The 106,508-nt window shown below is 42.4% G+C and overlaps 2 protein-coding genes across 6 annotated transcripts; both read right to left on the minus strand.

The window, feature by feature from the left end:
- Positions 1 to 6,513: 6,513 nt before the first annotated feature.
- cdc25a.S (cell division cycle 25A S homeolog) lies at positions 6,514 to 13,742 on the minus strand (the record flags this gene model as incomplete). The annotated part of the gene is given in 6 exon segments (NM_001096204.1): positions 6,514 to 7,193; positions 7,617 to 8,619; positions 8,755 to 8,865; positions 13,241 to 13,246; positions 13,248 to 13,309; positions 13,661 to 13,742. Coding segments are annotated over 4 exon segments (303 nt in total), but the record flags the coding sequence as incomplete, so codon positions are not given.
- A 4,261-nt stretch (positions 13,743 to 18,003) lies between these two features.
- nbeal2.S (neurobeachin like 2 S homeolog) lies at positions 18,004 to 102,346 on the minus strand. 5 transcript variants are annotated; one of them, XM_041567319.1, is made up of 55 exons: positions 101,914 to 102,346; positions 72,715 to 72,803; positions 70,846 to 71,010; positions 64,877 to 64,958; positions 64,482 to 64,609; positions 63,173 to 63,255; positions 60,097 to 60,182; positions 59,316 to 59,616; positions 58,129 to 58,235; positions 57,642 to 57,725; positions 51,382 to 51,465; positions 50,962 to 51,060; positions 49,147 to 49,718; positions 48,806 to 48,938; positions 48,512 to 48,631; positions 47,560 to 47,881; positions 47,035 to 47,117; positions 45,445 to 45,537; positions 45,168 to 45,339; positions 44,941 to 45,074; positions 42,089 to 42,248; positions 41,609 to 41,711; positions 41,352 to 41,505; positions 40,806 to 40,964; positions 40,481 to 40,640; positions 40,189 to 40,277; positions 39,362 to 40,090; positions 38,702 to 38,880; positions 38,453 to 38,612; positions 38,059 to 38,196; positions 36,956 to 37,261; positions 36,000 to 36,149; positions 35,687 to 35,844; positions 35,424 to 35,548; positions 35,029 to 35,146; positions 34,691 to 34,848; positions 34,035 to 34,168; positions 33,348 to 33,455; positions 33,172 to 33,267; positions 32,942 to 33,066; positions 32,608 to 32,748; positions 32,111 to 32,241; positions 30,659 to 30,768; positions 30,366 to 30,483; positions 30,068 to 30,165; positions 28,600 to 28,716; positions 27,559 to 27,648; positions 27,170 to 27,279; positions 26,747 to 26,919; positions 24,293 to 24,387; positions 23,922 to 24,038; positions 23,167 to 23,328; positions 21,900 to 22,048; positions 21,422 to 21,557; positions 18,004 to 21,222 (listed from the first exon to the last, which is right to left on the minus strand). In XM_041567319.1, exons 1-55 carry the CDS (start codon positions 101,962 to 101,964, stop codon positions 21,121 to 21,123), a joined length of 8,346 nt encoding a protein of 2,781 aa, XP_041423253.1. In that variant the 5' UTR covers positions 101,965 to 102,346; the 3' UTR covers positions 18,004 to 21,120. The 5 variants fall into 5 exon arrangements, with proteins under 5 accessions (XP_041423253.1, XP_041423254.1, XP_041423251.1 ...); XM_041567320.1 differs by lacking the exon at positions 101,914 to 102,346 and adding an exon at positions 101,119 to 101,733; XM_041567317.1 differs by lacking the exon at positions 101,914 to 102,346 and adding an exon at positions 79,753 to 80,320 and having other exon boundaries at positions 60,097 to 60,179.
- Positions 102,347 to 106,508: the final 4,162 nt, after the last annotated feature.

The following is a 106,508-nucleotide window of genomic DNA, read 5'->3' on the forward strand; positions in this document are numbered from 1 at the left end:
ACGCATTCCAAACCCAATCCCCAGCTTAGAGCCCCTGCCACCCCTGCCTACTCTCATGTGACCAGGGAGAGGGGATTTCCACAGGCCCCTTTAGCCAACGTTACCAGGAAACCAGCTAATATAAGATGACAACGTGCCGGTCTAGACACAACGGGGCAATGCATGAAGTATGGGACACAAGCATTTAAAGGGAAAGTTCAATTGAAAAAGGATTTTTTTATATCTAACAATTATTTCCACGGTCCTTTCTAAATGGAAAACATCACAGGAGGGTGTCCTGAAAACCAGTTAGGGGGAGATTTGGGGTGAGTGCTTATTTGTACCCTGGGTACCCCTGAAACTATATCAGGGTGACACCCCAATGTTTCTATATATCTGTAACCTTGTTATGAGCCAAGGGGGCCCAGTCTGAAGGTCAGTTAGGGGGAGATTTGGGGTGAGTGCTTATTTGTACCCTGGGTACCCCTGGAACTATATCAGGGTGACTGTTACCCCAATGTTTCTATATATCTATAACCTTGTTATGAGCTAAGGGGGCCCAGTCTGAAGGTCAGTTAGGGGGAGATTTGGGGTGAGTGCTTATTTGTACCCTGGGTACCCCTGGAACTATATCAGGGTGACTGTTACCCCAATGTTTCTATATATCTATAACCTTATGAGCTAAGGGGGCCCAGTCTGAAGGTCAGTTAGGGGGAGATTTGGGGTGAGTGCTTATTTGTGCCCTGGGTACCCCTGGAACTATAGCAGGGTGACACCCCAATGTTTCTATATATCTGTAACCTTGTTATTAGCTAAGGGGGCCCAGTCTGAAGGTCAGTTAGGGGGAGATTTGGGGTGAGTGCTTATTTGTACCCTGGGTACCCCTGGAACTATAGCAGGGTGACACCCCAATGTTTCTATATATCTGTAACCTTGTTATGAGCTAAGGGGGCCCAGTCTGAAGGTTAGTTAGGGGGAGATTTGGGTAACTGCTTATTTGTGCCCTGAGTAAAGATTTAGCAACGTTTTCATATACGTTACATTGTTATTAGCCGATTTGGGGAAACCCAAAAGTCATTCTGAGCCCAGAAGCACAACTATTGAATCAAGACATTGAATAGACAAATATAGACACAATCACCTATAAGATCAGTATTGAGAAGAATACAAATATATGCTGCTATATTATATTTAGTGCAGGCACTACATGTACAGGACAAAAATGTTTGATATGAGTGTGTGTAGAAATAGCTTGTCGAGTAGAGAGGCACAAGTATATGAAACGAAGCACTGAGTAAGTCAGACGTATGTGTCACTATATATATGCATCAGCCCCCAAAAATAGACTCAACTGTATTAACTCCATTGCAGCCTCCTTCTGACATCACTTCTGCTCCGAGTGGATAATGATGCGACTCTCAAAGACTGGCAATCTGCGGATTCTGGCAAATGCCAGAGGGGCTGCTGTTAGGTGCCATAGACAGTCATTATTTAGTGGGCTGGTGGGGGTCTATTTTGATTTTCAATCTAGAGCTGTTCCGAGCTGCTTGCTTGAGTCCTGCTTGTTGCACGTTCCCACTGAGGCAGGGGAGTAATTATAGAGGAAGCAGACCCTGCAGCTGCAGGGGGGCCCCAGGAGGTAGGAGCCCCATGAAGCCCTATTTAATGAACAATCTCAACATATATTGGTAAAACAGAACAACCTGTGGATATATTGGGGGCCCTGCAATTAGTTTGCTGTGGGGCCCAGTAACATGTAGCTGTGCCTCTGTATAACCAAGGATTGTGACTTGCTACTTGTTGCATTTCACTTCAGTGTGGCTTAGTGCATTCCATACTGAGGGCTGTACTTTACGATTGTGTTGCACTGACACTTGCACTGTAGCAGAAAGGGAACCCAGCAGGCAGCAGGGGTAATACTATTATTATTTAAAGGCAGAACCCTGGAGGCACGCTGGGCATTTCACACCTTCTGTGGAGTTGTTACAGGAATGTTCCCATACAGTGCTGGGGTGGTTGAGTAGCAAAAAGTTTATTCTTTTTTTGTCTGTGGTTTATACAAGTTAGTGGCACCTGGGTTTAACAGTGAGACTGTGGGTATTAACCAAACTTATATCAGGTTTTGTGTTTAATATCTCTCGCCTCTGTAGCCACATTCCCCATGTTCCTGCAGACGCACAACCGCTGTCTGTCCACTCTCTCTCTGCTTTCCCTGACTGCTCACTCCATTATTTCAGCACTCAGCTATTCTTCAGCAAAGACTCCAACTCCCATGATGCCTTGCATACGTCTTCACAGGTCTGTTAATCAGAGAAAATGCAAGGCATTGTGGGAATTGAAGTCTTTCCTGGATCCCTAGTAAGGGAATGCTGGGATCTGCAGTGGGTAATTAGTTACCCCTTTTTCGATGTAATGATTAGTCACTGAACTTCAAGGTAGGGTTGTACTGGGAAACTGATAGTGCTGAAAGGTAATCCCATTCCAGTTCCATGGCCCACAACAGATGGCTGGAGCAGAGGGAGGTGTGGGCTGTAATAGATAGGCGTACATGGGTGCTACTCCTCATCTCCCTTTAAACATTCATATGGAGAACATTATTTACAGAAGGGGAAATAAAATCCTTAAACCTGTGTGTTAAAACACTTGTACCCACTTACACTAGAAATAACATAAATATGATCCACAGTTGAATGTTATATACAGTAAAACTCACTGCCGTGTTATATCAAGTGCAGGAATGATCTACCTGTAGATAGATAGATTTTATGGACTGTAATAATTATTGATTGGTTAGCACCCAGCAACTGACCATATGAATGGTGAGTGCCGATTACTTTTACACACACACACATATATATATATTACTGATTGTAATTGTAACTTACAGGTTGTGCTCCCAATATTCGTGTGTGTGTGTGTGGGTGTGGGGGTGTGTGTGTGTGTGTGTGTGTGTGTATATATACACACACACACAGGAATATTGGGAGGGATACAGTGAACGTGGGGTGCACAGATTAAGCACAACCTGTAAGTTACAATTACAATCAGTGTAAATAGCCTGTAACATTCCCTTGCTGTGACTCCTGCTCTCTCACTATAATGGAAGTATACGGATATATTTATAGTGGTATAAACAGAAGGGCCCGCACTCCAAATAAAGAGACCAAATGGTATTTGAATAGTCATATATTTAAAAAGAAGTAAATCACATACATAGGTCAAGGCCAAAACATGCCAAAAAAGACAAGACACGGAAATTCAAATCTACATACCACTCAGAATATGGTCAAACAGCAATTTGATAAAGAAAGCGGACGCACCTGCCCTGAGAGGAGAATCACCCGACGTTTCGGCTAAGCAAATGTGCAATGATCATGGAGCAGGTTATACAACCAATGGGTAATGATGGAGCTGATCATGCAGCCATGGGGGGTGCACATGGGAAATCATGTCACCTATAATTTTGCTGCATTAAAGGGCACCCAGTTTTTTGGGTGGGGGGCCCAGCAGGCAGACCACTGTACAGAACTGGATACGACTGTGTGGGACTTAAAACGATATATAGGTTAAATTAAAGGGTTCTATATACAGTTGGGTGCAGAGTAAATCCACTTTGTATTTCAGTTGTATTTCTGTTGTGACTGATGAACAAGCTGCAAATCTGGTTACAGAGATGCAGCTAAATGAATGGATGGGCCTCTGTGCAATTATATTCAAGATTCAAATACACTCACGATACTTTGAATAATTTGTGAAGTAAAGGCTCGGCGTGTCTCAGTCACGTGACTCAGCGCGATATCCTGAATTATAGAACAAACGATGAAGACGCAATGCCAATTCAATTGGTGTACTTAAGAGTACCTCCAAATTTTTAATGTGCGGGGAAAAAGGAGAACCAAACATTTCAGGAGCCTCACGCTCCTTTCATCAGTCCACCTTATTTTGTGACGAAAAGTCAAGGGATTTCCCTCCCACCCCTAATTAGGATTCAGTTCAGCCGGACACAAGGATTCGGCCAAATCCTGAACCGAATCCTGGAAGTGACCGCTCTTTTAATATAGAAGTTTAACAAGCTACACTACGTGCGAATAGGCAGGTAGAATCAGACAAAGTAGGGACATTCTACTCTCCCACTTTTCCTATTTCTAGGGTCACTCACCCCAAAAACCACACTCCATTTTCATTCCTATTGAAAAAGGCTCACGTAAGCTTCCCCTTTAAAGTAACAGGTATTTTGCTTTAGTGTCACCTGGAAGGAATGACTTTACCTGTAGGAGTCTGGCTCAGGTAACCTCTGTACAACACAAAATGATTGCCCCCCACAGGCTGGATCTGTCAGTTGTTGTTAAGGGAAAGTAAAATTCTGAAATGAATGTAAATTGTAAAAGAAGGAAGATACCAAGTGCCACGGATCTGTAGAAATGAAAGTGCTCATTGTGCTGGGGCAAAGCCAACAATTCCAGTAAAGCTGAAGGTTTTATGGGCTACATGGGACTTTCCAGCTGCGCTCTCTGGGGGAATTCTAGATCACCGATCTTTATTCGATTCTATTAGTAGATTCTATCAGTAGATAACAAGTAACTATTACTTATTTATAAACGGATTGCAGGACTAAGGGCAGAGACACGCTGACATTCTAGGAGATTTAGTCGCCTGGCGACTTCTTTGGGAGGATATTCACTGACAGTTAGATCCAATATATCTTATAGGAGGGCTCAGTTCCTAGCAGATATATTAGAGCTCACTCAAATAACTGATTCCAGTACAAACAAAATAACTGCCTTTTGCACAAATTCTGCATGTAGAGAGACATGATGTCTGGTGAGTTTAATAGACTGAGCTCTAATACATCTTCTAGGCAAAATAGATAAGATATTTTTGATCTAACTGTCAGTGAATATCTGACACCCAACTGCTGCATGAGGACAGAATGAAGAGAAACAGATGCTGAGAGAGGAATATTGAAGATAAACTTGATTATTTCAGAAACAGTACAGAATATTTAATTGATTGTATGTAGAAAGTTTCTTTATCTCAGTATGATGAAGCTTATATTAAATTTTCATTTTCACGATAGTTCCCCTTTAATAATATTCAGACCCACCCTACTAGATCCCATCTGAGTATTCAAGTCCCACCCACTGCTCTTCAGTTACAGGCTTCCTGCCCCTCCCCTTGTAAGCTTCTATCAGAGTATTTTAGCCCAGTCCAACTCTTAATGAGCTTTAAACAACCCTGCAGGCTTTGAAGTATTCTAGTCCGGCCCAATATAAGCCCCTCCCCTTCTAAGCTTCCATTGGAGTGTTGTTGGCACTGGGTCAGCTGGAGATCTCTGGAGCTCGTGTTCCCTTCTGCCGTCACCATCATTAGACTCTTCCCTCTATAGCTGTAATAGCACAGGGCAGTGTGGAAACAGAAAAATGGCCTCCATCTACTCCTCTGAGTGTTTTCAGGTGCACCTCTCAGGTCTGCAGGTTTATATCATCACTGGGAGACAGAATGAAGCAACAGAGGACCCCAATGTCAGTCAATATGATCCTGTACAAGTGTGAGACACATGAGCATCAAACACTGACCCCTAGTGTCAGGCAGTAGAAATGTAATGGTAAGTTTCACTATCTTGGCATCAGTGGGTAAACCTGACTTTCTAGCTCAACAGAAAGAATAAAAGAGCACGTTTTATCCCAAGTCCCCAAGAGCAAACTCAGAAGCCAGACAACTCTGAGCAGGCAGGTGTTGCTCGTATCAAAACCGGAAATTACACCTCTCCGTCCTTTTGTTCATCAAAGCCGCTTAAGTTCTCCTTAAAGGGATACTGTCATGGGAAAAATTTTTTTTTTCAAAATGAATCAGTTAATAGTGCTGCTCCAGCAGAATTCTGCACTGAAATCCATTTCTCAAAAGAGCAAACTGATTTTTTCCTAGCTGCCCCAAGTCATGTGACTTGTGCTCTGATAAACTGCAATCACTCTTTACTGCTGTACTGCAAGTTGGAGTAATATCACCCCCTCCCTCCCCCCCACCAGCCAAACAACAGAACAATGGGAAGGTAACCAGATAGCAGCTCCCTAACACAAGATAACAGCTGCCTGGTAGATCTAAGAACAACACTCAATAGTAAAATCCAGGTCCCACTGAGACACATTCAGTTACATTGAGAAGGAAAAACAGCAGCCTGCCAGAAAGCATTTCTCTCCTAAAGTGCAGGCACAAGTCACATGACCAGGGGCAGCTGGGAAATTGACAAAATGTCTAGCCCCATGTCAGATTTCAAAATTGAATATAAAAAAAATCTGTTTGCTCTGCTGGAGCAGCACTATTAACTGATGTGTTTTGAAAAAAACATGTTTTCCCATGACATGATCCTTTTAACGTTAAGCTTTGATGAACTCCGGCATAAACACTGTCCAACAACAAAGAATTAAATCCGATAAAATTCCACATTAAACTCCCAACACCAAAACAGATGTGTGCCTATGGCAACGGGCAATTGTTACTGAAATGCAAATTATATAGAACAGCAGAAAGGTCCAATTAGGGTTTTAAAAAGGCAGTTTATTTTCCTGTAGTGGGAAGAAAAAGCAGCTTTACAAATAGGATGTTTCCTACAGGACAAACCTTGTAACAAGAATAACACAAGATTGTCACATTTATACAAATATAGGTTTCCATAAGGAACTCAGTGGGACGGACCCAACTGTCACATGGATTATCCTGTCAGTGACTTCCCTCCATCACTCTCTGCACATTCTAGTTCAACAACCACTCAGTGTGAAAGTGCAACGGGTTGTTAGGTCAAGGTGCCATGTTACAGGTACAAATCAAATAAAGAGACAGATATACTCAGGGAGTTTTGGCAGTGAAAGGTCAGAAATCCCTGGCGAGGGCCGTGAGTTGTACGGTCACATGCTCAACCTTGGATATGGATCCAATTGCCTATATTTTTTTGAGCATAAAATGCTTTACATAAAACGTGTAAGTGTAAGGTTAAACGTAAACTGAATATTAAAACACCACAAACATTGTCGTCACTCCATTTAAAAACAGATAAAAATTAATCTGTCAGTTTTCTAGGCCCCCCTAAATCACCACACCGGCTCAAACACCTGATAATGGGGCCACAAGGTGGGCAAGTACATTTGTGCTGGGCCTCAATGCTGACAGTTGTTGAAAGGATAAGTAAACCTTTAAAATAAGTGAATGTAAAATAGATGTGAGTGCTATTCTAATGACTTTTGCAATGTACATTCGTTATTTATTTTCTTCTTCCCACACCACCTGCTGGTCAGTTTCCCACCAGTCTGACCAGCAAGTAGTCAAGGAAGTTGTCAGGAGAAAGAAAGAGGCTGATGTTCTTCTGCTTAGGAATAAAATTAGAAACCTTTCTCACATCTTTCCTAAGCAGAAGAACATCAGCCTCTTTCTTTCTCCTGACAACTTCCTTGACTACTTGCTGGTCAGACTGGTGGGAAACTGACCAGCAGGTGGCGCTGTTGTAACAAAGTTCATTCATATTAACAGTACATGTATCCCTTAATATCTTGGAATTAAAAATAAATAATGAATGTACATTGCAAAAGTACTTAGAATAGCCCCCTCATCAGTTTTACATTCACTTATTTTACTTCTCCTTTAAGAGGGTTGCAGGTTGGACATCACATATCCATTTCATCACTATCCATACTGACACCCCAACCATCCTGCATCCTTCAAGGTTCCCTCTTCTGCTGGCCTTGTTTATTGAACCAGTACCTATACCTTTCCCTGGAAGCTCAACTCAGCTCTGGGGTGAAGGGAACCACATTCCAAAATAATACATTAAATAATAATAAAAAAAAATCTTAATTAAAAAAAAATGTATAAAACATTTCTCGTCGTGCAAATCCATGATTAAAAGGAAGAAGCTTCTCAAAATTGAGAAAATAAAGTTAATAATTTTAAAGAATCATAAAAACAGCTATAAAATGGAGATAAGAGTGAACAGAACATCCAGATGCACTGGGAGGCCTCAAAGCCCTGCTCTGTGTTCGACTGCAACAGATCCTAGGAAAAGATGCAGAGTTGCAGGAAATCCGTTTAAAATGTATTTGAGTTGTTGCGTTGGGCAGGGAGAGAAGTTGTGTCAGTGAGATTGAATGATAAGGAATGTAACAGGTGCATCGAGCAACAGACAAGCCTACATTGTTACCTTTAGTATAAGGAATTCTGTGGCTTCACTTTGTACCTCTGGGATCGACGTTTATACTCCATTATATTCTCACCCAAACAGAAACCTTTGCAAGTTTTCTATCGGTTGGTCAGTGCAGTGCAGAACTCTCCGCATTGATACGACTGCTGAATGATAGAATTAATACGACACCTCCAGGGAAAGGTTCATGTGCAAAGAAAACTAAGCAGAACAGGAGCACCGAAGAGGTTTAGTTTCATGATGAGTTTTATCTCCGTGGCTCGTGCAGCTGCTCTGTGATTGGAAAGTCACAATTGTGCAAACACGGAGTTTCATAGTTTCTTCAGCCGACTGTACAGTTCTCTCTTGCGTCTCTCCCCCGCCCATGTCCGGCTCTTCCTGCGGAACTTTCTCAGGTCTTCTTTATAGTCCTCGTGGTTCATGGGGCGGTAGCTCTGCGGGCTACAGTAGGTCTAGAGGGGAGAATGCAGATTTGGGAGTCTGATCTGAAGAGCTATGCTTACTACCTGCATTCACTCTTAAGTCATTGGGGGTGGGGGGGGGGGGAATACATACAAAGGTGCCCAAACCGTTAACTGGTTACTTACCTTGCATTTCTGGAAGAATTCTTTATATCCACCATGTAAAATATAAAGCTCTGGATAGTGTAACTGTGGATATTCATTTCGGTCCCTGTCTTTCTCCCTTAGAAACTTGCACCTGTAAAATATTGAGGTTTATATAAGTGAGCCAGGCAAGTGTATACAGTTTTATAACCCACTAAAGCATAAGAGAACCATTTTCCTTTCTGCTTTAACCCAAGCAACAAAATCCCTCATGCGTCGCTGCCCTTTAACTCTATAAGCTTTTAGCCATGAGCATTGAAGTGAACAGTGTAGGAGGCAGCTCTTTCGCATATGGTAAAGTAACCCATTTGTTGCATAAGCTTTGGACTCTATGCTAAAGGGCACGCATACAAACCTGGATCCGTTTGCCTCTCTTCCTTCTGCCCTTAACACTTACAACTTGCTCACATGGATAATTGGAATGGGGAATATGCGGTGTTTGGAAGAAAAGCATTTTCCATTGCACTGATCTATATAACAGTGATGTGTAGGGCAACAAAAAGCCATCACACATCTGCCTTCTATTAAACCATCATTTGGACTCGCTCAACCCGCCCATCTCTAATGTCACCAGGGGGCTTGACAGACAGGCACGAGTATTTAAAAAAAAATATATATAAAAAACCATGGCCAATGGCTAGAGTAGACGTTGGGCATGCTCATTGCTCTGCTGTGTACAGATTCAGGCAGGCCACCTGTTTTATATTTATTTTTGTATCTTGCCTGGACCCAAACCCATGTTTCAGGTAGGCCCACACATACAACCATAAATCTATTTGACAAAGTTCTCACTAGTTCTGCTGCTTCTTCTGGGTTCCAATGATAAAGTTGCATACAATAACATGGCCAAGATTCGCCCCTGTGCCCCATACTCCGTTAATTCTGCATCATAAAGGCTTCTGTTTTAGGCAGAAAGATCTTACTCACATTCTAGGTCCACGCTCCGAAGAGAACTCACAGTGGAAGATTAAAATGACTCGCTTGGAAGTGGACAACAGGATTGAATTCTTTAGGAAATATCCCTCGGCCGCTTGCTCCATGTGAATGTTAATGGCTCCCTGCAGAAAAACCAAGGCATTGTGGTCTAATACGGTCTACCAAGAACTAGTGAGCCCTCCAGTCAACATTTTTCAACATATTACCATGAAGGAACCATCTCCGTTTCCTTCAGTTGCCCAGGCAGCACACATAAAGAGAGCCCGTCCTCCAAGGGCATGAAAAACCATTTTAAATACACCTTTCCCTAGCCCACCATGTTTTTTTCCTGTCCTCCAAGGACAAGTTACCTGGAAAAGTGCAGGTAGGTACTTCTGCCTAGCGGTGGACAAGGCTGGCACCGTGCTTAAGGTCCCCATACACGGGCTGATAATAGCTGCCGAAAAACATACGATATCTAGATCGGGCAGGTTAAAGAATCCCATACCGGATCCATTATTATCCCATCATTGGGCCCTAGGGCCCACGATCAGAACAATATTGCCCACTTCAATGTGGACACATCAGGGAGAGATCCGCTCGTTTGGAGATGTCGCTATCTCTAAGTCTATGGCCACCTTTACTCACAGCAGCAGAATTAAGGGGACAGCCTGTTTCATCCTTCCAGATCCTTGTGGTGTTTGGGGATGATATCACTGAGCACTTAGGGAAGTTCTTAAAAGAGCCAGTTTTAAAATCTGTTAGATGGTTGGTGAGTTCAGCGTCCGCTGTACATGTTACTCTGCTCTAGGTGAGTTGAGGAGTCCGATTCCTCAGCAGAACACACAGTACTTCTTGCAGGGTTAATAGTTGCTCATGAGCCACTGGTTGGGGGATCACTGCTGTGGCCATAGACTTAATAATTATGATCTTTCCAAGAAAGATTGTTCATTTCAACCCACTTGTACAGCTGAATCGTCAGATATACAGGGAGAAACCATACAATTCAGCACTAACAATGGCTGATGTTCAGGTGCCTTCAAAGGCGCCCAATCAAAAATTTCCGTCTGAGCCGATCGACAAATGACAGATATCCAAATGCGCATGATCTCCCACCATACACTCAGTGATTATAGTATGATTTTCCCCTTCCCACCCCTAATTTGCATATACACATGCAATGCATGGCTGGAAGGTGCATGAAGCTCACCCATAGAATTACATTAGTAACTACACAACTACACACTTTGTACCCCAATGGCACAAGCTAAGTCACACATCCAGGAGCCAGACTCAGTTACATAGTTAAATTGGGTTGAAAAAAGACAAAGTCCATCAAGTCCAACCCCTCCAAATGAAAACCCAGCATCCATACACACACCCCTCCCTACTTTTAATTAAATTCTATATACCCATATCTATACTAACTATAGAGCTTAGTATCACAATAGCCTTTGTATTATGTCTGTCCAAGAAATCATCCAAGTCCCTCTTATAGTCATTAACTGAATCATCACCCGGCAGTGCATTCCCCAACCTCACTGTCCTCACTGTGATGAACCCCCTACTCTGTTCCTTTAAATGAAACTTCTTTTCCTCTAGTCTGAAGGGGGGGCTCTGGTACGTGATTCTCTTTATGGGTAAAAAGGTCCCCTGCTATTTGTCTATAATGTCCTCTAATGTACTTGTAAAGTCTAATCATGTCCCCTCACAAGCGCCTTTTTTCCCCCAGAGAAAACAACCCCAACCTTGTCAGTCTCCCCTCATAATTTAACTCTTCCCTCCCTCTAACCAGTTTAGTTGCACTTAGTCTCTGCACTCTCTCCAGCTCATTTATATCCCTCTTAAGGACTGGAGTCCAAAACTGCCCCCATACTCCAGATGAGGCCTCACCAGGGACCTATAAAGAGACACAATTATGTTTCATCCCTTGAGTTAATGCCCTTTTTTATACAAGAACTTTATTTGCTTTAGTAGCCACAGAATGACACTGCCCAGAATTAGACAACGTGTTATCTACAAAGACCCCAAGATCCTTCTCATTTAAGGAAACTCCCAACACACTGCCATTTAGTGTATAACTTGCATTTATATTATTTTTATGGGGGGGTTGTGGATGCACACCTGAGGCCAATTTCAAAAAGTATAAAGCCCTGTCTAAGTAATTCAAGTAAATATGCAAGTGCATGTAATTTTGAAACAGGGTTTTTTAGTTACAAAGTTATGATCATAATATTGATAAGCCACCATACCACGTCAAGGTAAAACCCCACATGGTGGTCCCTAACTTATTTATCTTTAGTCATAGTAAAAAAGGAACATTACCTCTCTGTGTAGTAACAATTCTTTATGTAAACATCTCCTGTGCTTTGGTTTCAAACTCTGTGCTAGATCCTCCCCCGCCAACTGCTGAGCGGCTTTTAAGAGGGAGAGACTGCCTTAACCAACGCCCATTTTAGAAAAGTAGAAGTCAGGTGTTGTAATTAAAATCAAGGTAGAGTGATATGTGCAGTTGCACAATAGTGTGTATACATGTGTAAGTGAAATGTGAAGGTGTGTATGGTAGTGATGAGGGAAAGTGTATGTGTATTTGGGAGTATATATGAAAGTAAGCATAAAATGAAAGTGTAAAGGAGAACTAAATGAAAAACACAATAAGTGTGTGTGTAAATAGAGAAGTGTCTAATGGGACGTTGGTTTTTTCACGGCTAGATCCTCCCATGCCGCTAGCATTTATGGCTTTTAAGAGAGAGCGATTGCACAAACCAAGACACAACAAGTGAGGGGGACCTTTTACCTTGACGTGGTATGGTGGCTTATCAATATTATGATCATAACTTTGTAACAAAAAAAACCCTGTTTCAAAATTACATGCACTTGCATATTTACTTGAATCATTTAGACAGGGCTTTAAACTTTTTGAAATTGGCCTTAGGTGTGCATCCACAATCTCCCCTAGTTTTATATTATTTTTGCCAAAGTGCATAACCTGCATTTATCAACATTGAACCTCATTTTCCAGTTTGCTGCCCAGTTTTCCAGTTTAGACAGATCACTTTGCAAAGTGGCAGCATCCTGCATGGAACCTATAGTTCTGCACAATTTAGTCTCATCTGCAAAAAAAGAAACAGTACTTTCAATGGCCACCTCCAGGTCATTAATAAACAAGTTGAAAAGCAAGGGACCTAGTACAGAGCCCTGCGGTACTCCACTAACAACACTGGTCCAATTAGAAAATGTTCCATTTACCACCACTCTTTGTAGTCTATCTTTTAGCCAGTTCTCTATCCAGGTACAAATACTATGTTCCAGGCCAACATTCCTTCATTTAACCAGTAACCTTCTGTGTGGCACTGTATCAAATGCTTTAGCAAAGTCTAAGTAAATCACATTCACTGCCATCCCAGAATTGAGTTCCCTGCTCATCTTCTCATAAAAAGAAATTAAGTTAAGGTGGCCATAGACACACAGATCCTATCGTATGAATCGAGGATGCGTACGATTTTCGGATCGTGTGTGGCGACATCTTTCGTCCGGCGGAGATCAGTCGTTTGGTCAGGGCTGGATCGTCGGACATAATCCGGAGCAGAGCGACACCTCTCCATCCTGCAAGCGACAAACACTGCAAAGAGAAAGTATAGGAGTAATGAATAAGAGCCGCGGGAGGGCGCGCTAAACCAGACAGACTAGTGCTTGTCACGTGACGCCAGACTCATAAGAGCCGCGGGAGGGCGCGCTAAACCAGACAGACTAGTGCTTGTCACGTGACGCCAGACTCGCGCTCCGAGGCTGAGAAATCTATAGTTTCTAGAGCCGGGCGGGCGGATAAAAACGATAGGATTTTCAGCAGGAGGAAAAACAAACATACGACTGTAAAATTTATGAACTTCCCGGCAAGACCCTATGAGCCACGGGCACACGGGAGACGTAAATCCCTTATAGGTCTGTAGCAACAAAAGAAAGGCCCGAGTACCTCGTATGTCCTTCAGCAGCACGGGGAGGCCTATTACCCACCAGCGACTCCCGGCTTGTTTAGCTTAACACGTCGCTTCCGATCAAACACAACACTTGGCCCGTTCCACGTCAATCTACAAGACTCTAACACTCCTCGATCTTAGAATTGGCGCCATGTCGGTGCGACGAATGGGGAGCGAGCGTGACAGGACTCACAGCCAATCAGCTGCAACACGACCTTAGCCAATCCCGAATCCGAGCCCTTCCTTTGGCGCCCTAATTCTCGCGTATCAAGTTCCCGTGAGTGATGGAGACCTCCGACCAATGGTAACTCCGCGGACGCACAAGATTAACGGTGATTCGGTAGTGGTTGCTGGGCGGGGCAAAACGCTGCCAATCGGCGGAGAGTTGACAGAGAGGTTGTCGTGAGGCGCGAAAGAAGTGATAAGTTAGAGGTCGTGGTTTCTGTTGTGACACAGAAGCGCTATGGCAACTTTTCCTGTATAGGAATTGATTCTAATTATCCTATAGTTTCGTTAGTGAGGTAGAAGTAGCTGCAAAGCTGTTCAGAGGTTTGTATTTATGTAGAAGGGTAATTCGCCCAGGGCAGGAATAACACTGAGAACTAGATGTAATTGTGTGACTTACCAACCCTATTAAATAACCATTGTTCTACCTGACCAATATAACACTGGCCTAGTGGCACCTCAACTCACTAGGATTGTCATCTGTTTTCTAAATTAGCATTGCTGTATTTCAGAGCTTTCTGGATAACTGATTTCTGTATAATAGATCTCATACCTTTACCTCCCAACTGTCCTGTTTGTAGTGGGACAGTCCCTGTAAACCACAGTCCCTCATTTGCACTGGAAAGTCCTGTTTTTCACTGCACTGAACAGCCAGAAAAACCCCCAAAAGTTTCTAACTTAATTGGCTTTTGGCAGAGAGCCCAGAACAGCCACAGCTGCTTATAAGATACTTTTGTAACAATGTCTAGATAAGTAATTGTAACAATATAAGATAACAGGAAAAGCTAGACTCACAGCTTAAAGGGCAATTCACCTTTATTAGCAAAACTATAATAACTGGAAAACAAACCACAGAAATAGGTTCAAACTTTCATAACCTGCCAAATTTTGTAAAATGAACATGGTAATTAGGGGGTGTGGCCACAAAAAGTTTCGCCTTGCTACGCGCACCAACTTTTTTGTCCCTCTTTTTATTTCCAAAATGTTTTGCTAAAAGGATTGGGTTTACTTAGGGTTACCAGGTGCAATTTTCAAAACCAACCAAAGTCAGCTACAAAACTAGCCAAGAGGCACTTTAAAAGTAGCCCAATATGTGCAGTGAAAAAAAAAGTCTAAAAAATAGCTCAACCTCTGGTGGCCAGCAGATATTTGCCCCAAAATTGTCTGAAATTGAGAAAAAAGTCACAGGAAAATGCAAGAATGCTTAAGAGTGATGGCAGACTGGGGTACAGAGCCCAAAACCTGGTAACTCCCGACTTCTACACGTCCGTCCCACTGCATGCTGGGTATTGTAGTCTTACATTAAACTTGGCAGTTGGCAAATTGTTAAACAAAAACGACATTACCCAACATGCATTGGGAGACGCAGGCTTGGCACATTAGGGCAAGAAAAAAAACTTTGGCTGGTTTCCAAAGTACAAACTAGCCAAAGGCAAAAAAAGTAGCCCAAATCCACAGCTTGGCTAGTTTGCCAACTGTGTGGTGTTAAACTGGGCATGAACACTTTAAAACATTGAGAATACTGGATAGAAATCCAGCCAGTTGTATCTAAGTGATGTAATAACCTTTCCCTGGTGTCATTACTCACCACCTCTGATGTCATCATGCCTGTTCCTACATCACTGCCCCACCCCCAATGTTATCTGCCCCGCCCCCGTGTTCGGCTTTAGCCATCAGCAAAGGTGGCAACCCTAAATATCAGGGAGATAGTGTACATTTCACAATCACTTTTTACATATCAGATCTGCTGCTGCCTTACATGATATCCTGGCATTGCCATTAATAAAAACTAAATATAAACCTGGCTGCAAAAGTCCTTTTTTGGGTAACCGGTTTTCTACACACATTTCATAACATATAAGTGGTGCGATGGGTGTGAAGCTGATGCTAGCGAAAATTCGCCCATTAGTGAATCTGCCCCTCAGACTGAATGCTTCTCTAAAGCAGGGTATGATGTGAAATATGTTTTAATCTTTTAAAGTGCTGCATTAAAAAATTGGTGCTTTATAAGGAGAATAATATTAAATAATGACAGACACAGCTTTATGTATAAAAGACCCTTTAAAACATATTATTAGTTTGACAGGAGAGTGATCAGAATACAAGGCTTCAAGTTTAAGGCAAATTCTCTTTATACATTATGTAATTGTGCTTTATTTTTACAAAAGGAGAAGAGACAGAGCCCATTAAGAAGCATTGCACTGGAGTTCTACAAATACATTGGAACAAAATCAGACACCATAACTGGATATTAAAAGCAAAAATTGTATGAAGGGTTCCGTCAAAATCATCCTCCAAGGAAACCAACAGGTATTATGACTGGGCTGCCACGTGTGTTGCAGCCTATATACCCAGTTGCATTTACATTCAGTTATTTTAATCACTAAAAGGAACAGTAACACCAAAAAAGGAATGTACTTTAGAGTAATTGAAATATAATGCATTGTTGTCCTGTACTGTAAAAGTTCTGTTTTTGCTTCAGAAACTATATTTTAGTTTATATAAACAAGCTGCTGGGGGCAGCCATTCAAATGTATTAAAGGCACTGGATACACAGCAGGTAAGCTCTGTTGTATACAACGGGATTCTTCAGTGCATATCTGTTATCTACTATGTGTCCTGGCTTGAATGGCTGCCCCATGACTACACAGCAGCTTGTTTATATAAACTATAGTAGTACTTATCTGTTATCTACTGTGTATCCTGTGCTTGAATGGCTGCCCCCATGGCTACACAGCAGCTTGTTTATATAAACTATAGTAGTACTTATCTGTTATCTACTGTGTATCCTGTGCTTGAATGGCTGCCCCCATGGCTACACAGCAGCTTGTTTATCTAAACTATAGTAGTACTGATCTGTTATCTACTGTGTATCCTGTGCTTGAATGTCTGCCCCCATGGCTACACAGCAGCTTGTTTATATAAACTATAGTAGTACTTATCTGTTATCTACTGTGTATCCTGTGCTTGAATGGCTGCCCCCATGGCTACACAGCAGCTTGTTTATATAAACTATAGTAGTACTTATCTAGCTACTGTGTATCCTGTGCTTGAATGGCTGCCCCCATGACTACACAGCAGCTTGTTTATATAAACTATAGTAGTGTTTCTGAAGCAAATACACCAGTTTAACTAGCGCTGGGCAACAGTACATTATGTATTCATAACGCAAAAACACTTTCACTCGTTGATGTTACTGTTCCCTTAAACTCTTATTGGAAAAAACCTAAAGGCAGAGATAAATGTGGGTTTACAGCTGTAGCTTAATTGGATTCCCCAGACACAATGCTTTGTTGGATATCAAATGTTGTATTTTTTTGTGCTAAACTCTAATCTCACCCCTAAATCTTACCCTAAGTGTGCATTCATTTATTTCTGTAGGGGTGCTCAGTTAACGTTCATCTGGAAGAGTTCATGGCTCAGAGGGAACACTGCAGGGACAGATGACCGTTATAGTCTCAATGGTCTAAAGAAAAGAAGTTGTGGTAAGTTTTAAAAAAGTCCCTTTTTTCTCGTACGTCGGCTGGTGGGAGAAACAGGAGCCATAAGGACCAAGCATTATCAAGCATTGCTGGAGCTGTATCTCTGGTACATCTAGGGGCGGATTTATCAAGGGACAAATAGTAAATTCAAATTCCAATTTTTGAGTTTCAAAATTCACACATTTAAATTTTAATCCCCCTAATCGAATGTAAATTTGAACGTGAGATTTATCACACCTCGACCATGGAAGCAGTTCTAATTTGAATGTTCACCACCTAAAACCTGCCGAGTTTATGTTCAAGTCACTGGCAGAGGTCTGTTGAGCCATTTGGAGATGTTAATAGCCTTCCTGACATTCAAGTTTTTTTTTCAGGAGGAAAAACTCTATTTGTATGAATCAAATACGATTTGAATATCAGGGTCGGAACAATCGATCAAATATTCGACATTCAAATTTGTTCTTAAATAACCTCCCCGTCTAATTGTGAGTACTATTCAAATTAAAAAAAATTCACATGAATTCGAAATTCAATATTTTCAAGCAGTCAGAAAGCACGACCTGACATCCAAGTGTGTGCAGATAGAAATACCCTGTGCAATGATGCAACACTGGACATTTTTCAGCTTCTCACAGCTTCACTAGAATGGGAAATATTTAGTGGCCAAAACCAATCACAACTGCACTCCCGAACATATACAATGTAGTTGCATGAGGCAATCATGTCCCCACTTCAGCTGGTTGAGTGAGTTCCTTGTGAAATTAGCCTTACAGAGGAGGAATGAGTCAGACCAGCACCCATATTTGTCCATTAGAATGTGGTGAAACAGTGCATACAGTTTCCAATGGATCCAATCTAAAACAGACAACTGTCAGTGTCCCTTTAAACTTATTTTACTTGTGAGCATCGATAATTTTTATTCAGTAAAGTAAAAGGGGGAACAAAAAAGGAAAACTTGTTAAAAGCCCTTTGTGGATTTAACGGAATATCACAATGAAATCATATGGAGGTTTCCACTCCATAAATATGGTAGCGTTCTGCCTCCAACAAACGCAAAGGATCAGTAACCAATGGATACTGCTATATAAACGAATAGAAATGAGGGGTTTACCATAAAATCCTCCCTCCCCGTCTGTAACAACCCTGACCTCGCCGGGCTCTCAAGAACATCCCCATGCCAGGCTAAAAACAAACATTTCATATCCCTAAATAATAAGTCCCATAAAGCAGAACAGCAGCAGAATAAGAAATACATGTGCTGGGCCTGATATCAGACACAGCAAAACATTGCACAACTGTACAAAAGGGATTCAAAAACAGCAAGAAATTTAGTGCTGAGGAACATTGTTCAAGGAATTGCACGTTCTCTTTGGGTACAGAAAATGTAAAAAAATTGCTGAACCCCTGTTATATATAGAATATAGAAGCCTCCAGCATCTCTTTAAAGAGCAGGGGCTACGAAGTGCATTTAGTACATTACGGGTAAATCTCATTTGGGATGAAACATATACACATTTTAATTGGTCCTACTATGAACAAGGTAACTGATGTATTCCTTCAGTACTTAAAAAGTATCTGTTTCTCTAGACTTTCTGCTTATGGGCTGCTCCACATTGCTGCTAGTCAGGGGCATTGTTTATTGTTACAAACAGAAGCTGTTGTTGGGGTTGTTTTTTGGTCACAATCATATCTATGAACAAGCACCCACAATAGTGGCAAAACTTAACCACAGCATTTATCCTACCCATTGATATAATTGCAAAGGGAAACCCTATGTCTTATGTTCTGAATTGTAACCAAACCCCTGTCTGACCATAGGAAAGAGAACAGCCCAGAAATAGGAAGCATTTAGTTATGTATCTGAGTAAGTATAGGTGGTACTGGAATCACTTTCCCAGAGGCAACAATGAGAAGGCACTACTGCAGGTCTAATTAAGTTACCCATAAACAATAAAGAGGGGTAGTATTTGGTAAAACTCATATCCTTACACAAGGGTGGCAAAAGCCCTTACAAACAGGATTAGTTTTAAAAGGGACACCAGAGCATGGCATACTCTCCCCTCTCCAGCTTCAACTACAGTCCCAGGAGCTGCCTACAATAAAAGAAGGCTTGGAACAGTGAGGGGCACAGGTTTGACATTCCTGAGGTATACAAAAGTTTGTCCCAACAGCACACGTTTAAAGCCATAACAAACTGCATTACATTCATAGGAAATACAAATCATCCAGCATTGGAATGTTTCAGTAGTAACATTTTCATATTTCTTTCAAGAATTCCCTATATGGAAATAATCTCTTAAAATAACAAATTATTGCTTTTGTTAATCTCAGTTTAAAAAAAATCCCTCCATTCTACTGATCTATGTGTGATCGACACAATTACAAAACTACATCAAAAAATATACACCTCCATCCCTCAAACCAAGTGGCGGATCGTGAGTAACAAAGTAAAAAACATATTAACAGATTCACATAGAGGATACTAATTCCCATTAGCAGTGAACATGTGCTCCCAGAACCCTTTGCTTCTCTTGTGCTCAATAGGATTGGTCGCTCCTTCTCTTTCACACAAATGAAATGTCATTGTTGCATTGTGGGAACGTAAAAACACGCTGGTGGTCTGTAGGGAGTCTGATTATATTAGTGTATAAAAGTAATTGGTTACTGCATTAATACACCACGTGCAATGTGAGCACAAACCTGCAACCCAACTTGTAAACAGTCTCTTCAGATGTCCTGCAGCATCACCTCTTTATCTGTAACCACAGGTTATTAATGCAATAAATATCCTACTGAAAAGGACCTTTTTTTTTTTTTTGCATTAGACTTTAAAAAAAAAATTCACAATTGTTTTTGAAAGCCATGAAAACATTAAAAAATCTGAATCTATGAAAAATAATTTGCAGCCTCAGTAACAAGCCTGCATGTAATGAGAATCATTCGCCATCGCAATTGGAATCCAACGACCCCAAAGTCTGCTTGGAGATAGAATATGGCCGTCAAATGCCCCAGAAGAGAACGGTCTTCTTGTAACAGTGACCTGCACTGCTGTGGGACCGGCCAATCAAATCATGGCATTAAGTGCAAGTATAATAGAGCAGAAATGTCTCTTCTTAGATCTCGCTTTCATTTTCTCCAGGAGAAAAAAGTTGAATTCAGTAAAATATATACATTATTTAAGAAGATTTGTCCAAAAATTAGAAACAAGTGCATTATTCATCAGTGGCAGCGCAAAGCAAAAAAATCCAAAACTGCGCCGTCCAAAATTCACCCTCAGCAGCAATGTTTAAGCTTTTCCTGCCAAAGCACTAGTGAGCTATGGTGGGGGCTGAAGGAAAGTATAAGAAGTACAATGGCTTAGTGCAAACATTGCTGTAGATATGTAGTTCAACACCAACTGTTTGCAATCTTATCTTTATAAAAGGTGGTGTCTGTTTCATTGTAGTAAACGAGAGGCAAAATCTTCATCAAGGCAGTGTCTGTCCATTAATAAGGTACATTAACTGTCTCACCAAATACCAGCTACACATTCCAATGATCTCCTGATGACTTTTAGAGATTCCCAGTTCTTTCAGCCAACCAATCGTCTGTGGAATGGAGAGGCATAAATTCCTCAAAGCCCCTGGTATCCACCATAAAGAATTATTCAGCTCCACTGGACAACGGCTCTTATCTCCATTATCAGATTGTTGGCCAGTGGTGTCTGCAAAGCGCTCGCAGGTGGTTTTCACAAACTCAATTTCTATTTTTTACTTGGACTCTGTTGCTTTGTACTCGGTCTCACCAGAGGATACCTGTGAAATGCGCCGTGTCGATCCCCACAGTCTCCTTGAAAACTGCCCAGTTTTTACCTAGGAAGCACAGAGAAATGTTTTTGACTCAGAAAATGTTCAATACAAATGGGACCGCACAGTTATGAGAGAACTAGTCGTGCATTACCATAACCGGAGCACTTGCCTGGAACCACTAGTCATATAATACAATATTCATTTAACAATAAAAGATAGGAAAAAGACCCGTACAGCACTTCATTTGGTGGGCAATACAAACCTCCAGGGGCTGACCGGCTCCCACAACAATTAATTTCCCATCTTCCAGTCCCACCAGGATGTGACTGTTCTCCTTTGTCACAGACACACAATGCACAGGAACCTTCATTGGCAGCGAGGGAGCTGCAGTTCTCAAACTGTGGGAGAGATATAGTTATGGCAGGAAGCATTACAGCTATATTTCTAGGCAACACAACAATAACCCAAATAAATGAATACCCATGTGAAGCACCTGAGGGTTTCATATGGGCACCTTTCATAAGGAAGCACACGATTAATTGCTATGGAAAGTTCAGGTGTATCTACGGAGTTGAGCTGGGGGCATCAAGGTAAACCCCCACAACAGACACCCCAGGAGGGACTGGGCAGTTGTCTTTACACCAAGGAATATCAGGTGTTCAGTTACTCATTTACTGTAGCCCTGGCTACAGAAGGGTTTCTTTAATAAAATCTCTATTAACAAGTAAAGCCGGTCTTACCTACGGAGCTCCCTGATCTGCAGTGAACACTGCAATGTGCCCAGCACCAGATAGTCTTGTGTGATGCACAGAGCAGTCACCTGCTCATCTAAAGCCACTGTAGCAAGGTGCTTCCCATTGACAGAGTAATAATGTAGAGTAAACTTATCCTGGAGAAAAGAGATGGAGGAACTTAGATCAATGCTGTCCATACTTTCCCATGTAGCGGCAGAATTATTTACCTATGCAAACCTACATGATCAAGATACCAACTGTCATAAAATGTCCATAGACAGAGCGAAGGCCATAATTACTGTATCTCAGGGATGGCCATATCAACCCTGAAATTTTTAATATTTTGTATTTTTTTTCCTTGGCCAAAGCCTGTAACCAGTGGCGTTACTATAGAAGAAGCAGACCCTGCAGTCTCAAGGGGGCCCAGACTGTGGGGGTCTGTTTTCTCTATAGCTAATAAAAAACCCTCCTCCCCAGTCGCTCTCTCAGTCGTGGAAGGGGGATGCAAGTCGGATGGGAGTGGGCGGATGCGGGTGGATTGGAGACGGGATGTGGGTGGATCGAAGGCGGGACAGGAAGTCGATGGGAGGATGGGGATCTGAGTGCGCCAGGCCCCTCTGAAGTTTTTTTTGCTGGGGGACCCGGCACTCTTTGGTTAAAGCACTGCCTTTACCAATGGAGCAATGGTCAAATTTCCCCTGACGGGGCCTGAAGGTTGGTGTCCTCCAGGGTCCCCTCCTCCCACAGGATTGCGGGCATGTGCATACTTTATTAGTACTGGAGCACTAGTGCTAGTACTTCGGAATCAAGTAAAGTACTTTTGTGGCTGTGCGCATGCCACCCTTTAATTTATACTGCCCCCTAAATTTACGCCACCCTATGCCTAGGCTTTTGTGCCTCTGCCGTAAATCCGGGCCTGAATGGAGCACTTCCATCTGTTTATAATTATTAGTGGTTGCAACTTATCTCTATGAAGAATACCTCAGTAAAGGAAAGCAATATGGTAGCTTCCTGTCAAATGCATACATGAAAAAATGTAAGCAAACACAATAATCTGTGGCCTCATACACTAACCCTTTAAGTGACAGGCTCTTTAGATATCGCCACGCTATGTGTTTGTAGCAATATCAAAAGGGAACCCACTGAGATTCTATATTTTATGAGATATTCAAATGATCTTTGAAAAAAAAAAAAAAAAAAAAAACTGTAAATGCTGCTTGTAAAATCCTACTCATCCGAGTTCCCTGTACGAAAAAGAATGCCAACCACCAACCTTAAGAGACGTCCTGCCCTCGATTGTGCTCTGAAAGACGATTTGTCCTTCCAAACCAACTGCCAGCTGGGAAATTGTCAGGGGCAGAGAACTTTCACACGGGGGCTTTATACACCTCATAAACTGCCCCCGGCGGATTGTGTGAACAATTACGGTCCCATCCTGAAGGAGAAACAGATGGTTACCAGAGTGCAAGACAAAGCTCAGCTGCTGATAATAACAGGACAGAAGAAATGATTACTATCCAGAGGGAGATGCCTTTGTATATTTTGAGCTGAATTTATCATTATTGCCCTTTTGCTTTAGTTTTCTCTAGCTTCTTTAAAGGATAAGTAAATCTTTTAAATACATGAATGTAAAATTGATGAGTGCGCTATTTCTAAGAACTTTTGCAATTGACATTCATTATTTATTTTCTTTCTTTCCCAAGATATTAAGGGATACATGTACTGTTAATATGAATGAATTTTGTTCCAACAGCGCCACCTGCTGGTCAGTTTCCCACCAGTCTGACCAGCAAGTAGTCAAGGAAGTTGTCAGGAGAAAGAAAGAGGCTGATGTTCTTCTGCTTAGGAAAGATGAGAGAAAGGTTTCTAATTGTTTTTCCTAAGTAGAAGATTATCAAAGCAGCCTCTTTCTTTCTCTTGACAACTTCGGCTCTGTATTAGCAAAGCTTTAGTAGGCATACACTGCAGTAACATGGGTTTTGTATTCCACAAGGCAAAGCATGAAGTATACGAATGTATCTCACGTACCTTAGAGCCAGAAACAGCCATATCTAACTCTGTGCTTATGGCCACACATGTAACCTCATCATCATGGCCGTATAACACCTGTACAGGTTTTGGGGATAAACCACAGGAAATCCCTCCCTGAAAGTACATTGAGAATCACATTAGATTGTAAGCTTGCCATCTTTTCATAACTGGTTATTTACACTGAAGACTATAAAAAGGAACCTAAGAACATTTAATTGGTAGCAGCCATATATGTATGGCAATTGCTAGGTTGCACGACTAATCTGGCAGGCCATAACAACCAAAAAGTCATTAGTGCAACCATATTAGACTACTCATTTATGATTAGTTGCTATGGGTATAAAAAAAATTGCTCCTATGGTTTTCACCTGTTGCAGGACTTGCCAAATCATGCATGTGGTGTCCCGGGACCCAGAAATCAGGTAGATGCCACAAAGGTCTAGTGACAGGCATGAAACCACATCTGAAAGAAACCAGAGTAAAGCAATCAATGTATGTTGAGGTGAGCACAGGTACAGTCATATGAAAACGTTTGGTAACCCCTCTCAGCCTGCATAATAATTCCCCACTTTCAACAAAAAAGATAACAGTGGTATGTCTTTCATTTCCAGGACTGGGGTGTTTTCTGAACAATGATTTTTAGTGAAGCAGTATTCAGTTGTATGAAATTAAATCAAATGTGAAAAACTGGCTGTGCAAAAATTTGGGTACTGTTGTAATTTTGTTAATTTGAATGCATGTAACTGGTCAATACTGATTACTGGCAACACCAAATTGGTTGGATAAGCTTAAGCCTTGCATTTCATAGGCAGGTGTGTCTATTCATGAGAAAAGGTATTTAAGGTGACCAATTGCAAGTTGTGCTTCTGTTTGACTCTCCTCTGAAGAGTGACAGCATGGGATCCTCAAAGCAACTCTCAAAAGATCTGAAAACAAAGATTGTTCAGTATCATGGTTTAGGGGAAGGCTACACAAAGCATCTCAGAGGTTTAAACTGTCAGTTTCAACTGTAAGGAATGTAATGAGGAAATGGAAGGCCACAGGCACAGTTGCTGTAAAACCCAGGTCTGGCAGGCCAAGAAAAATACAGGAGCGACATATGCGGAGGATTGTGAGAATGTTACAGACAAGCCAAAGATCATCTCCAAAGACCTGCAAGAACATCTTGCTGCAGATGCAGGTGTATCTGTACATCGTTCTACAATTCAGCACAATTTGCACAAAGAACATGTGTATGGCAGGGGGATGAGAAAGAAGCCCTTTCTGCACTCACACAAACACAGTCACTTGTTGTATGGAAAAGCTCATTTAGACAAGACACAGGCATTTTGGAACAAAGTGCTTTGAACTGATGAGACAAAAATGTAGTTATTTGGTCATAACAAAAAGAGCTTTGCATGGCGGAAGAAAAACACCAAATTCCAAGAAAAACACCTGCTACCAACTGTCACATTTGGTGGAGGTTCCATCATGCTGTGAGGCTGTGTGGCTAGTTCAGGGACTACTGGGGCCCTTGTTAAAGTCAAGGGTCGGATGAATTCAACCCAATATCAACCCAATTATCTTCAGGATAATGTTCAAGCATCAGTCACAAAGTTGAAGTTCCGCTGCAGGGGTTGGATATTCCAACAAGACAATGACCCTAAACACACTTGGAAATCTACAAAGACATTTATTAAGGACAAGTACAATATTCTGGAGTCCCCCGACTTGAATATCATGGAAAATCTATGGGATGATTTGAAGCAGACTGTCCATGCTCGGCAGCCGTCAAATTTAACTGAACTGGAGAGATTTTGGTTGGACGAATGGTCAAAAATAGCCACATCCAGAATCCAGACACTCATCAAAGGCTATAGGAGGCGTCTAGAGGCTGTTACATTTGTAACTAAGTATTGATGTAATATCTCTGTTGGGGTGCCCACATTTATGCACCTTTCTAATTTTATGAACTTTATGTCACTGCTGAAATACTACTGTTTCCATAAGGCATGTTATATATTAAAAGGAAGTTGCCACTTTGAAAACTCAGCCAATGAGCAACACAACTCCAAAGAATTAAGAGGGGTTCCCAAACTTTTTCATATGACAGTATGTATGTATGTATGTATGTATGTATGGCTTACACAAATGTACTGCTAATACAAACTATGACAGTGCTACCATGTGAAAGGAGTTGTTCAACTTTTACTATGATGTAGAGAGGGATATTCTGAGACAATTTGCAACTGGTTTTCATTTTTTATTATTTGTGGGTTTTGGAGATATTTTGCAGCTCTCAAATTTGCAATTTCAGCAATTTGGTTGCTAGAATCCAAATTCCCCTAGCAACCATGCATTGATTTGAATAAGAGACTGAAATATTAATAGGAGAGGCTTGAACAGAAAGATGAGTAAGAAAAAGCAGCAACAACAATACATTTGTAGCCCTACAGAGCATTTGTTTTTTTAGATGGGTACAGTGACCACTATTTGAAAGCTGTAAAGAGTCAGAAAAAGAAGGCAAATAATTAAAAAACTATCAAAAAGAAATCATGAAGACCAATTGTAAAGTTGCTAAGCATTGGGCATTCTATAATATACTAAAAGTTAACGTAAATGTGAACCGATCCTTTAACAGCCAGGATATGTATGGCAGGATATTCTATGGGCCCAGGCTTCTTGGCTAGGTAGTCCATATAGTATGTTCAGAGTGGCTTTTGAAGCTTACAACATTGATTAATTGATTAATTAATATACACATTCTGATGGATATGGTCTCCATTATCACTGAAAAGGCTGTGCGGATATGAAGATACATTTAATTGATAACAGATAATTACCTATGTGCCTAGTTATGTGACCAATGACTTTCCCTTTGCTCAAAGAAGTCACCCGTAGGCTGTTGTCCCAGTGTCCCCCACTGAAGAGAAGCTTTGCATCATGGGATACAACTAAGGTTCTAGAAGACAGCTCAGCACCAAGCGCAAACGGTCCAGACAGAAAACGCTGGGTCCTAAAGCAAAATTACACAAAATTACACAAGTACGTCTTGTTAAATTCGTACTAATAGAACTTGTCTAATTAGTGGCTCTCCAGCTGCTGAGCTTTAACATTCACCAGCTTTTAAGTCTATTTTAACCTGCCTAACTGCTAGTTGATCCAGAGGAAGGCAAAAAACCCAATTGAAGCCTCTCCAATTTGCCTCAAAATGGCAATTGGACTAGTCCCTTGTACTATGAGTAAAAACTGGACCAGATACTCACTTGACGTTTGAGACAGTGGGGTCCTTGGTGAAACTGAAATAGTTGGATATGTTCTTGTCATATGGCAGCCACCCGTGGGTTCCCAAGAGCCCGTTGGAACTCACTGTCACCTGAAGGAATTGTACATCTTTAAGTGAAAACTAGCTCTACCTACTTAACTTAATTGGTCAGTAAATAGGATCTACCCAATACCATGACATTATCATGTCTGAATGTATCACACATAATAACCAAATTAGTTAAATACCTCGTTATTTGAGACTTTATTTTGTAATAAGCTTGGAGACAATGGATTACTATTGCCTTAATTTCAGCTATGACACAGATGTAATGCAAAACCCCAAAACTGGATATTATGACATCCCTTTATATGTATAGTATGTACTTACCAGTATGTCTGGAGAGCCCTGGGTCATGAAGGAATGAGACTGGGTTTTTGGGACTACTGTCAGCACCAGAGGAACTCCTTCCATCATTCCCTACAAAGTACAATCCAATGCAATATGATCTGTAAAGCTATGCCTTGCCCAGGCCTTCAACTAATCTTAATTTGCGTTAGTCCCTCAAAGTGCCACAGGTAGTCTTAATCCAACTGTGCACCCATGATTAGAGTACTGCCCCAGCCCAGGGAAATCTTCCTCTGGACTATGATCATAGTACCACTAAGGGGCAGATTTATCAAGGGTCGAATAGTAAATTCGAATGTCAAAACTCTATGGATGCACCGAATCGACTATTTTGGAACCGAATGCGAAAGATTCGGCGAATACCGAACCAAATCCTAATTTGCATATGAAAGGGAAAACATTTTTTACTTCCTTGTTTTGGGACAAAAAGTCACGCGATTTCCCTCCCCACCCCTAATTTGCATATGCAAATTATGATTCGGATACGGTTCAGCCGGGCAGAAGGATTCGGCCGAATCCGGAGCCGAATCCTGGATTTGGTGCATCCCTACAAAATTCACACATTCGAATTTCAATCCCCCTATTTGAATGTAAATTCGAATGTGAGATTTATCACACTTCGATCATGGACCCAGTTCTAATTCGCATATTCGCCACCTAAAACGTATTCATGTACAAGGCAATGGCAGAGGTCCGTTGAGCCATTTGGAGATGTTAATAGCCTTCCTGACATTCAGGTTTTTTTTTTTTTTAATTACGAATAGAATACGATTCAAATTTCAGGGTCGGAACCATTCTATCCAATATTAGACTTCCGAATTTTTTCTTAAATAACCTCCCAGTCGAATTGTGAGTATATCCAAATTAAGAAAAATTCACATGAATTCGACCTTTGATAAATGGGCCTCTAAGTGTTCAGGGAAGCTTAATCATGCATGTGCTCTCCATGATTTTAGTAACAGTATAGAGGCATCCAGTAGTATATAACATGCCTCTGTAACCATCCCATGTTCCCGAACTCACCTCTAAAAAGAACGATTTAAGTTCAGCCAGGTTCTCGAACACATTGGGTGAGTAGGTGTCCATTCTGGATAGCCTTCTCGCTGCATGCTCTGCTGTCAGACGCGGTGGATGTGGTTCCTTCACCACAAACAAAACAATAACGACAGCAAATTAATTTATAAGGCCAATTAATAATATTCTTACAACAGTTTTGTTTGAATAAAAACTCAATGTCACATTAAATGGGTAATATACCCCCTTGAGCTGAAAGAACAGGGATCGTGTTGAACATCATTTTTGCTTTATTATTTTTATTTATATTTTATTAATTAATTAAGAAAAGAGAACAAAAATCCACTCCGTATTTTCTAATTTCTGTTTTTTTTAAGAGACCATTATTCAGATTACCAGTGTACACTGAAACCCCCAGAATAATTCTTATAAGAAAAACAAGTACGTTTTCCCTCCCCCCCCCAGCTTATTCTAAGGTTCAGGGCACACTCTCAAATTCGGGGAGATTAGTTGGCCGGCGACAAATCTCTTTTTCGGGGCGACTTATCTCCCTGACGGCTAGAATGTAAATCGCCGGCGGGATGGCACTCTGAGAGCTTAGTTTTCCGAAGTCGCCCGAAGTTTCCTCATGAGGCAACTTCAGAAAATGCAGGCGATTTACATTCTAGCTGTCTGGAGGCAGCTCGGGGAGATTAGTCGCCAGGCAACTAATCTCCCCGAATCTAAGCGTGTGCCCTGACCCTCAAGTTTTGCTATTGAGTCCACAAAGGCAATAGAACCCTAGTATTCTGGTGTGTCATTTTGTAATAGTGAACCAAAATATCAACCTTCCCCAGGCAAGGACTGGGGTTTTAGGCAGACTAATGTGATATCAATGAACAGGGTTCCCGAGAAATAAAAACTAGGGATGCACCGAATCCAGGATTCTGTCTTTTTCAGCAGGATTCAGATTCGGCCAAATCCTTCTGCCAGGCTGAACCGAATTCGAATTTGCATATGCAACTTAGGGGTGGGGAGGGAAATTGTCACAAAACAAGGAAGTAAAAAATGTTTGCATATGCAAATTTGGATTCGGTTCAGTATTCGCCCTAATCTTTCACAAGGATTCGGGGGTTCGGCTGAATCCAAAATAGTGGATTCGGTGCATCCCTAATAAAAAACCCTCAAAAATGTTCCTCTTCACATAAAACCTACTGGAATAAACATAATATACAGTATGTCATTTGTCTCATGTTCATGGCTGACCTTATAGGGTGCTGTGGGGGCCCCGCCCCCTCCGGAGATGATAAACAAAGGGGTGAACTGAGAGGAGTTGTTTATACAGAGCTCATTATCTTTATTTAATCTAACTCAGCTTTATACACAGGAGGTAGTGTAAAAGCAAAACAATTCTCTGTTACTGCTTTATAATAAAAACAACTCAGGATATGTTTTAGTGTCTCTATGTTTAGAAATGCCACTGTTCCCAAGCAGGTACCTTAAAGAGCTGACATGGAGTCTGTCCAAAGTTGCTAATGATTCCCTCCAGCGCTTTCCTCTCAGTCTCGTCAGCAATGGCGTCCAGATCCACTACACCTTTATAAGGAAAGCAAAGAAGCTCATGAAGATAAAAGCACAGGACAAGAATATTCTTTACTACAGCCTCAGTACCACAAAACTGCACAAATGTCAGCACAAGGCAACGGTAGACCTCCGAAAGACAGTACAGTAAGCTGCTCCATGTTTTTGTATGTTAATCCACAGCCCCTGTATGAACCTGTAGCATGCACACTCACCTTCATATGTGCAGTAATAGAAAACATTCAGGGCTTCCACAGCAGCTTGCCCCCTCTGCTTGTACCCAAATATCAGATCAATCCACTCATGCAGGTGTAATGAAACATTCTCTGATTCCTGCCAGGGACATAAACACAAAAACACTTGAAGCTTTAGTTACCTATGTGATGCCACCTCATTCTACATCCAGAACAGCCTCCAAACATCTGTTTATCTCTAAGTATTGTATAGCTCTCACACAGTTCAGTATTAGAACTAGTAAAAGGATGTGGTGCATTATTTTAATCCCTACCAGGGCTTTTCGGTGCTGGTAGATGAAATCTTCGCGTGACGTAGCCCATTTTGGAAGAACAATGTCATCTACTTTCCCATTAGATATTTGTAGGCAGCCCAAATCAAAGCCTGGGGGAGACAGAAGCAGAAGTATAGCATATAAGCCAGTTAATTACAGAATAAAAACCTTAAAGGAGAACTAAAACCTAATGAATATGGCTAAAAATGGCATATTTTATATAGTGAACTTATTGCACGAGGCTAAAGTTTGAGCTTGTCAATAGCAGCAATGATCCAGGACTTCAAACTTGTCACAGGGGGTCACCATCTTGGAAAGTGTCTGTGACACTCACATGGCTCAGTGGGCTCTGATTGGCTGTTGAGAAGCTAAGCTTAGGGCTCGTCACTAATTATCCAGCAGAAAATGAGCTTCCCTGGCTGTAATATAAGCTGATGCTACAGGTTTGCTGATTATTCAATTCTGATGCTAATTGCACTGGTTTCTGTGCTGCCATGTAGTAATTATGTGTATTAATTACTAATCAGCCTTATATTGTGACATTTCTATTCTATGTGTACTGTATATTGTGAGTGGGTCCCTAAGCTCAGTAAGTGACAGCAGCACAGAGCATGTGCAGTGAATCAGCAGAAAACAAGATGGGGAGCTACTGGGGCATCTTTGGAGACACAGATCTTTACTGCTAAAGGGCTGTGGTTGCCTTGGGCTGGTACAGAAGCCCAAAACATTATGTAAAACATTTCTAGCTACTTCTTTAGTAAGACTTTAGTTCTCCCTTAAAGGGATACTGTCAAAACACATCAGTTAATAGTGCTGCTCAAACAGAATTCTGCACTGAAATCAATTTTTCAAAAGAGCAAACAGATTTTTTTTTAAATTAAATTTACAACTTACATGGGGTTAGACATATTGTCAGTTTTCCACGTGGCCCTAGTCATTTAACTTGTGCTCTGATAAACTTCAGTCACTCTTTACTGCTGTACTACAAGTTGGAGTGATATCACTCCCTCCCTTTCCACCCAGCAGCCTAACAACAGAACAATGGGAAGGTAACCAGATAACAGCTCCCTGGTAGATAAAAGAACAGCACTCAATAGTAAAAATCCAGGTCCCACTGCGACTCCTTCAGTTACATTAAGTAGGAGAAACAATAGTCTGCCAGAAAGCAGTTCCATAGTGCAGCACTGGCTCTTTCTGAAAGCACATGGCCAGGTAAAATGAACTAAGATGCACCTATACACCAATATTACAACTAAAAATACACTTGTTGGGTTAGGAATGAAATTATCTTCAGTGTAAAGAGTGTGATTTATTAATAAAAACTACACCATAAAAATCATGACATGGGGGGTCACTGAGCAGTTTATAAATGCCTCTATTACCCAGTTCACATCACATCCTATTTTCTTTTTGGATCAACCTGCTGATTTATCCTCAAATATTTCCTCTTACCATTAGCATTCTCCATGAATTCAGGTGAATAGAAGAATTCTGGTATTAACTCTTTTACATCCACTGGGTTCTCCATACGGGCTTGCCAGGCAGCTGGGATGGAGTGGAACTGCCGGTCTGAGCAATCAAATCTATGAGAACAATTGAAATTTGATTTGGGCACCACTACAGTCTGGTGACTGCCAGCACCCTACAGTTTACAGGTTTTCGGGCATATGCACATTAGGGTTCGGATTTAGTTCGGCTGGGCAGAACGATTGGGCCGAATCCGAATCCTGCTGAAAAAGGCCGAATCTCGAACCGAATCCTGGATTCGGTGCATCCCTAGTTCTTACACTATATAGTCTGGATCCATAAGCTGTTTATACAAACAGTCTGGCTACATGGTCTCTAAGCCTCACTGCAGTCGAGGATATCTGCTCTTGCTTGTGTTCTAGAATTATCCCAAGCTGGGAGCTCCCCAAATTGGGTATGGCTTTCCACAGTCTCTCGCTTACCGGCCACTCTGTAACTGGATGTGAAGGGTGGTGAAGGGCTCCATGCGGATCATATAGTGCATTACGCCTGCAGCGTTAGAGTAGTGTGTGCCATAATGGAACTTGTCCACTGTACCTGTGGGATCTTCAAAGCTTTCATACCTAACAAGGACAGAAACAGCAGTATATCATACACAAACTTGCCATTAATACTACTGAGAACTGCTCCTTCATATTCTCAGAAATGACTAATTCAGCAATTCCACAAGGCTTGGCATGAATTCCCCATGTGCTTGTGTTTCCATCCCATCGCCCAATACAACACTTATGCCACCCTAAAAAAATTGATACTTACTTCTCCTTCACATCCCTTGCGTGCTTTTCGTTTACTACTCCGACTGGCTTGGAGAGATCCCGGAACACTTCTGGATTATTTAGGTCCAACGTCTCCGAGACATAATCACGCAGGATCCAGGGAAACTTCATGGAAACAAGAGAGCAAAAATTTCAGATGAAGAAGGCTAATATGGCTACACTTTTTCACTTATAAAATGGCACAAACTGGCATTAGCCATTAGCACTTACCACGGGGTACTGGGACAAGTCATTGTATGTCCGTCCAGCAATGGTGTTCAGCTGTATCAGGTACTCAAAGTTGGAAATTTCTCTCCACACCCATTTCTGGAAGACAAATGGACTAATCACATCCTAGAATTCTGCCAAAGATATTGTTAAAGAGACATTTAGACCAATTACAGTACCTGAGTTAATCCCAAGGCCTGAAGCATCTCTTGAGGAGAACGGCTTCCCAATGTGGACTGGTTAAGTGGGTGCAAGCCAAGAATTTGGGAATATACTTTATTCCTAACCTGCAGGAGGCAAGAGCAAGTTATCATACGCAGAGTAGACGTTTGTCCATTCCAACAATGTCACGTTGACCATTTATTTGTCTCTCTTCAGCAAACCCATGGATTGATTCGTCCACCAGCCTCTTCCTATCCCAATGTCATAGAGTGGCATGCCATAGTTGTCTTCACTTCAACAGTCCCATGAAGTAGTCCCTCAAGTGGCTTGCCTTCAGCAGTCCAATTACATAACCTCCTTTTTTTTAACAATACTATACAGTGATCTCTCAATCAGTTTCCTTCAAGAAACCCATGCCATAACCTGCTTTACAACAACAGTGGCTTACAGTGATAACCAATCATCTTAGCTCCAGCAAACCAATGCCATAACCTGCTTCTGTCCAACAATCCCACATATAAAGGTCTTTAATCATCTTCTAATCTCTTTAACAATCCCATGAAGAAATCCCTCAAACGCCTTCTCTCCAGCAATGCTACTCAGTGATTCTTCCATCTGCTTTGCTTTAGAAATAGACTTACCCATGATGTGACTAACAGTTTGATTTAAGGAAGCGTCTGTCTTGTGACAGAAAGAACACAAACCTTTTTTTTGAAGTTGACAAAGTAATTAGCTTGATCAATGAAGAAGAACTCCAAGGCTGATCTCCGCAAATTGTACCGGCGAAGATGGACCTCACGTAGCTGAGAAAGAGGACGTCTGAAGTCATAACCAATACCTGCAGGCAAAGTAGTGGCCTTTAAGCTTCTTCACCTTTACTTACAGTACACCCAAAACTAAGCAAACATGAATTTTTTATATTTGGAATTTTTGCTGTGTTTTGGATTCCTGGACTGTGGCTAAGGTTGACTAAAATTCTATGCCATACAGTTGCTGAAGTTTAAGGAAGGAGAATTCTGGGAAATGTAGAGCTATCTGGCCAATCAGAGATTCAGGGTGTATGATATTGATAAATCAGAAAGCTACTCTGCATGTCCATGTCTAGTTTGAGCATGTGCTGGCACTGCTAAACCTGGTTCCTTTGAGGGTGAAAGCACATGGGGTATAGCCGAGACTTTTAAAAATTGTTTCATAAGTCGCAGTGACGAATCACCACGTGTGTCTTTGCCCTAACGCCTCCAATCAGCACTTATTTTTCCCAATTTGCTATTTTTGTGTCCAAACAGCTCCCATTTTTTAAAAATATTCTGGGGTGATCCAGTACCCTGTGAGAATCAGACAGTGGGCAATTCTGCTTTACCTTCCTCGGTTTCCTCCTTGTCATTGTTCATGTCATAGAAATAGATGTGCTGTGTGGTCACCTCCAGCCGGCCAGGAATCACAGCCACTACTGTAATGAGCTCACAGTCCTCTGAGATGACAAGTTTTTCTTTCTGGTTCGGTTCATTGGTTTCAACTCTGTTAGAGAAAAAATAACCAGTCACATAAATGTTGCCCTGTTACAATGGCCTTCCTGTTATACAGTGGTAAGAGGGAATCAGTCTACTAGCATCTGTATGAAGGCTGACCAGTTCATGAGACATATCATCAGATTAATTCCAAATATCATGTCAGGCACAAGTTCAGCTTCAGCCTTACTGGTTCATGTTCTTCAGGTCTTCATCTCCCAGCTGATCATCCTCCAGCTCGTTCACCTTGGCCTCTTTTGCCACAGCCAGTGGGAAGGAATCTGTGAGACTCTGTGTGTGGTCAATGCCTGGAAGACAGAAGATAACATTTTATAAACCTCCATTCCTAAGCCTGCCACAATCACCTGAGAAAGCTTCAGCAGGTTCTAGCACAAGAAGCCATAAATGAATCTCACCCTTTGGAAAAGCTTCAACAATTTTGACATAACACATAAACAAATACAAATAATGCAGGTTACATTTGTGTGTAGAGTAACAGCTTCAGAACCTAAACCTCATTTTTTAATAATAATTTGTACAACCTTAGGCGGTAACTTTGCTTGCCTCCCCCCCAATAGATCTCACCTAGGTTGTCCCGCTGAGCACTGGCCTCCTTGTGTGGATCAAAATTATAATTGGGTACAAGTTTCAGTCTCATCCTGGAGTAGGTTTCAGCACTGGAGATTTTCCATTTGACCACTGAAGGGTTTCTGTCAGGAAGAGGACACGTGAGTATTCAAAATCAACCAAAAGCAGCATTCAAAGAAACAGACAAAGGTACCCAGGATATTTGGGCAAATAATCATTTATTCTATTTAGAGATTCTCTACAAACTGAAGTGCATTCACCTGTTAGCCCAGGCCCCCCGTGGGCAGGACAACAAGCGAAGCAGGGACCGCCACTGCCTGAGGATTGTATTGTGATGGCTGTTGATCTGCTTGAGGACACTGCTGTAACGTGCATTCTCATTCTTTGTCCTTTTCATAACTGGCTCCAGCACATATTCCTACAGAATGGCAATAACAAGGAAATTCTGTTACATATTCAACTTTTCCGAAATATTTTGTTGCTGGATCAGTGTTTAGATTTATATCACATGATAATAATTTCCCACAGATTAGATTCTACCAATCTACTAGAATAAATAAACCAGGAACTCACCTGAAATTTTACTCGGCTCTCTTCTTTTTCTGACTCTCTCCTGAAAGAGCTGCTCATTAGTGCATCGTAGCAGGAATTCCAAAACAGAGACATCTGATCGTGGCTCTTTGCAAAGGTTTCCTTCTCAAACTGCTCCATTGTGGGCAGAACCTAAATGTAACCCAGAAATGAAAAGAGAGAATTCTTACTATTAAGTGTATATGCTACAAAATAATATATAAAAGGGGTTCTACCATTTAAAATTTTATTCTTGAGCCAATAAATGTAGTTTTTGTAGTCGCAAAACTGGTGTGTAGACAGCCATCTCAGGTCATTGAGCCTGATCCTGTGCTTTTAGAAAGAGCCAGCATATCACAATGCAACTGCTTTCAGATTAGCTACTGTTTCTCCTACTCGATGCAGATAAGCTATTCTTTCTCCTACTCAGTGGAACTGAAGGAGTCGCAGTCAGGCTTGGGTGTTTTACTATTAAGTGTTTCTAATTTCTACCACTAGGTGAGGCATGGGAGCAGTTTTAGCAATGCAGGTGTTTTCTTGTTACCTTTCCATTGTTCTCCTAAAGGGCTGCAGGGGGGAAAGAGAGGGTATGTTATCACTCTAACCTGCAGCAGTAAAGTGGGACTAAAGTTTATCAGAGCACAAGTAACATGACTGAGGGCACCTGAGAAACGAAGAACACGTCTAGCCCCACGTCAAAATTAAAAAAAATCTGATTGCTCTTCTGAAAAATGGAATTGAATGCAAGATTCTGCTGGAGGACCACTGTAGCTGATGTATTTTGTAAAAAAAAACATGATTTCAGTAGTGGAGCCACAGCTTTGCACAAAGGCAAAACAACCCTAAACGCCCTGTCCTTGGCTCCATTATTTATTTAAGGTATTGTGCAGCCTATAGGTCTTGAATGCAAACATTTTACAAATACACTAGACTGACACATCCAGCTCAGATTTGCTTACATGTTTGTCTATAAAGGCTCTCCACTCCAAAGTGGCGCAGAATGTTAGGAAATCATCATAGAAGTTTGGGCTGCCATTGGTTGGAGGGAGAGAAGGTAAGTGGAACTGCAGCTCCAAGGACTCGAAACACTGGTCCATCAGAGTACGGATAATGGGCACCAGCCAAGAGGCATTCTCGGTCTTGGCATACAGAGAGTCCATGAGTGGAGACTCCAGATTCCCTAGTAGGAAACAAGCTTCTTCCTTCTGTGGGGTGGTAGCTGTCTGCAGGAGGTTGTGCAGTTTCACGTATGCTGATGAATGCATCTGAAGAAGAAATGGTATCCGATTTTGGAAGTTCCTTGCATAAATAACCCTGCACTCTTGTAGACATCAGCTCATTTCTACCTTCTTGTAGCATTATAGCTGAAATGACTAAAGCACTTTACACTGTTGAAGTCAAAGCCACAAGTTGGCATTCCTTGATCAATGCAATAAACTGAATATCACATTTTACCACCCAACCTATTACTCGCTTGCGATTTTTCGGATGAGACATTATTAATTTTGTCTACAGAATGCAGAAACCATTAACAGAAAGCTGTTTTTTTTAATCACTCACTCGGACAACCCCACCAACAGCAGTGCATAGTGCTCTTGGGCTGCTCTCTTTCCCATAACCAGACCGAGGGAGGGGTGTTGAATTCACAGACTGGGGTTTTCCCATTTTATTGATCTCTATAGGTCAGGGAAGTTAGAGTAAATATAGTCTGTATGGTTGAGCAAGGCCTCCTTGTGGACAAAACTTTAACGGAAAACGAAAGAAAAAAGGTCTGTCATTAAGGACATTAAGCCCAGCAGCCTGCTGTAATAAACTACCGCTTTCATTTACCGGAGTGCTGCCTTAATCTGCCTATAAGGAATATTTCTGTAACTGGTTCAAGAATATTGAATTCCGTTCCCCAGAGCGAGGGTCCGTTTAGGGTGAAACTAAATGGTATAAAGAATAAGCGAATAACTATTGCTGTTCTCATATATTCAGTCTTTGTTTAAATAATGTAATTTCTTCATCCTTATGTTTATTTCATTTTAGATTTGCATCTTCCTGTAGCCGAACCTCTTACCTGTCTGTCCTCCAGCTTTATAAACCCCAAAATGATTCGCAGACCAATCTGAGCCATCTCCTTCAGATCTGATGTTCCATTGGCTAAATGATACCAGACACCCAGCTTGTCCAGCAAGTTACTGATCCCCTCGAAGATCTGTAAGGTAAGAATAACATACTCTAGAGACTTCATAGCAGACTTAATACCAATTCTCAACCATGCACATTGTCCCTCAGAGCCCTATGGTACATGTATACAATTCCTTTATAAAGTGCCAGGCAAAAGACTGGGGGGGGGGAGTTTGGTGGGGTGCATTAATAAGGGATATAACTCAATTATAAGATAATGATGGTGCAGTACACTCTTGAGTACACACACATAGGAACAATACAGAAGACCATTATGGCTGCACCTTCTCACTCCAGAGGAGCTCATTGTTTTGACCTTCAGAAAAGAGAAAATCCTGCAAAAGTCGTAGCAGCTTCAATACATGTTGGATAAGACTGGCCAATGCAGCCGGTGTGGATTCTTTAATGTCAGTAAAAGCAGATTCCAGCATCATCTCCAGAAGGCTAAAAACAGAAACATCATCAGAGTCTGTCATGGTTGAATCAAAAAATAGAACCACTACTCTTTGAAAAAAAAAAACACACATTCTGACCTTCTTTTTATTTCATCTGGGGGTCTTACCAGCTCACAAGCTGTGCCCAATTTGGTTAGTACAGAAAACACCTGACCACGTTCCTTCCACGCCAGCTCATCCTGACCTTCTACCCCCCTCCAGGTCACAGAGAAGATGATGTTGGTCAACAAATTACATAGCTCCTCCTCAGGTGTTTGCTAGGACAAAAAAACTCAGTCAAAAACACATATGTCCTTAAAAAAAAACAAGCTAAAATAAGTGAAATAAAAACTCACATCATTTATTTTTTTGTTTTCAATAATATTATTGAGTTTTCCATAAACACAATAGAATATATTACGCAGATTGAGTATGTCAAGATAACAAAAGAAAAGAATATACAATGCTGTATAACATGCCAAAGATACAAAAAAATATCTATAAATATATACTCAAAAGCACACATTCCAAAGGAAAATAATTAACATAGTAAATAAAATAATCAAGTAAAGAAACAATAATAAACCAAACTTCACTCAGTGGATTTACTAATTTAAGTAAAAAGAATTATCAACAAAAATGGCAGTATCGAGTATCCAAAATATGCATGAACTACTAAAGCCACCTTACATTTCAATATATTTCGATTTGTAGTAGTTCTAAGACTTTACCATTTTTATTGTGCAGAACTACTCCTACCTGTGGGTTGCTGGTGTTAGAAGCTGTGTCACTGGGTAAGGTTTCTTGGTAACTACTCTCATCCAGAACATTTGACAAGCTTGAACTCTTTCGAACCCTCATTCCAGGAAAGGGTTTGAAGGTCTCAAAAGGAGAAGGGGTCCCTGACTGGCTGATAGGAGTGAGATTCTCACTTTCAATGGTTGCTACTGAGCTGGCACTTGCCAAATCCAGACGGACTTCAAAAGGGGACAAAGAGAAGGGAGAAAGTGGTTGGTAGGCATTTTCAAATAAATGGCCATCAGAGCAGATGGCTTCTTCTGAACAAGGCATATCAATGATATTAGAAGAGGAATGGCTGGCTTGATCTGAAGAGTCAAATGATTTGAAGTTGTAGGCAAGAAAAGGTTTTTGCTTAGGAGTTGGGGATAACGAGTGGTCAGAAAAGCCTTCTGAGAAATCCTGGTCTGAAGCCTCAAAGCTGACTGGGAACACAGTGTCCACATCCCGATTTTCTGCAGCCCCATTGTGACCATTTAAACCTTCCTTGTATGTCTCAGACTTTTCTTCTTTACTGCTTCCCATGCTCTTTAGGTGAGACGAGGCACCATAGTACATTGGGCTGCTCAAACTTCTTGGTCTAGACTCATACGACTCCTTGATGTAGAGTTTGGTAAGTATGTCCTGCCAGCCAGTCTGTTTGGCCAGATGTCGCACTATGTCTTGTTGAGAATAAATCAAGTGGAAAAGCTGGTAAAGGAACAGAGCAGTAATTAGCTTTAAAATGCTAACTACATTTTACAATATACAATAAACTGGTGATCCAAAGAAATGCTTTTAGCACCAACCTTTCTACAGACATCAAGTTTCACCGGAAGTTCTGCCCTGTGAGACAAATAAACCACTGACAGAAGGTCTTTGTAATTGGGAGACACATCTGAAGAAGGAAAGCAGAAGGAATTAGAACTGGCACAGTTCCACCAGCAGGAACAGGCAATACATGTATAATAAAAAGCTGTCAGGCTGTAACTAAAAAGCATAGTCTCCCATTCTGAAATTTCTCAAGGGTGCTCTTATGGGAAATGTATCCCATTGTATTGCCATTTCAATTCCCCACAAAGAAAGAGCCAAGGTCCCTACCTGATCCTAACACCTGCTCAGACAGGCAACGGATAAGCAGCATTGACACTGGCACCTCACTCAGATAAGAGATCAGCCCTTGATAGCCGATTTCTCTCAGCTTCAACCGATGCTTAAGCCTCTCAAGGACCTTCTCATATTTCAGCAGCTTGTACAGAATCTGCACAGTTCAGAATGGAAATAAGGTTACCTAAATGTGTCCATAGATCATTCACATGGAAGATTCCCTTAAACTAGATGAAGCCAACGGAGTTTCTAAAAGTGTCCCCGATTGGTCACAAGATCTGGTAACCACAACTTAAGATAAAGTTAGGAATCCCCTCACCTTGAACACCTTTTCTCTCACTTGGTCGGAGTAGCTCTTCTGGATCAGAAGTGCATAGAAAATATTTACATTCCATGGCTCCAAGAGGAAGGTGTAGAGCAGGTCATTGCTGACATTTGCTTTTAAGAGGCAGTGAAGGACTTCGAGCATCCCACTGACCTTAGGGCAAAGAAAGACAATAACAATGTACAATGATGTCAACTGCTACAAAGATTGCTATCCTTTTTTGTGACAAAAATGGCAACAATGGTAATGGAAAGAGTCAATTTACGGGAGCATTTATTGGATAATTCAGAGTTTTGCTCAACCACAGACAACCTTTAACCTAGTCCTACCAATCAGATTTTATTTAAGCTTTACTATAATAATTAACTGACAGCTAGAATCGTTCTCCAACATGGACAGTTAGTATCCTGCTCCAACACTTGACAACTAGAGCTTTATTCTAACATGTTAATACTGACAGCTAACTCCTTGGTGTACAGGGGCCACAGTGGCAGCTAAACATGGGCTTCTCATCAATACTGGAAACTGCCCTCTTAGTACCTGCACTTCATCATTCACAGCTGCGATGTAGCTGAGGACACTGTGCAGATCCTCTGGGCATGGGTTCTTAGAAAGAAAATCTTTGGTCAGAGCGAATAATGACATCTGAACAGTCTTCACATTATCTACAATGATTGGGTCTTCCATCTGTGTCCTGTGAATGCAGATCAACAATTGGAATGACATCTGGAAAATACACCTCTTTAACAATTAATTTAAAGAAAATGTCGTTTTTCTGGATTCCGGGAAACACCTACCCATAATGCTTTCGGACTGAATCCAGAATGTACTGTACGCCGTATTTCTTCCTCAACCGCTGCTTATGATCCTTCATAATGTTGGAGAGATATTGAATGTGGCCTGTTGGGGAAAGGGCTACAATGTAATTGCTTCTAATGAAGCTCTTTGGTCATTGCACAGAAATGATGTGTTCAAAATCCGCCTTTACACAAAATGTGGGCAACAGAGTTTTCAAATGAAAATATGTTTTTATAACATTACCAAACCAATAGTAAGATGCAGAGGTCCTTCAGCAGTAGGTCAAATGACTAGACTTACAGAGGTAACCACTTTTTGTCTTCACAGCTGATGACCCTGAATCACTTGAACATATTTACCCAAATGTCCAATCACAATCTATCCAAACCTAAACAGATTTCTGTTGGATTTTCTGTGCCAACCGATGTGTGGCTAGCCTAAAGTTCTGAAAAGGTGACGTCCCCTTAACTCATTCTTACCAAGCCTAACAGCAAAGTCACTATTGCTCCAGATACGGAAATCAAACAGCAGGTGCTGATAGAGGTGGTGGAGAAGAAGACTTTGACCATCTAAGGAAACCTGGTCCATCAGCATCTGAGAGGCCATCAGAACGTTCATGTCCATTGTAAGTGGAGAGACCTATATAGAAATTAAGAACAAGGTTATTGCAGAATGTAATGGCAAGATGCTTTCTCCAAACATCTCAACATTCTATAGAGCTATATATCTATATGTCACTAGGTTATTACACTAAATTGCTTCACTTGAGCTCTGAGGGACAGGGTGACAGTTTGGATGTGTGCCAGTCATGAAATAAGATGGGCACTACACTATACCCGGTCTTTCCTTCACACCTAATCCAGAGCTGTGCAATATGGGGATGTACTAGGAACACGGACACACCCATAATGGTTTTAGAGACTTGGCTCTTGGTACATTTCTGTCACAGTCCAAGTTTCAAAACCCACCAGCACACCCTGGCCTCTCAGGTACAAGTTAGCCTGGTGCACAGTTAAAAGGGATCGGCAACCCTTAATGAAATACGTTTAGCAAGAAGAAAACCGGCACTCAGAGCGTTTCGGGGGGTTTCGTCTGACGAAGGGGCACGCCCCCGAAACGTAACGTTGCAATAAACACGCACGGCTTTGCCCGCATGCATTGAGCTCTGAGTGCCGGTTTTCTTCTTGCTAAACATTTCTGTCACATGCATATGGACATCATGAACTCTGTCGGGGCCTCTTGAAGTGTATATCATGAAGTGTATAATATCGTAAGAATACTTGGGATTTTTTCAGCCCAAGGATAAAGTGATCAGCTTGAATGCAATGCAAGATTTGGACATAGTGTAGCTACCTTTACAGACAGGCAGTGGAGCAGCAATGGAAGTACTTTCTCTTCATTGGGACAAATGAGGTTATTTCCATATTTTTTTTTTTTTTAAATTCGGGTAGTTTATTGAGAGAATAAAGTAAGCAGTTTACAATGTAAAGACAATTTAAGGAAAAACATTGTGTCACGTTACATGTCAAGATCAAGCAGGATAAAAGGGGCATATCATACAACATACAGTTCGTCATGAGTATAACATTTCACAACAATATCTAGACTCCCTCCTATGAGGGATTCATAACTAGTCAGACAAGTGAAATACATATACCAGTTACCTGTCCTGTACCCTAATGTGACTTAAACCGCTAGTGGTTGTCTTGGGTGTAGGGGGTAAATGTCAGCCCAGGGTCCCCAAATCCTATGGAATTTGGTGGGGGCTCCCCTTTTCAAGTACATTAGATATTCAGTGGTACAGGTATCCTGCATTATTGCTTTCCAGGTAGAAAAGGTAGGAGGAGTCACAGCTCTCCAGTTCTGGGTAATTAATCTCTTGGCTAGTAGCAGTGCCTCTAGGAGGAACAGGGATTGACATTGATTCAGTTTTAAGTCCTGAATTATGGCCAAGATGCAAGTTTTAGGTGTTATGTCTATTGTCACCTGAAGCACCCCTTCCAATTTATCCAGTATTTCCCTCCAGTACGCAGTAAGCTTTGTGCAGCTCCACAGCATGTGAATCAGAGTTCCCCTGTCCAAAGCACATCTAGTACAAACATCAGGGGTGTTGGCATTAATGTAATGAAGTCTGACAGGGGTGTAGTAAGCCCTGTGAAGAATATATAGTTGGATTAGCCGTAGTCTATAGTTGGGGGATACTAACTGAGGGGATTCTTGCGCTTCTTGCCATTCCTCATCTAGGATTGTGCCCACATCCACCTCCCATTTAGAGCGTAGTCCATCTAAATTATTTCCGTGAACTTCTTGTAGCAATTTAGCATATAACATGGTGACCAAACCTTTAGTATGTCCCCTTTTAATATAGACAAGAAAGGGGTGCGTGGACAGTGACAAATCATGACGCTTGTGAGTAACAGTGAGAGCACGGCTGAGCTTATGAAAAGTCAACCATTGGTTACATGGGATCTGGAATTGGTCTCTCAATTGAGCAAAGGAGATTAGTTTGCCGTCTTGCCATACATCACCTAAGGTATTCACCCCTAGGTCCGACCAAAGACTCATTGGGCCTAGCTTTGCCAACAAGGGGTAATTTTGGTTGTTCCATAGTGGCGTAAGCGGGTCAGTGGGAGCAGACTTCAAAAGCGCACTAGCCACTTTCCACACCTTACGTAGGGAGTCGATGGGGGGGAAAGTAATGACTGAGATGTAGTGACAGATTTCCCTAGAATCCAGCTTACTGGGTTATCAGTGAAGCCAGTCAAGTGAGCCCAAAGTGAATGTAGCACTCAGTGATGCGTACCTTCCACCCACGTAGTGAGATGGGACAGTTGTGCTGCCAGGTAGTATAAATACATATCTGGAAGGGCCAGACCAGCTTTACTTTTAGCACACATCAATGTTTCAAGCTTCAGTCGTGGCCTGGAATGAGCCCACACCAGTTGCCTAAATATAGCATTTAGGTTATTTCCATATTTACACTCAGCTACATATTATCAGAATGCAAACAGCTTGAGCATTGCAGGAGCTGCTCACACACAGTCTGTCACCATGTGGTACGTGGTAGGTTTCCTTCTGTACCTACACACTGTGCCAATGCCACGGACGGCCATCTGCATGTTGTGCAAAGAATAGCTGGGAACAGCAGGGGACGCACATACAAAAAAAATACACAGAAGCATCGCTCACTCCTTGGAGATAGATGTGAAGATTGGATCTCTCTGTAACAATGGTTACTGCCCCACTCACAGCATCCAATCACAATTTATATATATCATTTTGTACATATACAGGAGGTAAAAAAACTATCCCACAGTGCTTTTCCATTCACCTTCTGCATCAGAGCACCTATGATAGCTGGCCCATGGCACTGCAACAGGCTCTCCTGGTTGACCGGGTGGTGTTGGATGAAGTTTTTCACCATCAGAAGAAAAGCTGCCACTCCGTTCCTCTCCAGTCTGCTCTCTATGGGCAAAGAGAAGGGGACAAGTTCAGACAAGGTGTCAGAGGGAAGCAGGACTCAAGTGGAAGAGGATTTGTCTCCTAAGAGGAACATACCTGATGATTTCCCAAGAGGGAGCTGCATTCCCTGGGTGTTCCTGGAGGAGGTGAGTTCTGGGCCCACAAGGTCATGCGTCTCTTGAGTCTCTGAAGCCTCACTGGTCTGGGAGGCAACCTGGTTTAGAAGGGGAAGGAACACGCCCATGCCTCCCATGCAATTCACTACATCCTGCAGGGAAACAGACAAGAAGAATTAATGTGGAGGATGCAAAAAGCAAGAGTCTGTTCTAGTCTGGCCTCAGGACAAATTCCAGCAGTAGCAACCTGCAGGTACCTTAATGTCCCATGTCACAACCCGGTGTCCTGTCAGCCTCCCATCAAACAAGCGACTCGGGGACAAATCCAGGCAGATGTTGTTTTTAGATGCCTGTAATAATTAAGCAAAGTACTGCAGTGTATTATTTGTACTGTTTGTCACTTCTTATTTATAACTGTTTGTGCTGACAGCTTGATATATGGCCCTTCAACCATTGTGCTACAACTGCCATCATAATCTGGAAGGCCTTGGTACCATCTAGTCACTGATAATGCAACATAATAGCAAACCCAGCTTGTTTTAGCACAGCAAATCTTTTGTATCTCTCTGCACTGGCTCTGAGTAAATTTGTGTGAAGTTCCTGCTGAATTGTGCTAGTACAATGGGAATACCTATGCTGTCATAGTTTTATAGGATCTCTCTGTACAGACTATGAGCAAACTTAGGGTCTGTTCCTGCTGAATTGTGCTTAGTACAGAGAATACCTATGCTGTCATAGTTTTATAGGATCTCTCTGTACAGACTATGAGCAAACTTAGGGTCTGTTCCTGCTGAATTGTGCTTAGTACAGAGAATACCTATGCTGCCATAGTTTTATGGGATCTCTCTGTACAGACTATGAGCAAACTTAGGGTCTGTTCTTGCTGAATTGTGCTTAGTACAGGGAATACCTATACTGCCATAGTTTTATGGGATCTCTCTGTACAGACTATGAGCAAACTTAGGGACTGTTCCTGCTGAATTGTGCTTAGTACAGAGGAATACCTATGCTGCCATAGTTTTATGGGATCTCTCTGTACAGACTATGAGCAAACTTAGGGGCTGTTCCTGCTGAATTGTGCTTAGTACAGGGGAATACCTATGCTGCCATAGTTTTATGGGATCTCTCTGTACAGACTATGAGCAAACTTAGGGGGCTGTTCCTGCTGAATTGTGCTTAGTACAGAGGAATACCTATGCTGCCATAGTTTTATGGGATCTCTCTGTACAGACTATGAGCAAACTTAGGGGACTGTTCCTGCTGAATTGTGCTTAGTACAGGGAAATACCTATACTGTCATAGTTTTATGGGATCTCTCTGTACAGACTATGAGCAAACTTAGGGACTGTTCCTGCTGAATTGTGCATAGTACAGGGAAATAGCTATGCTTTCAGTATTTTAATATTTTGAGCAGTACAGGCTATGAGACATTCAAGAGATTTGTGCCTACTATGAGCATTCATTTATGGACTTGATAGGTTGGTCATACTCCAGTGAGATGAGGTTATGCCAACTTGGCTTCTAGGTCACAATTTCTCAGGCTTCTTGTTTGGTTAGTGTAACCAAAAAGAAGAAGAGGGCTATGGGAGGAGATAAGCTTTTGGCCAGATTGCCAGGAAGAGTATGGCAAGGTTAAATTGTAAGCTGAGCCACTAACACTTTAGGTGCATTTATTTAGCAAAAGAAACTGGTGCTGACTTAACATTTAGAGCAACACAAATATTGTATATTAACAGAGATAAGACAACATCCCCAGAGGCTAAATGAAATGTGTTGAAATGGCTTTACTGGGCAATTGTCTGGTGTGAGCCAAGGCTAGTATGTTGTACAAAGACATAGTCACATACCTGGGGTGTGTAAAAAAGCAGAAGTTTGGAGCCCATATCAGAGAATTCACTTTCTGGCTTGAACGGGGTCACATAATTTGGTCCTAGAAAAATATAAACAGACTGAAACTTAGTCTTTACTTCTCCAGATAACCTTACTCACATATAGATGGAGCCAGATTAAGTCTGAGCATGTACTGAGCCATGACTCTACAATCTGACAATGAGAGGCAGGTTAGGGCCAAAGACTGGACAGGGACCAGTAGGGTTGCCATTTGGCCGGTATTTTACTGGCTTGGCCAGTAAAAATGATGGTTGACCCCCGATGTTATTAATAAGTGAAAAAGATAAATATATAGGAAGGCCTTTTTTCCCGGAAAAGGTGGCAACTCTAGGGACCAGTAACAAGAGAAGAAATTCTTCTTTACAAACAGTAAATGTGCACTAACTGACTGCTGAACAAAAGCTCGCAGATAGACTGCTGCAAAGCCAATAAATACTGTAGGCTCTTCGTAGCAACACAAGACTTTGTAATTTGGTACTTACCTGCCAAATAAAGGGCCTTTACTTGATTCGCTTGCAGGGTGTCATGAAAAATGGCCACAGTGCCCAGATGACCTTCCAGTGATGTAGGTCTCCCCCATTCTGTGTCCTGGGTCCCTGCCACTATGACAGAGACCTGACCCTCCCGGGAGTTCTGTGCAGAGCCCTGACCCCAGCTGTGCACTGGAGCCGAGGCAGGGAAGGATTGAGATCTGCTAAGGGCAGAGTGGGAGGCAAATGTGAGGTCTGGAGCATGATTCGGAGAGGTGATTATGGTGGTGGTAGTGCGATTTCCAGCAGATCCAATGCAGCAAGAAGTAAAAGACTGGGAATATAACAGAAACATGATGAGAGGGGGGTTATTTTTGCCTTGTGGAACAGAAGCCCAAGAACCTATTCATGCAGTTGGTTGAGGTTCCTGTTGGTTTTGACAACAATATTCTTCTAATGCTGCAGCTCTAGTCATGTTTAATAACGAGAATGGAAGTGTAAATCACTGGGGGGAGGTGGGGTGCCAAATGTTGCCTCAGGGATTGTAATCACTTACCTAATACCCCAGGTCGGTGCTCCTGTTAGCAGAAAACTGCACCAGCCCAGGGTTCTTTTTAGGAGCACCATGGAGTGATCCTCAGCCGAAGCTTAAGCCAACCATTTCACTGGACATGTGCCTGCCCCGTGCATTGCAGAAAGAAGGCAGTAGGGACACTGGGGGTGCCTTACATATGGCACCAAAAGTAATTTTCATTTTAGTTTGCCTTTAATGTTATACTAATGGGATTTTGCTATGTAGCCATTTCAAGCCTTGTGAAAATAATAATGCACTTATTGGCTAAACAGTAAAAATAGACCACAAGTCACAGAATAACCTCAGTGGCTCCCATCCTGTATCAGTGTGTGTAACCAACGACACGTGAGAAGGGTGAGATTATCAACACCCCCCCCCACTTGCACTTACCTCATTTAGGGAGGGGAAACGCAGCTGGGCCGCCTTCCTCAGTTGCCCGTCTGTGTAAATATGCACCATATTCTGTCCAAAAGGACGGCGTCCTGCGACGTGTACAATATCCAGGCAGTGCTGTCCAACCACAAGCAAAGCAGGTTAGTTTTATTAACTGACCCCTAACAGGCAGCACATACTGTAAAGTGATACCAGAAGGAAGCCAGTCTGTGTAATGTAACATAACAATAATAATATAACATATTCTCTAAACCCCATATTCCATCAAGACTCGCTGCCCAACATACTCACCCATATGGAGTCGCTGAACTGAAATTCTGGCAGTGCCACAGTCATGTATTCCTTCTTGGTGCAAACGGCCACAACCAGCATCCCATCCGTGGTAAAGAAAGCCTCAAAACCAGTCCCGCTGGCTGCAAAAAAACTAAAGCCAGACAATGACTACACTGTGGGGATTTGTATATCAAAACCATAACATTCTAAATTAGAGATAATGTTTCTTTAATGCCTAACAAAAACAATATGGCAGCTCCAAACATGTAATAAATACAACTATACAGAGAAGGAATGTTCTGAAATCAAAATAAGCTATACCATTGTCTAATGGAAAGAATATGGCAGCTCCTAATTACCTATACAACTGTTTGCGCTTTCTTCCAGCCAGTAACTCGTCTGTTCCAACCTCATTCAGGCACACCCAGGCATGAAAGGCAAAGCCAGTTCCTGGCCACTTCTGCATGGTTGGCACCATAATGCCGGACATACTGGGCGTTAGATCAAAATACTGCAGGGCTCGCTCTGGCCCATCTTTCCTGGCCATTGCAGAGAGAGCCCGGATGACCTGAGTTGCATAGCGGTGGCAGCAGTTACCCTCAGTCCTAAGGAGCTTGACCAGGTCCCTGAGTTCAGTGGGTCGTATGGAGAGGCGTCCCAATACTTGTAGAAGATGGATAAGGTTTTCTACACACTTGCCATCTAGTTCTGTCTCATGCTGGAGAGCCAAGAGGATCTGACCAACCATTCCTGCCTGAACACAAATCATGCGGTTCTGAAGGGAGGAGTCACAGGTACTTTTCAGCCATTCAGAAACCAGTATCTGGAGTTCTCGGGGCACCAGCTCAGGGATCCACTGGACCAGGATTAGCAGCGGCTGCTCATTTTGGATGCAGTGCACAGAGCAAAAGTTATGATCAGTTTCCACAGCCTGGAGGAAACAAATCAAACACTAGTGAGAAAAGAGGTCACTCCTGATTCCTTTTCATAACCCAAAGTTTTGCACAAGTATCAGTAACACACAGATGCTATAAAGTGCAAGTAAATATTTGAGCAACTGGCTGAGCAAAGAAGAATTAGCTTTAGACTATAATTGTGTATACAGTCTATATTATAGGGATGTAGAACAATAAAATTATGCAAACCAGTAAAGTAAAAAGGCCAAGGTCAGGCTGAGCAAGGGTGATTTACAGCAGGGGTCCCCAATCTGTTTATTACCCGTGGGCCACATTCAAATGTAAAAAGAGTCGGGGAACAACACAAGCATGAAAAATGTTCCTCAGGGTGCAAAATAAGAGCTGTGATTGGCTATTTGGTAGCCCCACTGGCAGCCAAAGGGAGGCTCTATTTTGCAGTATTCCGGGTGTTGTACATGCAAACAAAACTTGCCTCCATACCAGGAACTGAAATGTAATCACCTGCTTTGAGACCACTCAGATCGTCAGCCAAGCGGTTGGTGAGCAACATGTTACTCGTTAGCCACTGGTTGGGGATCACTGATTTACAGAGAAAAACAATGATTCCCACAAACCTCTCATTGAGAAGAGGGAACTAGCTTCCAAACACACCAAGGAAGGATGGCCGGGACCTAAGCTTACCATGGAAAGAAGGCTGGCTCCCAAACTTCTGAAGAAAAGGAGGAACACTCCTGACCTCACCATGAGGAGGAGACTGGTCACTAAACACATCAAGGCTGACTTCCAAACACATCATGGAAAGGAAGCCAACATTCAATATATCCAAGAAAGATGGCTGACTAATTAACACATTAAGGAGTGGAAGATGGGGACTGTCTCCTGAACTTTCCATGGAGAGGAGGCTGATCCCAAAACACCTCAAGTAAGGAAGCTGACACCCAGCTATATCAAAGAGAGGTGCTGACTCCCAAAGACATCAAAGAGAGGAGGCTAGACCCCAAACACATCGAGAATAGTAGGTTTGCTCCCTAGTACTCCAGATTAAAATTATTTGGCTGTCTGCACAAAAATCTGTTGTGCAGACTTTTTAAAAATGAAATACTTTGTGCAGAGATGCGAGTGGGGCAGAATAAGTTCATAATTATGTGTTTTCACATAAAAGTCTATGTGTGCACCACAATTCTGTATCCCTACATGGTTCACATACCAGAGGCATGCAGAAATAATTCTATTATGCAAGGCTTAACGTCTACTCACCATTGTAAGTAACTCCTGAAGAAGGGGCTTGGTGGGCTGGCTTCGGCTTTTCAGAACCTCATAGAGATGGGAATAACCAATCCGCTCTTTGAACACTTCCTGATAGGAGGAAAAACAGTATGTGCTCTGATGATAAAAGGCTTAGTATGGCATACATATAGTATAAGAAGCTCTAAGAAAAAATATGGCTTGGTTGCATGGCACAGCTTATACTGAAACGAGAACCAGACATTTCTTTTACAAACGGTTTTCACACAGTTTGATGTAGTTCTATATACTAAACTGGATACTGGTAGAGGTGCATGCTATAGAAGTTATACAATGTGCCACCTTTGTAAATCCTCTCAAGTCAAACCCTCTGGAACATGAATATCTCATCTTGTACCCAAGCCAGGAAAGTAAAGATCAGGCCACACTTACCTTAGCTGCAGGGGAATTTCTCATGATGGAAGTCAGAACGCCAATGGCATTTATAGTAATGGAGTCTGAATCGCTATCAAGAACCTAAACAAAAGGTAAAAGTACATTGAACTAAAAGGTCTTAAAGGAGACCTAAACCCCTAAACCTGCAGCTGGGGGCTCCTGTTCACCCTCCTCCACTGGTCCCTCCCTGCATGGTGTTGCACTGGAATGGGTCTCCCCTCTGTCAACACTGACCTGTATATGCAGAACGGGGGGAGAGTCATGTTCGCTAGTTTCTGTATTTTCTGGATATTCTTCTTTCTTTTGGGTATTTTACGGAGCTCTCCAGCTCCAGCTGCGCATCTGCCAAAAGCGAATGTAACGGCGCTTACTTGTGGAAGATGCTGAGGCTGGGAACATGGCTCCTCTGTGCTGCGCTGTTCTGCGTATACAGGTCAGTGTCTCTATAGGGGAGACCCATTCCAGTGCAACAACATGCTGGGAGGAAGCAGGGAGAGGGGCGAACGGGGGGCCCCAGCTGCAGAGGGTGTAGTTCTCCTTTAAGGTTCTAGATCAGAGCTCCTCAAACACAAGCCACAACAACCCAGAACGGTGCGGTATTCAAGGATATTTCTGTCTGATCTTGACTGAGCGGGAGACACAACTTATCGTTGTCACCAGGTTGGTAAACCCTTCTACTGCCAGCATGTTACATGGGCATGTAGTGGAAAAGTGACACTCTTTCAAGCAGGGGGTCCCCAAACTTTTTTACCCAGGAGCAATATTCAGATGTAAAAAGAGTTTGGGAGCAACACATGCATGAAAAATGTTCATGGGGATGCCAAATAATGGCTGTGATTGGCTAGCCTCTTATGTGGACTGGCAGCCTACAGGACGGTCTGTTTGGCAGTACACCTGGTTTTTATACAACCAAAACTTGCCTCTAAGCCTGGAATTCAAAAATAAGCTCCTGCTGTGAGGCCACGGGGAGCAACAGCCAAAGGGTCAGTGAGCAACATGTTACTCATGAGCCACTAGTTGGGGATCACTGGCTTACAGAATCAAGCTCAAATTAACCAGCACTGTTAAGGGAACCTGAGGAGAGAGGAGTTTTGCTCTAGGAGCCTTCCACCAATTACCACCAGAACATACCTCAGCCACCAACAGAAAGCCCCACCACCATTACATCCTGCACTATGTTCAATCACTGTCCAGCAAGGAGAGGAAAGGAAGTATATAGGGATCCTAGCCCTTTATGTAAGTTACATTGTCAGCATAGTAGAGATCATCATCATCACTGAGAAGAGTGTAAGAACAATATGTAACATTGATGCTGTAAAGTACAAGTGAGTAAGTTCTTTTTCTTGCCAAGGAACCAAACTGCACTGTTATTCTATATAAGTCTGTTGTAATGATGGGAAGAAAACATCATTGCTTGACTGCAATTCCTGCACCTCACGCTTGCTTTGGGCAATATAGATGGGAACAGAAGCAGAACTGTATATACATGTTCTAGCAATAAGCAGTTAGCTCATACTGGAAAAACATGAGAGTAAAACAAATCTTTATCATATATTGTATGTTGCCAAAAACAGGATTTGACATTTTAAATACAAAAATTCCCATGGAGCTTTGATTCTACTGGTATTTGTCTATCCACATTTTGGAACAGACATGCAATGCATTCAGCTGCACTAACATGAGTGATACTCAGAGTTCCCTGTATAACTCAGCCTGCAGCCTTGTGCCTTTATATGGTCACAGAACAACCCCTCAGTGACTTCTAATATCCTTATCATTTACAGTAGGGGGTACATTATCCCTTATAATACATGAGTGATACTCAGAGTTCCCTGTATAACTCAGCCTGCAGCCTTGTGCCTTTATATGGTCACAGAACAACCCCTCAGTGACTTCTAATATCCTTATCATTTACAGTAGGGGGTACATTATCCCTTATAATACATGAGTGATACTCAGAGTTCCCTGTATAACTCAGCCTGCAGCCTTGTGCCTTTATATGGTCACAGAACAACCCCTCAGTGACTTCTAATATCCTTATCATTTACAGTAGGGGGTACATTATCCCTTATAATACATGAGTGATACTCAGAGTTCCCTGTATAACTCAGCCTGCAGCCTTGTGCCTTTACCGTATATAAGCCGAGTTTTTCAGCATCCAAAATGTACTGAAAAAGTCTACCTCGGCTTATACTCGGGTCAGTGGGCAGTAGCCGAGATTGCAGTCACTTTTAATCATTCCTATACCAACTGTTGACTTGGGGAGAGACTGCAATATCCCACAATGCCTTCTGTTGGTTTTATGAAAGAATAAAAGTGCGCCCTCTGTTGGTTATATCAAAGAATAACAGTAACTGCAATATCACACAGCGCCATCTGTTGGTTATATCAAAGAATAACAGTGACTGCAATATCACACAGTGCCCTCTGTTGGTTATATGAAAGATTAACAGTGATGGCAATATCACACAGCACTCTCTGCACAATTTTCTGTCACCATCAACTTTGCAAAGAAGTCCGGTTGATCGCGGGGGGAGTCTCTTTGGCGGAAGGTGCGCTGCTGGGAGACAGGGTTGTAGTTGTGTCTAGGCTTATACTAGAGTCAATAAGTTTTCCCAGTTTTCTAAGGTAAAATTAGGTACCTCGGCTTATACTCGGATCGGCTTATACTCTAGTATATACGGTATATGGTGACAGAACAACCCCTCAGTGACTTCTAATATCCTTATCATTTACAGTAGGGGGTACATTATCCCTTATAATACACGAGTGATACTCAGAGTTCCCTGTATAACTCAGCCTGCAGCCTTGTGCCTTTATATGGTCACAGAACAACCCCTCAGTGACTTCTAATATCCTTATCATTTACAGTAGGGGGTACATTATCCCTTATAATACATGAGTGATACTCAGAGTTCCCTGTATAACTCAGCCTGCAGCCTTGTGCCTTTATATGGTCACAGAACAACCCCTCAGTGACTTCTAATATCCTTATCATTTACAGTAGGGGGTACATTATCCCTTATAATACATGAGAGATACTCAGAGTTCCCTGTATAACTCAGCCTGCAGCCTTGTGCCTTTATATGGTCACAGAACAACCCCTCAGTGACTTCTAATATCCTTATCATTTACAGTAGGGGGTACATTATCCCTTATAATACATGAGTGATACTCAGAGTTCCCTGTATAACTCAGCCTGCAGCCTTGTGCCTTTATATGGTCACAGAACCCTTCTAATATCCCGATGGAAAACATACTAATGGTCTTGAGAAGTTTATTTTTATAGATTGAGCAGCGACTCCATTGGAGCACAAAGTAAATTAAAGAGAAAGGAAGTAGAATAAATCTATTCTCTCCTTTGTGTACCTGCCTGTAGGAGAGGGAAGGGTGTGTGTGGGTACAAGTGCTAGAAGGATAACTTTGCAGCTCATTCATCTCCAGTGGCACAGAGAGGATTTGCTCAGTACCATGTTTAGTTTATCAGAAGCCTCTCTGCTTATCTGTGCTGCCATCTCCCAGCCTATAAAGTACTTGTTAGCAGGATTAATGGCTCTGCTCCTCTCCCCGAGTCTCACCAGTTGTTTGGTTCCATGGGAGATGCTGGCAGATAAGGGACACCTGCTCTGCATATTTATTAGGGATTTTGTGCAGATGGTAAAACTAAGCAGAGAGACCAATTTGCTCCGGATACTGAACTAGTAGCTCCACAAGCCAAAGGGCTGTCATCTCCTATGTAACACTACACTAAATGTTCTGCTACTGTCCATACTGTTAACAAAAGAATCCACTGAACCAACTATTTATCCCTATTGCCATCACCATGCCAACTATATATTTGATATAATTAATGCCATAACTCTGTACCACCTATAAATACCCCACTCTCATCACCCTGTGCCACCAATATATCCCATAATATCATCACTGTCCAACTATATATTCCATCACACTGTACCCACTATATATCCCAGAGGTGTATTCTAGTAATAAGGGATATAGTTCTGCTCACCAGCCCTAATTCACCTTTAGCAGTTAACAGTTTTGCTTCTTAGTGTTTTAATTAACTCCTTTGGGTTCTAATTATATAGGATTGGGGACCACAAGGAAAGGAGGATTCTGTGAATCTATTTTCTATGAACCTGCCCACAATGTTACCCAGGTCAAAACATGATGAGATGTTCTAGTTGTATGTATATAGATATATATACGGTGCAACATTCACACTTCCAACCAGATTTTGATCCAATATTACAAATCTACAGGATTATGTGATAGGAACACCATAATATGGAATACCCCAAAATGCCGAAATCTGTTTCAAATCAAGCTTGAAGGGTAATTTGCATGTGATGACTATCTTGCAATATTTCCACATTTGGAAATGTACTTTTAACGAGTGATCTTAATTTTTCCCCCAGAACATCATGGGAACAAGGGGAAGTAAAGTGAAGAAAATGAAAAGCATCACAGAAAGCACAAACAGAATAACCAGTGGTGTCAGCAGTGGGACAGGAGAGGACCCATGAAAGGTAAGCCTGCATTCAATGGACCTACGTCCCAAGTGCTTAATTAGCCCTGTACAGATTTGATTCTCTGCGATTCCTGCTTGTGGGCTGCTCTCTTTACCATGGTCTGGCTAGAAGGAGGAGCTTGAACCTGACACAGAGAGGCCCAGCTGTCACCTGACAATAGGAAAGAGAACAGCCTAGAACCAGGAAGTACAGAAAACAGTCATTCGTTCATCTTTAATACCCTGATATGATTAATAAAACATTAATACCAGTTAATATCCTGCTCCGTGCTACCCTAGGATAGGGAGTGGTCCATATCACTAACAGCATAACAATGAGTTGTTAAGTGGCAGAGGGGGTGAGAAGTTTAGATTATACCAGTGTTCATAAAACGGTATGTTTTAAATTTTATTTTGCGTCTGTAACTTCCCAGGCAGGAAGCTCAGTCTTGGAGGCCTTTCCAGCAACCACTGAAAAGCTGGGGAGGGTCTAATAACCTGTACTATGGTCCTACGGTAATAACACATCACCAACAGCTGTCGGAGCATGCTGGGACTTGTAGTGCTGCTGGAGCCCTGCAGGTAGCGCATCCCTTTTGTTTATGTTTAACTAACAAGCAGGAACCAGTGTAGGAAACCAGTCCAACCAGTTTATGATCAGGGTTATTAATAATGCAGGGAAGAGCCTGGCCCCAGGGGATCACATACTGTGCGTGCAAAGGATACGCCATAGGTATGATGGGATACAGCAACAAGTCTGCAGTACAGTTCCCCCCTCCATGGGAATGCTGGGAATTCAAGCCACCATGCAGCTGGTCATTCTCTGTTATCATATATAGTGAGACATTTGGGAGGTTAGAAAAAAAATTGAAGGTCTAATATTCAATCAAATAGTCCCGACCTGAAAATTCGAATCGAATTTGAATTTTCCCTCCGAAAAAAACGTGAATGTCAGAAAGGCATTTAACATATTCGAATGGTTCAACTGACTTCTGCTATTGACTGGTAAATAAACTAGGCAGGTTTTAGGTGGAGAATCTTCGAATTTGAACTGTTTCCGTGGTCGAGGTTTGATAAATCTCACATTCAAATTTACATTCGAACTAGGGGATTAAAATTTTAACGTGTCAATTTTGACACCAAAAAAATTTGAAAATTTGAATTCACTATTCGACCCTTAAAGGAGAAGGAAAGCTACCAAAGCAGTTGTGCAGAATGCTTTACCATACCTGAGTAACAGCTCTCTGTTTGTTTAGGATAGCAGCTGCCATATTAGCTTGGTGTGACATCACTTCCTGCCTGAGTCTCTCCCTGCTCACTCATAGCTCTGGCCTCAGATTACAGCAGAGATCGGAGAAGCAAACTGAGCATGCTCAAGCCCTAGCCCTGGAGGTTTAAGCTGAAAACAGGAAGTCTGATACAGAAGCCCATGAGTACACAATAGAAATAAAGAAATGTGGTGGTTCTGTTGACAGAGGACTCAGAGCAGCATTTCTTTGAGGGTTTACTGGTGTATTTATATAGACCTTTCGGATAAAGCTTACTTAGTTTTAACCTTTCCTTCTCCTTTAATAAATCTGCCCATTCGGGTGCATATTTGAACCTGGCGCCCTATATCCCTGACCTTTCCCCACGGACACCACTGGTTGTTACAAGAGAAACACAATAACAGAAATGATTGTTAAAGGGGAAGGAAGCCATTCAGCAGCCCATGGACAAGGACAGTGCAACAAGTGCTCTATACCTTTCTGATATCAAGCTCGGTGAGTAACTGAGTGGTTAGATCTCTCCCACTCTCCTCTGGGGCACGGCCCCTGCTCAGGTAAAGCTGTCAAAAACGAGGGTTAGAGAGGTTACATGAGGCAGGGGAGAGAGAGCGTGCACAGGGGGGGATGGCAGCAATAGCAAGACAGGCATTATCCACACAAAGTTACACACGGAAGCCCCTGCTACAGCTCAGCTGGACTGTGTGAGCCCAGGACTGAATGCAAACTGAATATTGACAGGCGTCCCTGTGGCCCAAGCAGCGAGGAAACGTTGGCCTACGTCAGAAATTAGCCTTGTATGATTCCCCAATGTCAATTTGCATTTAAACAGGTGCCATTGACTTTAATGAACTGTGTAGTCAAGATATGCACATCCTAAGCCTTGTTCCAAAAACAAATTCCTACAATAGTGCAGATTATTGGGCTCTAGGGAACACTGCCCCCAAACACAGTGCAGGAACTGACCTTGCTGTTTTGAATGAGCCGGATGATGTGTTCGAAGCAATTGTTGCTGAGGAATATCGCCTGCAAGACCGGCCGGTCGGCACAGTTCAGCATCTCAGGTATAGCTCCTACAAAAAAACAAACAAAGGGCAAGTATTAGCAGGGTTAAAGTGAAATCATACAGGTCATACTGGTCTGTACTGCGGGCAAACCACACATGTATCCAAAAGGATTTATAACCCTTTAAAATAAATGCATGTAAAATTGACGAGGGGGCTATTCTAAAAACTTTTGCAATTTACATTCATTTAATTTTTTCCCCCGAGATATTACGGGATACATGTTAATATGAATGAATTGTGTTATAACAGCGCCACCTGCTGGTCAGTTTCCCACCAGTCTGACCAGCAAGTAGTCAAGGAAGTTGTCAGGAGAAAGAAAGAGGCTGATGTTCTTCTGCTTAGGAAAGATGTGAGAAAGGTTTCTAATTGTTTTTCTAAGCAGAAGAACATCAGCCTCTTTCTTTCTCCTGACAACTTCCTTGACTACACTGCAAATAATTCACTCTACAATATAAAATGTCATTCCTGAACCAGCAAGTGTATTTAGTTGTAATATTGGTGTGTAGGTGCATCTCAGGTCATTTTGCCTGGTCATGTGATTTCAGAAAGAGCCAGCACTATAGGATGGAACTGCTTTCTGGCAGGCTGTTTCTCCTACTCAATGTAACTGAATGTGTCCCAATGGGACCTGGATTTTACTATTGAGTGCTGTTCTTAGATCTACCAGGCAGCTGTTATCTTGTGTTAGGGAGCTGCTATCTGGTTACCTTCCCATTGTTCTGTTGTTAGGCTGCTGGGGGGAAAGGGAGGGGGTGATATCACTTCAACTTGCAGTACAGCAGTAAAGAGTGACTGAAGTTTATCAGAGCACAAGTCACATGACTGGGGGCAGCTGGGAAACTGACAATATGTCTAGCCCCATGTCAGATTTCAAAATGAAATATAAAAAGGTATGTTTGCTCTTTTGAGAAACGGATTTCAGTGCAGAATTCTGCTGGAGCAGCACTATTAACTGATGCTTTTTGGGAAAAAAAACATTTTTTCACAAAAAAAGTATCCCTTTAAGAAAGACTGCAATATAAAGACTGAACTTCCAATCATGCAATAGCATGCAAATAATAATGAAGATACAAGGAGGGTACATACGCAACATGCCAATGCGCAAGGCTAACAGTCCTTCTTCCAAGTGTGGCTCAGACTTTCTCTCCAGGGAAGACAAAGGCCGGTCAGAGTTAAGAACCTTGAAATAAGTATCCAAGATATTCCGGATTTCCACCTGCCTTTCACTGGGGCTGCTGCCATGCAAGATGTGGATGATGGAAATCAGGCATTCCAATGCAAGCTGTAGAATCTGAGGGTTCCTCACATTGTGGCTCATGCACCAGTTCCACAGGACCAGCATGAGAGCTTCCACTGATCCCGATGTAATGAGGAGCAGAGCATTTTGCTGTAAGAAAAACACAGAAATCTGTTGCTGTTTTTATTTTCTAAAAAACTTGCACAAGGCTGTGATTTATACTCTTCGCTTTCCCCATCCACTTCCTTGACATCAGAGATGGGTTGATGTAAATAACTCATTGTGGGACTGTTGGGTTCAGGTTGGTTGAAAGTGGATTAGTATCAGCACAAGTTGAAGCATTTTCAACCTGAACTTGACTAGTCTGTACTTGTATAAAGGCTGGGGTTGTTTCCTAACTGACCATAGGAAAGAGAGCAGCCCAACAAATAAAGTACCTGGAAAAGTACTAAAGGGAATGGATTCCCTTATCTGGGGAGAGGTCTTTGCCAACAGAAATGGCTCCAGGATTCATCAGAGGTGGGTTTATACATTTAGCTACATGAGCAAGCCTGATGCACAGCTACTCCACAAGCCGTGTAGTGAAGAGAGATTCAGCTAACAACACCAACATCCTTGCTCATTCCCTACCTTAGATCCTGTAATAATGGCTCCGTACAGGTGGACAAGCCGCAGGATAACAGGCTCAGGCAGACTCTCTCCATCACGCAATGCTACTGCAAGAAAACGCGAGAACTTTAACTACCAAATGCAACTCCCAACAATCCCCTGTGTCTAATATGAGTGGAACATAGAGAATTATTACCCACAGATTGAGTGGAAGGTGATTGGTACATACACAATGAGAAACCAGAGATGGACCCTGCCCAGACAGAGGGAAGGTGAGGGGTACATACAGAATGAGAAACCAGAGATGGACCCTGCCCAGACAGAGGGAAGGTGAGGGGCACATATAGAATGAGAAACCAGAGATGGAGCCTGCCCAGACAGAGGGGAGGTGAGGGGTAGATACAGAATGAGAAACCACAGATGGTCCCTGCCCAGACAGAGGAAAGGTGAGGGGCACATACAGAATGAGAAACTACAGATGGATCCTGTCCAGACAGCAGGGCCGGACTGGGAGTTAAAAGCAGCCCTGGCAAAAACTGGGAAGCAGCCCACATGCATACATCTGCCTGGCAATAAACCTTATACATAAAGACTTTGCACTGTATAGTGTATGGTGCACAGTGAAGTACTCCTAATCTGCTGTGCTATACACTTGCTCACTTAAGCGTATAGCAAATATGTAACTGCTGTACAGCTCTTGGCAAAAATGTGGCGATCAAAATGCTTGTCACTGCAGGTGAAGCAACTTTTTTTCACTGAGAAGTTATTTCCAAGCAATTAATGCTGTGTTCACTGTTGCACGGCTTCTTGACAGCCCTCTGAGTATTAAAAATGCTACTTGTCCCATAGTCCTTAGACACTTGCAATAAAACTAACTCAGCTGACATTTAACAAATGTAGTGCAAGGTAAATATTATTTATTGCAGGAATTTCGTTTATTCATCCGAATAGAGAATGGATTTCTATTGGTGCTATTTCTCACAATGGCTGCCAAAGTTCACCATAAAGTAAAGGGACACAGTGCAAATTTCTCCAAAAACTGATAGAGCTTGGGATGATCTAAAATAGAAAGGAATGATGACTGTCTACTGCATTTTTGTAAACTATAATACCTTCACCACCTTCCTTCATACAGGGCCACATAGCCAGTAGACAACATTATTAAACTTGCAGAAGTGGCATATAAAGTGTAGTAAATAGAATCACAATATAGCGCCACTATTTGAATAAGGACTGTGGCCCTACAGGAATTACAATTTTGCTGAAATCTTATAGCTCAACACCACAGGCTAAAGGGCTGCAAATTTGCAATATCATACAGGCTTTTAAAAACTCTCAGATATCACAGCAATTAATGTAGAAATAATCACAAGTACCATAAAATTGTAAAGAATTACACAGGCTAAATCTTTTGCTAAGAGAAAATGCAGGGACATTTTTTACCTTTCCAGCTGCACATTGCTTGCTCTGTGCTGGCCCAGCCCCCTTTCTCGGCCGGCTCAGGGAAACTGTTACATTGTTTCAAATAGAGCCCCTACCCTGGAAGCAGCTCAGCTGAGCTGGAAACTGCTACATAAAAGCTTCGATTCCTAACTTCACCTGCCTGACCCAGCCTGAGACAAACTCGGCCTCCATGGTACGTGCAGCCAGCTTCCCACTGCTTCCCTCACTGCCAAATTCCCATACCCCTTTAGCCTGCCTTGCTTCTTTTTAAATGGTTACATAGTGAGTATAAGGTTGGGAGGGAGGACCGTAACGATAACGGATTGGGCCAGCAAAGAATTCCTCCACCTCCAGCAGCCCCTTTACAGAACAGAGACGACCCGTGCAGCCCATTTACCCTATAAGCAGAGAGGCCCTTCGGGCAATTTCCCGAACTCACAGATGGCCAGTCCGGGCCTGCCAGACAGAGGGAAGGTGAGTGGTACATACAGAATAAGAAACCACAGATGGACCCTGCCCAGACAGAGGGAAGGTGAGTGGTACATACAGAATGAGAAACTACAGATGGATCCTGTCCAGACAGAGGGGAAGGTGAGTGGTACATACAGAATGAGAAACTACAGATGGATCCTGTCCAGACAGAGGGGAAGGTGAGTGGTACATACAGAATGAGAAACCACAGATGGACCCTGCCCAGACAGAGGGGAAGGTGAGTGGTACATACAGAATGAGAAACTACAGATGGATCCTGTCCAGACAGAGGGAAGTTGAGTGGTACATACAGAATGAGAAACCACAGATGGATCCTGTCCAGACAGAGGAAAGGTGAGGGGCACATACAGAATGAGAAACCACAGATGGATCCTGTCCAGACAGAGGGAAGGTGAGGGGCACATACAGAATGAGAAACCACAGATGGATCCTGTCCAGACAGAGGGAAGGTGAGTGGTACATACAGAATGAGAAACCACAGATGGATCCTGTCCAGACAGAGGAAAGGTGAGGGGCACATACAGAATGAGAAACCACAGATGGATCCTGTCCAGACAGAGGGAAGGTGAGGGGCACATACAGAATGAGAAACCACAGATGGATCCTGTCCAGACAGAGGGAAGTTGAGTGGTACATACAGAATGAGAAACTACAGATGGACCCTGCCCAGACAGAGGGGAAGGTGAGTGGTACATACAGAATAAGAAACCACAGATGGACCCTGCCCAGACAGAGGGGAAGGTGAGGGGTACATACAGAATGAGAAACCCCAGATGGACCCTGCCCAGACAGAGGGAAGGTGAGTGGTACATACAGAATGAGAAACTACAGATGGACCCTGCCCAGACAGAGGGGAAGGTGAGTGGTACATACAGAATGAGAAACTACAGATGGATCCTGTCCAGACAGAGGGAAGTTGAGTGGTACATACAGAATGAGAAACCACAGATGGAGCCTGCCCAGACAGAGGAAAGGTGAGGGGCACATACAGAATGAGGAACCACAGTTGGTTCCTGCTCAGACAGGACAAGGTAGAGTGCAGACAGGGTGTAAGTAGGAAGAACTATACTATAACAGTGCTGTAATGAATTCCCTGTGTCTCTTGTGTTTCTCAGACCCACTACCCAGACTGCCCCACAAACTGCATGTGGCCAAATCTTACTGTGAAAAAAGGTGCAGAACTCGTCAGGTAAAGCGGCAGGTGAGAACTTGTATTTGCTCTTCTCTTTTGCACTAACAATCTCCCTGTTAATAAAAAAAAGGCAACTTAGTGAAAAATATTTCTCCACTATTCATTCTATTCAAACTGCCATGTAAGTCCCTTTCTGTTCTCTACCCTCCTGGCTCTGAAACAATAAAGCAGACTAACATATCTGGAGAAGAACTAACGTCTGCTACATTGTTTCAAGAGTCAGAACCAGAGAGCTGAAATGGCCTGACAGAGGCTGCTCTCCATGGCAATGACATTTAAAGGATAAGTAAACCTTTAAAATAAGCGAATATAAAATGGATGAGGGGCTATTCTATGCACTTTTGTAATTTACCTTTATTATTTATTTTCTTTTTTTCCCCAAGATATTAAGGGATACATGTACTGTTAATATGAATGAATTTTGTTACAACAGCGCCACCTGCTGGTCAGTTTCCCACCAGTCTGACCAGCAAGTAGTCAAGGAAGTTGTCAGGAGAAAGAAAGAGGCTGATGTTCTTCTGCTTAGGAATAAAATTAGAAACCTTTCTCACATCTTTCCTAAGCAGAAGAACATCAGCCTCTTTCTTTCTCCTGACAACGTCAAAATCAATATTTATAAACAGATGCTGTTAGGAATTATGGGACAATGTATGTTATGGGCAGCTATGTATGGGAGGGAACTACCATATTGTTTCTATAGACAGTACAGTATGAGGGTGTAAACAGAGGTGCAACCCAGCTGGTATCTCACCCACCTTGCCAGTCATTTAGCAGCTAGTGCCAGGGTTGCTGTTACAAACTGACCAGCCTTCCTTCTAGGGATGCACTGAATCCAGGACTCGGTTCGGGATTCAGCCAGGATTCTGGCTTTTTCAGCAGGATTTGGCCGAACCGAATCCTAATTTGCATATGCAATTAGGGGCGGGAAGGGAAATCATGTGACTTTTTGTCACAAAACAAGGAAGTAAAAAATCTTCTCCCCTTCCCACCCCTAATGTGCATATGCAAATTAGGATTCGGTATTCGGCCGAATCTTTCGCAAAGGATTCGGGGGTTCGGCCGAATCCAAAATAGTGGATTCGGTGCATCCCTGCTTCCTTCCCTCCCAACCTCAAATTATGAACCCTAAACTGACTCACGCTCCATCCCCATCCCTGTCACCAACCTGGTCACCTGGTCCCCAGAGACCAATAACATTACCAAGAAAAGTGCCAGCCCTAGTTTAATATATATATATATATATGTGTGTGTGTCTAAGCAGATTTGCCCCATTACTTACCCTCCTCTCTGTCTTCTCCAGGTCTGATAAGGATCAAAGAGGCACTCACACAGATGTAATCCATAAATAGAGACTTTTTCATTTAGTGACTGCGACTCTGCCGTCTCCTCTGGGGATGGCTTCTTTAACTACAGACAATAAAAAAGTTTTATGGGATCTCTCTGTTCAGACTATGAGCAAACTTAGGGACTGTTCCTGCTGAATTGTGCTTAGTACAGGGAATACCTATGCTGCCATAGTTTTATGGGATCTCTCTGTACAGACTATGAGCAAACTAAGGGGCTGTTCCTGCTGAATTGTGCTTAGTACAGGGAATACCTATGCTGCCATAGTTTTATGGGATCTCTCTGTACAGACTATGAGCTATGAGACTATGAAGAGAGCCCTATGCTCACCTTTGTTACTGATGCTGTTAGGAGATGGATGACTTCACAGACAAAGATCGATGTCCTCTCTTTTTCCACATTCTCTAGGTTTCTGTATTAGAGAGACAAAGAGGATTTCTCACAGGGAAGAGTTCCACATTGATAACAGTGATAATGCCATATCAATTTAAAAAACACACAAAATAACAGTGTTTAAATTAGTTCCATTTACAACAAGTTCTTTAATGTAGTGCAGCCACTGGGACAGAATGTTCTGTTATACAGATAGCTAGAATCTCAGCTGCCATAAAGCAGGACAGGACTGCTGCTTACAATGGGGATCAGATAGGATCTGTGCAGCCACTGGGACAGAATGTTCTGTTATACAGATAGCTAGAATCTCAGCTGCCATAAAGCAGGACAGGACTGCTGCTTACAATGGGGATCAGATAGGATCTGTGCAGCCACTGGGACAGAATGCTCTGTTATACAGATAGCTAGAATCTCAGCTGCCATAAAGCAGGACAGGACTGCTGCTTACAATGGGGATCAGATAGGATCTGTGCAGCCACTGGGACAGAATGTTCTGTTATACAGATAGCTAGAATCTCAGCTGCCATAAAGCAGGACAGGACTGCTGCTTACAATGGGGATCAGATAGGATCTGTGCAGCCACTGGGACAGAATGTTCTGTTATACAGATAGCTAGAATCTCAGCTGCCATAAAGCAGGACAGGACTGCTGCTTACAATGGGGATCAGATAGGATCTGTGCAGCCACTGGGACAGAATGTTCTGTTATACAGATAGCTAGAATCTCAGCTGCCATAAAGCAGGACAGGACTGCTGCTTACAATGGGGATCAGATAGGATCTGTGCAGCCACTGGGACAGAATGTTCTGTTATACAGATAGCTAGAATCTCAGCTGCCATAAAGCAGGACAGGACTGCTGTTTCTTAAAAGAAAAAGAAAATCAGGCATAAATGTACTTACCCTATTGCAATTTGTAATTTTATCATAGACATTTTCAAATCATAGAGCTCAGGGCAGATTTTGTGTATTAATTGGAATGAATGTGCAGTACAATATTGCAGGTGCCGATGTGAATGAGACAAGAGGAGCCACTGGTCTTCACTTCTCAGCTGAACCCAGACTGTACCCCGTCCCAGCAAAAATCCCCCCTTTCTCTATTACTACAGGTTCCAGCCCCACCCCCACCACATTTGCATGAAGTCTTATTTTAATGTAGCAATTTAGCCTCTCATTATCTGGGCACTAATTGTAACACTTGGGGACTTTCCACCTTTGTCTGTTACAAACAGGGGGGACTCTTGCCTGGGCAATTCCCATAGAGAAACCACAGAAAGTCATAGATCATATACAATATGTCTGAATATCCAATGGCCACTTGTATCTAATCAGCCTCAGACAGTAAAGAAACGGCGCCCCGTGTGGCTCAATTCATATGAAAGTGGCAGAACACTTGCTCCACTGGTTTGTGTATTTCTTAAAGCCTTTAGATTTTTTACACCCTTTGGTGCCAGAATTGCTATTTCCCAGAACCCCCAAATCTCACTTGAATTCGTCCACCCTCAGCAGAAAAAAAAGGCATAACCATATAAAGAGGGCTGGTTACCATGGTAACTGAAAGGCCCTTTCTCTTGCTCCGAACACATCCACATAAAAATAAGTGAGAACACAGTACATCAAGATATAAGCTCGCCCAAGAGACTCTATTCCATTCTATTCTTTGTTTCTGAGTCTTTAGACAATGTAGCAATTGACAGTTCTCCTCCAAGTCTGTTGATCAGCACCTTATGCTACATTGTTTCAAAAGTCAGAACTGCCAGTTGCACAGAACTTTATAACCAGAGAGAATGAGGAATGAATGGATATCGGGAAGTTGCTAAGAATGACTCCTTTTCTCATTAGGCAACATTTTATTTTTGGGTTTATATACCCTTAAAGGATAAGTAAAACTTTTAAAAAAGGTGAATGTAAAATTGATGAGGGGGCTATTCTAAGCACTTTTAGAATTTACATTTATTATTTATTTATTTTTAATTGCAAGATATTAAGGGATACATGTACTGTTAATATGAATGAATTGTGTTACAACAGCGCCACCTGCTGGTCATTTTCCCACCAGTCTGACCAGCAAGTAGTCAAGGAAGTTGTCAGGAGAAAGAAAGAGACTGATGTTCTTCTGCTTAGGAAAGATGTAAGAAAGGTTTCTAATTGTTTTCCTAAGCAGAAGAACATCAGCCTCTTTCTTTCTCCTGACAACTTCCTTGACTACTTGCTGGTCAGACTGGTGGGAAAATGACCAGCAGGTGGCGCTGTTGTAACAAAATTCATTCATATTAACAGTACATGTATCCCTTAATATCTTGGGAAAAAAGAAAATAAATAATGAATATAAATTACAAAAGTGCTTAGAATAGCCCCCTCGTCAATTTTACATTCACTTATTTTTAATGCTTACTTATCCTTTAAAAGGAATGTTCATCTTTAAACACACAGTTCAGTTGGTTTCAGATTGTTCACCAGAAATCAAGTCTTTTTCCAATTACTTTCTATTTTCTATGTGTGAATGTTTTTCTAATATTGAAGTGTCAAATTTTCTTTTACACCTTCTAACTGGGGGGGGGGGTCGCCGACTAACGGTCCCTGCCAGAAGCACAGTAGGAGGGGGACAGCCAATCACAGCCCTGCAGTCACACAAGCACAGACAGGCTTCAGTTCCCTATCAGGTCCTGCTAGCTGCTGATTGGTTCCTGTCCTACAGTGCAGTGAGCTGAGTGCACAGCCTGGGAATTCAGGGAGCAGCAAGTGGAAGAGAAGGGAGGGATTATTAGGGTTTTTGCAGAAATATTCAATAAATCAGCCTGAAACTGAAATGGTTGCACAAGGGATGAGTGAGCAGAAATAGAACACAAAGAATTCAGGCTAAATACTAATATTGCAACAACCCAAATAAGGACAATAAATGTATTTCCCTGGGTGTAGAGAACATCCAATGTCTATGTGCTGCGCCTATAGCTGTACTTACAGTCTAACACAAACTGTCCTTGTCTGACCCAACATTTGCTTCTTACACAGAAACAATGATCAGCAAAAGGTCTCAGACAAGCACCAGTCCTGAGGGCACCCAGCATGGTTGCCAGTGTTGGGGGTCCCATTACCATGGTCCTATTTGGCAGAGCCACAGGAATGAGCAGATAATGCTGCTGCCAATAGTAGATCATTGTACATTATTATAATAATGTGAGTCTGGTGTCCGTGGAATGGAGGAATCCTGAGTGGGCAGTCTCAGTCTTGGGATGATAGTGAAGCCGATCTCTGTATTGGGGAAGATCGAGACTTTGGAGAGCAATGTGTATGTGTAGGAGGTTGGCCAGTGGGACTGCAGTAGATCAAATCACATGTTGCAATGGTGTTACATACAGCACCACATATATGTTAAGTAGCTAGAGCCAAGCAGCTACACAACCTACCTATCACCCATATAGCCAACTACTTATCACTCAAAGGCCTCCATTACAGCCAGCTCCCTAATCCTACCCCTCTATCCACAAAGAACCCCTCGACCCCTGAATGTGAAACGTTGTGCTGTTCCCTACATTGTGTTTGCCTGTAGGATCCCCCTGTACCATCAGTAGTTTTGCCAATGTCTATGAATTAATTGGATAAGACCATCTACACTGCATGTTCTCAGCTTATTAATAGTGGTGTCCTCTATTAGGGCCACTTCTGCGTATGTCATTGATGCAGAGAAACAGAGATCCATTCTGCCTCTTTATAACGTGCCTGGGGGGCCCCTCACTACACAAGGACGACACTTTGTTACCACAGAGAATCGCAGAGACAGGAGAAGAAGCGAATAAACAGAACAGAGGGCCCCGTTTATGGAGCTGGAGTTGTTTGCATTGGCGAAGAGGCACAGAGGGAGGATCAGCTCATAAACAGTAAGAGAGTCTTATATTATTATTATCTTATATTTATACATATATTTATACACTCTCAGAATGTCTGTTTAGCAGTAAAATAATCTCGACTGAGATAAGACAAGAGGGGATTTAACCTGCACGTGTGGCTAAATATAGTGAGTGGCCTCATTCCTTCCCCGGAGCAGCGGCACCGGCTGATACCACCACAACTGTGTGTTTATAACAAATGGGGATAATACAGGTTACTGGTACATATGGTATGGGGCCCATTCTGGGACAGATCCACAAATAAAGTGCTGGGGTTGGGTTAGGAACGACAATGAGTCCCCTCTGCCCTACAAACTGACAGTGTTAGAGGCATTTTACCTTCCTCTGTATTAACTAGAAGTCAATTAGGAACTGGCTCTGCAACCAGCTGGCCCGCACAATAGACATGCACCTAACATAGATTATACATCATTCCCGTCAGTCCCAGCAGAGCTTACAATCTAAGCTCCCTATCACATTCACACACACCGGGGGCATTGTAATCAGGACTCTTCCAAAAGAAGACACGCACTTCACAGACTCCCGGACAGCGATCAGGTTGAGACTGGGCTGGTGGGACAACGGGAAAAAACCCGGTGGGCCCCGGCTCTTGTTGGACCCTGCCGACCCAGACCCAGTCCCTGTAGAAATGAAATTCTGGTCTCGGCAAGACCCAGTGTGCACACGCAATCATGGCAAACAGTGGTGGAGAGAGGGGGCAAAGGGTCCGGAGGGGGCCATGAAACAGCAGTCCCTGTGGGCCCCAGACCCCCAGTCGGACCCTGACAGCGATACATGTATTGAAATAAAGCTGTTTTGATCTTCATCGCTATCAGGGAGTCTGTGAAGTGCGTTTCTCCATTCGGAAGAGCGTTTTGTCTCCCCTTGCTGCGGGTTCTGGGCACTGCTCTAGGACCACCAACCCGGAGCTCTGAGTAACTCACAACAAAAAAGCTGATTTACTGAAGGGTGAACTCAAGCGAGAGGTTTGGGGCATGAGAACCCAAACCCTCCTAATAATAGGGTGAGCGCGAGAAAAGAAGAATAGAAACTGATCGCTTGACTGTGAATTCTATTAAGGAAATTGACATTTGGGGTGTAGCGTCTCTGGGTTTTGTATATATCAGAAATAGTTTAATCAGGAGCTAATGAACCTTCCTGTATGTTTTCAAGTGTGGGAGGAAAGCCACGGAAATCATAATAATAACTGGTTGCTATGGGTTACCTGAAATAGATAAACTTTACACAGTTTAGCCCCGATTTCCATACCTCCCAACATTTTGGAAGTAAAAAGAGGGACAAAAAATTTTTTCCCGCACGTAGCGCAGCAATTGTTTGACCACACCCCTTTCTGTGGCCACACCCCCTAATTACCATGTTTGTTTTACAAAATTTGGCAGGTTATGAAAGTTTGAAAATATTTCTCCTTATCTAAACTGTGTTTTTGTGTCTCAAAATTGTTACAAAGTATCTTATTTGCACCTGTTAGCTGTTCTGGGCTCTCTGCTAAAAGCCAATTAAGTGAGAAACTTTGTTTCTTTTTCTGGCTGTTCAGTGCAGAGAAAAGAAGGACTTTCCAGTACAAATGAGGGACTGCGGGTTGAGCTGTCAAAAGAGGGACTGTCCCTCCGAAAAAGGGACAGTTGGGAGGTATGTATTTCTCATAAATATATTTTAACAGAATGGTTTTGCCCCGAACAGAAAATCTGTGTTGAAACATGTGACGCCATGTTTGCTTAGAAAGGAATGGAGTGGTGGCTACAACAAATACTATACGACTAAAGCCAAGCAGGTTCTACCACTTAATGAAAACCTGGCCACTTGGGGCGCTGTTTCACTGGCTCTGCGGCTGATATTTTATTTCATCTGGTCTTGTGGCCATTTTACAAGCGGAAATAGACCTGTCTGTACTGACTGACCTGAAATAAGACAAATTATAGCCAATATACTTGTGTCACTTGGGGAAACTGAGGAGGTTACAGAGGAAAATTCCCAAAAGCACCAACAGGATCACTGTATTACCTGCTGATGATGATGAAGAATTTGAGCAGGAGGAAGGCCTGGCACAAGCTGTTATGTGACACTTGCCCACTGGCAAGATCTTCTGTGCAGTGTCTTAACTGTTGGCTCAGAACCCGCAGAACATCTCGGGGTAACACTGGAATTTCTGAGGAAGAATCTTCAGGCCTGGAAAGAACAGGAGAGAGATCAGAATGAAATCACTAAAGTTTCAGGGCCCAACATGTTCCTCACTTGCTTTCCTATGTGACTTCTAATATCCTTATCATTTACAGTAGGGGGTACATTATCCCATATATTACATGAGTGATACTCAGAGTTCCCTGTATAACTCAGCCTGCAGCCTTGTGTCTTTATATGGTCACAGAACAACCCCTCAGTGACTTCTAATATCCTTATCATTTACAGTAGGGGGTACATTATCCCTTATAATACATGAGTGATACTCAGAGTTCCCTGTATAACTCAGCCTGCAGCCTTGTGTCTTTATATGGTCACAGAACAACCCCTCAGTGACTTCTAATATCCTTATCATTTACAGTAGGGGGTACATTATCCCTTATAATACATGAGTGATACTCAGAGTTCCCTGTATTACTCAGCCTGCAGCCTTGTGTCTTTATATGGTCACAGAACAACCCCTCAGTGACTTCTAATATCCTTATCATTTACAGTAGGGGGTACATTATCCCTTATAATACATGAGTGATACTCAGAGTTCCCTGTATAAGTCAGCCTGCAGCCTTGTGCCTTTATATGGTCACAGAACAACCCCTCAGTGACTTCTAATATCCTTATCATTTACAGTAGGGGGTACATTATCCCATATATTACATGAGTGATACTCAGAGTTCCCTGTATAACTCAGCCTGCAGCCTTGTGTCTTTATATGGTCACAGAACAACCCCTCAGTGACTTCTAATATCCTTATCATTTACAGTAGGAGGTACATTATCCCTTATAATACATGAGTGATACTCAGAGTTCCCTGTATAAGTCAGCCTGCAGCCTTGTGCCTTTATATGGTCACAGAACAACCCCTCAGTGACTTCTAATATCCTTATCATTTACAGTAGGGGGTACATTATCCCATATATTACATGAGTGATACTCAGAGTTCCCTGTATAACTCAGCCTGCAGCCTTGTGTCTTTATATGGTCACAGAACAACCCCTCAGTGACTTCTAATATCCTTATCATTTACAGTAGGGGGTACATTATCCCTTATAATACATGAGTGATACTCAGAGTTCCCTGTATTACTCAGCCTGCAGCCTTGTGTCTTTATATGGTCACAGAACAACCCCTCAGTGACTTCTAATATCCTTATCATTTACAGTAGGGGGTACACGATCCCTTATAATACAAGAGTGATACTCAGAGTTCCCTTAGAGTTCCCTGTATAACTCAGCCTGCAACCTTGTGCCTTTATATGGTCACAGAACAACCCCTCAGTGACTTCTAATATCCTTATCATTTACAGTAGGGGGTACATTATCCCTTATAATACATGAGTGATACTCAGAGTTCCCTGTATAACTCAGCCTGCAGCCTTGTGCCTTTATATGGTCACAGAACAACCCCTCAGTGACTTCTAATATCCTTATCATTTACAGTAGGGGGTACATTATGCCTTTATATGGTCACAGAACATCTAATATCCCTGCAGGCAAGTTTGTAACTGTGTGTACAATTTTGTTCAGGAAAATGTATGAGTAATGTATAAACATGAGATATTTAAATTTAATATTATTCCTTTTGTGATCTAACAGCAGTCATATTTGTACTTTCTAAAAATTGTAAAAACATTGTCTCCGCACTATGAGTAAAGTGGTGGACACAGGGAGCATGAACTGCTCTAAGTTTGCTCACCTCCTTGGCTCCAAGGTCTGCACCAAGATTATCTTCTCAAAGTTTGTAACAAACACTTCCAACCACTGCTGCAGGTAATTGAGGTCCTTCTGCAAGAGAAGAGACACAAGCTGGTCAGACACATACCAGTGAGTAGCAATCACACTGTCACCCCATCTCTCCTACTATACCTGCTATCCCACAGTCACTCTCCCTTCCCAGAGACTATTATCCACTGTTACTATAGGCACCATCTCTCCCTACTATACCTGCTATCCCACAGTCACACTCCCTTCCCAGAGACTATTATCCACTGTTACTATAGACACCATCTCTCCCTACTATACCTGCTATCCCACAGTCACAGTCCCTTCCCAGAGACTATTATCCACTGTTACTATAGGCACCATCTCTCCCTACTATACCTGCTATCCCACAGTCACACTCCCTTCCCAGAGACTATTATCCCACTGTTACTATAGACACCATCTCTCCCTACTATACCTGCTATCCCACAGTCATACTCCCTTCCCAGAGACTATTATCCACTGTTACTATAGGCACCATCTCTCCCTACTATACCTGCTATCCCACAGTTACACTCCCTTCCCAGAGACTATTATCCACTGTTACTATAGGCACCATCTCTCCCTACTATACCTGCTATCCCACAGTCACAGTCCCTTCCCAGAGACTATTATCCACTGTTACTATAGACACCATCTCTCCCTACTATACCTGCTATCCCACAGTCACACTCCCTTCCCAGAGACTATTATCCCACTGTTACTATAGACACCATCTCTCCCTACTATACCTGCTATCCCACAGTCACACTCCCTTCCCAGAGACTATTATCCACTGTTACTATAGGCACCATCTCTCCCTACTATACCTGCTATCCCACAGTCACACTCCCTTCCCAGAGACTATTATCCACTGTTACTATAGGCACCATCTCTCCCTACTATACCTGCTATCCCACAGTCACACTCCCTTCCCAGAGACTATTATCCCACTGTTACTATAGACACATCTCTCCCTACTATACCTGCTATCCCACAGACATTGTCCCTTCCCAGAAGCTATTAAATCACTATATAATAAATAGATACATTTGTGATGGTTCCCAACATTCCAATTTGCAGATGCAGCTTTACAGGTTCCGCACAGCAATGGTCTCTCATTGCCCCCAACAGAAAAGTTGCTGTAGTCCAGGTGACCAGTTGTTACTACAAATAATGTCACTACACCCCAGGAAAGAAATACAAGTTTTACAACAGATATTGCAACATTTTCCCCTAGGTTTGGGCAATTAGCTAAAGTCTCTGTAAGCCAGGCCGGTACAGACTGCACTCAGTAACTATTACAACATCAAAGTGTTAGTAAATCCCACTGTGCTCTGAACAATGAGTGAAACACTATCTGTTACCCCTACAAAACAGATACACACCAGCAAGTCAATGTTCCCTTTAATGGAGGGCATTGTATTCATGAGGGGTCGGACAGGAGACACCTATGTTCTTCATTCAGACATGCAAGTTAAGGAGCAGGGGTGGATACAGCAATGGGGCCCAATATTTTCCACTTGCTTTACGGCATGCTGTAACTAAGGACACGGCTGAGCCCGGTGATACTTTACTCTGCACCTTGTGCTGCATTTTTTATTCAGTGCTGAGCAGTCAGACCCCAGGCGAAACCACTGTCCAGGGGCATTTTGTTGGTACCGGTATAGACCTGTTAGCCACAATACTTGGGACCTTGGGTTTTCTGGATAATGGATCTTCATACCTTAAGTCTATTAGAAAAACATTAAATAAACCCAATAGTCTAGTTTTGCTTCCAATAAGGATTAATTATATCTTAGTTGGGATGAAGAACAAGTTGCTGTTTTATTATTACACTGAAAAAGGAAATTGTTCTTAAAAATTTGGATTATTTAATTATAATGGAGACATAACGGAAGACAAACTTCCCATGGAAGCGGTTTTGCAAATACAGGTATAGGATCCCTTATCCGGAAACCCGATATCAAAAAAGCTCCAAATTACAGAATGCCCGTCTCCCATAGACTCAATTTTATCCAAATAATCCAAATTTTTAAAACTGATTTCTGTGTAATAATAAAACAGTCGCTTGTACTTGATCCCAACTAAGATATAATTAATCCTTATTGGAAGCGAAACCAGCCTATTGGCTTTATTTAAGTTTAAATGAATTCCTTGTAGACTTAAGGGATGAAGATCCAAATTACGGAAAGATCCGTTACCCGGAAAACCCCAGGTCCCGAGCATTCTGGATAACAGATCCCATACCTGTACAAGATTGTTCTGTGCAGGACCCAGGCAGCCATTGCCCAATGCTGGTCACATTGCAGAGCTCTTCCTTCTCTAACCACGTGTACTCAAGGCATTTCTCCAACTCTAGAAGTAGTGGTGTAACTACAGGTCTCTGCACCCGGGGAGGAGAACTCATCCTGGAATGAAAGGAACCAATGATTTAAAGAGACACAAGCACGCTGGAGTCTGTGATACTCCCTGCAGTCTGTGTACAAGATGTTTCTGGCAGGGATAGTGATAAGACAGTAGTTATGACTTTCCTGCTCTGTCTTGTCCCAGTCAGTTACAGCCGCTGATCAAGGCGAGAGGAATGCAAATAAAAATGGCTGCCCCCGGGCGCTTGAGAAATCGATGGAGCTTTTCCCACCTGCTTTTCTGGATGGGGCAGTTATGTGATGGGCAGGGGGAAGACAGGTATAGGATCTGTTATCCGGAAACCTGTTATCCAGAGAGCTGCAAATTACAGAAAGGCTGTCTCCCATAGACTCCATTATAATTCAATTTCTTGAAATGATTTCCTTTTCTGTGTAATGGGATCCGTTATCTGGAAAGCCATTGTCCAGAAAGCTCCAAATTACAGAGAGGCCATCTCCCATAGACTCAATTTTATCCAAATAATCCCGATTTTTTAAAACTTATTTCCTTTTTCTGTGTAATAATAAAACAGTCGCTTGTACTTGATCCCAACTAAGATATAATTAATCCTTATTGGAGGCAAAACCAGCCTATTGGCTTTATTTAATGTTTATATGATTTTCTAGTAGACTTAAGGTATGAATTATGGAAAGATCCATTATCCAGGTCCTGAGCATTCTGGATAACAGGTCCCATACAGGACGATGGTTCAAAGAGAACCGAAACGCGTTGATGTGGGGGTTGTGTGAAACTCCAATAAATCCACTTACTATTATTATGCCCGTGAGGGCCTCTAATACCAGTATGGGACCTATTATCCAGAATGCTTGGGACCTGGGGTTTTCTGGATAATGGATCTGTGTGTAAATTCATACCTTAGTCTACTAGAAAATCATATAAACATGAAATAAAGCCAATAGGCTGGTTTTGCTTCCAATAAGGATTAATTATATCTTAGTTGGGATCAAGTACAGGTATGGGACCTGTTATCCAGAATGCTCAGGACCTGGAGTTTTCTGGATAAGGTATCTTTCTGTAAATTGGATCTTCATACCTTAAGTCTACTAGAAAATCATATAAACATGAAATAAAGCCAATAGGCTGGTTTTTCTTCCAATAAGGATTAATTATATCTTAGTTGGGATCAAGTACAAACTACTGTTTTATTATTACACAGAAAAAGGAAATTATTTATAAAAATCTGAATTATTTGGATAAAATTGAGTCTATGGGAGGCGGCCTCTCCGAAATTTGGAGCTTTCTGGACAATGGCTTTCCAGATAACAGTTCCCATTACACAGAAAAAGGAAATCATTTCAAGAAATTGAATTATAATTTTATAGAGAACTCGATGTGCACCGCAGCCTGAACCAATAGCAGCGCAGGGTGGGCAAGATACTACAAGCACCCGATTAAAGTCATATCAACAACACTCAGATACTTACAGGGGATCTTCACTTTACAGTTAAAGGGGAAATCCACCCAAACACTGCTTCTGCTATTAAAAGTAAATGGCAGTGTAAGCACCTTCCCCACATCTGTTCATATGTGTGTGTATATATATATATATTGTTTTTGAAAGCAGTGTCTGTCTGACTGCGTGTATATATATATATATATTCTGCACTGCTGCTTCTGACTCCTGTGATTAGCAGATTGGAAGGAGAAGTGATTTATGCTACACTACTTCAAGCACAAAACAGAAAGGGATAAAACAAATACAAGTATCAGTAGCCACTGACCCGGGGAGCACTGCCATTTGTTCTCAGAATTGAATTTTGTGCCCCCTAAAAACGCAGCCATTAGAATAGAAGGATAAGGTGCAGCACAACAGGAACACTCTGCGCCTCTAACACTTTATGTGACCTCCCTCTGTCATTGTGTTTGTACAACGCTGCTGTTTAACTAATAACACATTGGCTTGTACTTGCCACAAAAACTACTGCTTCTTCCCCAGGGGAGCCCAGATAGTAACACAGAGTCCTGCTCAGCCACAGCAATACATGCAGAGCCAATGTTACTTTATTTCATTCTCCCAGGGCTCTGTGTATTAGAAACATCCAAAGCTGAATTCAACTTTTATGGGATCTCTCTGTACAGACTAAGAGCAAACTTAGGGACTGTTCCTGCTGAATTGTGCTTAGTACAGGGAATACCTATGTGCCATAGTTTTATGGGATTTCTCTGTACAGACTATGAGCAAACTTAGGGGACTGTTCCTGCTGAATTGTGCTTAGTACAGGGAATACCTATGCTGCCATAGTTTTATACATTGAGGCTGAGATGAGTGAAGGGCTGAGGAGAGAATTAACAGGCAGATGTGATATTAATCAATAGGAAGAGCTGATTCCAGCCGGTGGTCCCAGTGCAGTGGGTGCTGGATATAAAGCAACACGGTTTGTATCCTCTGGGTCCTAAATCATAATCTGCCCCTCAGGGAAGGAATGTGCCCAACCACTGCAAACTATTCATGTCTGACAGGTGCGTAGGTGAGCGCTGATATATTTTTGGCAACGTGTATTCTGATTTATATCACAATGTTCTGTGCATACGCCTCATTCCCTGGAAATACGTGCAGTTTCCATTGGTGGTGCCTAAAAGCAGCCCCAGCACTGAATGTGGTGGGCAAATAAATGGGGGGGAGGACCCTGTTAGTGGTACGGGGCCCCCGTGATTCCTGATGGTTTCCCTTCAAGTCATGACACAAGCACTCATCAACAGACCAAAAAATGAAAGTGTTTTAAATGAATGACAAATGAAGAAATGCAACTATAGTTTATATAAACAAGCTGTTGTGTAGCCATGGGGGCAGCCATTCAAGCACAGGATACACAGTAGATAACAGATAAGTACTACTATAGTTTATATAAACAAGCTGCTGTGTAGCCATGGGGGCAGCCATTCAAGCACAGGATACACAGTAGATAACAGATAAGCTCTGTAGTATACAAAGGGATTTTTTAGAGCCCCCATGGCTACACAGCAGCTTGTTTATATAAACTATAGTAGTACTTATCTGTTATCTACTGTGTATCCTGTGCTTGAATGGCTGCCCCCATGGCTACACAACAGCTTGTTTATATAAATGGTAACAGATAAGTACTACTATAGTTTATATAAACAAGCTGCTGTGTAGCCATGGGGGCAGCCATTCAAGCACAGGATACACAGTACATAAGTACTACTATAGTTTATATAAACAAGCTGCTGTGTAGCCATGGGGGCAGCCATTCAAGCACAGGATACACAGTAGATAACAGATAAGTACAACTATAGTTTATATAAACAAGCTGCTGTGTAGCCATGGGGGCAGCCATTCAAGCACAGGATACACAGTAGATAACAGATAAGTACTACTATAGTTTATATAAACAAGCTGCTGTGTAGCCATGGGGGCAGCCATTCAAGCACAGGATACACAGTAGATAACAGATAAGTACTACTATAGTTTATATAAACAAGCTGCTGTGTAGTCATGGGGGCCGCCATTCAAGCACAGGATACACAGTAGATAACAGATAAGCTCTGTAGTATACAAAGGGATTTTTTAGAGCCCCCATGGCTACACAGCAGCTTGTTTATATAAACTATAGTAGTACTTATCTGTTATCTACTGTGTATCCTGTGCTTGAATGGCTGCCCCCATGGCTACACAGCAGCTTGTTTATATAAACTATAAAGAGTTTCTGAAGCAAACACAGCAGTTGTACAAGTGCAAGACAATGGGACATTATATTTTCATTACTATAAAACACATTTTTTGGTGTTACTATTCCTTTAAATCAATGCTCAGGTCAGAGGTGGCGCTGTTCTGCTATGGTCTATGGCCAATTATCTACCACTGACGACAGGTAAAAGTAGGTACTGCAAGTAACAATAGTTTCTGAACCATGAAACTTTGCAACGGCGTCACATGACCCGACACTTCCTATTGAAAAGGATCTCTTTGCCTTTAAATGATAAAGAAAGAGCTGACAATGAGCCTTTGGTGTTCAGTATCTCAGTCTGATCTGTGGTTTCCCTGCAGAGCAGCAGCTTCTGGCCTGGGCCACTCTCTGCAACACACAGGGAGGAGGTCAGGTTTTGGCACTTTATAAAGATTAAATAAACGTTAACTGTCGCATATCCGGCATGGAAATTATACGCCGTGTTTATCAGTAGTTGTGTTTCCTCTGTAAGAGCCGAGTTCAGTATAAAGGCGCACGGATCTGCCATACTGCTTTGCCCAGGCTACTACTATCAACCAAAGCCTCATTTAAAGGGGAACTGTCAACCTATCCTCTGATTAAATGGATTAAATGCCATCTCTGAGATGCTTCACTAAAAATGATTTCCATGTGATACATTCTCTTGTGCTATCCTGTTACTGTCTATGGAAGGTGTAAGCCGTTGAGTTGCCCTCTCTCCCAAATAGGGTCACCTCCCTCACCCCCTTTTAATACCTGCTGTGGAATCCCCCCAAATATGTGGTGGATCAGTGATTAATCCAATATGCAAATGATACGGCTGCAGAGAAAGCAGAGCAGAGTTGTGCCGGTGCTCATTACTCTTTTACTATTACAATTAAGCTTTAAGTTGCCCTTACCTTGCCGGGGTGCAGAGGTACGTCCCATTCACAGCACTTTAATACCCCGGGGACCGTGTTGCGCACAGACATGTCGGGGAGGCCGAGGAGCAGGCATGTAGCTGCAACAAGCCAAGGGGAGCTCCGTCGGTTGAGGCCAGATATCAAGGACCAAGCGCAAGTATGCAGAGGAAAGGAACCAGAGTGAAGGGATGAGAGACGAAGAAGAAGAAGCAGAGGAAATGCAGAGTCACAGCAGCCGACAGCAACACTTCCTCTGTTATCGGCACAAGAAAACCACGGCTGCACCGGAGGAACATACAGTTGTGCAGAGTACCAACCCCAACTGGGTCTCACTCCCCCCCCAAGGCTATTAGCTGATGCCACCCAGAGGGGAGAGGGGCCGTTGAACATTAGGGAAGTGCAATTGAAAGCACTTTAACTGCTTCAAGTCCCAACAAGTTTCCTTTCCTCACCCCATGCAGCACCTGTTGCACAGACCAAAGGGCTCCGCTGCTTGGGGTTTTATATTGGAGAAACATCAATGGGAAGGTCTGTACTTTATTCACTATATAATACACAATGTCCTGTAAATTATATCCTTATAAACGGTGACTAGTGATGTCATCAGTTATAAACGGTGAGTAGTGATGTCACATGACTCACTGAAACTTGTCTATTATATAGTGAACAAAGTACTCCTTGTTGGAAAATATGAGGATATTAGAAGAAACTTTGGATTTCAATGACCTGATAAAAGCACTCGGCCTTCGGCATTTTAAATAGACATGGAACTCCTCTCTGACTATAAATATCCTTATATTTTACAATAAGTGGTACTTTATTCACTATATAATACACAAAAGCCATGAATATCCTGTAAATTATATCGGTGAGTAGTGATGTCATCAGTTATAAACGGTGAGTAGTGATGTCATCAGTTATAAACGGTGACTAGTGATGTCATCAGTTATAAACGGTGACTAGTAATGTCATTTTTGTCACACGGCTCCTAAAACACGTGTCTTATAATAAACAAAGTGCCCCTTGTTGGAAAATATGAGGCTATTAGACGTTACCTCAGAGTTCCAGGACCTGTATAAAAGCACTCGGCCTGCTCTGATGTTCTTCTGCTTAGGAAAGATGTGAGAAAGGTTTCTAATTTTATTCCTAAGTAGAAGAACATCAGCCTCTTTCTTTCTCCTGACAACTTCCTTGACTACTTGCTGGTCAGACTGGTGGGAAACTGACCAGCAGGTGGCGCTGTTGTAACACAATTCATTCATATTAACAGTACATGTATCACTTAATATTTTGGGATTAAACATAAATAAATAATGAATGTAAATTACAAAAGTGCTTAGAATAGCCCCCTCATCAATTTTACATTCACTTATTTTAAAGGTTTACTTATCCTTTAAGCATTCAGGCACGTGGTGCTGGATTGGCACCTTTCCACCTGTCACTGGTACAACGCTGGGTGATGTTGGGCTTGTGGGTGGCGACTCATCCATGGGAACCCATTGCTTCCAGGGACAACGTGGTACAGCAATGTGGTTTATAGGCGCCACACTATTCAGCACCCAGGGGTCCCTTTCTGTTTCCTCTCTATTGAAATGTTCCCCTATAGTTGCCCCAGGTGCTCCCACACTCGGCACAGTTTTGTTGGACACCTGGGTTAGCAATGAGGGTGCCTGAACCAGGGAATTCCACATCTGAACTGGGATCTGGATACAATACAGTAAATCAGCCAATAAGTTCACTTTAGCTTGTGACTGATCTGAAGGAAAGGAGAATTAATGAACCCTCTGAACCAGCAAACAAACTAACTCCCATCTGTATTTGGCCTAAACCCTGGGATTAGATACCATATATATTTATATTAATACCAGATTCTCCTGCTTTGCCAAAAAGGCACCTGACGCTTTCTATAAAGTGCCCATAAAGTACGGATTTGTTCTGAGGGGTAGTGTGCCCTTTAGTGGCAGAGCAATGGGGACATTAATCCGTGGGCTATTGGATGGAGCGAGTGTATCTGGGTTTATGGAATGAAAGCAGGTCGTACCATTAAACAATAGAAAGGTGTGACGCCGGGGGCAGATAATAATCTGATAATGTGACGAGTGAGCGGCACCCGCACAGGATATTGTGCTGAGAATCTGCGTGTGACTTGTGTTGATTCCCACAGCCATATAAATAAACAACACTCACAACTACACACTTGCATCTCACACACTCACAGCTCTCACATTTGCTCTCTAGGGATTGGGGGGCAGAAACATGTTTAAGGGGTGCAGCTGTTACACCCGGAGACAGAGTAGGACAAGACAGGGGTGTATAATGGTACTGAGCACCCGCTGACGCTCTCATGATCTGCCCAGGCCAACACTTTTCATGATGATTTTGGCCACCAGGGGTCACTGTGTCCCCTCATCTAGTGACAGGGCAAGTAATAGAGCCTATCCCACCCGTTATACTAAAGCAGATCCCTCTAATTGTGCCGAATACCCCGAACCCTTATGTCTTTCTCGATTTTGTTTTTATTATTATTATTATAGGAGAGGCGTTAGTCCAGTCTAGTACAGTGGGGAGGGGGAATAATGGGCAGTTCTGGCAGCTTAATATTTAGGATATTTTGGGGTGATAGCACTTTATATCTATCCATTGGGGATGCACCCAATCCAGGATTCGGCTTTTTTCAGCAGGATTCGGATTCGTCTGAATCCTTCTGTCCGGCCGAACCGAATCCGAATTTGCATATGCAAATTAGGGACAGGGAGAGAATTTGCGTGACTTTTTGTCACAAAACAAGGAAGTAAAAAATGTTTTCCCCTTCCCACCCCTAATTTGCATATCCAAATTAGGATTTGGATTCAGTTCGGTATTCGGCCAAAGGGGTTCAGGGTTCGGCCACAAAATAGTGGATTTGTTGCATCCCTACTATTCATGCCAAAAATCATCACCTAACTTTCTGCTGAGCCCCCCTAATAGTGCAGTAACTAGGGACCCAGTGACCCCCACAACAGTTGCAGATCATAACTCCCCGTGATATTTAAAACTGGTTGCCCCCTACCTCCACCCCTCTCAATCCTTAAGGATTAGGGGGTTTGGCCGAATACAGAATAGTGGATTCGGTGCATCCCTATTAGGAACATTGTTTCTTTTCCTGGCTGTTCAGTGCAGAGAAAATTGGGACTTTCCAGTACAAACGAGGGACTGTGGGTTGAGCTGTCAAAAGAGGGACTGTCCCTCTAAAAACGGGACAGTTGGGAGGTATGAATTTGCTGTGGGGTCCAGTAACATCTAGTTACACCAGTGGGGCTAAGCCTACTTTTATTTTCCTTCTGGGCTCACAGCAGTAACTCACTGAGATGTGAAGGCTTAGATAATAAAGGACAAACAAAACCATGTAAATAGCACTAGTAAAGCTTGTGTGAAACAGGTTCTAATGTCAATATCACTTTAAAGTACAACTAGTAACATCTGCACTTAACAAACCTCACAAATCTGCTTCACTTTCTGATGCTGAAACAACTCCCACTGCCCCCCAAACAGCCTTAAGGGCCCCGAAAATCTTTCCAGCTTCAGCCGACCCTGAGTTTATATTGAATCCAAGGGGAGTCGTTAATTCCAAGCGGAAAAGGAGACATAAATACAAAGAGGGATCTGATGGCAGAAAGGAACCAACTGTTCCAGTGTCCAGAGATTGATCAGTTCCGACCCCTTTGTGTCTCCCTGGGGGCAGCCATTGAAGCTGAAATAGGCCAATAGGGCTCATAGTTACACAGCACAGACCATGGGGAAAAGATGAAGATTAAACTGCTTTCACAACTCTCTAAAGAACAATACATAAAATAGGAGTCTTTAGCGTTACTGGCCCTTTAAATGAAACCAAATTCAGCCTTATAAATAGATGCAAATATTAATAATAATAACAATAATAATATGACATTTCCCCTGCTGACGTGGGCTTAGTGCAATGGAAACCCCTATAGGCAGATATATCAGTATAAACCAAGAGCAAATACAGTTCCTGCTTCTGAATTGGTGGGTTTTGTGGCTGACCACGCCCACAGCCACACCCACTCTAATTTCTAGCCATCTGATTATAAATCTGACGGGAGGTGATTGGGTGTGGGAAGAAAAGGAAGACAATGGCCGAGACACAACCAGGTAAAAACCACAAGGAGGGGCAGATAAACCTTTAGACGTGATGGGAAAGTCCTTCAACTTTATAATGTGTCTATTTCTCTCTCTCTGTCCTCTACTGACACCTTGTAATTGTATTACTCACTCAGCTATTAATCCTTATAGTACTATTCATAGCTTTGCTGTCACTCAACTGCATCACACATGTACCCCCTACTGTAAATGATAAGGATATTAGAAGTTACTGATGGGTTCTGTGACCATATAAAGGCACAAGGCTGCAGGCTGAGTTATACAGGGAACTCTGAGTATCACTCATGTATTATAAGGGATAATGTACCCCCTACTGTAAATGATAAGGATATTAGAAGTCACTGAGGGGTTGTTCTGTGACCATATAAAGGCACAAGGCTGCAGGCTGAGTTATACAGGGAACTCTGAGTATCACTCATGTATTATAAGGGATAATGTACCCCCTACTGTAAATGATAAGGATATTAGAAGTCACTGAGGGGTTGTTCTGTGACCATATAAAGGCACAAGGCTGCAGGCTGAGTTATACAGGGAACTCTGAGTATCACTCATGTATTATAAGGGATAATGTACCCCCTACTGTAAATGATAAGGATATTAGAAGTCACTGAGGGGTTGTTCTGTGACCATATAAAGGCACAAGGCTGCAGGCTGAGTTATACAGGGAACTCTGAGTATCACTCATGTATTATAAGGGATAATGTACCCCCTACTGTAAATGATAAGGATATTAGAAGTCACTGAGGGGTTGTTCTGTGACCATATAAAGGCACAAGGCTGCAGGCTGAGTTATACAGGGAACTCTGAGTATCACTCATGTATTATAAGGGATAATGTACCCCCTACTGTAAATGATAAGGATATTAGAAGTCACTGAGGGGTTGTTCTGTGACCATATAAAGGCACAAGGCTACAGGCTGAGTTATACAGGGAACTCTGAGTATCACTCATGTATTATAAGGGATAATGTACCCCCTACTGTAAATGATAAGGATATTAGAAGTCACTGAGGGGTTGTTCTGTGACCATATAAAGACACAAGGCTGCAGGCTGAGTTATACAGGGAACTCTGAGTATCACTCATGTATTATAAGGGATAATGTACCCCCTACTGTAAATGATAAGGATATTAGAAGTCACTGAGGGGTTGTTCTGTGACCATATAAAGGCACAAGGCTGCAGGCTGAGTTATACAGGGAACTCTGAGTATCACTCATGTATTATAAGGGATAATGTACCCCCTACTGTAAATGATAAGGATATTACTTAACTTTATCTGCTACAATTTTAAAATCAACCAGCATATTGGTTGCTATGGGTGACAGAGCAAAGCAAACTCTTACTCAGGCAAGGAATGGACAATGTATACAAGGAACCCAATTAACGATGAACACATAAGAGCTAATTGCAGCACTTAGTTATATCAGGGCCCATTTACTGTATTTCCTTGTGGACTGAACCCTGCCCACTATTCAGTCTGGGGATGTTACTGGTCAGTGAAGGAGAGCATGCAATATAGAAAGACTATAGATACAGAAAGACTATAGATACAGAAAGACTACAGATATAGAAAGACTGCTCCCCCCTTATGGACCAAAGACAGTTTGACAAGTAAAATCTGAAAGTTCCTGGGGAACATAGTGTTAATGTAAGGAGCAAAGTATCAGCCACGGGGAGAGCAGCGCTGGTCACTATTTACTGAACTTTGCTCTACTTTTGTGGTTAATGGACTGAGCAGGGACTGGGAGACACTCCAGCAAGCAGCCGGCCGAGCCACGATTACTAGCCCCTTCCCTCATTAGTTGCACCGAGGCTCTTCATTGGTTACCCACAATGCACTGGGCATCTGAGTGACAGATCTTTGGCTTCCAAGTCACCAGAAACCAATCAAAGTGTCTGTCTGTGGCTTGGGCAGCAAATGAGATTTGCAGAATTCATTGTCACTGCTTTACTCACCCTGCACAATGTAGCTCCTACTCCTAATGTATCAGATGTACTCAAATAATATTTCATATATTGACCTATTGACTAACTGCACATAACTGTAGCACAGGGTCAGACTGATAAATAGGAGAGGGACCCTTAGCTCTTCTTATTGGTTCATCCCAACAGGCCAATAGCAGCACAGATTATAGGGAGAGGGTCAGTTTTCTATGGAGATTTACAGGAATGGGGCAGGGGATGTGGTATAATAAACGCTGTTATAGGAGAAGCTCTTTTAATAATTGACCAGATCCGCACCATCCCCAGCTCACCTTACACCTACCCACATAATATCCTCCATGTAAACAACTCTGCCTAATGTCTATGTACTGCCCCATAGATCCACTCACTCTACATAATATCTACAAGGAATAGGATAGAATTTGTGCACAATGAATGTTTGTACCTCCTGCTACAAAAACCTTCCTACAAAGGCAAAACCACAGCGATATTTCCCTGTACTAAGCACAATTCAGCAGGAACAACCCATAAGTTTGCTCATAGTCTGTACAGAGAAATCCCATAAAACTATGGCAGCATAGGTATCCCCTGTACTAAGCACAATTCAGCAGGAACAACCCATAAGTTTGCTCATAGTCTGTACAGAGAAATCCCATAAAACTATGGCAGCATAGGTATTCCCTGTACTAAGCACAATTCAGCAGGAACAGTCCCTAAGTTTGCTCATAGTCTGTACAGAGAGATCCCATAAAACTATGGCAGCATAGGTATTCCCTGTACTAAGCACAATTCAGCAGGAACAGTCCCTAAGTTTGCTCATAGTCTGTACAGAGAGATCCCATAAAACTATGGCAGCATAGGTATTCCCTGTACTAAGCACAATTCAGCAGGAACAGCCCCTAAGTTTGCTCATAGTCTGTAGAGAGAGATCCCATAAATCTATGGCAGCATAGGTATTCCTCTGTACTAAGCACAATTCAGCAGGAACAGTCCCTAAGTTTGCTCATAGTCTGTACAGAGAGATCCCATAAAACTATGGCAGCATAGGTATTCCGTGTACTAAGCACAATTCAGCAGGAACAGTCCCCTAAGTTTGCTCATAGTCTGTACAGAGAGATCCCATAAAACTATGGCAGCATAGGTATTCCCTGTACTAAGCACAATTCAGCAGGAACAGTCCCTAAGTTTGCTAATAGTCTGTACAGAGAGATCCCATTAAACTATGGCAGCATAGGTATTCCCTGTACTAAGCACAATTCAGCAGGAACAGTCCCTAAGTTTGCTCATAGTCTGTACAGAGAGATCCCATAAAACTATGGCAGCATAGGTATTCCCTGTACTAAGCACAATTCAGCAGGAACAGCCCCTAAGTTTGCTCATAGTCTGTAGAGAGAGATCCCATAAATCTATGGCAGCATAGGTATTCCTCTGTACTAAGCACAATTCAGCAGGAACAGTCCCTAAGTTTGCTCATAGTCTGTACAGAGAGATCCCATAAAACTATGGCAGCATAGGTATTCCGTGTACTAAGCACAATTCAGCAGGAACAGTCCCCTAAGTTTGCTCATAGTCTGTACAGAGAGATCCCATAAAACTATGGCAGCATAGGTATTCCCTGTACTAAGCACAATTCAGCAGGAACAGTCCCTAAGTTTGCTAATAGTCTGTACAGAGAGATCCCATTAAACTATGGCAGCATAGGTATTCCCTGTACTAAGCACAATTCAGCAGGAACAGTCCCTAAGTTTGCTCATAGTCTGTACAGAGAGATCCCATAAAACTATGGCAGCATAGGTATTCCCTGTACTAAGCACAATTCAGCAGGAACAGCCCCTAAGTTTGCTCATAGTCTGTAGAGAGAGATCCCATAAAACTATGGCAGCATAGGTATTCCCTGTACTAAGCACAATTCAGCAGGAACAGCCCCTAAGTTTGCTCATAGTCTGTACAGAGAGATCCCATAAAACTATGACAGTATAGGTATTCCCTGTACTAAGCACAATTCAGCAGGAACAGTCCCTAAGTTTGCTCATAGTCTGTACAGAGAGATCCCATAAAACTATGGCAGCATAGGTATTCCCTGTACTAAGCACAATTCAGCAGGAACAGTCCCCTAAGTTTGCTCATAGTCTGTACAGAGAGATCCCATAAAACTATGGCAGCATAGGTATTCCCTGTACTAAGCACAATTCAGCAGGAACAGCCCCTAAGTTTGCTCATAGTCTGTACAGAGAGATCCCATAAAACTATGGCAGAATAGGTATTCCCTGTACTAAGCACAATTCAGCAGGAACAGCCCCTAAGTTTGCTCATAGTCTGTACAGAGAGATCCCATAAAACTATGACAGTATAGGTATTCCCTGTACTAAGCACAATTCAGCAGGAACAGTCCCTAAGTTTGCTCATAGTCTGTACAGAGAGATCCCATAAAACTATGGCAGCATAGGTATTCCCTGTACTAAGCACAATTCAGCAGGAACAGTCCCCTAAGTTTGCTCATAGTCTGTACAGAGAGATCCCATAAAACTATGGCAGCATAGGTATTCCCTGTACTAAGCAAAATTCAGCAGGAACAGCCCCTAAGTTTGCTCATAGTCTGTAGAGAGAGATCCCATAAAACTATGGGAGCATAGGTATTCCCTGTACTAAGCACAATTCAGCAGGAACAGCCCCTAAGTTTGCTCATAGTCTGTACAGAGAGATCCCATAAAACTATGGCAGCATAGGTATTCCCTGTACTAAGCACAATTCAGCAGGAACAGTCCCTAAGTTTGCTCATAGTCTGTACAGAGAGATCCCATAAAACTATGGCAGCATAGGTATTCCCTGTACTAAGCACAATTCAGCAGGAACAGCCCCTAAGTTTGCTCATAGTCTGTACAGAGAGATCCCATAAAACTATGACAGTATAGGTATTCCCTGTACTAAGCACAATTCAGCAGGAACAGTCCCTAAGTTTGCTCATAGTCTGTACAGAGAGATCCCATAAAACTATGGCAGCATAGGTATTCCCTGTACTAAGCACAATTCAGCAGGAACAGTCCCCTAAGTTTGCTCATAGTCTGTACAGAGAGATCCCATAAAACTATGGCAGCATAGGTATTCCCTGTACTAAGCACAATTCAGCAGGAACAGCCCCTAAGTTTGCTCATAGTCTGTACAGAGAGATCCCATAAAACTATGGCAGCATAGGTATTCCCTGTACTAAGCACAATTCAGCAGGAACAGCCCCTAAGTTTGCTCATAGTCTGTACAGAGAGATCCCATAAAACTATGGCAGCATAGGTATTCCCTGTACTAAGCACAATTCAGCAGGAACAGCCCCTAAGTTTGCTCATAGTCTGTACAGAGAGATCCCATAAAACTATGGCAGAATAGGTATTCCCTGTACTAAGCACAATTCAGCAGGAACAGCCCCTAAGTTTGCTCATAGTCTGTACAGAGAGATCCCATAAAACTATGACAGTATAGGTATTCCCTGTACTAAGCACAATTCAGCAGGAACAGTCCCTAAGTTTGCTCATAGTCTGTACAGAGAGATCCCATAAAACTATGGCAGCATAGGTATTCCCTGTACTAAGCACAATTCAGCAGGAACAGTCCCCTAAGTTTGCTCATAGTCTGTACAGAGAGATCCCATAAACTATGGCAGCATAGGTATTCCCTGTACTAAGCAAAATTCAGCAGGAACAGCCCCTAAGTTTGCTCATAGTCTGTAGAGAGAGATCCCATAAAACTATGGGAGCATAGGTATTCCCTGTACTAAGCACAATTCAGCAGGAACAGCCCCTAAGTTTGCTCATAGTCTGTACAGAGAGATCCCATAAAACTATGGCAGCATAGGTATTCCCTGTACTAAGCACAATTCAGCAGGAACAGTCCCTAAGTTTGCTCATAGTCTGTACAGAGAGATCCCATAAAACTATGGCAGCATAGGTATTCCCTGTACTAAGCACAATTCAGCAGGAACAGCCCCTAAGTTTGCTCATAGTCTGTACAGAGAGATCCCATAAAACTATGACAGTATAGGTATTCCCTGTACTAAGCACAATTCAGCAGGAACAGTCCCTAAGTTTGCTCATAGTCTGTACAGAGAGATCCCATAAAACTATGGCAGCATAGGTATTCCCTGTACTAAGCACAATTCAGCAGGAACAGTCCCCTAAGTTTGCTCATAGTCTGTACAGAGAGATCCCATAAAACTATGGCAGCATAGGTATTCCCTGTACTAAGCACAATTCAGCAGGAACAGCCCCTAAGTTTGCTCATAGTCTGTACAGAGAGATCCCATAAAACTATGGCAGCATAGGTATTCCCTGTACTAAGCACAATTCAGCAGGAACAGTCCCTAAGTTTGCTCATAGTCTGTACAGAGAGATCCCATAAGCACAATTCAGCAGGAATAAGTGATGGCGGAATGGACCATTAATTATTGGCATAACCAGACAGTTTATATATTTATAAAGCAGCACATTACAAGTTGTTCAAATAAAACAACACCCTCTGTAGACCCAGAAAACTGATTTATGATGGAACATGTAATTAAATTCATGTATTTGCTGCAATCAGACAGTGATTTCCTATTCTCTGGAATAATTAGTGACACAAGGAAATGTTCCGGCCTCTCCAGGGAATGCAGGGGACACACGGGCCTGTAGCCTAATAAAGTCAGTAATGATACGGCAGTGCGAAGGTTACTGGTCATCCTCATGTTTATGAAGGTGTCGATTTCAAATATAACTGCGTTTTTTCCCTCCATGTTGTGTAACTGGTGTAACTGAGGTGCAGCAGTTGTTATAGAAGGGATGAGGCGACAGCACCAAAGTCACAGGCTCCTCCAATCACAATAATGAGTTGTCTAATTACCTGCCAGAAATGTCTGATTTGCACTTATACAGGTAACAGGCCTGAAGCCTGGGTGGGGACAGGGCAAGACAAACGCACAAATACAAAAGGATTTCCATTGTGTAACATAAATGGGCCTGATTAATTGTACGTGGGAATAAATGATCACAAGGAAGTAGTTTGCCCCTGGGACTATGCAGAGATTTCAAGGATTAAAGGGCAAATAATACTGTCCCATTCCATACGTGTGCAGTATAATGTGTATATGTCTGTACCTGTCTCTGCTTCCTTTCCATGGGGGGAGTGTAGTTCCTATTCCATTATGGGGAGGTTGTGTAAGTGAAGGGTTAAAGTGACACCTGACTCGCACACCCTGCAATTAAAGGGATAGTGAGTCTTGTACAAAGACAAATCCATTTCACAGGCTGCATTGTGTTGGTTTTTCTTTAATGATTTATCTTTAAAGAGATTCCGTCATGATTTTTATGATGTTGTTGTTATTTCTAAATGACACTGTTTACACTGCAAATAATTGACTGTACAATTTAAAATGTCGTTCCTGAACCAGCAAGTGTATTTAGTTGTAATATTGGTGTGTAGGTGCATCTCAGCTCATTTTGCCTGGTCATGTGATTTCAGAAAGAGCCAGCACTTTAGGATGGAACTAGGGTTGCCACCTTTGTAAAATATTTTTACTGGCCAGCGGGGAGGGCAGGAACTAAAGGGGCGGACCGTGATGCAAAAAGGGGTGCAGTCGAGCCACAAAAGGGGCGGGGCCACAACGCTCAGGGGGGATAGAAACGGTAAGTTTCCACCAGAGGGCAAGGCCTTTTGTTAAGGGTATTACAAATTACCAGCAGCTACATTGCCAGTAAATCTGTAATACCAGCCCCCGCAGGTGTTTTACCGGCTAGGCCGGTAAAATACCGGCCGGGTGGCAACCCTAGATGGAACTGCTTTCTGGCAGGCTGTTGTTTCTCCTACTCAATGTAACTGAATGTGTCTCAGTGGGACCTGGATTTTACTATTGAGTGCTGTTCTTAGATCTACCAGGCAGCTGTTATCTTGTGTTAAGCTGGCCAAAGATGTTGAGATTTTTAAAAGATCAGATCCTCATCGTGAGACCACGATTTTCTCGTAACGATTGTATGAATTTACCATCAACTAAAAAGACCAATTTGGCAGGAAAACAAAGGGGAGCTGCCTGCTTGGCCCTGCAAACATAGATAAATTGCGCTGGGACCGACAAAGATTTTTTAACCTGGCTGATCAATTTCCTGACAGATGTCGGCCGAAAAATCATAAGATGGTCGATCGTTCGAATCCCACTAACCGCACGATAATTTCAAAGGATTTGTCAGACTAAAATCGGTGGTTCTATGGGGAACTTTAGGGGCTGTTATCTGGTTACCGTCCCATTGTTCTGTTGTTTGGCTGCTGGGGGGGGGAGGGAGGGGGTGATATCAGTCCAACTTGCAGTACAGCAGTAAAGAGTGACTGAAATTTATCAGAGCACAAGTCACATGACTTGGGGCAGCTGTGAAACTGACAATATGTCTAACCCCATGTCAGATTTCAAAATGAAATCTAAAAAAAATCAATTTGTTGTTTTGAGAAATGGTTTCCAGTGCAGAATTCTGCTGGAGCAGCACTATTAACTGATGTGTTTTGAAAAATATTTTTTTGTCCCATGACAGTATCCCTTTAAATATAATGCCCAAGAGCACAGGCAGCACAGCATGATGAAGAGGATCTCATTATATCTCCTCACGTTCAGTGGGAATTCTGGCCTAAATCATTTGCCGTATAATAAGAACCCGTGTGCAGCACAGAATGATGACCCACTAGAGCCTGAGCCCATTTATAGCTGGATTTGCTGGTTACACATCAGTGGAAGTGTGAGCAATAAAAGCTCAATATTCTGACAGCAGCAGCAGAAGAGCCCCAGGCAGGTACATATGGATCTCACTCACAATAGCAGGTACCACTCCTCTTGTGTGACCTTCTCCCCACCCAAAACTCACCCTCCTGTGTGCAAATAGGTGACACTCGCCCACACCTGCACTTACTGCAATGTCACAAAGCTGCTTGTCCCAGACTCTAACAGACTAACACACAAAGAAGCAATTCAGCCCTTCCTAAAGGATTGGTTCTGGGCAGGACAGAGACTCTAACACATATAGAAGCAATTCAGCCCTTCCTAAAGGATTGGTTCTGGGCAGGACAGAGACTCTAACACATATAGAAGCAATTCAGCTGTTCCTAAATGATCAGTTCTGGGCAGGACGGAGACTCTAACACATAGAAGCAATTCAGCCATTCCTAAAGGATCAGTTCTGGGCAGGACAGAGACTCCAACACATTTAGAAGCAATTCAGTCCTTCCTAAAGGATCAGTTCTGGGCAGGACAGATACTCTAACACACATAGAAGCAATTCAGCCGTTCCTAAAGGATCAGTTCTGGGCAGAGCAGAGACAGCACCTCTGGGTCCCTGTATCACACACTGCTGCTAGAGACTGGCATGGTTACTCATTTTCTATATATACCCTGATTTATGGGTTTTCCACTCAAGCACAGGTCCAGGGCCCTTCTTCCAAAACCTCTTCTATCTGTATTGGTCCCCAGCAATCTATGGCATGGAAGAGAATCAGAAGAAGCCCAGTCCTAAGACTGCGGGATGTTTACAGCAGTCTGGCAGTTGGCAGTTGGCAGTTAAGTAGATTAGTTTACAGACTTTCAGAACATGGTATCGACTCCTTATACTCAAAGATGGGCCCTTGGATATGATTGGGGCTTTTTACATTACCAACCAAAGTGGGTGGGGGGCATCCAGATCTGATAATAATGGCCCATTTTTGTAGGGATTCAAATTTTCTGGATAATATATGAATCAATATATGATATATGAATGTGTTAGCGCTATAAATATGGCAGTTGGCTGGTGGCTCCATTGAGAATGGTGGAGCCAACTGTCATTGCTCATCCATGTACTGGCAGTTTTATAGGGCACATTCACATGGCTGGGGTCCTAAGCCCGGTGTTACCACCCCCCAATCACACTCCTTGTAGTATTTCAGTTGTTTAAAGAAACAGTAACACCATAAAATGAAAATGCTTGTGTTCTAGCCACGGCAACACGGCTTAATGCCTCAGGCTGTGCTTCTAAAAAACACAAATGGGTGCACACAATATAAGCCTTTGGGGTGCGGCGCTGCTGTGTTATCTATTTATCTATTTATAATTTTGCCATAAAAGTATTTGCCTGATGCTTTTACATTACTTTTCCTAGTACCCATGTTCCTGTATGAGGGGGCCGCCATATTTGTGCAGCAGGAGTCCATTAGCATTAGAAACTAACTGACAGGCTGAGATGTGAGGTTGGCAAAACAGTCAGGTTTAGGTTTAGTAAGGTATCCATGATTTTCTAGTAGACTTAAGGTACGAAGATCCAAATTATGGAAAGATCCATTATCCGAAAAACCCCCAGGTCCCGAGCATTCTGGATAACAGGTCCCATACCTGTACTACCAGAGATCTGAGCAGCTTGGCGTTTGCCACAAGACAGGCCCTGCCTTTAATTCAAACACAAGGCAAAGTAAATACAGCCAATGAATTTCACCTCCCGCCTTTAAGCTCCAATTCGCTGGAAATCTCGTGGGAAAAATGACTGGTGACACCCTTACAACCTTAGGCTTGTGTGCCGTATTTTGATTGGCCCAAACACAGGAAGGGAAAGTCCCCTAAACTTGTCCCACAGTAGAGGCTCAGGCTGCCCCAGCACAGGACCAATGGAATGACAGTACTAGGAGAATGGCAAAGACTTTACTAGGAGACTTTACTAGGAGAACAGCAAAGACTTTACTAGGAGAATTGCAAAGACTTTACTAGGAGAACGGCAAAGACTTTACTAGGAGAATGGCAAATACTTTACTAGGAGAATGGCAAAGACTTTACTAGGAGAACGGCAAAGACTTTACTAGGAGAAAGGGAACGGCAACAACTTTACTAGAACAGCAAAGACTTTACTAGGAGAACGGCAAAGACTTCACTATGAGAACGGTTAAGACTTTACTAGGAGAACAGGAACAGCAAAGACTTTACTATGAGAATGGCAAAGACTTTACTAGGAGAACGACAAAAACGTTATTAAGAGAATGGCAAAGACTCTTCTAAGAGAAGTGCAAAGACACAATGTTACTACAAGAACTGCTAAGACACTACTAAAAATACAGCCAAGAAGCCACTAGAGGCCACTAAATGGTTACAGACCTACAGTAGGAGGACATCCCTTACCTAGTGGACATTTTTGTGTTGACACTACAATACACAGCACAAGTGAATAATCACAAAGCCAGAGTGCAAATGACTAGGCCCCTTGTGAGTATTTGGTTGGATTCTCACTCACAGACACAAACGTGACGTCCCGTGTATCTGTTCCTATTTCACTTTCAGCTCCCAAACCTTAACTGGGAGATGTATTGTGTAAAGCTTGTGTGTTTGTGTCACAACCAACGGTCACTTTGCAAAATACAATGGGCCCCTGGCAGTGACTCAATACAGGGTGAAGTTACACACACACACATATATATATATATATATATATATATATATATATACACACACACACACATATATATACACACACACACACATATATATACACACACAGACACATTTAAAGGGAAACACAACATTGTTGTTGATTTGTTTTCTGTCAAACAGATGCTAATTAGGGTTTTTTTTATGAAATAAGCAAAATATTTACCAACAAGCACACGGCAGCTACACCCAATGGTCACACATAGGGGTTGTTCACCTTCCAAATACTTTTTTTTTTAAGTTCAGTTGTTTTCAGATTATTCACCATAAACAAATACCTTTTCCAATAGTTTTCCATCTATTTTTTACTATTTTCCCAAAAAAATTTGGGGAAAAAACCTGTTATAATTTGCTACATTTACTTGATACATTTCTCAGCAGTATCTGTGGAATATTTGACATATATTCACACATAGGGAAAGACTGGTATATATACACATAGAGATACACATAGGGAAAGACTGGTATATATATATACACATAGGGAAAGACTGGTATATATATATATACACATAGGGAAAGACTGGTATATATACACATAGAGATACACATAGGGAAAGACTGGTATATATATATACACATAGGGAAAGACTGGTATATATATATATACACATAGGGAAAGACTGGTATATATACACATAGAGATACACATAGGGAAAGACTGGTATATATATATACACATAGGGAAAGACTGGTATATATATATATACACATAGGGAAAGACTGGTATATATATATATACACATAGGGAAAGACTGGTATATATATATATATACACATAGGGAAAGACTGGTATATATACACATAGAGATACACATAGGGAAAGACTGGTATATATATATACACATAGGGAAAGACTGGTATATATATATATACACATAGGGAAAGACTGGTATATATACACATTTTGGAAAGGAGGCCCTTTAATCTAGAGAAGGCTGTTGCATCCTGAAAGGAAATGAGCAGAGGAATTTGAATGTTAAACGACTTTCCAGCCCCGAGGGAGGCGACTTCGGAAAGAGATAAGCGACCGTGAGTGCAGTTCTTTTATTAGACTTGGGCCTGTCCTATTGGTCAGCTCAGCGTTCAGGGGGCGAGCCAGGGGTTAATTCACTTAAAGTCAGAACCAACTGTGTAGACAGCAAGATGGCCGCTCCTACATCTGTTCCTTTATTCCTATCTTTAGCATGACTTTTGTGGTCAGGGAGGACAATGCGTGTAAATAAGGACAATATCTGGTGCAGCCTTTAGTGATGCAGACTTACTTACTCGCTGCTTTAGCATTACATAGGGAACAAACTGCAGAAGTTAACTTAAAAGTCCTTTTTAAAGAAAGTTTTGTACAGTCTATGAGCAAACTTAGAGGGCTGTTCCTGCTGAATTGTGCTTAGTACAGGGAATACTTATGCTGCCATAGTTTTATGGGATCTCTCTGTACAGACTATGAGTAAACTTAGGGGACTGTTCCTGCTGAATTGTGCTTAGTACAGAGAATACCTATGCTGCCATAGTTTTATGGGATCTCTCTGTACAGACTATGAGCAAACTTAGGAGACTGTTCCTGCTCAATTGTGCTTAGTACAGGGAATACCTATGCTGTCATAGTTTTATGGGATCTCTCTGTACAGATTATGAGCAAACTTAGGGGCTGTTCCTGCTGAATTGTGCTTAGTACAGGGAATACCTATGCTGCTATAGTTTTATGGGATCTCTCTGTACAGACTATGAGCAAACTTAAGGGACTGTTCCTGCTGAATTGTGCTTAGTACAGGGAATACCTATGCTGTCATAGTTTTATGGGATCTCTCTGTACAGACTATGAGCAAACTTAGGGACTGTTCCTGCTGAATTGTGCTTAGTACAGAGGAATACCTATGCTGCCATAGTTTTATGGGATCTCTCTGTACAGACTATGAGCAAACTTAGGGACTGTTCCTGCTGAATTGTGCTTAGTACAGGGAATACCTATGCTGCCATAGTTTAAGTTATCTTTCTGTACAGACTATGAGCAATCAGGCACCCATCACTGTTCTCATCTACTAAAGTTTTCAGCCGAACAGCCTTTCTCCCCAAGATCCTCGGGCCCAATACAATGAAACCTCCTTTCCTCAGTCAGTACCACAGAAGAACTGGAAATATCTATAATAATGTCAGGTGGCCTGTGCCAATATGGATGATATGAAACTCATTCAAGTAAAAGAGATCACAAGCTATTGGCTGGCAGGACACTGAGTCACAAGCAGCCAATCACCGCTGTTCACATCTGCCCACATACTGGTTAGTGTAACAGGACCCATATAATTGTTTTCTAAAAGCCATAATTTGTAGGGTTTTCCTGTATAATATTACTTTATTAGTATTATCCTGTATAATATCACTTTATTAGTATTATCCTTTATAATATCACTTTATTACTATTATCCTTTATAATATCACTGTATTAGTATTATCCTGTAAAATATCACTTAATTAGTATTATCCTTTTTAATATCACTTTTAGTATTATGCTTTATAATATCACTTTATTAGTATTATCCTTTATAATGTTACTTTATTAGTATTATCCTGTATAATATCACTTTATTAGGTTTATCCTTTTTTATAATATCAGTTTATTACTATTATACTTTATAATATCACTTTATTAGTATTATCCTTTATAATGTTACTTAATTAGTATTATCCTGTATAATATCACTTTATTAGTATTTTCCTGTATAATATTACTTTATTAGTATTATCCTGTATAATATCACTTTATTAGTATTATCCTTTATAATATCACTGTATTAGTATTATCTTTTTTAATTTCACTGTATTAGTATTATCCTGTATAATATCAGTTTATTACTATTATCCTGTATAATATCAGTTTATTACTATTATCCTTTATAATCACTTATATCACTTTATTAGTATTATCCTTTATAATATCACTGTATTAGTATTATCCTGTATAATATCACTTAATTAGTATTATCCTTTATAATATCACTGTATTAGTATTATCCTGTATAATATCACTGTATTAGTATTATCCTGTATAATATCACTTTATTAGGTTTATCCTTTTTTATAATATCAGTTTATTACTATTATACTTTATAATATCACTTTATTAGTATTATCCTTTATAATGTTACTTAATTAGTATTATCCTGTATAATATCACTTTATTAGTATTTTCCTGTATAATATTACTTTATTAGTATTATCCTGTATAATATCACTTTATTAGTATTATCCTTTATAATATCACTGTATTAGTATTATCTTTTTTAATTTCACTGTATTAGTATTATCCTGTATAATATCAGTTTATTACTATTATCCTGTATAATATCAGTTTATTACTATTATCCTTTATAATCACTTATATCACTTTATTAGTATTATCCTTTATAATATCACTGTATTAGTATTATCCTGTATAATATCACTTAATTAGTATTATCCTTTATAATATCACTGTATTAGTATTATCCTGTATAATATCACTGTATTAGTATTATCCTGTATAATATCACTTAATTAGTATTATCCTTTATAATATCACTGTATTAGTATTATCCTGTATAATATCACTTAATTAGTATTATCCTGTATAATATCACTGTATTAGTATTATCCTGTATAATATCACTTAATTAGTATTATCCTGTATAATATCACTGTATTAGTATTATCCTGTATAATATCACTTAATTAGTATTATCCTATAACTACTACACTACAGTCACATTCCTTATTGTTGTTTATTGGAGACGTGAAAGCTCCGCCCAGGAAGCCCCAAAACTTGCTCGTTTAATAGATTTACATTTATTCTTTTATTTATAGAAAGAAAATAGTGTTTAAAGAACATTGTACTTCATTCCCTGGGGCTCTATCACATTTCCCAGTCAGTTCTATCAAGTCTGTTGTAGTGGGACCCCACCCACTCATGGGACAATCATAACTGGGACACCCCAAGAACCAGAGCCGGTAAGTGATACCATTCGCTGACTACCCAGAATCCTTAGCACCGAGCCAAACACTCTGATGAAATATCAAACCCACACGGACACCCATGAGACGGGGGATCACAGAGAAACTAAATCTGAATGTTTTATAGAATGACATTGACTGGACAGACAACAGAAGCTCAGGGGCACCCATAAACGTGAGAAGGGCTGGAGGGGGGCACCACACTGGGAGAGGCTGTAGCTTATGTACAAACAGTGCCCGTCGTTTCCCCATAAGGGCTAATCCTATTGCAGGAAGCATTTATACTTACTGTGTGACAGTTGCTAGTTAGTTCGTTTTCATTATTCCCTATGGGGCAGTTCACACAGTCAACAGCTGAAATTGTTCCACTTCAATGGAGTGTCGCTAGATTTGTGCAACTGTGTTAAGATGCCAGCACCCAAATTACATTTTTTTTTCTTTTTTTTGGGGAGGTCCAACTCTTGGCAGTTACCTGTTGAACCTATTACCCCCCCCTGAGTGATCTGAGCTCCTGGCTGGGACAAGCTGCAGCACCTTTATTGCTCAGAAACTGCATTATTAGAGTAGCCAGACAAAACAAAGCCCCCGGGGCAAATAGGGAGTGTGTAGGGACATTCCTGTAGCTCCGATATTGAGCCGGAATTTACTGCTTCACCAAATCATGTGCAACTTTGATGCAGATCAGTCTAAGGGGCAGATTTAGGGGCAGATTTACTAAGGGTCGAATATCAAGGGTTAATTAACCCTCGATATTCGACTAGGAACTAAAATCGTTTGACTTCGAATATCGAAGTCGAACGATTTATCGCTAATCCTTCGTTCGATCGAACGATTAAATCCTTCGAATCGAACGATTCGAAGGATTTTAATACAACGATCGAAGGAATATCCTTCGATCAAAAAAGCACAGGCAAGCCTATGGGGACCTTCCCCATAGGCTAACATTGAGTTCGGTGGCTTTTAGCTGCCGAACTAGGGGGTCGAAGTTTTTCTTAAAGAGACAGTACTTCGACTATCGAATGGTCGAATAGTCGAACGATTTTTAGTTCGAAACGTTCGATTCATAGTCGTAGTCGAAGGTCGAACTAGCCCATTCGATGGTCGAAGTAGCCCAAAAAACACTTCGAAATTCAACATTTTTTTAATTCGAATCCTTCACTCGAGCTTTGTAAATGTGCCCCTTAGTGTGAATTTAGAACTCACTCACTATCTATTTATTCCTGTGGGATTTTTAAAAGCATATTTATCAAATGGTGAACTCCATTGATAAATATGATTGTAAAAATCCCACAGGAATAAATAGACAGTGAGTGAGTTTTATTGGGGTGAGTTCTAAATTCACACTTTGCCCCTAAATGTATTATGTCATTGTTGGACATTCTTTTCCATCATATTCAGCCCTACAGTCATCACTGAACTACAACTCCCAGCATCCCCTGACAGCCTGGTTGAACAAAAGCAGGAGCCCCATACTGGCTATTATTGTGCAAGCAGCAGCTGAATGATTGAATAATTTGGTGGATAACTCAGTACAGGTTGAAGCCCTGGTTTGCTACAGATGTGGGCGCAATGTGGGTGAGGCGGAATCTAGTGGGTCAGGTGCTAAACACAAGTTAATTGGTCGCCAATAAGGCGCAGAGAATCCGAAATCTTGGCTTGTCACTTATGTAACCCACGCTGTGCCAGAGAGGAATGAATAAGTAAAGACTGTGCTCTGAGCAGCTCAGCAATCACCATGTGCCGCCAGGGTTAACTGTCAGCTCCCGTGGCAGCAGCCAAATCAAACAGCACATGGTAGAAAGGAAGGAGAGAACAAAGAGAAGTCTCCCTACCTTGCTCAGCGTCGGGTCCCGGGGAAGGGGGCAGGGAGGGTGCAGCAGCATGGCACGACTCTGTGATGGGATCAGCTAATTATAAGGGGCATCTCTTGTGGAACCAGAGCTAACACTTCTTCCTGATGTCACGTCATGCAATCGAGCAGCACCACTTTGTTTTGTTTCTATAAATCAGGGAGCAGCCTGTCCTGCCAGTCGTGAAGCACCAGCACGCCCAATCTGCCCACACACATAGGATCTAATATGATCTGTCAGATGAGATCACACAGCAACATGTTCTTACACCACAGGCTCCCCCCTCACCCCAAACATTACAGCACCCAACTCTGACACCAACACCTGCCAGTCCCTTCCCCTCCCACCGCTAATACCTTGTCCTCCCAATCACCTTAACCTGCCACTTACTCACACACACTGCTGCCCTGACACCCACACATCAGTCCTGACACCCACACTGCTGCCCTAGCACCCACACATCAGCCCTGACACCCACACATCAGCTCTGGCTCTCAGTCCCTTGTATAAAACGTAGAGGGAACCCCTGAGCCCTGACACCCCTACTCCCAGCACCCCGGCTGCTCCCTGCAGTCTGACTCCCCGGCCCCTCCCACAGTTGGGTGTGAGGGTTGCAGGGGGTGTGAGGGTTGCAGGGAGTGTGAGGGTTGCAGGGAGTGGCTGGGAAACAGACAGGAGCCTTATTGCCCCACAGTGGGGGAGGTGTGTGCGTCTCAGCTGGCCCCTCCCCCAGTACTAGAGACACACCCCCGGGTAGAACAGGTGGCGAGCCCTCACCTTAGTGAAGTAGAGAAGCCACAGCTCGTACAGCCGCTCCTTGGATGACATCCTCCCCCGCTCTCCTGTCGCTTCTGCAGCTTCTTCCTCTTCCTCGGGCTGCGCTCAGAGCTCTCCGTATTTCACGGTTACCGCCCCTTCACCCCCATTTCCGCGCAGTGGGCTGGCCCAGCAGGTGTAGCGCAGGCAGAGCGGAAGGTGAGTCCGACTGAGTCCCGGGGGAGGGCAGGTCTGGGGCTGACAGACACTCACACACTAAGGTGCGAACTTGTCCCCTCCTCCTCCCCAATCCTCTAGTCTGGTGCCAGCGCGCCCCCCTCTCTATATGGCCAAGTGCGGTACTGCAGCTCCTTCCCTGCGCTCAACTCTACACTGAGGGGAACTTGTGTCTCTCTCAGGTGAGCGGCTGTACAGGTGTGTGTCTCTCTCAGGTGGGTGGCTGTACAGGTGAGTGTCCCTCTCTCAGGTGAGCGGCTGTACAGGTGTGTGTCTCTCTCAGGTGAGTGGCTGTACAGGTGTGTGTCTCTCTCAGGTGAGCGGCGATACAGGTGTGTGTTTCTCTCGGGTGGGTGGCTATACAGGTGTGTGTCTCTCTCAGGTGAGTGGCTGTACAGGTGTGTGTCTCTCTCAGGTGAGTGGCTGTACAGGTGTGTGTCTCAGGTGAGTGGCTGTACAGGTGTGTGTCTCAGGTGAGCGGCTGTACAGGTGTGTGTCCCTCTCAGGTGAGCGGCTGTACAGGTGAGTGTCCCTCTCTCAGGTGAGCGGCTGTACAGGTGTGTGTCTCTCTCAGGTGAGTGGCTGTACAGGTGTGTGTCTCAGGTGAGCCGCTGTACAGGTGTGTGTCTCTCTCAGGTGAGCGGCGATACAGGTGTGTGTTTCTCTCGGGTGGGTGGCTATACAGGTGTGTGTCTCTCTCGGGTGGGTGGCTGTACAGGTGTTTGTCTCTCTCAGGTGAGTGGCTGTACAGGTGTGTGTCTCAGGTGGGTGGCTGTACAGGTGTGTGTCTCAGGTGAGTGGCTGTACAGGTGTGTGTCTCTCTTAGGTGAGTGGCTGTACAGGTGTGTGTCTCTCTCAGGTGGGTGGCTGTACAGGTGTGTGTCTCTCTCAGGTGAGTGGCTGTACAGGTGTGTGTCTCTCTCAGGTGAGCAGCTATACAGGTGTGTGTCTCTCTCAGGTGGGTGGCTGTACAGGTGTGTGTCTCTCTCAGGTGGGTGGCTGTACAGGTGTGTGTCTCAGGTGGGTGTCTCAGGTGGGTGGCTGTACAGGTGTGTGTCTCTCTCAGGTGGGTGGCTGTACAGGTGTGTGTCTCTCTCAGGTGGGTGGCTGTACAGGTGTGTGTCTCAGGTGAGCGGCTGTACAGGTGTGTGTCCCTCTCAGGTGAGGGGCTGTACAGGTGTGTGTCTCTCTCTCAGGTGTGCGGCTGTACAGGTGTGTGTCCCTCTCAGGTGAGGGGCTGTACAGGTGTGTGTCCCTCTCAGGTGAGCGGCTGTACAGGTGTGTGCTCTCCCTGGGACTGGTTCAGTGCCACAAAGTATAAGGGTAGGACTCCTACAACATACTTTTATTTTATTTAAAGAGACAGTCTCTGCTTTGGTACCCCCCTCCCCCATCACCAGAGCAGGGAATGTCCCTTGGGTCTCACATTGCCTTTAAAAGCGGTTACATACCTTCTTATTCTCCAACACATCATGTTGGGCTCCTCCTGCTGAGAGATCAGCCTCTTCCATAGGTTTTAAAGGCACGACCTGTTCCCGCCGTGATACAGAGACTTGTGGGAGTCCCAAGAGTAAATCCATCCGACCTCAATACTTTAACTTCCAGCAGAATAAATAAATAAATGCCGATCCCCAATGTCACCCGTCTGTGATTCACCCAGAGGAGCGACTGCGCTGTCAATCACCCAGCAGCACAATTACAGGCTCTGAGATTTCATTCTACAGACTTAATATCTCACTGTTAATCCCTGCAGTGAAAATAAACTCTGTAACAAAGAAAGGAGAAGTAAATCCAAGTAAAAAATATTGCATGCTCTGTTATACAGATAGCTAGAATCTCAGCTGCCATAAAGCAGGACAGGACTGCTCCTTACAATGGGGATCAGATAGGATCTGTGCAGCCACTGGGACAGAATGTTCTGTTATACAGATAGCTAGAATCTCAGCTGCCATAAAGCAGGACAGGACTGCTGCTTACAATGGGGATCAGATAGGATCTGTGCAGCCACTGGGACAGAATGCTCTGTTATACAGATAACTAGAATCTCAGCTGCCATAAAGCAGGACAGGACTGCTGCTTACAATGGGATCAGATAGGATCTGTGCAGCCACTGGGACAGAATGTTCTGTTATACAGATAGCTAGAATCTCAGCTGCCATAAAGCAGGACAGGACTGCTGCTTACAATGGGGATCAGATAGGATCTGTGCAGCCACTGGGACAGAATGTTCTGTTATACAGATAGCTTGAATCTCAGCTGCCATAAAGCAGGACAGGACTGCTGCTTACAATGGGGATCAGATAGGATCTGTGCAGCCACTGGGACAGAATGTTCTGTTATACAGATAGCTAGAATCTCAGCTGCCATAAAGCAGGACAGGACTGCTGCTTACAATGGGGATCAGATAGGATCTGTGCAGCCACTGGGACAGAATGTTCTGTTATACAGATAGCTAGAATCTCAGCTGCCATAAAGCAGGACAGGACTGCTGCTTACAATGGGGATCAATGGCACAATTGCATCTTTTTCTGGAATTTAGTCACTCACTGAACCCAGATATAATTTGAAAATCCAGGTTGACAAGAAGAAGAAAAATGAAGGTGAATAACTGAAAAAAATCAAAGGGGCAAATCCAATTACATCCTTACAAATCTGTAAGACATTCTATAACAGGAATATTAATATATGTTGGTAGAATAGGCCAATTTATCACTATTCTGGGGCCCTAAATTAAATTTGCTATGGAGCCTAGTAACATCTAGTTACTGAATCTATAAAGTTAAACTTTAAACAGAACTAAGACTAAAATGAGTTCCGCACAAATATTAAAGGAATTGTTCAGTGTAAAAATAAAAACTGGGTAAATAGATTGTATGTGCAAAATAATGAATGTATCTAATATAGTTAGTTAGGCAAAAATGTAATGTATAAAGTCTGGAGTGACTGGATGTGTAACATAATAGCCAGAACACTACTTCCTGCTTTTCAGCTCTCTTGCTTTCCACTGATTGGTTACCAGGCAGTAACCAATCAGAGACTTGAGGGGGGGCCACATGGGTCAAAACTGTTGCTTTTGAGCTGAATGCTGAGGATCAATTACAAACTCACTGAACAGTTATGTCCCATGTGCAGGACCGCCATCAGAAATCACAGGGCCCCATACAACATAATTTCCTGGGCCCCCTGGGCTGCGCCCACCGCAGGCCCCACCTACAGGTCCGCCCTCCCCACCCCACAGGTTTGCCCCCCACCACACAGTAAAAAAACAAAAAATATATTGGTGGCTAGGGTTCCCACATGTTAATAAAAAATAAAAAGATATTGGTGGTCAGGGCCCCCCATTAAAAAATATTTGTGGCCAGGGCACCCCCCCCATTAAAAAATATTGGTGGCTAGGACCTCACCTGAGAAAAAAAATTGGTGGCCCCCCCCCCCCCCACATTATAAGAAAATTGGTGGCCAGGGCCCCTCAAACGTCCATGCCTTCCCAAAGTCAGCAGCTCTCAGAAAGATGGGGGCCTAGCTAATCAAGTAAGTGTGGCATGGCCGGGCCCCCTTTACCCTTGGGGCCCCCTACAACTCTCCCCCCTGTCCCCCCCTGATGGCTGCCCTGCCCATGTGGCCCCCTTTATAGTCACTGACTAACTCAGAGTTAGAGAGCTGAAAAGCAGGAAGTAGTGTTCTGGCTATTATGTTACACATCCACTCACTCCAGCCTTTATACATTACATTTTTGCCTAACGAACTATATTAGAAATGTTTTTTATTTTGCACAGTCTGTCTATTTACCCAGTTTTTATTTTCACACTGAACTATTCCTTTAAATATGTAAATAATGTTACGTCTGTGCCCAGTGAGTTCTAGTGAGTGGCTCCTATAAAGAGTAAAGGCGGCTCCTATAAAGAGTTAAGGCAGCTCCTATAAAGAGTTAAGGCAGCTCCTATATAAAGAGTTAAGGCAGCTCCTATAAAGAGTTAAGGCAGCTCCAGGCTGATGTTGTTGAGTCAGGGCTCAGAACCTGCATGGAAACAAATTTCTATATTGTGCAGCGTTGGGAAAACATGGGAAAGTTGCACCTCAGCTGTGAATGAGCCTGGCCAGCACCTTCCCTGTACAATTCAGCAGTGTCTTTAAAGGGAGAGAAGAGCTGTAAAATAATAAGATACCAAGCATTTGTGTATTATAGGTTTCATTTAAGGGGCTGGTTCACCTTTACTTTAATGTTTAGTATCATAGAATGACTAATTCTAAGCACATTTTCAATCGGTCTTCATTATTTATTTTGTATAATTTTTTAAACATTTGCCTTCTTCTTCTGACTCTTTCCAGCTTTCAGATGGGGGTCACTGACCCCATCTAAAAACAAATGCTCTGCTACA

Source organism: Xenopus laevis, chromosome 6S (assembly GCF_017654675.1).
Source record: "Xenopus laevis strain J_2021 chromosome 6S, Xenopus_laevis_v10.1, whole genome shotgun sequence".
Lineage (NCBI taxonomy): Eukaryota > Metazoa > Chordata > Amphibia > Anura > Pipidae > Xenopus > Xenopus laevis.

Bases quoted from the DNA above. Each gene is read 5' to 3' on its own strand.
- nbeal2.S (XM_041567316.1), bottom strand. From the start codon at position 80,145: ATGTTCAACGGCCCCTCTCCCCTCTGGGTGGCATCAGCTAATAGCCTT. The intron at 64,959-70,845 runs GTAATACAGTGA...TCTCTAATACAG, and splicing joins TTCTTCATCATCATCAGCAG to AAACCTAGAGAATGTGGAAA. The intron at 63,256-64,481 runs GTAAGTAATGGG...TTTTATTAACAG, and splicing joins TGGAGAAGACAGAGAGGAGG to GGAGATTGTTAGTGCAAAAG.